The sequence below is a fragment of the Suncus etruscus genome, chromosome X (genome assembly GCF_024139225.1).
Source record: "Suncus etruscus isolate mSunEtr1 chromosome X, mSunEtr1.pri.cur, whole genome shotgun sequence".
NCBI classification, from domain to species: Eukaryota; Metazoa; Chordata; class Mammalia; order Eulipotyphla; family Soricidae; genus Suncus; species Suncus etruscus.
The window spans coordinates 101175695-101319873 of NC_064868.1; the positions used below are offsets into that span (position 1 = coordinate 101175695).

A 144179-nucleotide genomic window follows, 5' to 3' on the forward strand; every position below is an offset into this window, starting at 1 on the left:
TCAAACTATGGCCTGCGGGCCACATATTGTATTTATTCCCATTTTGTTTCTTCACTTCTAAATAAGATATATGCAGTGTGCATAGAAATTTGTTCATAATTTTTGTTTTTACTATAATCTGGCCCTCCAACAGTCTGAAGGACAGTGATCTGCCCTCCTGTTTAAAAAGTTTGAGAACCCCTGCTCCAGAGCATACACCAGTTAGTTGCTCGAGGGACCCACACCCAGTAGTGCTGGTGGATGCTCAGAACCGTATGGTGCTAATTGGACATGGCTCAGGGGTGCAAGTCTTGTGCCATGACCACTACTAGCTCTCTGCTTCCTGTTACAGCTCGTTTTCTTTTCTTTTCTTTTCTTTTCTTTTTTGTTTTAGGAGCATACCCAGTGATTCTCAACCTGAACCCTGCCAGGGTTCAGGAGAGTGACTGACCATATGCGGGGTCTTTAAATCTCACCTAGCCAGCTTATGTGCCAGGCAAGTTCCTTGCTGATGGGACTATTTCTCAGGCCCATGATTCCATTTTTTTTGAGCAATCCAGAATAATAGAGACTTATAATAGACTTATAGAGACTGAGTCAGAGTAGTTTTTGCTTAGGGATGCAGAGGTGAGATATTGCTAAAGGGGATGGGACTTTGGTTTCATGGGGGGCTTAAAAGTGCTGTCAATTTTGTGATCTTGGTTGTGCTTAATTATCTTAGCACATTCAGTCTTTTGAAACTTATTTATTTGTTTATTTATTGGTTTTTGGGTCCTACCTGGTGGTGCTCAGAGGTTACTCCTGGCTCTGTGCTCAGAAATCGCTCCTGGCAGACTCGGGAGCCATATGGATGCCGGGATTCGAACCACCATCTATCTGTCCTGGATCGGCTACTGCTATGCTCTTTCTCCGGCCTCTCTTTTTAAATTTAATTTTTGGTTTGGTTTTGAGCCACATCTGGCAGTGTTCAGGGCTTACATCTAACTCTGCACTCAGGAATCACTCCAGGCGTGTTCTGGGGCTCATATAGAACCGGGAAGTAAGCCCAGTTGGCCATGTGCAAAGCAATTGTACTATTGCACTGGCCCCTTCCTAGCACATTTTAAAAGGCTTGGTGTTAAGGTTACCGAACATCAGTAAAGCTGTTACTAACAATTGCACTCATTTTTGCATAATGGAAATTATATAAATTCCATTTTAATAATTGAGAATAATATAATTAATGAGACTACATTAAACTAAAATGTGAATAATTCAATAATATTTTAATATTTAAATAATTTACATAATAGTAGGTAGCTAATTTGAGGAGGTTGCTGATCTATTTTCATTTTATTTAATTTTTCTCCAGCTACACCTGGTGTGCTCACAGGACCCTGAAGTGCCAGGGATTGAACCTGAGGTTTCCCCACACAAAGCTTTCTCTCTAGCCTTTTGCGCTATATCCCAGTCCACTGCTCTACGCTATTTAAAATTATTTAATGTTTTATTTAAATCAATAAAATGCAGAATTAAAAAGTTGCTGACAGTCAAGTTTCCATCATACAATGTTCCAACAACCAAGCCTTCACCTGTGTTTATTTCCCAACAACAATTTCCTTAGTTACCCTACCATTTTCCCATCCCCACACCAACCCCCAACCTGCCCTGCTGGCAGACACTTTCTTCTCTTTTTTTTTCCTTTTTCCTTTTAGTCATCATGGTTTGCAATAATGTTAGTGAAGAGGTATCATGTTATCATTCTACTTCCTTTTAATTCCCAATTCTTGTCCAGAGTTATCTTTTTTTTTTTTGGTTTTTGGGCCACACCCAGAGGCACTCAGGGGTTACTCCTGGCTCTCTGCTCAGAAGTCATTCATGGAAGGCACTGGGGACCATATGGGATGCCGGGATTTGAACCACCATTGGTCCTAGGTCTACTGCTGTACTATCTCTTCGGCCCCTAGAGTTATCATTTCTAATAGTTACTGTCATAGTGGCCCCTTTTCTGACTTCATTGCACTTCCCACCCAACATTTCTGTTGTCTTTTGGTATTATTCTCATATCATGGTTTATTTTGGGGGGCAACCCGGTGATGCTCAGAAGTTATTACTGGCTATGTGCTCAAAATAGCTCCTGGCTTGGGGGAACATACGGGATGCTGGGAGATTGAACTGAGGTCCATCCTAGGTTAGTCACGTGCAAGGCAAATGCCCTACCACTTGTGCCACCTCTCCTGCCCCTTATGTTTTTTAAATATCATGCTGATGAGTGCAATAATTCTATGTCTGTCATTCTCTCTCTGACTCATTTTACTCAGAATGATACTCTCCATGTCTAAGTATAAGTCAATTTCATGATGTCATTTTGGTAACAGCTGTGTAGTATTCCATTGTATAGATGTACCATAGTTTCTTTATCTACTCATCTGTTCTTGGACACTTCGTTTTCCAGATTCTTGTTATTGTGAATAACAATAAACATAGTATTGCAGAAGGCTTTTCTGCATTATGTTTTTGGGGCCTTAAGATATATTTCCAAGGGGCCAGAGTGATAGCACAGTGGTAGGACATTTGCCTTGCACTCTTCGGACCTGGGACGGACACGGGTTTGATTCCCGGCATCTCATATGGTCCCCTGAGCCTGCCAGGAGGGATTTCTGAGCGCAGAGCCAGGAGTAACCCTTGAGCACCTCAGGGTGTGGCCCAATCCTACCCCCCCAAGATATATTTCCAGGAGTGCTATTGCTAGGTCAAATGGAAGCTCAAATTTTAGTTTTTTGAAGAAAGTCCATATTATTTTCCACAAAGGATGGACCATTTAACATCCCCACCAGTCCTCTGGTTTATTTTTAAAGAAAAGCAATCGATCAGGACAGCTTTTATACCTACTTATTTTGTGTGACCTTTATGGGGAAAGTTGATTTCTTACATAAAGATACCCACTGTCTATCTTTGTTCTTTAGGGTACCTTTATTTCCTTTTATTTTGGGGCCAACACCTGGAAGTGCTCAGGAGTTACTTCTGGCTCTGCACTCAGAAATTGCTCCTGGCTCTTGGTACCATATGGAATGTCAGGGATTGAATCCAGGTTGGCCAAGTGCAAGTTAAACACCCTACTTGTTGTGGTACCGCTCCAGCCCCACCTTTAGGGTACCTTAATTACTGATTCCTTTATATTTCTGCTGTGCCATTTACTCTCTGCAAATGGGCAAAATCTTTCTTTTTATACCAGGGTGCACAGCATCTTCCATATAGCAGATTTCACTCCCTCCACTGGTGTATCAAGTATTTGTTGAGACACTGCACTAATTATGAATGAAACAGTGGGAACTAGAGTGATAGTACATCGGGTAGGGCACTTGTCTTACATGAGGCTGACCCAGATTTGAAACCTGACATTCCATATGGTACCTAGAGCGTTGCCAAAAGTAATTTCTGGATGCAGAATCAAGAGTAGTCCCTGATCATCGCTGGGTTTGGCTCAGGGGAAGCAGTACAGAGAAGTGTTTGACAACAAGCATTTTTCAGCATACCTGAATTTGATCCCAACTTTTTGATTAGTCCACTGTGTGACCCTTAGTCAAGTAGAGTTTTTTTAAGTTTTGTTGTTTTGGGCTCACACCCATCGATGCTCATGAGTAATTCTTAGGGCATCCTATGTCATGCCAGAATCTAACTCATGTTGGATGAATCAGTACCTGCTGTACTCTCCTCAGCCCAGATCCTGAATCAAGTGATTTGATGTTTCTGTATCTCAGATTCCTTATCTATACAATGGGGCAGTTTATTTGTCTCAGAGCATCGTTAAGAGCAGTAGATATTGTATTTGATAATAAAAAAGCTATGCACATATATACAATTGCTAACTTTTTGATCCTGCTAAAATTCTGCAAAAATGTCCTGCTTTATTTCTTTTGTTGTTGTTACTGTTTCAGTTCTTGGGCCATAGCTCATGGTACTCAGGTCTCATTACCTCTGTAGGTGCTCTGGGGGTCTTATGTAGTCCTGGGATCAAATTGGGATCAGCCAAAGACAAGGAAAGCATCTTATTTCTTGTACTATCTCTCCAGTTCCCCTGCTTTATTATTTTACTCTTTGTAAGTGATGCACGCTTATCTTTAAATAGCGTTCAATTCACTGGGGATTGGTGTGAAAGTTTCTTTTATATGGAGTCTATAGTTCTTTGAATCTTTTCAGACCATGAGCTAAGCAAGTTCTCCAGTGATTTTCCCCCACCTTGTGGAGATGAGAGGCTACTTTGACATTCCTTCTGCTTCTTTTATGTGACCACAGAGCTTTACAATAAATCATGTGACTTCCATCTGCTTAATAAAATCTCTATAGCTAATACACTACCAGTGCCACGGGGTTAGTACTTTTAGAGATTTTGTATGAATAGCTAAAAATCTGTAAGAAGACATACAACAGAGCTGTCGATACTTTTTGACTGCACAGATGCCTGTCTATTGGCCAGCTTTGTGACTTACATGAGCACTTTATTCTAGTCAACCCGAAGCATCATTAGAATAGATGTTGTCTAGGGGCCAAAATTTAATCTTCTGTTGCTGGTCTTCATTGCTGGGCGATGTTCCTGGCAGCATTTATAATTTTATTTGGCGATAAAAGTGATAAATGCAAAGTTGTTTAGAAAAACAACAAATTAACATCAAGATTATCTTTTTTTGCCTTAACACTTTTAGACTTTTCTGTATGATTTCATATATACTATTTGCAGTACTGTGATAAGGATTCAGCCTTTTTCAGGAATATTTTTGGATTATAATTTTATCTTGACTATTAAGTAGAAATGTACTAATGGGCTTACCAAGAAAGCTTCTTCAGTAGCAATGAGTACCTAGGTTAATACATGTCTCCTACTTATAGTCATTATCAATTTTTTTAAGTTTTAATTTTTGAACATATTGGCTTAGATACCTTTCACAGTAGTATTTTAGGTACCATTATCATTTTTATTCAGAAGTTTCCTTAAATAAAATATGCAAGCAATTAAGGTTTTAGAAATTTATAAACAAATATTCTTTGGAACTTACTAGCCTTGTCTCTAAAATCATCTTTTGTGGACTGACTAATCCTCCAGAGATTGACCAAGATAAATAAATAGAAGCAGCAATAGCAATTTCCCTTGCATTTCCTAATCATTGACACACTTAACTTGGCTTTGACAATTTAGGAGGGCTCTGTTGTCTTTCTCTAAGAATCCATGCTATGCTTTCTTTCCTAGTGGCTTCCAGGAAAACCTAAACTTTCCTCTTGCTCTATGACTTAATGCTCAACTAAACTCTTGTACAACCTTTTAAATTATGCCTAGAGAATAGAAGGATCCTTTACCATTTGCTATTCTTTAGCAAAGCAGTTTGCACAAAGTGAACATGTGGTAGTCTAGTATACATCAGCATGGCCATATATTACTGAAATACATCTGAGAATACTTCCTTATTGCTTGGCAAACAAATACTGATCTGAGCACCCTTTCTCATTCTCACTTCCTGGACAACATGAGTATTCTGTAACTAAAATGGCAATGCCTGGCAAAGTAGCTACAGTATTGACTGGCATGTGCCCATATTGTGTGACATAATATTTTGGATTTCATTTCTGATACATAGTCATTAGTGTGATTTGCCTCCTGTCCCAGTACCCTGCCATTGAAGCTTCTGTGATCTTCACAATCTTATTTTCATGAACTGTTTTTCCTTCTTACTTCTTAAATATTAGTAGCATTCTGAAAGAGTTATGTCGTATAAAGAGATAGGATACTGGGCTCAGGGCAGGACATTGTAAAATGGTAAAGCATTGCATGTGACTGATTGAAGCTCCATCATGGACATTGTATAATTGTATATGGTGCCTTGAGCATTTGGTGTGGTCCAGAAACAAAGAAGGAACTACTGGCAGAGCTTAACTGGTAAGGCCATTTTTGGGCTGTAGATTCATAGCATATTGTGCTGTATCGGAACATGTGGTATGAGGAATTGAATTGAGATCTGTGGTCCCAGAATTTGTTTGCTAAAAATTTTATATTTATTTATCACTATCTTGCCTGACAGAGAATTCTAATAAATAAAGTGTTACGGTATTAAGACATTTGTGAGACTTTTATAGTATCTAATGAGCAGAATTATAATAAAAATATCTCTGCATAGAAATTGAGGTATTGGTCAAATACTCTGGGGGTACCGAAAGGGTATTCTAAAGAGCATTGAAAGCTCTATCCAATTTATGGATAGAAAAATACAGATATTAGGGTGAAATATTTATTGTGAATAATAATATGGTGGAAGGTGTTAGATAAAGGATGAAATTTAACTTGACCATTGAATTTTTCCCTGTGTACATTTTTATTTTGTTACAGATGTGCATGTGTATCTACAAGGGAATTAGGTTCCAAAATATTTTTGCATTAGTTACAAATAGAAATGTAGACTTAGGAACTGGAGAGGTGGCGCTAGAGGTAAGGTGTCTGCCTTGCAAGTACTAGCCAAGGAAGGACCGCAGTTCGATCCCCCGGCGTCCCATATGGTCCCCCCCAAGCCAGGAGCGATTTCTGAACACTTAGCCAGGAGTAACCCCTGAGCATCAAACGGGTGTGGCTCAAAAAACCAAAAAAATGTAGACTTAAAGAATGATAAAGATGCACAACACTAAAATATCTGCATAGCCTTCCATTGTGTATATTTGCAATATCTTCATAGTCTATTCATCTTGGATACCAGGTGGGTTCCATATTGTACTAAGGGCAAAGGCAGCAGTGAATAATGGTGTGCATACTTTCTTTTGAATGGACATTTTAAACTCTTGAGTAGGTACCCTCCCCTCCAAAGAAAACAGAATTGCTGAGTCACATGGCACCTCAAATCTAAGTTTACAGAGAGCTCTCCATTCCATTTTCCACCGTGGTTGAACCAGACAATATTCCCTCCAGCAGTGGATTAGAGTTCCTTTATCTCCACAATTTCAGCAGAAGATTTGTTTTTCAATATTTTTGATATGTGTCATTCTTATCTGTGTGAAATGATAGATCATTGTTGTCTTTAGGTCTCCCTGATGATAAATGACTCTGAGCACGTTTTCATGTGCCTATTGATGATCTGCTCTTTTCTTCCTCTGAGAAGTATCTGTTCATTTCTGCTCCCATTTTTATAGTATATTTGAAATATTTGGTTGATCTCTATTAGTACTTTATATGTCCTGGATATAAAACCTTTATCTGATATGTTGAATGCAAATATTTTCCATTCAGCTAGCTATCTTTTAGTTTTAGTTGTGTTTCTTTTGATACGCAGAAACTCTTTAATTTTATATAGTCACATTAGTTTATTTTTCATTTTATTGCCTTTGTCAGGGGTATAAGATCATTGAAGACACCTTTGAGGGCGAATCTTTGAGCATTCTGCCTATATTTATTTAATGTACTTTGTAATTTCAGTTTGGATATCAAAGTCTTTGATTCACTTTTTTCCACATAATTTCTTTATTTAAGCACCATGGTTACAAACATGTTCATATTGGGTTTCAGCCATAAAATGCATACTTTCCACAACAGTGCAATTTTCCCACCACCATTATTCCTCATTTTCTTCCTCCCCCGTCCCCTGCCTGTCTTTGACACAGGCATTGTATATTTCTATCTATTATTGTTATGGCAGTTGTTTGTGTAGTTATTGCTCTAACTGCACTGACTACTCTTTGTGATAAGCTTCGTATCATGGGCTGGTCCTTCCAGGTCTCATTTCTATTGTCTATGCTCATTATTATCATAAATCTTTTATTTTTTTAAATTGCACACATGAATGAGACTATTATGTGTTTATCTCTTCATCTGACTTATTTCAATCAATATAATAGTCTCTATATCTGTCAGATCTGATCTGCTGGAGAGGGGCCCATACTGCTGGAGTGCAAGGGGCCTTGCGGGTAAGACTTTGACAAATATCACAGTCTTATTTAGTCAAGGACCCCAGAGGCTTTTGGCAAACCCCTAGTACAGGAGAGAGATAAAGAGGTAGAGTGAGCTGGGTTTGGAACCATTCAAATGTCTCATGCAACTGCCAACTCTGGGGAGGGTTTTATAGATTCAGCATCCAATCAAAATTAGAATATTACTTAAAGGGGCAGTGTCTGGTGCTGAACTGTAGGACTAGACATTTCCATCCATGTATAGTCAAATTTCATGACTTCATTTTTTTTTAGTTTTTCCGGCCACACCTGTTTGATGCTCAGGGGTTACTCCTGGGTAAGTGCTCAGAAATTGCCCCTGGCTTGGGGGGACCATATGGGACTTCCGGGGATCAAACTGCGGTCCTTCCTTGGCTAGCGCTTGCAAGGCAGATACCTTACCTGTAGCACCACCTCGCCAGCCCCACATGACTTCATTTTAAACAGCTGCATAATATTCCATTGTATAGATGTGCCATAGTTTCTTAGTCACTCATCTGTTATTGGGCATCTGGGTTGCTTCCAGATTTAGCTATTGTAAATAGTGCTGCTAGGAACATAGGAGTGCAGAGGGCATTTATTGTGTTTTTGTGTTCCTAAGCTATATCCTTAGGAGTGGTAGAGCTGGATCATATGGGAGCTCAATTTCCAGTTTTTTGAGGAATCTCCATACTGGTTTCCATAAAGGCTGGACTAGACTGCATTCCCACCAGCAGTGAATAAGAATTCTTTTCTCCCTACATCTCTGCCAACACTAAGTGTTCTTGTTCTTTGTGATTTGTGCCAATCTCTGTGGTGTGAGCTGGTACCTCATTGTTGTTTGGATTTGCATCTCCCTTATGTGGAGTATTTTTTCATGTGCCTTTTGGCCATCTGTATTTATTCTTTGAGGAATGTCTGTTCGTTTCTTCTCCCCATTTTTGATGTGGTTATATTTTTTCTTGTTGAGTTCTGTCAGTACCTTGTATATCTTAGATATTATCCCTTTATCTGATTGATGTTGTGTGAATATTTTCTCCCATTCTATTGTGGATCACTGCTCTTGACTGATTAGTTTACCCAGGTTACAATTTCAAGTGTCAACTCCCTGAGAAGTGTCCATCACTCCTCATAAACACAGGACATCTGCAACAGTCATCTATGGAACTTTGTATAAGAAACAACAAAATGGTGGTTCTCAGTAAGACTTCAACAAATGGTTCTTTTCAGAAGGAGCTGTCCATCTCTGTACCCACTGTACTATCTCTCCAGCTCCTCTTCTATTTCTCAAAAAACCTTTCCTATTTCCAATTCTGAGTATGAAAATCTTTATTCTTGAAGACCCACTATCACTGTCATGCTTCTGGACCACAGTTCATAGGCTGCTGTGTTTTGGTGTTCTTAGGGCTTTCTGGAAACAGAGACAAGGTGCTAGGGAAAAGGAGATTCGTCTCCATAATCCACTTTGAATTGACTTGGATTGAGCTTTAGTTACTTATGATTATGGATTGAGTTTCAGTTTCTTACACTTTTTCCCAGCATCAGTTCTTGATAGGCGATCTTTAATATAGTTAATTATTTTTCAGCTTCTTTATCAAAAATTGTTCAAATGAAGTGTAATACGAGAGCACAATTAGAACCAGAGTGACAGCACAGCAGGTTGGGCCCTGGCCTAACATCACAGATAGTCTACCTTTGACTGCAAGAAGTGATTCCTGGACACAGGGTAAAGAGAAAGGTCTGAGTACTACCTGTTGTAGTTTCCAACTCCCCAAGAACCCACAAGTTGGCAATACACTTCTCTCATAATGTAACAAAAAACTTACCCATTCATGGCAGTTTAGCTTCAATGGTGACTTTGCTATTTCTTGTCCAACTTCACACATAATCCAATACAATGGAAAATGCAACACCTAATGAAGAAAGTAATCTAGTGCTGTGAACATGGTCGAGTTGTAGAATATCTCTTCACTGTGTTGAGGATATGCCTTTTTTATGACTATTGAAAACTATAGTTTTCATGTCGACATCCTTCTGGAGAAGCACAATCATCCACTTACATAGGAACATAATTGCTTTGAAACAAATGATAGAAAGTCAGCAAACACATTGTTTCATCAGTGTGAAGTCCATATTGGTGGTTTTTTCAAAGGCAGTTATTTGGTGCTTATTTATGCTGAACACTATTCTATGTAATTTATAAATGTATTCTCAATCAGGAAAACTGAAAAACCACCATTTTATGGATTATTAAACTGATAATTGAGTAACCTGCTCAAATGTTTCCAACTTAGTGCTTTAAAATCCTCTTATTTTTCCATTTTTATTGAGATACCATGATGTATAGCACTGCCAATGATAAGTTCATGTACACATCTTTCCCACATTACACTGCCACCAGAGCAGAGTGATAGCTTCCCTCCACCTATGTCTCAAAGATATTTTACACCAATGATTCCCCTCTCTTTGTAAATTCTGTAACCAACTCCTAGGTTTTGTTGCCTTTAGCCATTTGTTGTGTTTTATTTTGTTTTTAGGTCATATCTGTGGTGCTCAAATCTCAGTGTTTAAGGGGACTATATGGAGTACTGGGGATTTAACTTGAGTTGATTGTGTGCAAGGCATGCACACTATCCTCTGTACTATTGTCTTACCTTTGACCATTTATTATTTATTTACTGTGTTTCTTTATATTCCACATATGAAAGAGATATTTCTGTATCTTCCCTATCCTTCTGAATGCCTTCACACTGCATGATATCCTCTCTTTCTATGCACATAATGGCAAAGTGCATGATTTCATCTTTTCTTACAGCTTAGTAGTATTCCATTGTGTATATATTTGTTTCTGGTCACTTGGATTATTCCTATGTCTTGGCTAGTGTGAAAAGTACTGCAGTGAACATAGGAACACAACTGTCTTTTCAAAATAGCATTTTTAGATCCTTGGGGTACCGTATTTTCCGGCATATAAGACGACTTTTGAAACAAAAAAAATCAACTTAAAATAGGGGGTGGTCTTATACGCCGAGTATATCCCGAAAAATATTTCAATATGCCACTAAACAAAAATTGTCTGAATATTGCCACAAAAAGAATTTTCCAACTCGATCCGCCTCTCTGACTCAGCCAATCCAAGCAGGCTTTTTCAGCCAGAAGCCAAGCTCATGTGGGAGGTCGGGACTCGAACCCCGGTTTGTCCGGGGTAAGCTGCATGAGAGAGCAGTCGCCGTATCTGTTACACTACGCTCAGTCTCTCCAAGCAGGCTTTTTGATGCATGCAAATTAGACAATGTTCTGTACCAAATCTACACTGTAAAAAGCCTGCTCAGATTGGCCAGAGTCAGAGAGGAAGTCTATTACAGTATAACCTTTGAACCTTTGCTTGTTATGATTGGCTCACTGTGGTACATACAGTTGCAGCACAGGAACGTTCTGTCTGATACAGCGAATATAGGCCTAAACCTATGTTGTTGTTTTTTGGTTTTTGGGCCACACCCGGCGGTACTCAGGGGTTACTCCTGGCTGTCTGCTCAGAAATAGCTCCTGGCAGGCACGGGGGACCATATGGGACACCAGGATTCGAACCAACCACCTTTGGTCCTGGATTGGCTGCTTGCAAGGCAAATGCGGCTGTGCTATCTCTCCGGGCCCCCTAAACCTATGTTTTAACTGCAAAATGAGGGGGTCGTTTTATACGCCGGAAAATATGGAATTGCTGGGTGGTTTGAACCCCCATTTTAACTTTTGGCCAAAGAGCTTGAATTAATTGATTTTTCAACAGTGGATAAAGGTTCCTTTTCCTGACACCTCCATGCCAGCATTGTTGGTTTCTGTTCTTTTTCATGTGTGTCAATCTCACCGGTGTGAGATGATATCTTGTTTTGATTTTATTTACCTGATGTCAAGTGATGGCGTGCAATTTTATATATCTGTTGGCCATCTTTAAGAAAGTGCTTTGTCATCTATTCTACCCATTTTTTATTTTGTTTTGTTTCTAATATTTTGTGTTTGTTTTGTTTTGTTTTGTTATTGTTTTGTTTTTGGGTCACACCCGGCAGTGCTCAGGGGTTCCTCCTGGCTCTACGCTCAGAAATCACTCCTAGCAGGCTCGGGGGACCATATGGGATGCTGGGATTTGAACCGCCATCCTTCTGCATGCAAGGCAAACAAACACCCTACCTCCATGCTATCTCTCGGGCCCCTTGTTTCTAAGTTTTACAAGTGCTTTAAATATATACATATGTTTATATATAAAGCACACACATAAATATTAAACCTTTGTCAGATGAATGATGAGCAAATATTTTCTCCAAATCTATAGGGTAACTTTTGATACTGGTCATTTTCTTTATCAGAGCTTCTTAATTTGCTGTAGCCACCATTAAATTATTTTTGCTTCTATTTGCTTGGCTAGTGGCATTGAATTATTAAAAATGCCTCTAGATTTAAGGTCATAGAGCTTTCTGCCTGTTTTTTAATGTAATTTATGGATTCATGACTTATATTGAGGACTTTAATTCATTTTGAATTGACGTTTGTGTAAGATGTAAAATAGCAGGCTTGAGTTCATTTCTTTGACATGTGTTTGACCAGTGTTCCCAACTTTTATTTGTTGAGGCTTTCCTTTCTCCTCTTCATATTCCTTGCTCCTTTGACAAAGATTAGCTGTTTTTATACCTAAGGGTCTGCCTCTGGCCTCTCAATTCTATCGCATTTTGACAGTCTGTCTTTATTCTAGTATCTTACTTTCTTGATTACTATAGCTTTTTAGTATACTTTAAAGTTGAGGAAAGAAAACATTCTCATCTTCTTCATTCTCTAGGATTGTTTTGGGTGTTTAGAGGTTTTTATTACTTCATATAAATTTAAACAGCATTTTTATGTTTCTAAAAATTGTCATGGCTATTTTTATAGGGACTACATCAAACCTGTGTAGTACTTTAAGAAGGACAGTCATTTTGGTCAGATTAATCCTTCTGATCTATGTGGTTCTATTTCTTCTGTTTTCTATTATCTTAGTAGTGACTTAGAGCTTTCATTAAGTCTTTGTTAAGCTGATTCCTAGGTACTTGATGGTGTGTGATTGTGTGACAATTTTGTGAATGCAATTAAGTTTTTCTCTGTTCTACTTCATTGTTTGCATACAAAATATACATAGATTCTATGTGTTAACATTCTATGATTCTTGTGTTTTGGGGCCACACTCAGAAACTTGGGGAACTCTGTATGTGGTGCCAGGGATCAAACTAGTGTCAGCTTCAAACAAGGCAAGCTCCCTAACCACTGTACTATCACTTTAGCCCCTAAAGTCCTATTTATAACCACTATGCTGTGGTTGAATATTTCTCATGGGTTTACTCATAAAAAAGGAACATTATTTTTTTCTTTTCTCAGAAGTACCAGTTGTTTAAGATTTCCTATTTTTCAAGAGATTTTATTTATTGTTTCTAGCTTTTAAAAATTCTGAAAAAAGTATTGCCTAACAATCTGTAAAGATGCTGCTTTCATTCTTTTCTATTTATTTTTACAATCTTAAAGCAGTAGACCTTTATTTTGAATATATAAGACATTTTACTGTTTAATTGATGTTGCTAATATCGGATGAGTTTTACTCTAGTCTCTAAGGTTGCTGTTACATCAGCTAAGCTTTCTGTCCCTTGAGATGCTCTTTACTTTTTTCTATATTCTTTACACGCTCTCACACTAAATTTATGTAAATGTTCACTTTGGCTGAAGTCAAAACTTAAAAAACAACAAACACTGTAATCTTATTTATATTATAAATGTTTCTTTAGATTGTTAACTTTTCTACCCTTGCATTTTGCCTAATAGCAGTTCCATATCCTCAGCTTTTTTCAGTGATTCTTTTTTCTTTTTCTTTTTCTTTTTTTGTTTTGTTTTTGTTTTTGGGCCACACCCAGAGGCACTCAGGAGTTACTCCTGGCTCTGCGCTCAGGAATCACTCTTGGCAGGGACGAGGTCCATATGGGATACCAGGATTTAAACCATCTTTTGTCCTAGATCTGCTACGTGCAAGCAAAAGCCCTACTGCTGGCCCCGTTCAATGATTTTTTAATGAAAAAACAAAGACTTTTCATGATGGGTGACTGATAGTGTTGAATGGGAAGCCATTGTGACTTTGGTGGAGGGAAGCAGACAGCTTAGATGGTGGGTACTGTGTTGGAATGATACATGCATTAAATGATCTTTAATATTATTATAAATTTCAGTACCACTCAAGATTTTTAAAACAAAATAGCATATTGCTATTACAGTATACTCAGTAATTGGATATCAGTCATCTTCCCTAAACAGTTTAGACACCTCCTTTATTTGTCTGAATAGAATAATCTTTCAGGATTACTCACAACTCTTTAGTTCTCAAAACACTTCTTCTTTGGTGAGTTTCATTTGACTTTTGGAAAAATTCATAATCCAACTTGTGTTGTCTCAGTGATTACTAATATGGAAATCATCCTGGTTTTTTTTGTTCTTTTGGGGGGGGGTTTGGGGCCACATCCAGTAGTGCGTATTAAGGGTTACTCCTGGCTCTGTGCTCAGAAATCACTCCTGGCAGGCTCAGGGGACCATATGGGATGCCAGGATTCGAACCAGGGTCTGTCCAGGGCATGCAAGGTAAACACGCTACCGCTGTGCTAAAATGGCCCCTATGCTGTTTCTTGATGCTTGAAATTTTTTAGTGTAACTACTATTTAATGGTATATGCCATTAGTATTACCATTCATATTCAGACTCTGAGAATGAAACTTCCGTGTTTTGTCAGTGTGAATTGAAAACATTTCTCGAATGTTGAAAATCTGTCTAATTATTTGTAGGATTATACTTGTGTTTAAAATAGAACTAAAACATTTTGGTCCTCTGCAGTGGTAGATTATATTCTATGGCATGCAAATTTAATAGTTTTCATCATTATGTACTTTATGATAAAGAGGATTGAATGTTGACCTTTACTTTCTCATTATCCTTAGAAAGTGTACTCGCATGATTTTAAATTGATCAATACAACTCAATGAACAACCGTATAGCATTTGATCAACTTAATAAGCATTCCATTCATCTCAGTATAAATGGAGTCATTAAAATTGAGTATTTAAGGGGCTGGAGCAGTGGCGCAAGCTGTAGGGCATCTGCCTTGCATGCGCTAACCTGGGACGGATCATGGTTAGATCCCCTGGCATCCCATATGGTCCCCCAAGCCAGGAGCGATTTCTGAGAGCATAACCAGGAGTAACCCCTAAGTGTCACCCGGTGTGGCCCAAAAAAAGAAAAAGAAAGAAAGAAAGAAGAAAATAATATTGAGTATTTAAGCCATTACAACTCCATATCTTCTTGTTTTTTTGCCTAGACATTTAAACTGAGTTTATTTTTGAATGAGTCTTAATCATAGATGTCTTTATTTATCTTTCTATTTATTGTTAGTGTTTACCTTTGTGTACACATATCCTTACTTTGACTTTGTCATTTTCCTTGGGTTTTATTTTCAGTTTCTTGCTTTATTGTCAAGCTCTTAATCATATCTTGCCCTGAAATTCTCATGTGAAGAAAATAATTTTTTATTTTGCCTTCTCTTATAAGTTGTATACACCAGATTTGAATATTATGAACTTACTATTTGGTAATGGAAAGTGGGTTTTTAAGGTACTCTAATAGCTTCACAGTTTTTTCATAATTTTAAAATCTTGGTTCAAAGTTATTATTTTGATAACCTTTTTTGTAGAGAAATTTTATTATTGAGGGGAGGGGTTTACTATGCCCAAAGGCTTTTATGCTTCCTTTGCCAGCTGGATGCCAGATTTCTGGACCACATGTTCTTTTGAGTGGGTGATTTAAAACCCAATGTGTCAAGCATTCTCTAACTTATTTGCCAGATTTGCCTGAAAAGATATATTAAAAAAATTATAAGCAACCCACGATCCTCTGGCTTCCATCGACAGGCAGTAATGAGCTATCATACTGTAATTACTGAAAGCTGGAAATAAAATGGAGAAACTGGATTTTTTATTAGTGTCTATGACTTTATTGTGACATCTGAAAACTTTAAATATTGAAAAACTCAAAGCCACTATTTAGTGACAAGCCTAGAATTGAGATTTGTGGCAGATTTTGTTTTGAAATTAGACATTAACGTTACTACATAATATTATCTACTTATATGTACTAGAATGATTCAATGAGATAATGAATATAAAAAACATCTAACAGTGGTTGCCACAGAGTAAGAGTTCCATAAGTATTAGCTAGTATTAATATCTCAGAATACAAATTGTTTAATAACCAAGATAATAACAGTATAATATATCATAAAGAGTTCCCAGTAATACACTTATCCTCCTAATTGATTTTTAGTGGTGGTTTTCTGAACTCTAAACTAATTTTCAGAAGTTTTTATATAGTGAAATTTTTGTAATTATGTTGCTTAAAATTGGCATAGAGAATATTTGATGAGTATTATGTATGTTTATATTCAGAGCACAGTATGTATGAGAAATGCTCTTTCACCGGTAAAAAAAGGAAGCCCAAACCAAACATTCATGTAATAGGGTAAATATGACTGCTTATTTAAGTTCTAGTGTGTATCAGACTGTTCAGCTGATAAATAAGGAAACTACATTTAACTGTAACAGGTTTTCAAGAATCTTCCAAGATAGATCATGGAAGAAGAGAATTCAGCGTTTGTAAAACTTAGAGTAGAAAGATAGCCAGCACAAACCATGTGCTTAAAAAAGGTGGTTATTTGTAGAGGCTTTTTTTTTCCCTCCGCTTCCCCTGGTAGAGGCCTTTGGATTGGTCCTCATATTGCCTTCTAATTAGATGTTTCTCGATTGGTTCCTCTAGTTTACATGTTAAAAAAATGTTTCCCCATTGCCTCCTCAATTAGCTTTGTCTCCTCCCCTTGTGGGGTGGGCTTCATTTTTCCCAGTAAAGGCTGCTTTGGAATCCTGAATAGAAAGCTGCCATCTTGGCTCATGGTTCCATGTGGTGGAGCAACTGGCTTGTGGGTGAACAGCTTGCGGTGTGAGTTCTGGCCTGCTATTCCTTCCCAACCGTGTGTGGTTTTCTTCATCGGAATTGCTGCTGGACCTGCGTCTCTTGTCCTACCCGGACTTGGGGCGTGGGGAATTCCTCTCCCTCTCCGGGGATTGTGGAAGGCACAATCACCATTCAACAGTGATGATCTGTGAAACAGCAAGAGGGTGTCAAGACATTGCATGAAAATTAATGGAGGACACAAACCCATAAGTTTTAAGTCCAGATGATCTCAAGAGATAAGAAGCTATCTGTAGGGATTCAAACCTATAACATGTTCCTTTGGTTTTCAGCAGTATGAAATGACCCCATAGACAGGAAGTAAGTTCTAACCAGAATACTCATTGTTCATGAAAAAAACTAAATGAATCAAGATACTTGGGTTAAACTGGTAAACTGTCTGTTCGCCCATTCCGACTACTTATTGCCAAGATCTGATAAAATTTAATAGTTAGCCTTTGTACGCTAACACTTTCGGACATTTTAGTTCTGGAGTTGAATCTGAGTTTCTTCAGAGATGAAGTATATCAATAGGTTACTTTGTTTTTTAGTGGCTTTAATAACTGTTTTTGAGCTCATTTAGAGGTATTTGGAGCATTTTCATATTTGATGTGAACTTGATTTTCTGTACCCTTATTGAAATCTGGACTTAAATTGCCCATCACACAGAAGTAGGCACATACATGATTCCTCATTTCTTGAGGCAAAGTTGTGTTGAAATGGATATATTTCAAAGAATTCTTATTCTTAAATGTATATTCCTTTTCAGGGTTAAAGTGATTTTTTCCATCCTCCTGGCATAATTAAACCAATCTTCTGTCCAGCTCCCTTCTACTGAAGTTTCTATAAGTTTTCCTTTGAGACTTGTTGAGATTGACCTAATAGAGAGAAGAGAACTATTCCATCTGGCCCCTGAATAGGACATTATAATGAGTATATTATAGTTGTGTACTCTTCTTTCATGTTAGCAAGGGCATAGGATACTTTTTCAAAATTCAATTACGTTCTTTTAAAAACCTAGTCTCTTTTACAAATGTAAAATATTCTGTAAAGGTCCATAATTTCCAAACTAGGAAAATCATCCCAAGATTAAAACTGGGTTCTTAGGCTCCTGAGAAGATTGAGACATTCTAGGATGTTTTCCATGTTCCTGACTCTTCATTCTTTACTCAAAAGCAAGCACTTTTCCTAATAATTCTCAGCGATTGGTTCATAAATAACTATAGTCATAAAAATGAGATGATTCTAGAAATAGTACCTTGAGCAAAGTTAACTTTAGATACCAAGGTCAATGGGTAAAGTTATTGTGCATACTTGTCCAGAGAATTCACTTTCGCAGAAAACTCCCTTTAAGTGTACCAGAAGTTTTGGCATTGATAAATTAAACTATTTGGTACTCGAAATCTGGGTACATTTGGACCTCCCCCAATGGTCTCAGCTTCGAAGCTTCCCACCACCACCACCACGCCACTATACTTTCACTCATTTGATAAGTGATCTTTTATTATTTTTTTGTTTGTGGCCACACCCAGGACCTGTCGGTAATTACTTCTGGCTTTATACTCAGAAATTACTCCTGGCAGGCTTGGCAGAACATAAGAGACGTTGGGAATCAAACCTGAGTAAGCTGTTTGCAAGGCAAATGCCCTACCTGCTGTGCCATCACTCCATCTCTGATAAGTATTCTTAATAAAGAGGGTGACTATTTGTACTGAGATTTAGATTCCAAATTTACTGTCAATAGTTTCAGGGCTGAATTCAAGGAGACGGACATTAGATGCCTAATAGATACAACACTGACTCATTTTGCACAGTGAAACAACTTAGATGCCACCTTAGTTACCTCTGTGATTGAGGTGCATTTATGTGAATCCCAAGTTTGCCTACAAGTACTTAGGATTTTTAAAAGTGTTTCAACAGTTTTCAGTAAAATGTCAGTAAATAAATTGACCCCAAAATTCAATAGACTTCAAGTCAGTATGCATTTTGGGAGGGCCATTAACACTTTCAAACCTCTGAGGTTAAAGTTCTGTAGCAGGAACTGATAGTTTATTTTAGTAAACTTAAATTAAAATCCTGTGAATATCATTGTGCGTCCAAAAGGAGGTTGATATAACTAAATTATTTTACAAGGTCACACTCAACAGTAACAACAGTAAAAACAAACAAAAACAAAATAATCAAACAGAAGCAAAAAAGCAAAAGCAGAACTATACTAAGGGAAAGATTGACCTAAACTGACACGTGCCTGATTAATAGTAAAGTTAGGAGGGCGCTTACTTTGCAAGGGACTGACCTGAGTTTGATCCTCAAGCACCAGGAGTAATCCCTGAGCACAGCTGGATGTGACCCCAAACCCCAAGTAAACAATGAAGGCATCAAAATGGCCCACATACACACCGGAAAAAGATGACTCAGCATCACTTTTTTAAATTAGGAACATGCAAATCAAAACTGAGCACAGCAGACATGACCAACCCCCCCCATAAAGATACAAGGAAGCCACAAATAGATTACCCAAAGATATATTTTTTTAAAAGTCAACATTATTATCAGGAAAATGTAAATCAAAGCTAATGAGCTATTAGTTCATATTCATATGGACTATATAAAAAACTCAGAAACAAATGTTAGAATGTGAACCAGGAAGAAAGTTCCATATGTCATTAGTGGGAATGCAAATTGCTGAAGCCTCAATGAACTGAGAGTTTTTAAAAGGTTAAAATGAAATTTCCAGATAAGTAGTACCATTTACAGGCTTTCATATGAAGGATATATAATCATTGATTCAGGGGTCAGAGAGATAGTCCAGCTAGTAGAGCATTTTTCATGCATGCAACTGACAGGGGTTTGACCCTTGGCAACCTGAACAAAATTGCATTTACACATATATCTTACATATATAGTCAAAAGAATATATACTCCATTAATACTCCATTACTCCATCAATAGCATTAATAGCAGTACTATTAATAATAGCATCCAACCAACCTTTATACCCGTTGCCAGATGAATAAAGAATAGGACTTATTGGTGAAGGGCGGTGTTCTGTTTATGAATAAAATCCAACTACAATCATGCTTGTAATTATAGTGCTTAAATAAAAATCTTCGTCGGAATACTACTCTGCCATCAAAAAGGATGAGTTTGTTTTTCTACCAAAGCAATATGAATGGAATTTAACCAAAGTGAATTGAACTGAAAGAAAACAATTAATTGATAGTTTCATTCATATGTGTAATATAAACAACCAAATGAAAGAAACTGTCAAAATGTAAACAATGACTATTAGACTTGTTGAAAAACATGATTTTGAGCCCAGAGTGGTGGCACAAGTAGTAGGGCCTTTGCCTTGCATGCGCTAACCTAGGACGGATTGTGTTTTGATTCCCCAGTGTCCCGGGTGTGAACCAAAAACCAAAACAAAAAAACAAACAAACAAAAACCCTCAAAACACCCATGATTTTTGTAGAATAAAAGGGGTGGTAAATGGACAGAATAAATAGAAGGCTTCTTTTTGGAGTGGGGATAGCATGGGAAAATGGCTGTGCTTATATTGTGCCATGCACTTACAGAGATGTGAGGCTGTACTCACTGAAATTTGGAATATTATGAATTAATGAAATATCAATAAGCTTGTTAAAATATTTTAACAGTAAGAAAGTACATCTAGCACTCTAAAAGAAAATTTAATTTTACTGACATCGACTTGCTCACAAAATATCACTGAAAAAATTCTTGTTGACATTTCAAATGCATTTAAAATGAAATTTCCATTTTATAGATTAAAGTTGAAAAAGAAATGACTCATTGCAGAAGGAAGCAATATTAATGCCTGACATCATTAGTAGATGGATAAATTAACAAAATAGAAACTTGACTTTTAAATTTATTTTTTACCCACTTTGTGTTCATGCAGTTTGCCGGATGTGTTAGCTTTGGTTTGAATGCTGCTGTGGCTCCTTAAAGGAAACTATTTTCCACGGATAGATCAATGCTAACCGATTACGTGAAGCTCACTACATTTTTTTTCTCTGCTTAAAACCTTAGAGAGATGCTCCTGTATTCCCAACAAATCTATATGCATACTTTCAAGATTCCACATACTAGTTTCCCACATACCCACTTCTCTTTGACTACATGAAGTAGCATTCTTTTCTCAAAACTTTCATCTCATTTTTGGTTCACATTAATATTTTCCCCTTAGTTGCCACCAATGCTTTAATGAATAGTGTTACCTACTTGCAACAAGAAAGTAGAAATTTATTGCGTGTAGAGGCAGTTTTTGGAAGCTCTTCTGATTTCCCAAGACTCTGATACACTGTCTTTGTAGACAGTGTACAAGGAATGCCCATTGATTGATCTATTTTTCAAAATGAGTGATTTTTTCATATTATATCTCTAATTTTATTAATATCTTTATTTAAACACCTTGACTACAAATATGATTGTAGTTGAGTTCCCGTCATGTAAAGAACACCCCCCTTTACCAGTGCAACATTCCCATCACCAATGTTCTGAATCTTCCTCCTCCCCACCTCACCCCTGCCTGTAATCTAGACAGGCTTTCTACTTTTCTCATTCATTCACATTGTTAGGATAGTTCTTAGTGGAGTTATTTCGCTAACTGTCCTCACCACCTTTTGTGGTGAGCTTCTTGTTGTGAGCTGGACCTTCCAGGCCTCCTCTCTGTCTCTGAGAATTATTGCAAAAATATCTTTTATTTTTCTTAAAACCCAGATGAGTGAGACTATTCTGCATTTATTTCTCCCTCTGACTTATTTCACTCAGAATAATAGACTCCATGTACATCCATCTATAGGAAAATTTCATGACTTCATCTCTCGTGAAGGCTGCATAATATTCCATTGTGTATATGTACCACAGTTTCTTTAGCCATTTTTAAAGATCTAATTCGCTTATGCCCCAATCCCCTCACCATCCTCTTCCATTTCCAACCAGTTGATTAGATGGCTTTCCAGAAAGGTGTTTCGTCTTTGAGACCCCAGATTCTGAATTAGTACCTAGATCTTATCCATTACTCTATATATAATTTTTTTGCTGAATATTCAGCAAAAACATTCAGCACATATTGAATGTAATCAGCATTGGACTCATTTTTAATTTAATCCATACTATATGATTGACCATTATAGGATTTGAGTTTTTCAAATATTTTCCATTCTTGTTCATAGTTTAAACTCAAGTATTTTATGAATAGAAATCTTTAATGGTGCTGAGATGTTTGTACTGTGCATATAAGCAAGCAAATAGACAGTGTCGCTTAATAACAACTGTATTCATAATCCAGGTTTTAAGTAATTTTGTACTAAATTGAATAATTTAAAATGTTATAGGTGACATAGGGATGGCCATGGAGAGTTGTGAGAACTTGATGGAAAGCAGTAACTATATACATCAGCACCATAAACTTTTAACACATATAATCATGTTAACTAAACTATGATTAAAATGCTTTTTTGTTTTGGGGGTCACACACAGGCTTTCTACTTCCCTCATTCATTCACATTATTATGATAGTTCTCAATGTAGTTATTTCTCTAACTGCACTCATCACTCTTTGTGGTGAGCTTCATGTAGTGAGCTTCACGTAGTGACCTGGAACTTCCAGCCCTACTCTCTTTTGTCTCTAAAAATTATTTCAAGAATGTCTTATTTTTCTTAAAACCTATAGATGAGGGGCCGGCGAGGTGGCACTAGAGGTAAGGTGTCTGCCTTGCAAGCGCTAGCCAAGGAAGGACCGCGGTTCAGTCCCCCGGCATCCCATATGGTCTTCCCAAGCCAGGGGTATTTTCTGAGCGCTTAGCTCAGGAGTAACCCCTGAGCATCAAACAGGTGTCGCTCGAAAAACCAAAAAAAAAAATCAAAACCTATAGATGAGTGAGACTATTCTGCATCTATCTCTCTCCCTCTGATTTATTTCACTCAGCATAATAGATTCCATGTACATTTAAATTTTTTTGTTTGTTTTGTTTTTAGGTCACACCCGGTAGCGCTCAGGGGTCACTCCTGGCTCTATACTCAGAAATCCCGCCCCGTAGGGTCGGGGGACCATATGGGATGCTGGGATTTAAACCACCATCCATCTGCATGCAAGGCAAACACCTTACCTCCATGCTATCTCTCCGGCCCCATTAAATCTGTTTTTAAGGTAGTTTTTTTGATGACCATATGTATGACTTGAGGTGACTCTATTGTTTTATAAAATTGAACAACCTACTCTCCTTTTAAGAGATACATTCAATTTATTTTCCTGGGAATATTCTGCAGAAGAACTACAGTGAAGCTTTAAAACAACACACAATGAAAAATCTGTACATAAGCAACATGTCTTGATTTTTTAAAACCTTTTTGGTGAGTGAAATTCATTTTCCAGAAGATGCTTATGCAATTATGGTTTCCATCTGTAATGTACCACAAGCTGCTTATGTCTTAATGAACTCCTATTGGTGGTCCACTAACCAATACACGCTAGGGAAATATAACTTGAAGCAAATTCGAATGCTTGAAAGCTTTTATAAGTTGTCAACTTGCCAGTTTAAGCAGCATGTGGCAGGTATGTCATATATTTCTAGAGCCAAAATAAATTGCCACAAGAAAGTCGGAGGTAATGCAGATGTAAGGAAAGCTTAAAATTCAAAGAAAGAAAACAATGTTTTCATTGTTTACTCAGGAGGTTGATAAATGTATTTCAAGAAATTCCTCTGCAGATATTGCTCAAAGTGCCAAATAGTATCTTTCTGATCTTCTGAACCAAGCATTGGCAAAGTTTCTACACTATGTGCTGACTTGTGCAGGGAAGGCAAAAGAAAGAAGCTGAAAAGAAAAGTGGGGCAAAAGTAGTTTCTGCCAGTGGTTTGCAAAAGCACTGAAGATACTCTTCCCATAGATAAGTGGGAATTATTTCTTCTGTATCACTGCAAAGAAAAATACTCATGAAAGATGAATCGTTTCAAAGGGATGTATTTAATTTAGTGTTGATGTACTTTTATGCAAAAGGGCTCTAAAATCTATGTGTCATGTTCTTTTGGGGGTAAGGTGTGAGGGCCATATCCTATGGGACTCAGGCCTTACCCCTGGTTCTGAGTTCAAGGATTACCCTGGAGGTGCCTAGGGAATCATTGCGGTGCTGGGCAGCAATGTGGTATGTCTTGTTCTTACATTTGTTATCAACTACTAGTTAAAGCTAGGGGGGTGGAGAGATAATCAGGGATTGAGGCATTGTCATGCATGTGGACACCTCTGATTATATTTCTGGCACTGCATGCTGTCCCCTGAGAACTACTAGAAGTAAGCCCTGAGTGGGTGTGGCCTCCAAACGAAACAAGAATAAATAAAAGTCAATACTGACTTTATTTTCAGGAAAGAGTGTTTAGTGAAGAAAGAGTGCTTCATATGATTCAATGTGAAATCTCCTTTGCCCTCACTCCCTGTTCAGTTTCATCACACCAGTTGTTGGGCAAAAGCATTCCAAAGATTAATCTTCTATCCAAAAATATTGACATAAATCATTTATAAAGTCTATATTTGTACTCTAAAACCAGGATAAGATCTTTCTCCTATCACATGAGCAGCAATAGACCATTCTTTTTGTAAACTGAAGGCTCTGTATATCAAGAATTCCAGGTCTTAACATTCCAGTTTGAAAATATTCACCTTTACAAGTCCAATAAATTTGAAACTGACAGTTACCCAAGCTCGGCCAGCCTCGAAAGCTTACAAAACCTTCTTTGTGATCACGAAAACACGGAAAGGATACTTCAATTAACTTTTACTGGCTGGATTTTCTTAATTTTAATTTTGACTTTTCAAACTAGGGATCCTGGAGGAAAATATGATACGAACCCTAAAGGAATTTACAATGTACTAACAAAGGTTTTCACTGAGGAAGAATATGACTGCTACCATCAGTACAATGACATGGTTAAGAAGGAGGGTTCCGGGCTACCTGGACTTGAATCAGGATTGGGTCACTTTTTAGCTGCATAAACACATGCAACTTATATAGCAGTAGAAGTTGATATATAGTAATATAATGTAATACTTAACCTTTCTCTATCTTTGTTTCTCCATCTACAACAGGGAATGGTAGTATCCACTGCAAGAATAGCCAAAGCAGCAAGAAAGTAATTCTGAGGTCTTCTTTTTGGTGACTCATTTTTGGGCAGTAGCATTTGAGTTGTATTTTCAAGTGTTCTTAGATCACCCTGCTTGGTATATCACTGCTGGCAAGTTAAGGACTTGCATTGAAGAATACCTGCTCTCTACTTTCACCCCTACACATACTCTCCTGAAAATTTCTCTCCTCTGTGTTCGAGTTGCTCATTTTCTACTTAAATGAGAACTGAAAGCTCTACAATAGCAAGGATTGCTGTAGAAGTTGTTCAATATCTAGAATAGTATGCAACATAAACTCCATGCTGGATACATATTGGTTCAGTACAACTTAAGGATATTATGGACTGGTGAGGCAACAGGCTTGAACTTCATTTAGAACATCAACCTTAAGTTTTCTGCAAAAACGAATTGGCTTTCCTTATTTAAGATTCCCTAAGAGACAGACCCCCAAAATGTCTTGCTTGGATTCTCAGCATGATATTTGGATCGTTCTTCCACTTAGGGTTTTAAAACATTAAATAACTAGGGTCAGAGAGGTAGTATAGCTGGCATAGCACTTGCTGTGTGTGAGTCAAACGTAGGTTGGAAAGCTTGTACCTCATAGAATCTCCAGGTTCCCACCTGGAGTGAATCTGGAGCACAGAGCCAGGAATAAACCCTGTTCACTGCAGGGTTTGACCCCCCCAAACAAATACAAACATCAAAAGCAATTTAATTTCTGTGAGCTTTGCTTACTTCATTCATATTTTTGGATTATTACTCATGCTTTAGAGGAATTATATAGCTCCAGTGATCAAAGAAATAAAAGCACGTGTAAACCACAAAGATGGTCCAAGTTCTAACATACTCAGAAGTAGTAACTTTTAGAGCCAAATGGGCAGTACAGGGATTTGGATGTATGCTTTGCTTGCACACAAACCTGTTTTGATCCTTGACACTGCATGGTGTTCCTTTTGAGCCGTGGAGATCTGCCAGGAATAGCCTTGCTGGCCCTTGAGCACTGTCTGGAGCTGCATCAGAGTCACCCTGAGGTGGTTGCCACAGTACAGAGTTCGAGCAGCCTGCATCCTCTGATCCACTCATTGAACTATTGTCTGGTTGGCTGATTATCACCGGGGGTGGCCTTTGGACACTTGGGAGGCCCTTTCAGAAAAGAATTAGCAGCTTTGCATGTTCCACCTTAGAGGATTAAAAACCAGAAAGAACAAAACTGTTTTGCTGTCTTCCAACTCTAAAATAGCATCTATAAAGCTGTACCCTCTCCCCTAACAAAACTGATTTTAAAATACTAGGGCGGACTGGAGAGAAAGCTCCAGGGATTGACTCACATACTTTGCATGCCAGAGACTTGGGTTCAATCTATCATGTCTCCCAAGCTCCGTCAGAAATGACCCCTGAGCACAGAGGTGGGAATAGCCCTTGAGAACTGTCAGGTATGGCAGAAACAGTTCTAGGGACATGTTCACCCCCATGTATTTTGCACCTCAAGGAGTAGCACGGAATGAATGCTGAGAATGCTTCATTTTGTGGCAGCTCCCTTTTGAAGGTGCAGGAAGCTGCCCCTCCTTAGTGAGCCTCTAGTCTAAAGATTTGCTGGCTACGAGTGTTTTCAGGAATTGGCCAAAATCCCATCAGAGGGGTTACAGGCCAATTTTAAGAAGGAGGAACATTTCTTTTCTCTTCATGATTTTACATGAATTGGTCTGGCCAGACTCCAATTCCTGTTTGAGCTATTCACTTAAATAGTTCAACATTCAAATTTATTATTTACTACCTGTTTCGACTGGATAGAGCTCTGCCAAAATTTTTTCTAGATTTATCTTCATATAAGCCCACATAGGAATGATTTTCTTCACTGTGTTCAGGTGGCCTATGTGAATTTTTTTGTCGGATTCAGTTTAAATATATCTTTATAAACTACAAAAGGTAGTGCGCTCTCTTTGAGGGTACTCTCCATTGTCCATTAAAATCACTTATTGCTAGTATAGAAATTAATAATATAGCATAGAATATTATGGAAGATGATTTACATTTGAAATTTAACTTAGAAGCTTTTCTGTCTTAGAAGAACCCAAGAGAAAGATTAGGGTTGAAAACTCATCAATTAATGAGGGGATTATGTCTCTGTAGACTTTAAAAAATCTTAACAGCTTTATTGATAACAATGTGTGCACTGTTTAATTCAATTATTGCAGTGTATATTTAGTGAGTGGGTTTCAATATATTTTAAAAATTATAAAACTGTCATTACTGCCTAATTCCAAATTATGTTCTTTTCCCCCTCCCCAAGAAAATCTTTTACCTATGAAGTGTTGTGTATGTAAATATTTTAGGGGATTATTATGTTACTGACCCTAACCTGATCGGTGATTGTGCCCTACCCTAGGGTGTGACCTGGCATTCTGCCCCCACCCTAGGGTAGTACCTGATTCTGCTTCCACCATTGGGTGGTATCTGATCCCACCATTGGGTGGTACCTGATTCTGGGGGATAAAAACAAGGGTCTGTGGAAGGCGAGAGGCTTTTGGCAGGAACTGATGCTGAGGCTTTGGTCTTCAGTCTTGTCCACCGAATAAAGCTAATATTTCCACAAGCCTGACAGTCTGCAAGCTGTTTACCTGCCGTTTCACCTCAGAACCGCCGGCTAGAAGGGTGGCAGACGCGTGCTCCGAGCTGAAGGGGAAAGACCTCATCCTCCATCCCTCCATCAGTCAACCTCTTCAGGGGCTGACTTGCAACAATGAAGTATTCCACTTTCTGCTCTACCCATGTCTCAGATATCACAAATTTGCTTTCCAACTCTATTGATTTCTCTTTTCTAAATATTAACATAAGTAGTACTATAGACTAGGTGGCATTTTATGATTGGCTTCTTCCCCTTGGCATATTGTTTTCTTGAGGTTCATGTATGAGAAGTATGTGTTAGGACTTCATACCTCTCAATGGTGGAATGAATTCCACTTTGTGATACCTTTTGTTTATTTATTTATCTGTTGAGGAATATTTAGTTCCATTGATCTGCTCATGGGCACTTTGATGGTTTCTATCCCCTGGGCACCAAGAATAGTGCTATGAATCTGGATGTCCAAGTATCCCTTCAAGACCCTGCTTTGAGTTCCTTGGGGTATTGAGTTAGATTTGGAGGTGCTAGTAATGTTTTCAAGCAGTGTCAAACTGTTTGACCTAGCTATTGAACTAGATCATATTTCTACCACCATTGTATGATGGTGCCAATGGCTCCAGCTTTTAATTTTATTATAACCATAAATTGGTGCGAAATGGTATTTTATTGTTTTATGCACTTTCCTATTTGAATATTTTTAATATATATCTATACGCACACACACATATACACACAGGTTTCTGAAGGTGCCCAAGAATCGTGTAGTGCTGTGGATAAAACTAGGGTCAGCCGTGTGCAAGGTCAAGTGCCTTACTGCTGTAGTATTTCTCTGGCTCTAAAATTATATTTTAAATATAGTTCTAGAGGTCATTTTAATGACAAACTTAAGCCTCTAGAATAGCTAGGACTATTAACTTAGTTATTAACTAGTGATTATTAAGTTAGTATGGAATTTTATTGCTAAAGTACCCCCAAAACAGTGAGAGGACTCATAGAACATCCTCAGGAAAAGGCAGTGGTTTATTATTTTAGACATTTAGGAGCTATAACTCAAGAATTTTTGATTTCCTATTATGTTTTCCCAATAAGGGGAGCTGGAAAATACACTGTTACTGGGGAGCTATAGATATTGTGGCAGGAAAAGTGACAGGACACAACAACAATTATCTGTCACTTGAAGGAAGAAATGTATAGCTCTTCCCAGGATATTTTTGGCCTCAGGATTAACTAGAGGCCAAATTCTATGTCTTTTTAAAGAATAAAAAGCTACATATAATACATTTTAGAATGAATTTCATGAAAAATGACTCAAAAAACACTTTTGTTCTTGAATGAATGAACATCCATGAATTTAGTAGTAGCTTCATTTCCCTCGTGCATCTTCAAAATTAGATGACATTGAGCTTCTTCTTGGATATAGAATGAACAAAGAGAAAATTCAGATTTTGTCATTTTTGAAAAGCTTGTTATGAAAAGTTTATGAAACATTTTCAAGAATTTCAGTTCTGCCTTTTAAAAATGAAGCTAACAATTGGTTGCTATGTCTGAAAATGCTTACATTTTGCTTTGGGAAATCTCAGTTCTTTCAATATATGTACAGGGCATAATGGCAGTAAATTAACTTTCAACTTTCTTCTCAGCTGGTTTGTTAGAAATTGTATCTGGTCGACACTCATTTGAACTGCAAACCTTAAAGCTGTAATATATTTAATATATGAATGAACTGTACATTCTATATCACTTGTTGGCTGTATATGCTGTAACTACCTGAGTTGTTCCAATATTCCTTCATCGATGCCAATAATCGAACTTACAAAGAACAAAGTTCAGCCTCTTTTTAAAAGATTTCTTTCCTTATATGAAGCATAGTTTGTATTTCATCCTCTATTCTGTACATTTGTAGCGACTGTAGGTTTTGATGCAACCACTGTTTTATGTGATCACCAACAATGACATTTCAAAAGCACACACAGCATTGTCTTTTAGAGAAACTGCAATTTTCTGCCCCTAAACTCTTGAAAATCAAACAATACTTTAAAACTGTGTGTATTTATTTATTTTGGGTTTCTGTGCCACAACTTGTGGTATTCAGGACTTATTCCTGGCTCTGTGCTCAAGGATCACTCCTGGTGGAACTTAGGGAATCATATGAAGTGCTGTTAATAGAACCTGGGCAAACTCCTTAGCCACTGAGCTATCTCAAAGACTCCCAAAACCCAACTACAATCATGCTTGTAATCATGGTGCTTAAATAAAGAGTTTTTAAAACTTTTTGTTGTTGTTGTTTTTGGGCCACACCTGGTGACGCTCAGGGGTTATTCCTGGCTATGTGCTCAGAAATCGCTCCTGGCTTGGGGGACCATATGGGACTCTGGGGGATCGAACCGCTATCTGTCTTAGGTTAGTGTGTACAAGGCAGACGCCTTACTCCTTGCGCCACTGCTCTGGCTCCTAAATAAAGATTTTATATATTAAAATGTGTTGTTACCCAATCTCATATTGCAAGAGTAAATATTTTGGAGAGAGCTAGAGGTTGTCTCCCAAGAAGTACTTAAGAGGCCTGAGGTGTTATTCCTGATAGTTCTGGGTAAACTGGGATGGCAATAATGTGGGGCTCAAAGGCCATACCTGTCAGTGCTCAGAAGACCACATCATACCAAGAACTGAACAGAAGCAGAAACATGCGAAGGGAAACCCTTATTCTTTGTACTATCTCTTTGGTACCTCAACAGTAAATTCTGTTGGCTCTTTTTCACTCTGCATAATAAGAAAACCCCCCTTTAAAATATGAGCAATGACTGGCTGTACTCTGTTGCACTGCCAGTACTAGATGCTTCCAGTTTTAACCAGGATAGGGTTATTTCTTTTCAAAGCTTGTGTTTGAACCGGAAGCATTGTGTTATATTAGCTAATTGCATTTTATGTTTTTTTCTTGCAGGTTTCTGAACAGTGCCTTTTCTGAAAACTCTGCTGCTTGGATTCCACTCTAAAGCTGTCTCTCTATCAACCCCTCTCCCTAGCACCCCCACCTTTGCCTTCACCCCTGCTCCCCCAAATCTGATGTGCTTGTAGTTCACTCTCAGCAACTTAACCATTCCTTTTTTCTTTGATTCTCAGTTTTCAAAGTCATTTTCCCTCCTCGTGATTTTTTAGTACAAATAAAAAAAATTTTTTTTAAGTTGTAACATCCTTCCCAATCTTAACCTTTAAAGGTAAGAAATTGGGGAGAAAAAAAAACTTTTCTCCTCTTGATCTGAGACCATTCCACAAATTGAAGGCCAGCCAGCAGCATATGCTTTTTTTTCAGGAATAATTGAAAACATCAACTGGAGAGCACAGAATCCTTTTGAAAGTCTGCCAATTATTTGAAGTAATTTCAGCAGAGGAACAAAATAAAACACTCAATATCTTAACCTTTAGAGCTGCCTTCTTAGGAGTTGGTCTCTAATTTGATTTTTAGTCATTGTGATACAGTTTTTATTTTATGATTGGTTTTTTGTTTGACTAGACGGAATTTGACTTTAATGAAAACCTAAGTGCTAACAAAGAATCATTTCACCAAGGCAACCGATTATCTCTTCACATTTAGCTTGAATTCATTTTTAATCTTTTAACAACAGCAGTAATATTGTCCTAAAGAGGGGGCACTTGATTTTCATTTTGCATTCAATATGACGACTGTCAATGTTTCCCTGGTTCGTGATACCAAGTGGCTGACGGTAGAAGTCTGTAGAGAATATCAGAGAGGAACGTGCTCTCGCGCTGATGCAGACTGCAAGTTTGCCCATCCACCGAGAGATTGCCAGGTGGAAAATGGTCGTGTCGTGGCTTGTTTTGATTCTTTAAAGGTGAGTCGCATCCAATGCATTGAGAAAAGTTTCATTTAAGTCGGGGACTTCATTGTTGCTTGAAATGTGAGCTCTGAAATTCGTCAAGTTAATCATAGCATGAAAGTGTTGGGTGCAAGTTTTCATGGGTTTGACTTTTCACAACTTTGATGTTGAATTGGGAGAAGTAAAGCCACAAAGATCAAGATAGACAAACCCTACGAGAGACATTTTATGGGGTTTATTTCATTGGGGGGAAAGGTGGCAGCGTTATCATGCTTCACTTCTGTGCATATGAGTTAGTGATTATAATCGTCTACAATCCAGAGAAGTGCTTTATTGAATTCAAGTTTCTTATTTGTATGATATTAAAATGTAATTCGCAAATACAAGTTAATTGTAAGGAGGTAAATAAAGTCAGGTGCAGATGAAAATCTTACTGTCATTTTGAAGTTTCTTAAGGGTTATTGGGAAGCTTAAACTCAAACATACAGCTTCATAACGAAGTGAACTTAATTTTCTGTCCGAACAACTGATTGAACAATTGCAGGATTTTGAATGCGTTTTATAAAGAAAAGTCCTATGTGAGTGTTATCAAAACAGAATATTATATACTAGCATTGAAACAAAATATCGACAATAGGAGATGCATGCAGCACAGAACATGTATGATTCAAGAGCAAAAATATCCACTGATTTTCATGTTTTTTCATTGTTACATGTAAGTAAGATAAAGATGTACACATTGAAGCATAGCAGTAAAAATGGTAACCGACTTCTGGTTTAATTAATAAGTTAATAAAAATCTCTTGTGCTAGAAATTTTTTAATATGTCACTGTGGATTAGGCATAATTCTATTTTAATTTCTCTTTAATTTCTAGATGTCATTTAATCTTTGTCAGTATCTGTTTTTCTCACATTTTAATTTATGGGTGCATTGGTCAATAGATACACATTCCTTGGTGTGATTCTTTCATTTTCTTAATAGAGCTATCATAATGTACAGTACTCTGAATATTTGTTTTTAAAATACAGTCATTTTGTAAGAAAACACTTGATTTAAGCAGCAACACTACTTTTGTTGTAGTTATTAGACTTGTTGCAGACCATTCCAGTTCAAGAAAGAATACTTGCTTAGCATAAAATTAGAGGTAGTTTTGACCACTAAACATGTCTGAATTACTTTTCTTTGCAGCAAGTAATGGATCTTAAAGAGCTGATTCTATTTATTTTATATCACTTAATTCAGGGTAAATCTGTAATGAATTTTGTGTAGTCTTTAGCTTTAGGAAGTTGGGAAGGATATCTTTCATCCAGTCCACATTAATATCTTTTATCCATAGCACTACAGAGTTTACATATCAGGAGTATGGGCTCAGAATCACTGGATACTTAATCTAATAAATAATTTCTAGCAGATGAGTCATCATTTCTCTCTACCTCAATTCCACAATTATTGTGGTGCTATTAGTGAAAAAGTATAAAGAAAAATCATCTACTATAATAAGAGCACACTTCACACAGAACATATTTAATATTATAATGCAGTCTGACTTCCGCAAATGCCAAGAGTCCAAACAAAAATATATAAAATTAAGGAGAAAAATTGAATTTAAATACAATATTTCATTCTTTTAAAATATCTTTATTTAAATACTGTGATTACAAACATGATTATAGTTGGGTTTCAGTCATAAGAAGGACATATCAGTGCAACCTTCCCATCACCAATGCTCCATCTCTTTCCTCCCCCACCCCATCTATATTCGAGACAGGCTTTCTACATATTTCTTGTAAATATTATTTATGAATTTTCTAAAATAACAGTTCTATAGTGTTAGGGATTATTATATAAAACTACAAACTTACGTTCTAGATGAACATGCTCATTCTTGGTTGCCATGAGTTATAATAGTTTTCAAGCTACGTATTACTTATATCTGAGAGAGTGCCTTACAAACTTTGTAAATTCTATCTTTATTTGCATCTAATAGAAAAGGTGTGATCTTCTTAATCATTCATGTATTTCAGGGAATCTCCCATTTAAAAGCAAAATAGTGTCATAAAGGAAACATTTTGAGGAAAAATAATATGGAAGGTTATTAATAAAATGAGACTGCACTACTACTTTAAATCTTGCAAAGTGTTTAAAACAGAGTCTACACAGATAATGGCCAATGAATATTAATAAGGCACTCAATTATTTAAATACACTGACTACTCACTGCTTCCAGTGTTTTAAATATAATTTTTGCATTATATTAAGATCTTGAGGGCCAGTCACACGGGATAAAGATGATTTACATAATTCCTTACATTCTCAAGTTTTAATGAAAATTTAATATTTCAAATATACAAAGTCTTTCAAACAATTAATTTATCATATGGACAGCACATTTATTGCAGTCTGTAAGAAAAGCTTTGTCGTTTCCTCTGAAATTGTGTCTTACCTTGGCTGCTCATAAAAGTTGTACTAACTTGAAGATAATTGACCTAGTGCATTGTGCTACTATCGTATCTATAATTAATTGAATAAGTTACTAAAATAGTTACTGCAACATTTGTTACTCCCCTGGATTTGGTATAATTCAAACATCTTTGAAATGCATCTGTGTGCTTTTTTTTTCTTTCATGAGTGGTTCAATAACTGAAGCAATAATTTGATATTGGGGACTGCTGCTTTTGTTTGTGTTTCGTGTTTGTAAGGATTCCATTAGCAGTAGGTACTTTACCAGATGATGGCTTTTTCGCTTTCATAATAGGTACAATGGATACACCGTCTTATATTCACTTCAAATGAGGGAATGTTATGAAAATAAGGAGGGCAAGCTTGATGACTAATTGTGCTGAGGTGCCGTACCCATCACTCCATGAATTCTGAGTGTTAAGTGATAAAGGCTACAGGATCTTCAGATAGAGATGTAGATACCATAGATCATTTCCAGTTGCAGAAAACAACCTTGTGTCATCTGATTCTACAAAGAATCATTTGCAGCTCTTTTATGTCTCTATTGCCTAATCTCCTTAGCACAAATTATTTCAGTATTTTCCTCCAAAATATCGCTTATTTATTATTGATCTAGGTTGGCATGTGTAGTCAGTGTCCCTTAGAGTTAATAAATGACCCACTAAAATGTTAATATAGAATATAGGTGAGAATTTATATGGCAGAGGTTGTATTCTCTAGACTCGAAACAATGTACCAGTTACTTGTTATCTGGGACAGCTATACATTCTGTTATTATTTCATTATGATAAATCAACACTCATCACATATTCCCACTCCAGTAACCATTTTAGACAGTTTATTATAAGAATTTCTTGAGGCCGGAGAGAGAGCGCAGTGGTAGGGTGTTTGCCTTGCATGCGCTGATCCAGGACAGATCTCGGTTCGATCCCTGGTCGGTACCTTGAGCCAAGAGCGATTTCTGAGCACATAGTCAGGAGTAACTCCTGAGTGTCGCCGGGTGTGGCCCAAAAGCCAAAAAAAAAGAAAGAAAGAAAAGAAAAATGAAAGAAAGAAAGAAAGAAAGAAGGAAGGAAGGAAGGAAGGAAGGAAGGAAGGAAGGAAGGAAGGAGGAAAGAAAGAGAGAGAGAATGAAAGAAAGAGAGAGAGAAAGAGAGAGAAAGAAAGAAAGAAAGAAAGAAAGAGAAAGAAAGAAAGAAAGAAAGAAAGAAAGAAAGAAAGAAAGAGAGAGAGAAAGAAAGAGAAAGAGAAAGAAAGAAAGAGAGAAAGAGAAAGAGAAAGAAAGAAAGAAAGAAAGAAAGAAAGAAAGAAAGAAAGAAAGAAAGGAAAGAAAGAAAGAAAGAAAGAAAGAGAGAGAGAAAGAGAGAGGGAGGGAGGGAGGGAGGGAGGGAGGGAGGGAGGGAGAGAGGGAGGGAGGGAGGGAGGGAGGAAGGAAGGAAGGAAGGAAGGAAGGAAGGAAGGAAGGAAGGAAGGAAGGAAGGAAGGAAGGAAGAAAGAAAGAAAGAAAGAAAGAAAGAAAGAAAGAAAGAAAGAAAGAAAGAAAGAAAGAAAGAAAGAAAGAAAGAAAGAAAGAAAGAAAGAAAGAAAGAAAGAAAGAATTTCTTGACAAAGTCCTTTAGAGCAGGTACAGTTAGAGGAAAGGCTGAACTGATTCACATTCATTTAAATCTTTTGGTTTTTGGACCACCCTCGGTGGTGCTCAGGGCTTTCTCCTGGCTCTGCGCTCAGAAATTACTCCTGGGGACCATATGCGATGCCAGGGATCAAACCCCAGTAGGTTGCATGCAAGACAAATGCCCTACCTGCTGTGCTATTGCTCCGGACCCTCACCTTCATTTCTTAAAAGTAGACATGGGTAAAGTCCACTTATTTTCAAACACCATTATGTGATATTTTTGGCAAGTGAGCCTTTTACTATAAGTGAATAGATATGAAAATATAGTCATTAATCATAAGTTTGGGATTACCAGTCGAATTTGCAGTGATGCTACTAATCACGGAAGCTCTCACTACTTTAAAATTTGATTAGTTTTGACTGAACATTTATTTATCTCATCTCTGTTTGCGAAGGGAAGTCTTACCAGGAGTACCAGGCTCCTAGCAACCTAATCCCAGAGGTCACTGGGTTATGCAAGATGTAGAGCCATTTATGAGCTTGATCAGAGAGGTCTGCCTGCACTATAAAGAGACATAAACAGCACCTGTCACCGTGAAACAGGAAGCAAAGGACATTTACTTAGGAATCCCTTGTTGCTGTGATGCTGACCTTTAAAAGTGCCTTTCAAAGTATAAGTAAGTCAGTACTATTTTGAACATTTCTTTTGTGTGTGTGACACAAGGAAGCTTTTATTGAATGAAACTTACTTAGAAAGATGCAAGATGATAGAAAGAGGAAGTTGTTGAAGAGCAGTTCTTTTTTGAACATTTCAGAAATTTCTTTTGAAAGGTATTTAACTATAATTTCCACCTTCCCAGCAAATATATATTGACTGCTTAGACTCATAAGTTAAGTACTTTTAGAGATACAGAAAAGTTGATAAATGAAATTCTTGCATTCAACTTCCTGTAAGGCCAACAACTCTATTCAACCATCTTCGTCCAACTTCCTGTAATGCCAATAACTTAACATGCCATTCATAACACAATTACTACAAGAATATTAATTCTAATATAATACCCTCAACTAAGCTAAGCTTTTATTTTAATTTTACATCATCTCTCCCTAATTTTCCTGTTCTTTTCCTGGTTCCAAACTAGATTCCCACATGGCCTTTACTTGAGAGTTTTCTTCATTTCCTCCAGTCTCCACAATTTTTCATTTTTCTTGATCTTGGGACACTCTAGATGACTGTTAACAAAGTATTTTGTAGGATGTTTTTCAATTTGCATGAAAACCACCAGCAGGAGGTGCTTTCTATCAGAGTATGTACAAAGTTGGTGCATCTTATTGCTCTTTATACTAACTGGAATCACTTGGATATGATGAATTATCCATTTGTGAAAATTGCTACTTATATTCTTGACTTCTGTAACATGCCATTGATTTTCAGGGACATTTTAATATGCATGCCATCAAAGGAGTAGAGCCTATCCTAGAAGTTTGGTTAATGCACTTCCATGATAATGGTCTATCAAGAAGGAGTAAAGTGGGGAAATGGGCCCAGACCAGGGCAGGCAAATTAGCAGCATCAGACCTAGATATTTCCAGCATCAACACTAGAAATAAAAAACAGTGAAAATTTGAAAAACTCTCATGGGTTTGTGATGCCTGTACCCTAATCACCACTAATTTAGCTTCCTATGTGAAGAAATGGGTTATCTGCCTTTGTTTCCTGATAGATAATATTCCATCGGATTGTAAAACTTGTCACTTCTATGAAGGGAATGGAAAATGACAAAGAAAATTTGGAGCTGGAGTGATAGCTGGAGTGATAAGGTGTTTGCCTTGCATGCAGCCGACTCACGATGGACCCGATTCAATTCCCGGTATTCCATATGCGTCCCCCACCCCGAGTCTACCAGGACCAATTTCTGAGCTCAGAGCCAGGAGTAACCCCTTGAGTGCCCCCGGGTGTGGCCCAGAAACCAAAAAAAGAAAAAAAGAGAGATAAAATTTAAATATTCCCACAAAATAAAAATAACATTACAAAATGTAACTAAATTAATTAATTGAATTAAATAATATTTCCATTGCTCAGAAACCATGGATTAAACAGTGATTCATCTCTTGCCATTCTCAATCATTGTCCCCTCTTCTCACTTACTCATCCTAGAGAGAAAATTTCTCTCTCTACTCATTTCACTTATGAGCTTAATGTTCTTCTCAGGTTATTAAAAAAAAGTCTAGATAATCCTTGATCTCTTTCTTATAACTATTTTCATCTATCTGTGTACATGCCACTTACTGTGATTACCTTTCTGTTTAGAAAACAAAGCCTAGCATATCTAGGAAAATTGAATGCGTACAAAGATAACAAACCTAAACTTACAATTCTATTACTTAGTGAAATTTTTGGTTTATGTCCTTTCAAACATATTTATTTGGTTTGTTTGGGGGCTTCAACTGGTGGTACTCAAAGTTTACCCCTGGTTATGCATTCAAGAGTCACTCCTAGCTGGACTTGAGAGATCTGCAGGGTGCTGACTATCAAACTTGGTGGATTGTGTGTAAGGCGCAAATACCCAAAATTGCTGTACTAGCTCTCAAATTTTATTTTAATAACAACTGATTGTTTTGAAGAAAGTTTTCATTTGTTCCATGCAATTTTAAATGATTTTTATCTTTTTAAAAGAACAATGTCTTATACATTTTTTAATTTTATTTTATTAACATTTTTTTATTTAGAGCCAGAGAGAAGCATGTAGGTAGGCATTTGCCTTGCATGCAGAAGGATGGTGGTTCAAATCCTGGTATCCCATATGGTCCCCCGAACCTGCTAGGAGCGATTTCTGAGTGTAGAGCCAGGAATAACCCCTGAATGCTGCCGAGTGTTTTCCAAAAAAACAAAAGCAAAAAACAAAAAAAAATTTAATTTAAAGTGCCATGATTTACAAACTTATTCATAGCTGAGTTTTAGACATAAAATGTTTCCCACCACAAGTGTCTACTTATTTATACCAATATTCCCAGAGTCTATCCCAGTCTGCAACCGTAATAATCACCTTTTTTTTGGGGGGGGGTTTGGGCCACACCCTGTGCCGCTCAGGGGTTACTCCTGGCTATGCGCTCAGAAGTTGCTCCTGGCTTCTTGGGGGACCATATGGGACACCGGGGGATCGAACCGCGGTCCGTCATAGGCTAGCGCAGGCAAGGCAGGCACCTTACCTCCAGCGCCACCGCCCGGCCCAATAATCACCTTTTTAAATTTGGTTGTTACAGTTTGAATCACATTATTTCAGTGCTGTTGACTGTGTATTTGAATATTTAGTTCTGTCCTTCCTTCACACCACCAATGTATCTGAATCCTCTTGACCATATCTCCCATTATTTCACATCTGTCTTTCTCCCTCTCCACTTCATTTCTTTCCTTCTCCTAACTATACTATGCTTCTTCCAAGAGTTTTCTAGGCAACCACCATTTAAATCATATTTCCTCATGCAGAAACTCTAAATATCACATATAAGGAATTATCATCCTGAATTTATCTTTTTCTGGCTTATTTCATTTAATGGAATATCTTTCACTTCCATCCATGTTGCAGTGAATTGCATGATTTCATCATTCCTTACAGCTATTCCTTACACCATTCCTTTCATCGTATATATGTACACATCTTCACTATCCATTCATCTGTAGTTGGACATTTAGTTTAATTCCAATTCTTAACTATTGTACTGAGTGCTGCAATGAATAGTGGTTTGTATGTATCCTTTAGAATGGATGATTTTCTATCTTAGGGATTTATGCCCCAAAGTGGAATTGCTGGCATTTTATACAGGAGCTCATTTTTGGGTTTACTGAGAACCTTCCATGCTGTTTTCCAGAGGGGTTGAAACAGACAACATTCTCACCAGAAGTGGACGAAAGTTAATTTTTTTACCACATCCACACCAAAACAGATTTTTTCCAATATTTTTGATATATAGCATTCTCACTGGTATGGGATAATAGCTCATTTTCATCTTGATTTGGATTTTCCTAATGATAAGTGATGATGACCATTTTTTTCATGTGCCTGTTGGTCAATCTGTTCATCTTCCTTTGAGAGGTGTCTTCATTTTTCTCTTCCCACTTTTTGATGAGATTTTTATATTTTTAGTGTTTACATTTCATATTTTCAGTTTTTAGATGGGGTTAATCTTTGTGAGTATTTTGTGCAAGGTGTGAGATGGATCCAAATTTAATAGTTATCCAATGTACAAACATCATTTCTTGAAGAAGCTGACCTTATTTCATTTAATATTCTTGGGTTCTTTGTCAAAAATTAGTTGATCGGATACTTGGGATCTTCTCATTCGAAATTCTATTCTGATTAGAGAGTCTGTCTTTTTATTTCAGTACCACACTGTTTTAATTGCTATGACTTTGTAGTAAAGTTTCAATTTAGGTAATGAGATGCCTCCTCGTTTATTATTTTTCAGTATTGTTTGGCTATCCAAGATCTTCTTTGTTTGTTTGCTTTTGTTTTGCGACCACACCTGGTGATGCTCAGGGCTTACTCATGGCTCTGCACTCAGAAATTGTTCCTGGCTCGGGGGACCATATGGGACACCAGGTATCGAACCCAGATCCATCCTGGCTGCATGCAAGGCAAATGCCCTACCATTAAGCTATTACTCAGGCCTCAATCCAAGGTCCTTACTAAGTCCTGGAAATTCTTCAATTCTTTTTCATTTTAAAAATTACTATCTTTCAAACCATAATGCAGACATCAGAATTTATTTCATTTATTCCATAATGATATAAAAATTTCCATGTCTTTTTGACTGCTTTCTGTATTCCAGAAATTTTGTGCAAGTAACTGTTGTCCTTGAAACACATCTGTATAGGCTTTACCATTGAATGTATTTTCATCAACTGTGTGCTTTGGCTAAGTACCTAGGCTCCATATCACACAGATGCCTGGCGTTTGTATAGAAGGCTCCCACTAGCATCTTCCTCTGGAGTCACTAACTATTCAAATGAGATGGCCCTCTTATAGAACTTGGAATAGAGCCTGGCATACCGTTAGCACTCAAGAAATGTCTTTTCACCAAATAAATCCTGGATGCCCTGAAAAATAAAACAAATTCTGTGACAACGGTAGAAGAAATTCAGGTGAACGTTTTGATAATCCTAGGGTGGGGGATGCTTTATTGAGCATATTATCAAATACAGAAGCCATAAAAATGATTAATAGAAGTGACCACGTTAAAAATAATCATTTCCAAATGGAAAGTATAAAGAGTGTTGAGTTAAAAGACAGACAATAATTTTGGGAAGAAATACTGGCATATATGACAAGTGAAAGACTGTTAATTTAGCAAAGTACACTGAGTTAAATAAGTTAAAATATAAACGTTCCAAGGTTTTATAAAAACAAAGAAAGGATATAAACCAGACAAGGAATTCTGATGTGGCCAGTTTATCCATATGAACAATTTTTCACCCCTTTAATAACTTCTCTAGTGAACTATGTATTTCAGCTGCCTCTATCAATGTGTTCTTCCTACCCCTCTCCCCCTTGAATCCATTTCAGAGGACTTTCATTTTCTACTTGAGTTCTTTAGCATTTACATTTTCTTTTACAAATGTGTTAGTTTTATTAAAAATGTGTCACTTCTTATTAAAAATGAAAGCCTTTGAGACCCAACTAGTTTGTAAGATAAAATAAAATTTGATAAAAGATAAAAGTAAAATCTTCACTAAACATTTTATTTTTATATGGGCGGTTTGATGCCAGACCTGATTGTGCTGAGGGCTTATTCCTGGCTCTGTGCTCACGGATCACTTTTGGATGTCTTGCATGATCATATGGGGTGACAGAAATCAAATTCAGGTTGGCCACATGAAAGGCAAGCAGCCTACATGCTTTACTCTTGCTCTGGGTCCTATAATATACATTTTATAACTATTAATTTTTATTGCTATTCTGTGAAATTATTTTAATGATTTCTTATGAACATGAATCTAATGCTGCATACATATTATCAGTGGACTCACCTTTCTCTCCCAAGGACCCCAGCATCCCTGCCTCTCATCTTCCCAATTCAATTGTGTGGCTTAGATCTTCCATGATATCGCTATAATACAATATCATAACAAGTCTAAGTGAAAAATTTAGAGTTTTGTGACTTGAGAGATAATATGAGGTTAAGGCTCTTTCTTTCATGAAATCAACCCTAGTCATAATTTGCCTAGAATAACTTCGAGTGCAGCCTCCCCTCCAAAATGAATGGTCTTCCAGATACCTACTTTCTCTCCCCTCTTTTCAATACCATTCATTATTGGTAGATATGCTAGATGAATCGATGATTGCTCTTGATGTTGTTGTTAAGGTAACATGCATTTGAACTACTGAATAATTTCATGAGCTCAGGTTCAAGCCTCTTCAAATATAAGTTACCACACTAATCCAGCCCCCACAAGAACCACAATATCCCTTCACTACAGTCTTTTGGGCCTCTCTCTGACTCATTGATTTACTCCTTGGATAGGAACTTAATAAGCACTCTTTGTGTGCCAGGTATAGTATCTACAAGTGAAGGAGAAATCATACCAGCACCTATTAACAATCTAGGCAAAGGAGGAGCAGGCAGAAAGGAAGTAAATAATCAGATTACTGGCATATTATCAAATAGAAAGAAAAATGAAGCAGGGAAATGTCATGGGTAATAGATGGGTATTCTGTATCAAATTCCAGGAAGGCCTCTGTAGTGAGGGTATAATTGAGGAAAGGCATAAGGTGGTGAGGGAAAGAGCTATGAGAATTTCTGAGAATATTTAAGATAAAGGCACTAGTGACAGCAAAGGTCATAAAGCAGGAATGGATCTGGCTTGTTTAAGAAACATCAGGATTACTAAGAGGGCTGGAACATTCCATACATTATTTTCCATCTGTTTTTTACATGATGCTTTTTTGAATTTTATTTTTTTTGCCTTTTTATCCAGAAGTTGTTCCTTTTATTTTTCTTCATTTTTGAAAGCCTAATATATTTAAAATGTAAAATGTTAAAAAAAATTTCCACCAATTCTGAATAAACAAAATGATATAATAGACAAAGTGTAGTGTATGCATACACATAAATTACAAAAGTAGCTTATGTAATAAGCTATAAAAACGTATTTAGGATATAAAAAGTAAGGAAGTGTTAGTATATGCTACAACATAGATGAACATGCTAAGTGAAAACAGCCAACTGAGATTGTATTTTGCTTGAAATATCCGATTTCACAGATTCAATGACAAAACATTAAGTGGTTACTAGGGACACTGGTGGAAGGGAGTGAGTAAGAGGGGTGCAATAGGCAGTGCTGATTGTGGGTAACTGGGCTTCTTTCTGTTGTGAGGAAATATTCTGAAATTAGTAGTGATGGTTGAACAGTTTTATGTATACTGAAAATCACTAATGTGTACAGTTTAAAAGGGTGAATTTTATGGTATCTGAACAATACCCCAATAAAAAGATAAATATCACATGCGGTAAAGTTTTTCTTTCATCTCTTCTTGCCAGGTAACCTTCCAAACAATATATTACTTTTCTGTTTTCCATAGATAGTTTTGTATATAAAAGCAAATATGTACATACTTCTCCCCCTTCTTTTAAACAAATAGTCTCAAACTCTTCTTGCCGTTTGTTAAGATAAAATATTAAATGCCTGGGAAAAGATACAAGACTGATATTAAGAAAAAATTTGGAGGTGGTGCTATTATTTTTGGGAGGGGGTTGTGTTTCTTTTTGTTGTTGTTGTTTTTGGGTCACACCCGGAGGAGCTCAGGGGTCACTCCTGGCTCTGCACTCAGAAATCGCCCTTGGCAGGCATTGGGGACCAGATAAGATGCTGGAATTCTAACTGGGACCCGTCCTGGATCAGCTGTGTGCAAGGCAAATGCCCTACTGCTGTACTATTTCTGAGGCCCAGAGGTGCTGTTTTTAATCAGGATAACTGCACACAAGTATTTAGCTTCAGTTAGCAAATCTATTACTTAAAGGGGGAATTAAGTACTATATTAGTTGTGTTAGGGATCTTAAAACAATGTGAGTAGAAATTTCCCAGTTTTCTCACCATCACAATTAAAAAATATAAAGGGGGGGGGCAGAGAGATAGCAAAGCGGTAGAGCATTTGCCTTGCAAGCAGCCAATCCAGGATGGACAGTGGTTCGAATCCTGGCATTCTATAAGGTCCCCCATGTCTGCCAGGAGCGATTTCTGAGTGCAGAGCCAGAAGTAGCCCTGAGTGCTGCTGGGTGTGACCCAAAAACCAATGGATAGATAGATAGATAGATAGATAGATAGATAGATAGATAGATAGATAGATAGATAGATAGATGTATATATAAAGGGGGAAGACAAGCATGAATAGTGTGATATCATTTACAGTTGGAAAACTTAAGTCTAAACATGACTTTATTTTAATATGTATGTAGGTAAGTACAACCATAGATATAGGTTGTATATATGTGTTAGACAGTACACATGTTCATATCCTAAATGTGTCATCGGAGTCCTAGAAGCACTGGGAATAAGTACTTATACCACTCAGAGCTTGGTTTCTAAAATCACTATCCAGTAAAAAAAAAAAAAAAGTTATTTTGGTGCAATAGCTGATGCTGAACTGAGAGAAGGAATATATGAGTTGAGCCCGTAATATTCTGTGGTACCACATCAATAAAAATATATATATTTTGTGGTACGAGAATGTAAGGAGATGCTTGAAAAAGGTGGAACAATTCTCTGAAGGAGCTTCTAGGGGTTAATGTGTCAAGTTAAGAACGAAAAGGAAAGAGAAAGTTACAGATTGAAAACTCAAGAAACTGGGCCAAGCAACGGGAAACATGTTCCTAGAAGAGTCAGGACATATCTGGGGAGGGTGCACTTGTTTCAAATTGGTTCAAATAAGATCTCTAGTGTAGTCACTGACTCTGCACTAGAATTCTTTTCCTGGTTTTGATAAGTGTGTGAAATATGGCATGTAAGTAAGCTGTTATAGGAATATGCATAAATGGTATGTGGCGAGAAAAATTTCTACTCTGCAACTTTTCTTATTTTTTTTTTGTTTTTTGGGTTTTTTTTTTGGTTTTTTTGGGGGGTGGATTTTGGCCACACCCGTTTGATGCTCAGGAGTTACTCCTGGCTAAGTGCTCAGAAATTGCCCCTGGCTTGGGGGGACCATATGGGACACTGGGGGATCGAACCGCAGTCCTTCCTTGGCTAGTGCTTGCAAGGCAGACACCTTACCTCTAGCGCCACCTCGCCGGCCCCCTGCAACTTTTCTGTAAATCTAAAGTTACTTCAAAAATCAAATGTTCAAAGTTTTTTTCATTCTTACATGTATTTCCCTGTCTTTTGATGCTCAGAAAGACAGTGGAAGTGTTCCTATTCATGTTTTTCACCTTGAAAAATAATTTTTGGGAATGATAATGAGGTCATACTAATATCAAGGCAGTGACAGATCCTGAGAGTGACCACAACGGGCTCTAGGAATCCCTTAATTTAAATAAAAAGTTATGATAGCATCTATTATCACCTATGGGCAGCAGCAGCATTTCACACATATAGCTAGTCAAGAATTTGGGCTGTAAAAGGAGGACCACTTAGATCTAATTGTTGCCATTTTTAGATGTGCAAAATAGATTGACAGCAGGGAAGAATCTACTTGCTCAAGGTATCATAAGTATAGTTAACAGGGGTCGGAGAGATAGCATGGAGGTAAGGCGTTTACCTTGCATGCAGAAGGACTGTAGTTCGAATCCCGGCATCCCATATAGCCCCCTGTGCCTGCTAGAAGCGATTTCTGAGCATAGAGCCAGGAGTAACCTCTGAGCACTGCCGGGTGTGACCCAAAGACCAAAAAAAAAAAAGTATAGTTAACAGAAAAAGTGAGGATTCTAATATTTTTTTTGGTTTTTGGGCCACACCCAGTGACTCTCAGCGGTTACTCCTAGTTCTGCGCTCAGAAATCACTACTGGCTGGGGGACCATATGGGACACTGGGGATTCAATCCAGGTCTGTCCAGGGTCAGCCACGTGCAAGGCAAATGCCCTACCTCTGCATTATCACTCTGGCCACTAGTTTTCCTTTTTTGGGGGGAGGGGCACATCTGGTGATGCTCAGGGTTTACTTCTGGCTATGCTCTCAGAAATCACTCCTGGCTTGGGGGACCATGGGAAGCTGGGGGATCGAACCTAGGTCCGTCCTAGGCTAACGCCAAGGCAGACACCTTACTGCTTGTGCCACCCCTCCTGCCCATTGTTTTCCTTTTTAAAAAAATTTTAATAATAATTTCTATATTTAAATACCATGGTTACAAACATGTTAGTAGTGGGATTTCAGCCATAAAATGCACAACTCCCTTCACCAGTTCAACTTTCTTGCAAACCATGTCCCTCATTTACCTCCTCCCCCATTCTCTGCCCATCTTAAAGACAGACATTGTATTTGTCATAGTAGTTGTTAGTTTTCCTAAAAGTCCCAATTGGACTGTTGTTTTCTAATCATGGTCAGATATGATATCAAGGTGTACAGTTTTTCTTGTTCTTTTTGACTCTTTATACTTCAAAAATGGAGAGCACACAATGTTCCCTTTCCTGATCCTTCATTTTTAGTTTCATGATACTGCAATTATATTAGGGCTTTAAGTTTCATATTCATTTCTTTGCAATGAATTGGTGTTTTTAAAGATTTTTAAGTCATCTAACCTAATGCTACTAAGCTTTGTTTAATCACTGTGAGTCAAGGTGCTATGTTGTCTCTACTCTTTTGTTAGTCCTTCTCCCTGAACTCTGAATTGATGAGCTAGCTAGACAGAATTGGGGGGTTATATCCTGTACATCTTAATTTATGAAACTTTTGCTGTCTACTCTTTTATGTAGTCATTAGTAAGTGTGTTGCTCAGATAGGGAGGTACTTGTCATAGATCAACTGAAAATATTGCAGTAGCAGTTCATTCAGTCTCTTTCTGGGTCAAATTGTGTCTTGTAAAACAACTTGGAATTTAACCCAACTCATTAAAAATGTTTTATGGGTGCATAACTCAAGATCATTTCTCTCTCCCCATGTCTGTTAAGGTGGCAACTGACCATAAGGTGAGAATGGACTTGGAACATGGCTATGGGTATATCCCCTCAATACAGTTTGATTTACCATTAAGATTGCCTAACTTTGTGGTAGGAACCCATGTTAGTGTGACATCTCTGAAGAACTGAAGTTTGCGAACTGTCTTCTGCTTGTCAAGTATATAGAATAAAATCTTATACATTAGACAACTTTATACCTGATTCTACTTGATCATTCAATAGATCTCTTCATGTTGCATATACTAAATAACTACAAATACTTTCTTTTTCTCTTCTTCAAGTTTTTGTGAAATGAGAATGCAAGGTATTTCTCCTGCATCTGGAAATAGCAGTCAGTCCTTCTAGGAACATGACTTTATTCATCAGATATCATTTACTCACTGTGCTTTCTGCCCTTGCAGACAGACTTCTCTTTGGACTGTTCCTGTTTTTCTCCCAGTTGACTGCCTGATTGTTGACCTTCAGGGTTATGTATTTCAGAAGAATCTTAGCTATTTGTTCTTTGCTCATTATCTCTACATAATCTTTTCATTTTCTCCTGTATTTCCCCCACTGTGTAATCAATCATTGTTTCTTAAATTTATGGGGCTTTTTAAGTTGCCATTTATATTTGCAATCCTGTTTGTGTTTTCAATGCCTTTATTTCCATGCCTTCAATTCTCACTGCAGGGTCAAGTTTTACTGCTAGATATAATTAGAAGTTTATCTCATGCCTTTTCCTGTCTTTCTTTAGATTGTTTTGTAAAAGTCAGTAAATGATTCCATTTGCTCTTCAACTTTTTGTTTTATAAATACCTTCTAATATTTGCATTTAGACATGTTGTTTCTAGAGTTATTTTCCAATATCTTGTTATGAGGAGTGTGTATATATAATATAGCTTAATATTATGTCCCAGCATGTCTAATCTGTTATTTAATGAAGCAGATATGACTTAGGAACTATATATTTTACAAGTATAATTTGGTCAAAGGCATATCAGTGTATGCTTTAAATTTATTTCTGTTGTGAATACATTTCCTTACTATAGAAATTCAGTTTTTTATTCATCTACTGGAACTTGGTAAAAATAGTCTTTATTCTTACACATGATTTTGCAGGTATAAAGTGAATAATATAAGTTTTTTATTGTTCTGGAGAAGCCTGTAGTCTCACTTGTTCCTCTTTTTCTCTCCTCTCACACTTCTCTAACTAAATTACTTTGATAAAAACTATTTTCTTTCACTGAGAGAGATATCTCTTATCTTTTGTCACTGACAGAAAACTGGAGCTCTGTACCATATGGTAATACAGTTAATACTGTATTATAGATCTAGATATTGCTAAAAGACTTGATGTTAAATGACCTCATAGTTCAAAAGGTAATTCTATGAAGAGATAGAGGTGTTAATTACCCTTTTATGGAATTGTTTCTGAAGATATACATGTAGAAAATAACCATGGCATGCATTTTAATCTTCACCATGTTTTATGTCAATTATGGCTAAACAAAGCTGGTCAGAAAAGCAAAGCCTATTCAATGAGGTAGAAAATAAAATAAAAACTGAGGTATAAAATGAAACAAAGACAGAATAAAAAATTGGCAGAATAAAAACTGACAAGCTTTTCGACTTTTTAATTACTTGAGAGTGAAGATTGAACTAGTTTCTATATATAGAGTGCTTTCCTGGCTGATCAGAAAAGTTAAAATCACCAGAAAAATAAAGTTCTAGGCTCTATGTTTTTATGTGATAAACATATACAACGTAGTGACAGAAAAATATCAGAGATGGGCATTTGTGAGAGGTTTAAAAGAAGGACACAGGAGTTCTGGAAGGAAATAAACATTCTCCAATAGTTACTTCAGTGTTAACCATGCTTCACACATACTATGTAAACAGCTTTTTTGGCAATATTACAATGTGGTCTTAAACCAATGTCCCAATATTGATATATGATATATATATTGATATATGATAATGATGTCTATTTTATATACAAAGATGCATGAGATAGGAGTTCAAAGTCGTAGAGAAAACAATTTCTCTGCATTTTTGTGCCAAGAATCAAGATTAAAACTTTACTATGCTATACAGGACATGCCTGACTTCAGGATTTTGTCATATATTTAACGCAGTTATATCCCTGTAGACTCACACATTTTAAAACTTAAATTCAATGTAACATTGACTTCATTATTCATTTTATTTTTGTTGATTTTGGTGAAAGAAGTAATGTAATAAATTTTAATAGCAGCTTTTCATTTTCTTCATCCCCTAGTTTCCGGCACCTACCATTTGATATATTTTTATGCATTTAACATTTTTCAGATTTAGTATTTAAATGATATCCATTTGTCTTATATCACTTATTTGACTTAATTCACTCAAAACGATGCTTTTATGGTCTATTCGTATTGTTGAAAATGATAGAAGTTTCTTCTTTCTCATGGTTGAATTATATTCCATTCGGTTTATTTTAGAGTATTGTCTTAGTTTGGAAAGAAGTCGTATAGCCACTCTCGATGTTCTTTTCTTCGTGAAGCTACAGATAAAGCTTTGGAAATATTTGAAATGAAACATGGTGTCACAAAGCAGGATCAGCATATCTCCTTGTGTGGCCTTGAATATGTCCCAGGAATCAGATTTCTGTTTCTCTTCAGACAAGAACAGGCAGCAACACTCAATTTATAGCATTACTAGTTGTGGTTTACTAAAAGAATTTTATAAATGTCAAGGGTCACTTAATGCTATAAGTCCTGTTAAATCCATTAAGAAGTCTATATAAATTCAGTTCCCCAAAGAAATGATTCATTCAACAAACATTTATTGAAACCTAGTAGAGTTATGCATAGGGCTCAGTACTGTGCAGAATGCAAAGGTAAGAAAGATGTAACTTCTTCCTGATCCATTGGTATGAAACTGCTTGGGTTGTGTACATTAAGACAGGTACAAAGTAGTGACCAAAAGAGGTAGTCCACTAGGAGAGGTAAGGCTTGGGATTACAAGCAATTTAAGTCCTCAGAGCTACAGTCCCAAGAGTGGTGCTGTTTGAAATATTCTGTGAAAGGTATTGATTAGAGGCTGAGGAACTATCCTGAGTAAAGACAGTGGGGAAAGTTTGATGTGTGTTTGGGGAGTAGAGTTGTTAAGTCACTCTGGTTGTAGCCCCAAAATGAGTACTTGCAGAGTAGTAGCATTCAACATCCACAAGGAATTTGAACTTTCTTTTGGCTCTCTGAAGAATCTGACCATGTTTTATTGACATGTAAGGTTTTAAAACATTTTACAATTTAGGGGCCGGAAAGATGCACAGTGGTAGGGCATTTGCCTTGCACGCAGCCAATCCAGGATGGATGGTGGTTCGAATTCCAGCATCCCATATGTTACCCTGAGCCTGCGAAGAGCGACCTGAACGCTGCTGGGTGTGACCCAAAAAACAAACAAAAAACTTTTTACAATATAATTAAAAACTGTGATTTACAAAGTTATTGATAATTGAGTATTATGTATATAATATTTCAACCACCAGAATTAACTCACATTACTAGTATTTCTGAACTTCATCATTATCCATCCTATCCCCCGGCCAACCACCTTAACAGGCACATGACAAAGTTTAGTAGTTGTATCTTAGATCTCATATTTTCAGCACAGCTGAATTTGTGCTTTGAGTTTACAGCTATACCACTCACCCAATTAAAAATATAACCAAAGCCCTGACCCCTCTCCCCTCATTACTTCCCTTTCTCATCTTCCTTCTCCCCTAGATTTCTTTCCTTCTCTGACCATTTTTAAGTAGAGAAATGACATCAGTTTGGTAGAGCAAAAGATACTGGCAAGAAAGGGGACTTCTCAAACAGTGATTGCATGGTCAGAGAGTTGTACAGGGGGATTAAAAAGGAGGGGGGGGACAAGCCAGGGGCAATTTCTGAGCGCTTAGCCAGGAGTAACCCCTGAGCATCAAACGGGTGTGGCCCGAAAAACCAAAAACCAAACCAAAACAAAACAAAACAAATTTGTAGCTCAGAGAGATTGGGATGACTGACCAATGAAGGTACATCAGGCTTCTTTCTCTAGTAATGTCAAAGGGTGTTTTCAGGACAGATTCCAATGGACAAATCTATAGTTAAGAGTATATAGTGATGTTATAAGTTATCTGCTTAGAGGTGACTGATAGGAAAGTAACTCATTGGACATTAAATTTAGATAGCCTAGATAGGTTAGATAACTTTGAACTAAAACACACACACATACACACACACACACACAAAAACACACACACTATTTCTTCCAGGGTACAAAGACACAGAGGCTCAGAGAATCTAAACTATAGGCTAGGACCACACAGTAACTATTAAAGAAGGTATCTGAACCCAAGTTGTGTTGATTTCCAGGTCACTGCCATCAACCTCTCCCTTATACCAGGAAGGTACCTCCTGGTTAAAGAAAAAGAAAGATATGCTAAAAAATTTTCAGACTTGTGTGGCAGAAAAGCCTGGGTAGGTTAAGTAGACTGTCCCCTCAAACCGTGTAGCATATAATCTGAACCAACCAATATTTTCTGAATTCCTCAATGCAAAGTATGTAATACAAAATAGGCAACCCAAAACAATAAAATAAAATAAAAAGGAGGGGGGAAGCTCTTAATTATGGATGGTGAAATTATAAGAATTTGAATTTGATAGTGGTATTGAAAAGGAAAAACAGTGATGGAGTTGAGTTGCTGTTGGGGGTTTTGATAGTCTACTCCAGTGCATTCACCTTCCAAACAGACTTCATTGAATTTTAGTATTTATTATTTTGTTTGAGGATCTACACCTATAGGTGTTTAGGCTTTACTACTGGCTCTGTGCTCAGGGATTATTCCTGTCAGGGCTCAGTGGATCATATGATATAGAGGGATAGAACCAGGTCAGATGTCCTACCCTCAGATCCTCTTCTCGGGCCTGAATTTCATTACATTTTAAGGTAGTGAGAACATATCCAAGCTTTTTCTATGGTGGCCATTTGAGATATTTTGCTTACTTTACCTCTAGACTGCTGCCCCCACTCCAGATTTTACTTACCTGGGAATCAAACTAGAAACCAAAACTTACTTGTAAATTTTCCTTATTCAGCCACAGTTTAACCTAGATTGAAGAGCCAATAGTTTGCTGGATTTTGCAAAGTTAATTCTGCTCCCTTAGCATTTTAGAGATGCACTTTAGGAAAAAAGGCTATTGGATGTTCTTCAAAAGTTGCTCTTTGAGTGATATTACTTTATATATGGATTTTATTCACTTGGCTGAATGGCCACAATTAAGTTTTATTTAAAAATAATTAGTCTTGCAATATCCAAGCATTAATGTTTACTTTAAAATATTTGACATTGAATGTAACATTCAAGCTAGCAGATGGCTAGCTTAAAAAATCAAGATTTTCTTGATAGTATGATTAGTACTAATCAGGTAAATTAGAGTCAAATACGAGGTCGTAATCTGCAGAAAGGGGTTTTGCATAATAGGTAGCTGCCTATTCCAATAAAATGAATATTTCAAATTTAGATAAATTAGGCTCTTGATGCACGGTGATATTTAAAAATCTAACAAGTTTGAGGACCGAAAGACAAAACAGTCTCTCCTAGAGAGCTGATGCGTTGACGTTTTTAAAACAAATTCTACTAGAGCCCTTGATTATTAGAACTTAATTTGAGCAATAAATGTGCTTTTAAGAGAAATAGGAAAATAATAAGGAAGTAATTTTAAGATAGGCCATTTAAAAAAGTTGTCTGTTCCTGAGCTTTGACTTTGTGCACTTAGCTCCTATCTCCTCCATCTTCATCTCCATTTCTCCATAGTGATTTTTGTTTTTCAGAATAGAGTATCCAGGCCACAGGCACAATCCACAGTAATCAAGATAGAATTCATGTTTGGACAACTGACTATACTTTCAAAACCAGGAAAGGTGCCTGGAATATTTGAGAAAAATATTTCAACAGAGAAATATACTTTCAGTGGTTTTAAGAATTTAGCAGCATTCCTCTGCCATTAATACTTTGCAGGAATATCCATCTTCGTGACTGTCCTCAGCAAAGAGGTGGTTGTTCTCATTAAAACAAAACTCAAGAGTATTCTCTCACTTGTCCCAAATTACGGAGGCCTCATTTGTGGTAACTCCTAGCATTAATTTGTCCCATGTTTGGACTATTTGCTACAGAACACACTTAGGCTACTTAACGTGCATTTCCACTGAGTTTTCCTATTCTTCCACTAGAGAGAAACATGACAGAGAAAGAAAAAAAGGAAATCACTTTTGAGGCGGATTGTAAAGAAACTTGGAGCCTTGAACTGAGACTGTCTTTTCATACCGACGTGCTTCAGTTCCAATAAGTTATTCAAAACAAAACAGAGAAAGTGTAGTGAATAAAACAGCATGGTAATGGGAAGAAGGTAGGTGGTATCATCAGATGGCCCCAGAAAAGGAATGATGACAATTTTTTATCACAGTTTCCTGTTATAAACTCTGCTTTTCTTGAAGCAAAAATAGGGAACTGTGCTTAAATAGCCCATACGGAGGTTCAGACAAGCTTCCTTCTTCCCATTAAACCTGATCTTGCTACTTTTCTTTAGCACCAATGAAGAGATACTCCCAGCCCGCTTTATGTCTGCACCCCATTCTTTTTTTTAAATATCAATTGAATTTATTACAAGTTACTAAGCTCCAAGGCATACACCCCATTCTTATTCTTCTTTGTTTTATTTATGTTGTTATTTTTTATTTGTTTTGGGGGGAGCACACCCATCCAATGCTCTGGGGCTACTCCTGGCTCTGCCCTCAGGAATGATTCCTGGGTGTGTTTTTGACAGAATTGTTTCCATTGTTCCACCTTTCTAAAGCTTTTCGGGCTACAACGATTATTTTATTGAAAATGCATCTTTATTTTTTTTTCTCCAATGGGGAAATACTTTGTGCCCCACCCTGCCATGCTCATTGGCTTTGTGCTTAGGAATGACCCACGGTGGGACTTGGAGAACAATAAGTATATGAAGTGCCTAGGATCTAAATGGAATAGTAAGGGGGTGAGCTAAGAGTGGACTAATTTTATTTCTGAATTTCTTCTTTGCCTTTTATTAAACTGAGTGTTCTCATTAGACATGCATTGCCAACTGGGAGCCCAGATGAAATTCAGCTTCCAGTGATACCCAGAAGTAAACTTAAGTGAGGCTGAAGCTATTAATGCAGAAAGAGTAGCATATACTTGGAACTCTTTAGAAATTCTCTTCATTTTGTATGTAGTGGAAAGGAAAAAGTGTTATAGGAGGTCCTCATCACTGCCGGACATAACTCGAGAATTTCGTATTAAATGATTGTTTTGTGCATTGGGAATCTACTAATACTTTAGATTTTGATAATGTAGGATGAAATGCTGTGGTCAGCATTGGATGGCTTGCTCATTTTGATCTGAAAAACGTTTTTTCTTGCCTTATCCTGCGTTTTTTACATTGGGGGGTGGGATCAAGGAAATGCGTAACAATTCTAAATGAATATTGTTTCTCCACTGAGAAAAGCTACTGATTTATTAAAGAGCGGAGAAGAATTTACTACAAAATTTTTACTGGATAGATTTAAGTACATAGCACATGTCTACACAACAGTTGGCATGTTGTAGTACAAATGTAAGCATGATGCAATGCAGAGTTTTTAAATACTTAACTTTATTATTTCTGCTACTCCTTTGGAAATGAAATGAATTGTTTCCCAGGAGCAATAGATTATTGAGAGTTTTTAAGCACGACCTGGACTATCTTTCTTTTTTATGACTGCTAATGTGATTACTGAGGTCACAGATGTGGAATTAAAACCTCAACATCATTTCATTATGACGTTTTTGAAACTGAATTATCAGTAGCAGAAGAAAATGCTTAGTAAACAACTAAATCTGTGGCTGGATAGAACAACTATTTGGATAGGACAACTATTCCCATGGAACAAATATTCTCAGAGTGTTGTTAGCAAAATAGCAAAGCCAATTTTTCATGGGAACTTGTTAGAAATGTAAATTCTCAGTGCTCACTTAAGACCTGCTGGATCAGAAATTCTGGGGTGGGTCTAATCATCCAGAAACAATGGGGGGGTCTGTGTTTTAAAGAAGCCATGTTGATCCTGATAAACACTGAACATTTGAGAATCATTGGTGGAGAGAAAATCCACAGCAGTTCTGGAGAGTATCAACTCAGAATGTTTCTCAGTTTTGGAATTCCCAACACACTAGAGATTCCCTAATGCGATTTCATTGCCTTTTTCTACTTGTTTTCAAATGGCTTTATTGAGTCATTATTTCTGTTCAGTTCTGATGGAATGAACCCAACCTCTTTTCTTTCTGGAAGACTTATATGTCTTTGGGAAGCTTAGCCTCTATTTGCCCCAAAGGAGTACCACAGTGTTTATTAGATAACCTAAGGTGCTGAGACAAACCACACAAAACCTAGCTACATTTCACTTCCATTTAACCCAACAACTTTACCTAAACAGTTTCTGATTCGGTGGTGCTAATAGAAACTTTCTATGCACTCTTACCATATAGATAGATAGCTTGACAAGAAGAGCACCAGTGTCTAAATGTTGGAAACTAAAATTTAAAGTTGTATTTTAATGGTCTGTTATAAACCTCTGAAAAGATTATTATTCAATTTTAGTGGATTTCCAAAACTTTACATAGAATCTATTCTAAGCTTCTCCAAGATTGGACTATTGAGATGAAAAGATAGCGATGTGAGAAATTAATTCAAATGTTTATAAGTACGTCTAGGAGATTGAATTTGATCATTACACTGATTTGTAGAAATAATTTTCAAAATCCTTTTTGCCGTAGTTCAGTTACTAATTAGTAATTTATTACTAAAGGTATCTTTTTATGTGTTCTATTTTTTTTTATTTGAGTCATTACTAGGAATAAAGAACTTGTTCTCATACGTGTTCTAAGCTAAATACAACAGCAGTGTGGCATGGTAAAATTGACAAGTGCCAACTAGAAAGTGTGATACCCCGTGCCTTTTTAGTGAAATAACTAAATTTATTTCAACTGTTTCATGTGTAATTCGAAAGTGAAGTTTTGTTTTAAGCAGATGTTAAAGAAGCTTATGGTGATGGGAAAAATTCCTTGATTAGATAAACTGGTCTCTGGAGCAGGATTTGGTTTATTGTCCCTTGATAATGGTGTAACAACAGAGCTTTTTTTCCCATTTCTTTTTTAAGGATAAGATTAAAGTCTTATCTGGTTCTTTATCCTCTGCAGTTTTGCCTCTCCTACTGTTGAACTAGGGAAACAGCAACTGTTTAACTGATGCCCAGCTCTTAAGGCGAGAGCTTTCCTTATTTTTTTTTTAACGTTGTTTATAAATTCTAACCAAAGACACCTGATAACTTCTTTTTTTGTGTGTTGCTGCTGTGCGCAAGGGACCTTAGGGGATGCTGAGGAGCAAATGCAGGTCCCCCATGTGCATGGCATATGTCCTACCTGCTGTAATCTCCCCCAACTCCTGATGACTTCTGTTGCTCACATAAGCAAGAGTTGCTCCTAGGGCCTAGTAAAATAGTTTGATTGGCTAAGAGTACATGCTTTGCATGCAAGACTAGGATTGAACACTGCCAGGTGTGGCCCCAAAATTCAAAAGAAAAAGAAAATATAATTGATTAGGCAATACTTTTCATCAAGACTGAAAATGATCAGACAGAATACATAATCTGACATGTTTTTATAGTAATTAATGAACAGTAACAATATTGGGGAGAATGCCACACCCAGAAATGCTCAGGGGTAAATCAAGACTATACTGAGGAAATAGTCCTGGTGTTTCTCATATGGTGTATGAGGGCTCAAACCTAGGTCAAACATGTGCAAGACAGACTCCCTACCTGCTATACTATCACTCCAGCCCCGAGAATAACAATAAAGAAAGAAGAAAACCAAATGTAAAAAAAGCAAAAGAAGTTGGTGGTTTTTTTTTTTGACAATTTATACTTCAGACTTTAAAATCATTCTAAATTTCTCCCCTTTCCTTTCATAGAGTTTATGAGGTCTGTTGGGGCAGAAAGTATTTCTAGAAAAATTGGATAGTAGAATTAGAAAAATAATGTAGCCAGGATATAAAGAAAATTAGAATCTAGGCCACTGAAATCCAAGTCTTGCACTCTTTCTGATAAAATATTAGAGTTCATATTAAAATTTAAAGATATTCCTGCCTTGTTTAAGAACAGTGCATTAGAAATCAAATAATGGAGTTCCTTTAACCCAATGTTAATCACTGATTCCTTTTAACATTGAATTTATCATCATTCTTATTTTCCTAACCATAATGTATTTAAAAGTATAAATAATTTTTGGATACTGCATTTTTAAGTTATTTTTTACTGGTATTTTTTGTTTGTTTTTGTTTTGTTTTGTTTTGGGGTCACACCCAGCAGCGCTCAGGGGTTATTCCTGGCTCTATGCTCAGAAATCACTCCTGGCAGGCTCAGGGGACCATATGGGATGCCGGGATTTGAACCACCGACCTTCTGCATGAAAGGCAAACGTCTTACCTCATGCTATTTCTCCGGCCCCTTAAGCTATTTTTTCTAAGATCCAAACTCTTTTTTGAATTACAAGTTTTTCACAGTTATAGTTAAGGTCCATAGTGACAGTGAATTAAAGGCATTCTCATCTTCCTCCACCCCTATTCCCAGCATGCTTCCTACACCTCCACCTTTTGCCCCTTGGTCTGCTAGTGTAACAGGTTCCTTTTGTGTATAGCTTGTTGTACTTTGGGTCTCTTGATTCTGTTGTCATTGACTTTGGCTTGGGTATTTAGGTCTTATCATTTTTTATGTCCACATAATGTTAGTGAGACTACTTGCCCTTGTATCATCCCCTTTTCCCCCCTCAATTTATGAGGCAGAACAAGCTGATTTATGTTCTCTGGTTCTGTTGGGGGAAAAAGCAGGGATGAACCCCTGTGTAGAAGCTATGAATTTAAATTTAAAAAAAGAAAGAAAAAGAAGAAACAAAACAAAACCAAATTTAAAAAAATGGAGTGGGGGGGCTGGTGTGGCAAGTTTTTTGTTTTGTGTTAAGATCCAGACTCTTTTTTAATTTTTATTTTATTTTATTTTTTGGTTTTTGGGTCACACCCAGCAGCACTCAGGGGTTACTCTTGGCTCTGCTTTCAGAAATCGCTGCTGGCAGGCTCGGGGAACCACATGGGATACTGGGAATCAAACCACCATTCTTCTGCATGCAAGGCAAATGCCCTTTCTCCATGCTGTCTTTCTGGCCCTAGATCCAAACTCTTTACCATAGTCAGCATGGACACTTTATTTTTCAATAATTGTAGGAAAATCTAAAGAGAAATACATTGAATAAACTCAACAGGCTGCTGTTATTGACTGATTTGTTTATTTGATATGACGACTCAATTTATTTGCATTATTGAAAGTTATTTAAATAATGTTTACTTGGACTCAGGGAGATAGCTGAAAGGGGTGGAGTACATACCTTGCATGCTTCAGGACATAATTAGTTCTAGACCCAGCACCACAATCCTTCCCCACTACCATCCAGAGGCATACCCCTCACCCAGCACTGCTAGAAAGATTCCTATAAAAATAAGGAAATGTGGGCCAGAGAGATAGTGCAGTGGGCCGGCACTTTCCGTCGACGGATCCCACTGGGATTCAACCCGTAGCAATGCATGTGGTCCCCTGAGTTCAGATTTAGGAATAAACCCTGAGAACAGCTGGGTGTGGCTCAAGAACCACCACAACAAAAAGGGAATTGTTTGTTTGGCTAAAAACAAATAAGCAATGTAGAAAAGTAGAATGATAAATAGATGTTATTTATAGGCTAGGACTGAAGCATTTAAACAAGTCAAACCCTGCTTCCTAGGTCCACAAGTCTTCACTCCCCACAGCACCGTTTCAAAGTATATCTGTTCTTGGGTCACTGAAATCAAATCTCCCCTCAGATTGAGCTTTAGCTGGAGCTGCCTTTTGTGAGGTGGCGTATGTACCGTGTGTCAGTCGTCATTTCCCTGTGCTTTTAGTGGAATGAAATGCTTCAGAACAGCCTGTGCTACTTTGTGATAAGGCTGATCTTTTTGCCATTGTTTGAAGATTTTCTGTTTTGTGATAGTTTTGTTCCTACAGCACTCAAATATTGTGGTCTGAGAAAAAAAAACCTGCTTCTAAATGGGACTCCTCAGTTTTCTGTTTAAAAGATTTTCTTTGAGTTGGTAAGAATAGTCACAAGATGCACACACAAACAACTCCTTTTGCTGAGCTCCACTTCCATCCATTCTTTATGTCCAGGGGATTTTGCTGGACTTAATTACTTTTGTCAGGCCATCATCAATTTGGTGCAAGGTCTCATAGCCCAACTCAGTATACTAAGACCTGGCTTCTCCCAAACCAACTGGGAAAGTTGTACAGAGCAAACATATATTGAATGAGAAGCTGTCTTCAGGGACGACATGGTTGCAGTAATTGTTCTGCTTCAACAGGATGAAAGATTTCATAGTGCATTTAAGGTACTTTGACCAGTGCCCAGAACATGGTAAACAGACAATAAAGGTAGCTGTGATTATTTAGGTGAATGTTATGTGAGAGAGAAAAAAAAGAACATGGAGTAGTTACCATCTCTTTGCTAGTTAAGACTGCTAAAGACACACTGTGCCTCGGCCCAAATCCCAATTTATCACATTAGTACTGTCACCTTCTATATATTTCTTCACCTTTCTATGCTTTCACTCTGTAGGAAAAAACACTGACCCCTTTGGGATAGTGTGAAGATTCAATGAGATAATGCATAAAAAGTACTTTGAAAATGTACAGTACAGGGTAAATACACAACAAAATGAGCTATGCAAGGCAGATCACAGTGTCCTAAAAATCCTTCCTCTCAGCTGTGTCATTATGACTACTTTTAAGATATTAATGGAAAATATAATGTTACAGGAACTGCAACCTGTTCTCTAAGAGCCTGTCAACAGCCGTCACATGCTGAGTAACAGGAGCTAAAGCTGCTTGTGTTATGCTCCTGCTCACTCATAAATGGTCAGAATTAATTCCCATCTAAAGGGTCATCTGCTTAATCTGTTATACTAGAGTTTTGTTGATAAAGTCAGTGTAAACCATAAATCAAAATTAAAGCCAATTGAAAGATGAACTTTAGTAGGAAAATAAGTAAAGGACAAGACAGTAAGGTACTTTGATTCCCTGATATGGTCTCACTAATTTATTATTTTTTATCACTTTTTCAAGTATTTCTGGACAGAAGTTTGACTTAATATAAACAACACATAAATTGAACTCACTGGATTTTTCAGAAAGATACCTTTTCTGAAATTGACCCATTTTTGTCCCATTTTTAGTGAAGAACAATGAAGACGTGTAGATGTATTTACAAGTATCCCCACTTTGCTTTTGCAAAACGATTCCCCAATGATTTGTTTTCTGGGGCTAGAGTGATACTATAGTATAGCAGGTAGGGTGCTTACCTTGCACACCCAAGTTCTATCTACAGCACCCCCTAGACTCTAGGGCCTAGACTACAGTCTCCCTATCCCCACCAAGAGTAATTCCTGTGTGAAGAGCCAGGAACACCTTGGGTGTGGCCCCCAAATCAAAAGCTAAATAAAACCAAAACCAAACAAAAAATGACTTGTTTTCACAAACTGAAAGAAACCAGAGGATTTCTGCTTTTTTTTAAAAATAAACTTGATTGATTGATTGGTTTTTGGGCCACATCCCTAGGCACTCAGGGGTTACTCCTGGCTCTGCATTCAGAAATTGTCTGTGAGGCTGGGGGCCCATCTGGGATGCCGGAAATCCAACTGCGTCTCTCCAAGATCTGCTGCATGTAAGGCAAATGCCCTACCACTGTGCTATCTCTTCAGCCCCTGGTATTTCTGCTGTTTTAAAAATTTCCAATTCTCAAATTGTATTTATTACTTATAATGTCTTTATTTAAACACCATGATTACAAACATGATTTTAGTTTGGTTTCAGTCATACAAAGAACATCCCCCTTCACCAGTGCAACATTCCTGCTTTTAAGACAGGAGTTGAATGAAAAGCAGTATTAGGTTTGCAGTTGTGGTTTGTGGGGCAGTATGCAACTCAAGTCATTCAGGACCTCACTGAGCTCCTTCTCAAGGAATTAATTCCACACCCTGCATTGATCATAATGTCCTCCTCTCAATGTTAGGATGGTTTTTGTTTCTGTATATTGGCGGAGGATAGAGGGGGGTGATTTGGCCACATAGTGGTGGTGCTTGGATGCTATTCCCAACTCTGTGCTGGTGAACCATATGTGGATGTGGTACCAACTATTGACCCATGAAAGGCTCATGCTTTGACCTCCAGGCTTTATCTCTCCAGTCATGGTTTCTCTGTATTACTTGATATGATTTAGTAAGTTATTTGGGGAATCTAGAAATGCTCAAAAATATTTCCATGTAAATTAATGGTTATTTGTTGCTTTTCTGCTTTATTACATTTTGGTCTGGGTCACTTAAATAGTGGAAAAAAATCAGTATCTTAGTTTTCCTTTCCTCCAAACTGTATTTTACAAATTAAAAGGAACCAATTAGACTATCAATCACCGTAACCCTAATGACTGCAAAAACTTTTTGTGCTTCATATTAATAACATGTTGTCACGAAAGAATATTATATCTTTACAACTTTACTACTCTCCTAATAACTCTTGTTTCAACTGACTTGGGATTACAATTCTTGGGTTTTAAAAATTCATTTAATTAGTTTTCATTGCTTTTTATTTTGTTTTAATTTTTTCTTGTTTTTTTTTTTTTAATTTGGAGTTAGGTTTGACAGAGGTTATATTTCAACTCTTTCTCTGTAAGGAAGAAGACATTTATGTTTCCTCTTGATTTATAGTAAAACATAAAACCTCCGTTTATCGTTTCATCTCCTTTAAACTAACCTCACTTCTAGTTACATTGTTTGTGGATAGCCTTGTTTTAGTTCTTTAAATTCTAGAGACAGTTTCACCGTTATCAAATCATAGCTGTTCGCAGAAAGCAGAAGGTTAACATAACAGAGATTATGTATTTACTGTTAGATTTGGAGAGGATCATTTGAAAGCATGGATTTTTACAAAGGAATGATGGCAATTTCATCCAGAATTTCTCATGTCTTTGAAACACGCCTTGGATAAAACTGAATAAGTTTGGTCAACATTTCAGAGCAGACATAATAGATATTTTAAAACAGAAAGAATTTGGATCAAAAACTTAATTTTCCTAGGTGAAGAACAAAATGAACAGTAATTTACCCAATTTTCAGATACTGTTATTCAAATTATCACTTAGCTTTAAATAGCCACTTTATTTCCAATATGCAATAGATTTGGAATTTGAAATTTTCTTTAGAGATCTCTTCTTCAAAAATGTTTGTTTTTTAAATGGTAACTTGTGATCATTTTAACAAATTAGCACAAACAAAAGTTTCTGTTAGACTTCATCTGAGAGAAATGTAATCATTATAAAAATGTAGACTTAGTTCACTTTTCAAAGTCTCTTTTGTAAATCAAGATAATTTTTATTGGGCCCTCAGTGACAGTACAGTGGGTAGGGCACTTGTTTGCATGCAGCCAGCCTGGGTTTGATCCCTGGCATCCTGATTGATCCTCTGAAACATGTTTGGAGTGATATCTGAGCACAGAGCCAGGAATAAGTCCTGAGTACCACTGGTGTGTCCCAAAAGTCAATCCAAAAAAAAAAAAGCAAGATAGTTTTTATTGAATGAACCATCTTTAAAAGATTCAAAGGGGGAGTTAATGTTCAAAAGAGAACACTACCTTGAATGAACAACCAAACAAGCTTATAGATGAGCAAGCGACATATGTGTTCAAGAGAGGACACGGGCTTGAGATGCCAGCCTACTTGTCAGGCTTTTTTTTTTTAGTAATAATCAAATGAGCAAATAAATCTTCCTATTGGAAATTACTCATGTATTATGTATTAATTTTGTAGTTGGGCAGGAATGTAAGGTAATAGCTTATTTCAATGTGGATGTATTTTGCTTTAAATGGGATCTGAAACATGACTTATTCAGCAATATTTGGGGTTTGGAGAGATAGTGCAGCAAGTAGGGAACTTACCATGCATGCAGCTAACCCAGGTTCTATTTCTGGTACCATATAGGGACCCATGAGCACAACCAGGAAGTATCTCAGCACAGAGTTAGGAGTAAGCCCTGAACACAAGCAGTTTTGACTAAAAACAAAAGAAAAATGGAATTCAGCAATTATTTTGATGTGATTTAAAATTTCGCTATCGGGAAAAATTTTTAGATAAAAAGTAACTAATTTTTCTCTTTGTGCCTCTTATTTCAAAATATAAATCAATAACTACCTGTGCCCTTTATATAATCTCTGGGAGGAGGGATATATGACTAGCCAGAGATGCAATTATTCATTCACTTGTTAACAATAGGCTAAGCCCTGCAGGGAGATGTCATTTAAATTGTTGCCTTTCTCACCTTTTACTATTGAAAACAAATGGTCTCAATAGTCTCTTTTTATTTACTTAGAGGTAGGTCATGCAAGTGGTTTGCCAAGTGGAAACCCCCAAGTCTTACATGTAATGGACAGCTAACAATTGAGGGAATTGTCAAATACTATCCAAGTCCCCAAGTTTTTGTGCAGTTAAAACTAACTTGAGGTTCCTTCCTCAGCTAACCAAAAACCTTGGGCCTGACCAGTCTTGCCATCTCATGGAAAGGTGGCCTGGGTTCCAAACTTGGGGAGCAGCATAGCCCCTATTGTCCCTCAGAAACTGCTTGTCTCTGCTTATGGGTAAGTCAGGCCTCAGTCACTTAACTATGACAATGTCAGCAAAGTGAACCTTCTTCATCCCAGCAGCTTGGCACTCAGGGATAGCAGCCAGCTCAGAGAAGGGCACCGTGGGTCAGCCAGAACTGAGGGAAGTGCACCCACTTTCCAGGAGTCACAACTTAATGCCACTACAGATGGTCATTCTACGAAGGCCATTCTAAAGAAACCCAAGAAACAGCCCAGCCTTGTAAATGATTATATCACACATATCCTCCCCTGCAGTTTATACTCTTAACACTAGATCAGAAATTATAATATGCTGGTACTTAATAAAAACTTCATCTTGAGAGGAAAAATCTCACTTGAGAGCCTCAAATCATGGAAAACCTAAGGTCATTTCCATGGCTTCGAGGGGCAACAACAGTCACAGTGGATAGTCTGGAACAGCAAAGAAGGGTTGAAATTACTATGTCACAGGTTGCCTGGCCAAAGAATTCAAACAATGTAGAAAGATACAACTGCCCCTTTTTAGAGGATTGTTTGGGGCCCATACCTGGTGGTGCTCAGTACTTCTAGCTTGGAAGAGCTCAGGGGACCTTATGGGGGTGTTAAGACACAAGCCACTTTCAGGGCATACAAGGCCAAGTGCTGTACCCATTGTACTCTCCCCAGCAAGATAAAGCTTACAGCTTTGGAAAGACATGTTAGGAAAATCATGGGATCTTTCTTGATCAAAAATCATTGGGGGGAAAACCTTTTCATCATGTTAGCCTTGGCATGACTTGAGTATTGGCTAATAAAATGGTCAGCACCATTTCAGCAGAAGACCCAACTTATTTGGAGTTCACTATATATTAGAAAATAGAAAGGAAATGTCGAAAGGGCAGCAGATGACCTCTGAAATGCCATGGGGATTGCTTAGATTAGTGTTTTCAAAAGGATATTTAGGGAGATAAGTTCAAAAGAATTTTACTAGTGGGAGGGGGCATGATTTCTGTGAGCTAGCGATGTTGGGATTGACCATGTTAACAAAAGTCAGAGTGTTTCTTTACATAGGCCATACGGGAGATCTTTTCTTGTGCTGTCATGTATTGTCACTCTCCGAGAGGACTTTGTGTGCCATTTATTGTAAGCATTTAACCAGGAAACTGAACTGTGACTCTTGGGAATCGTGGTCTGAACTAAACATGCTGGTAATTTCTCTCAAGTAAATCATCTTTAAGAGCCTTTCCTGCTTTACTAGTGAATGTTGCTCAGACATGTTGCCTGTAAACATATCCATTGCCCTAATATAGGACAGTTTACATCATTCTAACCTAAATACCTAATCTTATCATTCCAAAGAGGGAATCTGCATTCTGGATGAATACAAAATCAATTCGGACTATTTCTAGAAACTGATTTCTAAATGTTTCCAATTGCCAGAGTGATGATACACACATCATTCTGTAAGCTTGAGTACAGATCTATTGAATATTGTTTAACCTGAATATACAGTTTTTCTCATTTGCATAAACCATGCCTCTTTATATGAGTAACCTAGGGTGGACTATAAGGGGGAGCAGGGAGGCGACTCTCAGTATTTGGAGTCTGTTTAACATTTATAACTGTATGGATTTTATGTGTGTGTCCAGAAACACAATGTTGCAGCTGTGATTTTGCTGAATTTTAAAAAGATAGCTTTTTGCCTGAATTCTAGCTGTTTTCTTCCGACAGGATGAAAGGAAAAAAAAAGTTAACCACCCTCTTCTCTACTAGCCTCCCCCACACAAATCAGAACCTAACTTACAAACCTGAAAGCTGCATCCTCATGTCAATTCCTGTTAGGAAAGGGGTGTGTGTATAGCTAGAAATCTCAGTAGTGAGGTGGGCCTGGGTCTCTCACCATAGCCCTCACCATCCTAAGCTGAAGGAGGAGCTCTGGCAGGCATGAAAGTCATGTGACTGTACTGTTGCACCACTGTGGGTGGGAAAAAAGGAGTGAGTGGCTGGCAGGGTGGTGATCCGTGTGAAGCTTTTGGTGGGAGGAGCCAAAGGATAGAAAAATGCTTCCTCCAAGCAGTCAACTTCCGCAAATTCCTTGCAGCTGATCAGGTAAGCGGGAGGGTCTGAGAGCTTTCAGCATTGCCCTGAAGCTCTGAAGGTCTTCTAGAACCTGGGCAGATTTCCATGCAAGGGGCTGATTAGGACTGAGGGGGAACCATCTCAAATGTGGTTTTGAGAATATGACTTGAGCTCAATTTTCCCTGGGATAGAAGAATGGAAAACAGGTTGCTGGGTGAAGCCTACTTATACTCAAAATGTATTCTTTCTTGATATGAAATTCAAATTTGACCCAGAGTCCCCTCTTTGCAATGGATATATCCGGCAACCCCAAAAAGTACAGTATTCATGTCAGAAATCCTAGCTGGGAAGAAAAGGCATAAGTAGTGGGCAATCTAAGTCTTGGTTCTAAGTACCGTGGTATATGACCAGATGTGGTGCAAAGGAAGGTGAGGGAACCCCTAAATAAGCAGGAAATTTGATGGGCCTAGCTATAAATACTCTTTAGTGTTTTTTGACCAAGTCCTATGCAATAACTAGCTTTTGAAAGGGGTGGGGTGGTACAATTTTTTGCGTGCATAATTTCTTGGAGCTCGGCGTAAACTGCATTGGTTTTTAATGTTCCTTTTCCCTTATATTTCAATGATACTTGGTATTGGTCATAGTCTGCTTCCATGAGTACTGAACCTCAAATACCGGAGGACCACAGTGCTTCAGCTATCTTTGGGTTTTAATTTGATTCTCATCACTTGTTTTGTAAACAGAGGAGAGACATTATTGAGGAATTTATTATTAAGAGATGCAAAGTTGATATTTTTCTAAAACAGTTGAAGGTATCCTTAATTAAAAAGAGAGATGGGATGGGTCAGAAAGCCGATTTGGGGTACCGACGAGGCATAATTTCACTGGGCTTAGTTTCTCTCCCAATACTATGGTTTTCATGTTTGCGCTTCAAAAATGTCAGAGCCAATTGCAGCTGACACTTATAAATAAATGTTTAATTTGAAAGTTCCTTAATGTGGGTCTTGTTGGTTCCCTTAATGTGGATCCCATTGAAGTTTGTCAGGGACATTTTTTCCCTAAGAGTCAAGAAGGACCTAGAGATGTCGGAGAAGGCCCCGCCTACAAAGATTATCTTAAAGGCTTGTATTCCACCTTTGTCTAAGCTGCCTCTGGGGATCTGAAACACAACTTGTTCAGGAAAATTCTGGTAGGGATAGAGCACTTAGAGCAGGCAGTTGAGTCTGAGCTCACCCTGGAAAGGCAGGGTCCCTCTTGGACTAGCCCAGGTGCTGATTAGATATCGATCTGCTCTAGGGTTTTTTTTTTTAGCTCTGTTGCTCCTAGATCTTGGTAGGGTTTAGTGACCACAACCCCCTCGAATTAGACCAGGGCTTGTGTCTGTGGTTCAGTCACTGCGGTTCAGTTAAACTGAATTACTGAGTTTTTCTACCAGGATGATAGGGTATATAATCCACGCGAATCCAGGGGGAAAAAAGAGTACAAATTAGCTTTTTTTTTTTACACCTGCAAAAAGTTAACGGTTCATTTGGAACAGCCAGCCAGGAACATTCTGTGATGTGTTGGCTATTGTTCTCTTTTGGAGAGGATGGATAAAGAACTTAGGAGAGGAAATAGCAAGACTTCTAAGACGTGTTTTCTGTTGGGCCCTGTAAAATGAGTTTCTCAACAGTCGCTTCATTTTTTCAGCCTAATTTTATGGACAGGCTACTATTCACCAGGCACAGAAACATCCTTAGCAATTCAAAGATGGGGAAGATAGAGGCCTGAGTTTAGATAAGCTCAAAGTCTAATGGGGAGAGAGGCATGTAAACCATTTATCAATGTGCGCAGTGATAAGTGCTAAGATAGTACTGAGTACAAGGTACAGTCAGAGGCACAAGGAGGGAGTGATCAACGGGGGGTGGGAGTGTGGGGGTGGGAGAGAGGTCCCGGATCATCTGTACTGCATTCTTTGGAACTGAAAATTCATATTGGGCAGTGATAGTCTGCAAAATTGACTTGTGACTTATTTAGGATAAAACTCTTCACCATGGTTCTCTTCTTTTTGGCCCAAGATGCTTATTAGATTCTGTTTTAGGCCTCCCACTCTTGAGGTCTAAGTTATCTTTGCAGGCTCTCTTCTGAACAGCAATATGATTATTGAGGTGCACCCCCCCTTTGGGGGAGAGGTTCCAATTGGCAACATTCTTGAGGCCCAGAGAAAAGATAACTCTTGTGCTCTTTTCCCACTTTTTTCCTGGGTTCCAACTTTAATCTCCTATGCACCCAAGTCCCTTTGACTGTATCTAAATGTGTCTATGTGGTGTCAAGGTGGCACAATTCAACAAAGGTGGCAATGCTGGCTGCAAGTGGTCTCTCCCCTCCCTGGGTCATGCTTTTTTGCCTTCCCTGTGTTCCAGAAAGGTTACAAACGGACCTCTCTTTAAAAAAAAAAAAGCATTTCTTGTCTGCATCCTAAATTTAAATGAAAAGTGCTTCTCGTCGTAAAGACGAGCAGGCTGCTATTAGGGATAAATCTATTAATGTTCATAGATGGATATACTCTGTGGAGGAGAACGTGATGCTGATTAGAACCATTTTTATAAAGCCTGTGTCTGCAAGGAAAAAGTAGGAGGCTTGCCATTAGTCTCTCAGTTGCTGCCTAATAGTTTATATTGATGCTGCCTCACTTAGAGCTCTTCAGAGTAGATCCAGTCTTCAGTAGGTCCTTGGCGGTTGTAGGAAACAGGTAACCTAGCACGAGTGATTTGTATCTCAAAAATCACAGCTACGCCCAGATACCTTCCTGATACCACTGCCTGTGCATGTAAGTATGTTTGCAGGGGGAAACATGTAGTTGGCCTTAGAAAATTTCATTTAACTTGCGATCCTTAAAATTTGGGAAGATGCTATTTTCCTAGAACAAGTCACGTGTCCAGAGCTTTATTTAACATGGTACTTTTATCTGTTGGTTGTCTAGCAGAATAGTGCGAAGTCTTTGAAAATGTAATCCAGTTATCATTGTATTTAAAATAAGTTTTTTTTCCTCCCCATAATTTCAAATGTATTTGAGAATCAAGTCATTCTGCAAACAGCTGTTTCTCTTAAGGTATGGTGACTGAAAAGAGTAATTTTCAGCTTCCTAGGGGCCTTTTCTTTTTCTGATGGATGATAGAACTTCTCTTATGAGCATAAAGTACATTCGCAGGTTTTTCTACCATCAAGTGCACAGAAGTCTTGGATCTGACAGTCTCTCGCTCTCAGAACTCCCAAGACTTAGGTAGGATTTGAATTTCTACAATGCTACTTTTCTCTCTCAGTCAAAGGCTTTGTACTCATTTGTGAAAAGCTGAAGGCAGGAAAAAGGAAATAGATTGAATTTTTTGGAGGTTTTATAAATGCCCTGCAACTTTTTCTTTGTCTGTCATCAACTTTTTGATGCAGATGTGTTTTAGAAATGTTGTTGGCCATTTTCTCCCCTGCTACTTTCTGGGTGCATTTTCAAAGTGAGGAAATAGGAAAAAGGAACTGGAAGATTCTGAGGTGTAGTAGCAGTCATTTCAGCAGAGAATCACTTTCCTATTGAGTCACTTGGCTGTTTTCTTAACTCAGTAGCACAGTGAAAGACCAGACAAAAATGATTTGTTTTTAAGGCCACAGGAAATGGAAAAGAGTGACACAGAGAAATGCATAAATGAGCTTGCACTCTATTCTTTTCAGTGCTTCTTTAATTTTGTGTGTGTATGCAAGGGAGGGAGGAAGAAGGGGTTGTATGTAGCTTGACTAGCCTTAGCTGCCTCTTTTAGGCTATAACCTGCTCTGCCAGTAGATGGTGACTGTCATGGGAATAACATGTAGAATTATATGTCATGGCCTATAGCTTTGCTCTGATCACAAGGTAGTTCAGTACCAGTAGGTCTAGAAGTAGGATTTGGGATAACATTGGTGTGGCTTGGGAAACCCAAGGGGTCATTTTTCTCACACCAAGATAGTTTCTGGACAGTTCAAGATATTGTATGATTGATAGGGGCTTAGCTGACTTAAAAAGAAAGCATTGAAACTTTTCCTCTGAAGCCCATTGGTGTTCCAAAGGGCCAAACAGTAGGGTGATTACATATTGGTCTGGGTAGTCCCTTCCTTCCTTCTGCCCCATCCCATCCACAGATATCTCACCAAAGCTTGAATTTTTTGCAGAACTGCAAACAAATGTTACCAGATGTCAAAACAAACAGAGTTTGTATATGAGCCCCTCCAATTATTTTGGCCAGTGATTCACTTAGACTTCTTAAGGAATGTATTCTAACAGAAGAGATGCATTAGCACTTAGTGGCTTGCTGATCACTATCCTGATTTCCAGTGTCATTTTTTTTGTTTGGGGGCCCAACCCTGTTGGAGCTCAGGGGTTACTTCTTGTTCTGCACTCAGGAGTCACTCCTGGCAAGCTTGGGGACCCATATAAGATATTGGAGATTAAATACAAGTTGACCATGCGCAAGGCAAGCAACCTTATCTGCTGTACTCTCTAAATTCTCCAAAGTCATTTTTGAAGGAGCTTGATTGGTTATCTTTTTGAAACACGGTCTTCTACTGATTACAATGATACTCTATTTGGTATTGTCTTTTATTTGGATAAAAAATTTGGATTAAAAAAACTTCTCTTAGAAGATTTCTTTACCATAGCAGCAATCTCTGGTATGGTAACATTGCTATATATTTGCATTGCTACAGAATTAAATTATATATTCTGTCATTCAAAGGACAATGCTTTATAAATCAAATAAAATCTTAGAAGATGAATTTGTTTATTTGGGGGCTACACCTGGCAATATTCAGAGCTTAATTCTGGCTCAGAATTCAGGGATCATTCCAGGTGGGCTCAGAGACCCATTTAAGGGGATTCCAGGAATTGAACTCAGGTTAACCTCGTGTAAGGCAGACACCCTATTTATCTGCTATGCTTTTCCAGTCTCCCCTAAATATGTTGTTTAAAAACACATGTTGTCTCATTTCATACTTTAGTTTTATAGCCTAACTTGATGCAACATTTAAAGTTTAATTCTCTTTTTCTACTTGTGTTACATTTTTGCTTTATAAAAATATCTTTTGTTCCTTAAGAACAAACATATCTCAAGGACAGTGATATAAAATCAAAAAGGCAGGTAGCAATTCTTTATGTGTAGATTGGCAGGAAATATGCCAAATATACCCAGTTCTCTATCTCCAATTGCTTCTTTTCACTTAATTGCTGTCAATATAAATGATGTTAAAATGTCAAATAGTAACAAATGATAAAAATCTTAATATATTCCTTTTACTGAAAAAAAACTGGATCTATTGTTTGGAATTAAAAATAATGTGAAAGACGATTCAATTACATGCTTATATTGGAAGAAGGTTACAAATTGTGTTCTACATAAATAGCTATGATTTTCTTTGCTGCTTGTTGAAAAAGCTATCAAGGTGGCTTTGCAATCCTATAGCAATTCTGTTTCTGTTGGAATATAGTCCCCCCAAACCCTGCTGCTATGCAGCTTCCCCCCCCCCATATGGGAACTGGAGCTATATGGTCCTGACTATGAGTAAAAAGAGGAACAATCGTCTAAGGAGAAAGGTCAGGAGTAAGTTGTTTAGACCCGGTTAGAGGGCAAGATTTCCAAATACAGCTGCAGCTGATGATGGTTGGTGATAAAAAGAACTAAAATTCAGAGGAGAGGTCAGAGCTATAAGAGATTTAAGATCTGATCAACTGTAGTGTTAGATGAAACATTACAAGAACTTTATTTCATCAGGAAAAAAAGAAACCAAGAGAATTTAGAATGGAATCTTTTATGTCGAGACAGATGAGGGGATGAGAACCCCCCAACTACAAAAGAACATGCTTAGCTCTAGAGGCCACTAAGCGTCACTCTTTTAGCCAGATGGCCACAGCTATGGTGGGTGAGATTCTAGGGTCAAGAATCCTTGTGACTCTCTTTGCCCTGGTGCTGATTAGGAATTAGTGTTAAAGGACACTTACAATTCTCATATGCATTGAAACTATACTATTCATAGACTAATATTTGTCTGAGTTCAGCAGGACAGGTTAAGTTAACACCATTCTTAACCTAGACTAACATATCCTTCCTTTTCTGAGATGGCAGATGACTAGAAATGTACATGAAACATACTATTTGATTTTGTAAATGTTTTTATTTGATTACATATACATTCATCAATGAGAGAAACTAAAGGACATGCCCTAACCAAAAACAAAACAAAACAAAACAAAAACAAACAAACAAAAAACAACAACCCAGTTGTGGTTCTTTAAATTTTTTTGTTTGTTTTTGGGCCACACCCGGTAATGCTCAGGGGTTACTCCTGGCTATGTGCTCAGAAGTCTCTCCTGGCTTGGGGGCCCATATGGGACGCCGGAGGATGGAACCACAGTCCGTCCTAGGCTAGCGCTGGAAAGGCAGACACGTTACCTCTAGCGCTACCGCGCTGGCCCCGGTTCCTTGAATTTTTATACTATGTTTTAATTGTACTCAGCTTCTTCTCAGGGAGTTCAAGAGCTGCCTCATCCCAGAAGCATATATTCAGAAAAGCAATCAAAATTCATTGGGTTTTACATGATATGTAATTTTACATAAGCTTTGAGTGACACACTTCAGTGACAGTATAGGAATGCTTTACTGACACGATAAGTAAATATGGAGACATGATTGTGTAAACCATTTAGGAATCACTAATAGAGAAAATTCATAGCTGATGTTGAAATGAAAACACTTGATAAACTAATTCAGTTTCCCCCCGGGAATTGGAGTACATTAGCAGTTTGCACTCTTAGATTAACAATAACAACAACAAAAAAGAGACGGCTTTTTTCTCCACCCCTTATCTCCATGTGCTTCTGTAACTGTGGAAAAAAGAATTGCTTGTGGTCATGCTTCTTTTAAAGTGATTAAAGTGTATCTAGAATTTCAAATAAGAATACTTATTTGCAGATTTTCTAGTGTCAGGATCAATGAAAGAAACACCACCACAACAGGTCACATTTGACAATGTGATAAATTCGCATTCAGTGACTTCTTTTGCTGTCACGAAATAAATACCACAACAGCAATTGTATAACATTTTAAAATTATACAGTCATGTTTGGTTCCACTAGACTGAGATATTATCTTGTCTGGATATGATTAAGCTATCAATGGCACATTAAAATAGTTAAGATGCCAGAATTACTTGGTCTGTTATCCAAGGGTTTTAAAACATTGCCTCTGGAAGCCAAAGAACAACATGTCTGCCATGTCTGGTGATTTATTCTTGATAAAAACAATGTCATAAAATGGTCGTGTGTCTCATAATAGATGTAGAGATTCTAGATAAAAGAGCTCTAAAACCAAAATTGTCCAAAACAATGGAGTCTCAAACTTATGAGACTTACCTTAGTGTTTTATGTAATCTATGTAATCCCCCCGTTTTCTTCATAGATTATATACAAATCGAATATAAATACTGAATATTGGGGCCGGAGAGATAGCATGGAGGTTAGGTGTTTGCCTTTCATGCAGAAGGACTGTGGTTCGAATACCAGCATCCCATATGGTCCCCTGTGCCTGCCAGGGGTGATTTCTGAGCATAGAGCCAGGAGTAGCCCCTGAGTGCTGCTGGGTGTGACCCAAAAAAAAATACTGAATATTTTTAACATATACAGTTAAAAATACCTCATCTTTAGAAATTTCAATTGAAATATTTTGATTTCAATATTTTGATTGAAATTTTGTGATACTATCTCAGTATTTCCAACATTTATTTATTTATTTATTTATTTATTGGTTTTTGGGTTACACCCGCAGAGCTCAGGGGTCACTCCTGGCTCTATGCTCAGAAATCGCTGCTGGTAGGCTCGGGGACCATATGGGATGCTGGGATTTGAACCACCATCCTTCTGCATGCAAGGCAACCCCCTTACCTCCATGTTATCTCTTCAGCCCCTAACATTTCTTTTTAATTATTTGATTCATGTAGTAGTAGAACACAACAAAAGTGTCTTAAGGAAAATGAGTTCAAATCCACTGAGCTTTCTAGTTTTTTCTCCTTCAGACACATGGACCTTCTCTTAAGACTGTTTCCTCCATTTGAAGCTGATTCTAAGGAAAATTCAACCTCAGAGGTTGATAGGAAGATATGATTAAATAATTCATGGAATTAACTTCCAATTACAGTTCTTGGCATATGTTGAGAGTTGATAGAAACTCTTGATTTTCATAGCCATATCAGATTTTTAGAAATCTGAGTGAACCTTTTTGTGTAATCCTTCCTTTCAGGACCGTTGTACTAGAGAGAACTGCAAGTACCTTCACCCTCCTCCACATTTAAAAACTCAGCTGGAAATTAATGGACGCAACAATCTGATTCAACAAAAGACTATCGCAGCCATGTTCGCCCAGCAAATGCAACTTATGCTCCATAATGCTCAGATGTCATCATTTGTAAGTCACAGCTATGGCTATGTCATTCAAAAATGGCGTGTCTTTTAAAAAGGTAGAATTTGATGCCTACACTGGAATAAGCTTGCAGGCCTTTCAGGAGATAAGTTACAGAAGGATTTGGGATATAAGCTAATATACTAATTATGCCACAAAGCATAAGTGATAGTGTGTTGGATTTAAAATCTGAGTTTGCCTTTAAGCATGACTCAATGATGAGGTTTCCTTATTACATGTAAACCTTTGAATTCTCAGATACTTAAACTAATTCTTGTTCTTTGATAGTTGTTTTCTGGAACTTGTTTTATTTTCTTTTTAGGGCCACACACTCAGCAGTGGTCAGGGACTATAGTCCCACTTTGTGCTCAGAGGATCACTCCTGGTAGTGTTCACGGGGTATCTATGTGGTATCAGGGATTGAACTGGAGTTAGCTGCCTGCAAAGGAAGTGACATACCCCATGTACTATCTCTCTAGTCTCTTTTCTGTTGCCTTTAAATTGTCTTCTAATTTCAAAAGAACTTGTGGTATAAATGAAAGTTATAAATGTCGGGGCTGGAATACATCAGGGAGGGTACATGTGGCCAACCTGGGTTTGATCCCTGACAACCCATATGATCCTCCAAGCACTGCCAGGAGTAATTCCTGAATGCAGAGCCAGGAGGACACCCTGAGCACCACCGAATGTAAAACAAACCCCTCCAAAAAGTTATAAATGTTTTACAGAGAGTTCACTTAGTATCCCTTACCTAGAATTACTCATTGTTAATGTCCTCTTATTTCCAAGATATATTTTGAAATATATTTGCATGCTACTATTAAGTATCTCCAGATTTTTTTCTGGCTATCATCCACTTTAGTTACTCATTTGGGCCAGTGTTCATTTCAGAATTTCGGGATGAAGTTATTTAATCATAGTACCCCTCTCTTCTCTGCTCTATGACCATTTCCCAGTCTTTACCTATTTCCTTTGACAATAATCATCTTGAAGACATCTTATCAGGCATTTGATCATTTTTTTATGTTTTTGAGCCACACATGGCAGCGCTCAGGGCGTACTCATAACTTTGTGCTCAGTGATCACTCAGGAATCACACAGGATTTAGAGGACTATATATGGTGCTGGGGATACAAACCAGGGTTGGGCCCATGCAAAATAAGCACCTTACTTCCTGTACTATCTCTTTGGTCTCTAAAAACAGTCCCTTTTGTGCTGAGTTCTTGTAAGTCTCAAATTTAGTTCAGGTTATCTTATGCTAGTTCTTGTTGAATTACTTCCTTTAATCCATTAGCAAGATAGTAATTTCAGAGTGCTGTGTTAGCTTTATTGGTTACCCATTTTCATCAAAGACTGTATCAAACACAGTCAATTGACTGTACTTACTAAGTGTTAAGATAATATGAAAACATGAACATAGTTCCATATGTTCTCAGCAAAACCTGTTTGTTCATAAAGTTGCTTCTCAGATGAAAACATCATAACGGATAATGTACCAATCAACTAGTACTTCCTTTTTGATACTGCACAAAAACAGGTGAGGAATCACTGAAGTTTTCTATAATAATACTCTATTTCCAGAGTGTCTCAGCCAAATTAAGCAAAATAAATTGATCTCACATACTCTACTATTTACCTATAATATTTATCTTGGCATTCTATAATAATTATATTGGTAGTTGAGTTCCCAGAGGGCACCTCTGAGCTCCTCAGAGCTTCTCTTTGATCCTCAGGAGTTATTTACATGGCTCAATTCTTCCAGTTCTTTGCTTTTTCACTTTTACACACTTAAGTTTCTCTCAACTTCTGAAAGGTTAGGGATGAGACAGTCTTCCAGATACTGAGAAATGCACGTGCTTGCTGAGTAGGCAAGAGGTAGGGCATTTGCTTTCCATGCAGAGGGATGGTGGTTCGAATCCCGGATCCCATATGGTTCCCCGAGCCTGCGGGGAATGATTTCTGAGCATAGAGCCAGGAGTAACCCCCGAGCACTGCTGGGTGTGACCCATAAACAAAAATAAAAAAAATAAAGAAAAAGAAAAAGTGACTAGATAATGAGGCAAAAAGCAAGGGAGCTCTATACCCACTGTTACAACTCAATCTTTCATGGGATGTACCAGTTTCAGAGAGTGCAAAGAATAGCAGCCATTTCGTTTTGTGTTGGGGTCAAACCCGGCAGCACTCAGGGGTACCTCCTGGCTCCAGGCTCAGAAATCTCCCCTGACAAACTTGGGACCATATGGGATGCCGGGATTTGAACCACCATCCTTCTACATGTAAAGCAAATGCCCTACCTCCATGCAATCTCTCTGGCCCCAGCAGCCAGTTTTTATCACATATCTGAGCTAGTCATTCCCTACAGAGGTAGAACATGTATATTTTCATTCATCAAGGCATACCATAAGAGCCCCAATCCAATAACCTTTTTCAGGGACTCAGAGAGCAAAGCCCAGGTTAAAAAAGCGATAAAGAGCTACTAGTCATCTTCTAATTGAGCCTCACCATTCCCTATATCAAGTCCTGGAATGTATTTTGATGTTGCTATAGAAGTAATATGATCATACAAACTCACACTGGAGAGAATAGCAAGTGACTTTTAGAGGTTCATTAAATTTTCTGGCCTCTTACGCTTTCTAATTTCACTCTACTTGCTTTTCTAGAATTGAATAAGTTTCCGTTTTTTCCTGTCAATGAGAGGAATTTGAGTTTTTAAACTGGAGAATATGATTGATGCGTCTCACAAGAGTACAATCTATTTTATAGGATATCATGAGATATAAGGCATTGCATAGAGGACCCTGGGGAACAATCGGAAATTGCTTTCCTACCTTATAGATTATTCAACAATAGCTGTTGTGATGGGATAAACTGATAAAAGTTTGATTTTTGCAGTTATTATGAGCATAAAAAGTAATTCTGAGATGGTTTATAGGGTCCTCTTTTGTGTTCTATGCAGCAGCTTTGTAGGCATGTTGAAATGGAGCTAGTATGAGCAATTTTAAATGACACCAGTCTTTCTGATTTAAGAAGAAATGTCCTTTAGATTCCTGATGATATTACAGAAGAAACATGATTTTACTACATTTCTCTGGTGCCTAACCTCAGGAATAACTTTCGATCCCTTTAAACACCCCACCCCCACCTTGATTATCTGTAGTTTTTACCTCTAAAATAGTCAAGTTTTTGTTTAAATTTCCTGTCATTTGTATGTTTGTATATTAAGACCCATTTGGTATTACTGGCTTGAACTTTAGGTCTTTGCATAGAGTACACTTCAGTCTGTTTCTAGGATACCAGAAGAGCACATCTGCATTTGGAAAATTAAACATAGTTTGCTTATTATAAGTCCTCATAAAAAAAGGAATGTTAGCCTAGTGGCATGGTAGCTAGAAAGATTTTGTTCATTGTGATTGAACAATGAATCAAAAAAAAATACCTAGTCATTTTGGGTAGACTGCTTGCTATAGCAGGCAAGTTTGTTCACTGTATTTAATAGGTTTCAACTGACATTTTCTAGCATAGAATTCCATCTCTAAAAGCTTTTGTTAGCTTTTATTGAGGAAGTTTAGAAAATGAGACCAAGGGTGTGACTCCTAAGTTTAAGAGAAATAGTTTATGATGTTTACAGCAAAAAGAAACTCATAATTTTCAGAACTACTCTTGATATAATCAGTCGACAAAACATAATCACTGTAGAAAAATTGTAAGCAACATGGTCACACTGAATTTATTCTCAGTCAAAGCAAATGTTTTACAAATCCAATTTGGCAGCTAGAAATTTTTATTATGGGGAAAAAAGATTCTCACTGCTGGCTATACTTTTTTTGTACAAAGAGATTATATTAGACATTTTGTGCAACAAAATTATTGATAATATATTAAATAGCATTAGTTTTTCTGTTTGAATGTGGTGATTCACATGGAAGCAGTTATTTGTGTACCTGTGAACTTGACCTGGTTCAGTGTATTTCTCTGATGATTTATTTAGAGGTTATTAGCTTGACACATCTGACTCACCCATTAGGATATGTTAATATCCTATGGTTTTCTATGTGCTTTTCATAACTTTCATTCTCCTAGCCAAAGTTATAGTGTTCCAAACCACAAGGCTCTGCATGAGGATTCTACTCCAGGTTTTTCCTTTATCTCCATTAGAATCATCTGATGGCTTGTGTAGATAATTCTCACTTTTTACATCATATTTATAATTCCTTTTACCTTAAGCATATACCTCATATAAATTACCAAATATATTCCCCTGGGTCTACTATAATGAGGAATAAAAGTGATATAACACTTTAGATCCCAAAGGGAGGAATATAGGATATTCTAGTAGAAATCATGAAAGGAGATATTCTAATTAATAAATCTTCATTTTGAGTATCAAAAAATTTAGTATGAATTTTATATGTTTTATAATATTTCACATATATTATACATTTATTTTATATATAAATAACATGTTATTTATATAAAAATATTATATATAATATATTATAAAATATATAATATTTTAGTATAAATCCTAAGATTTTTCTTTTTTAATCAAGTGAGCTATAAGGTATTTTACTACTCTATAAGACTTAGCCACTAGGATAGGTAAGAATAGGAGTAAAAATGAAGATTATTTATATATATGTCTTAATTTTTTTAAATGTTGTTAAAGTATGTGGTATTTACCCACAAAAGAAAGCTATCCTTCCTTTACGAAACATTTTATAAGCTTGTCATATTCACTCGAGAGCTATAGTTTTTCTAGTTCATAACTTTATTGACCACATTTATTTATGCTATCTCATTATTGTCTTGACTTTTACTTTATTTTATTTTATTTTGGTATTTTGGCCACACCCAGCAGCTCTCAGGCGTACTCCTGGTTCTGCGCTCAGGAATTGCTCCTGGCAGGTTCAGGAAACCATATGGGAATCGAATTCCGTCTGTCCTGGGTCACCCGTGTGCAAGGCAAATGCCTTACCACTGTGCTATCTCTCCAGCCCTGATTTTTATTTTTAAATAAAATAAAGGTGGGCAAGACAGTCGTATGTTTAACTGGAAACAGAAAACTATGACTGTACTTAGTATTCTAGATTACTAATCTGCTGGTCAGTTAGAAATTACAGGGTATTTTAATAAAGAATCTACAATACTGTTTCAGTTTAGTTGCTCCTAGAATAATGAAGGATGGCATTAGCTCTTTCATCGATATTTGATGACATTTAATATTTTAAAAAGTGAGTTTTGCAAGCCATTCAGTCAGTGGGTGACAGACAATATGAAATGGAAAGGTTAATATGCTCTTAATATAATTATGACTGTCATTATTACATGAAGTTAAGCATTGCCTGAGGTTAACCAAACAAGAGTATGTGCAGAGTGAATGCCTGGCTTGCTCATAAGCCTAAAATGCTATCTGGATTTTACTACATTTTCTAAAAAAAAATGTACAAATTTTTCTTTTTCGATGTAGTAGCTGCAACCCAAAATTACGTATTTCTTTAATACACTGTTCCCAAGAGAACATTGTACCATGAATTAAAAGTCTGTTCCCATCCAGTTTGCAGGGGACCATAGACCCTAGGATGGGGCCCTCTCAAAATGCGTACAACACTGATAACATTTGACTAGTAAAATTTGTGAAGGGGATTTTTAGTTTCATTGTCTTCAAGATTCCCCTTACCATATAATTTCAGGTCCTAGAGATTCTGGATTTGTTCCTAATGTGCCTAGTCGGTCCAAAGTTCTTTTTCCCAGTTCATTTTCTGAGGCTGTGTATAACATACACCTTCAAATTCCATTTATAGCTAAACAAATCAGAAACACCAGGATTTATCTGGCCTCAAATTTGTTACTGTGCAATGTAAAATCTTGTTCAACAAAAATGGGACATTTGAAAGCCAGTTTGCAATGTCAGCTTCCTTTTCAACATTCTCCCTTTCTCCATTTTTATCAAATCCTATGGAGTAAATTAAACATTATTTTCTCTAAGCCCATTTTGTGTGCTTTGCTCTGAGGCTGGTTAGTTTAGAGGTTACAGCCTGCTGCTAATGAGATCATGCAAGTCTGTTAACTTCCTTGTTGTTGGTCACAGATTAAGTGACAGATATTTCAGAATCACTTGCTGTTGATCATGAATTCCAGGTAGGAAGATTAGAGGATTCTGTGAACATCTTTCCCTTCCTAGGATAAACCAAGCAACAACCCCCTAAAAATATAAGTCCAGTGGGTGATTAAATTAAAGGAGTTTAGTTATTTGTCACTAAGAACCATTAGAGATCTAGTGCAAACACTAGCTTGGCTGCCAGATACCTGATATGAATCTCAAAGTGGTCCCCCAAACAAGTTATTTTTGCTTCATAGCTTTTATGGATCTACTACATTTTATTTTATACCTTCTGCCTCCATTTCATGTTTTGTTTTGTGGGGCCACATCTGCCTGTGCTCAGGGCTTGCTCAGGGTTCACACTTGGAGGTGCTCACTGGATCATATGTGGTGCTCGGGATCAAACTGTGGTCAACCACATGTTAGGCAAGTGCTTTACCCACTGAATTATTGATCCTTACCCAGTTTCTTAAATTTTTTTGGTTTTTGAGTCACACCTGGTAGTACTCAGGGGTTACTCCTGGCTCTGCTCTCAGAAATTGCCCCTGGCATGCTCAGGGGACCATATGGAATGCCGGGAATTGAACCAGGGCCCTTCTGTGCTATCTCTCCCGCCCCTTTTCTTCATTCCTTGAACCATTTTTTTAATATCAGCCATATTTGCAATTCACTATTTCCTTGAAACCACACATTTTGCAATAAAATGTAGTGACTTGAGGATTGGAGTAGTGGTGCAGTGGTAGGGCATTTGTCTTGCACCCGGGTAACCTAGGACGGACCTTGGTTTGATACCCAGTATCCCATATGGTCCCCCAAGCCAGGAGCGATTTCTGAGCGCACAGCCAGGAGTAACCCCGAGCATCACCTGGTGTGGCCCCAAAACCAAAAAGAGTAGTGACTTAAGCTGTATTAGAATAAAAATTTTTTTCAACTCATATTGCTACCTTATGGTATTGGTGATTAATCTACTTTATTTTTTTTAATTTGTATTGAAACCATTGTGAAACACCAAGTCCTTCATAGTTGAATTTCAGGCATATAGTGACAGTGAATTAGGACATTCTCAGCATGCATCCTATACCACCACCCTTAGTAGGCCCCTGGCCTGCCATTTCCACTGTATTTTTTAAATAATTTTTATTGAGATCAATTTGAATTAGAAGTCTTTCACAGTTATATTTAAGATACATAGTGACAGTGAATTAGGGCAATTCCCATCACCAGTGTTGACCTCCCTCTGCCACTTTCCAACATGCCTCCCATACCTCCACCCTTAGTCCCCTGGACTGCTAGTGTAACAGGTCCCTTTTGTGTATAGCTGTTGTAGTTTGGGTCTCTTGATTCTACTGTCATTGACTTTGGGTTGGGTATTTAGGTCTGATCATTTTTTCTACTCAATGCACATGAGACCGCTTTGCCCTGGAATCATCCACTTTTTTTTCTCAATTTCCACTGTAATTTTTATTTGTATACCTAGATCTTGTTTATGTGTCTGTGTACCTACATATATAGGTATATACATGTATGTATATATATTGTATATATGTGTATGTATATATGACTATATACCTTAAATCTTCCTTGCTAGAAAGTAAGGCTGATGAATTCAACCTCATGATGGTATTTGTTCTTTGAGTGTTTTTTTTTGTACTGTGATTTTGTTGTTATTGTTTTTTGTTTGTTTGTTAGGGGACACACCTGGTGGTACTCAGAGCTTACTCCCCACTCAGGGATCATTCCTGGTGGGTTTCAGAGGGCTATATGAGTTGCTGGGAATTTAACCTGGTCAGCTGCTTGCAAGGCCATCCTGTTGTCTCATTTCTCTAACTCCTGTACCATGATATTTGAATTGGGGATTTCTTACTAGTAAATCTAGAAATAATCCATGATTTAAGAATCCCTTTCACTCAACTCAGTAAATATTCATTTAACATCTGCTACAAGGCAGATGTTAAATAAAGTGTAAGAAGACATTTAGAAGTGTAAGAAAGGTATAAAAAGATGGGTTAGAGGGGCTGAAGCCGTGGCACAAGAGGTAGGGCATTTGCCTTGCATGTGCTAACCTAGGATAGATGGCGATTCAATAACCCGGCTTCCCATATGGTCCCCCAAGCCAGGAGAGATTTCTGAGAGCATAGCCAGGAGTAAGCCCTGAGCATTACTGGATGTGCCCCCCCCAAAAAAGATGGATTAGAAATAGTCTCTATCTTTAAAAATGTTTTATTTACCTATATGTAGTAAGATCATTAACTAACATTTTTGTGATCTTCTTAATTTCTCATTTATCCCTGATTCTCCATGTTTGACAGTTTTGAGATTTTCTTTTTTTCCTCCTGTATACTTGTCCTTCTATTATTATGTAAGGCTTTGTTTTGCTTTGTTTTTATTATCATCTTTTTGTTGATGATAATTGAATCTTTGTAATTATTACCCTCTACATCTATTTATCCTGGACTTGCACTTTGGTATTTATAGTTTCCAGTCTTCCTGTGGATTCTTTTGTTGTTTCTGCTGCTGCTATTTTGTTTGGGGCCACTCCCAGCTCTGCTCAGGGTCTACACTTAGGAATCATGCCTGGCAGGCTTGGGGAACCCTATGGGATGCCTAGGAATGCTGGGGATTGAACTGAAGTTGGCAGCATGCAAGACAAGCACCCTACTTCCTGTACTATTTCTCTAGTCCCTTTCTATGATTCCTTCTAAGCTTTTGGCATCTCCACCCCAATGTTGAGTATCCATTTGACTTTTTTCAAATACTTCTCCTTTTCTAGTGAATGCAAAGTTAATTGGCCACTCTTACTACACAGTGGCTTACCAAATATTTTTCAAGTCAGTCATAAACTTCTAAGACATATTTCATGTGTCCACCCAACAGATTCTTACTTCTTAGGTGTTATACTGATTTATGTTTAGGTACTTCCTAAAGTAGTCATTATTACATAGTTGTGACTACTCCTCATCTTCTCTGGTGTCTTCTTTAACCAGATACCAGCAGATTTAAAGCATGATCTGTGTTCTACTGTATGTTGTAGTTAACTCATCCCTTTTGATTATTTGCTTTATTATATTTTTGATGCTAAGGATAAAACTCGGGCCCTCAAGCATGTGAGACATGTGCTCAGTCATTGAGCTACATCAATCGCCCCCACTATATTTGAATCTTTTTGTACAGTAATCTCTAGTGATCTTTGCCTGCCTGCTCAGAGAAGTAACTTTCTCTTACATCTCTGTTTAATAAAGTCAGAAAAGCAAACCTAGGTCATGGCTTTAACTATTAACTCTTGATTAAGTTTTCTTCTTGGGCCATAATTACTTATTCGTTATCCAGTACAGTCCATCCATAAAAACCAGTTAGCTCACATCTGTATGTAAAGTTGACTCTCAGTTATTTAGGATCAGTTAACTAGTAGGGAGGTTACATAAATCTCCTAAAATGTGCCCTTTCGGGGTGATGGTTAGGGACACAACTGGCAGTGCTCAGGGATGAGATCCAGCACTGCTCAGGTGTGACCCCATCAGTTCTTGGAGCACCATATGTTATGTTGGGAAATAGAACTTGGGTCAATGCAATAAAGACATTTACCTTAACCCTGGTGTCATCTCTTTGGCTCTCCAGTGTGCCACTTGGTCATTTCAGTTCACAGATCACTTAAAAGTATGGAGGTCACCATGGAAAACTTGTGAAATCAAGTTTATTCAGTTGTTCTCCATATGAACAGTTAATAAAGCTAATGGAACCTACAATGGTATATTTAAAGTGTGATTTGAACAAAAATATTTAACATGGTGATGCTGTATGGTTTAATATAGTGAAGTAACATTGTAGTACATAAATGCTTGTCAATGAGTGATAAATCTGAGATATTAAGTGTACTAGTAAATATTAAAAGTAACTACCTTTCTGGTATTCAAATGAAGTCAACAAATTATTACCCATTGTCAACTATCTTATAAAATAAAATGTTTTGCCCTCCACTTCTAGATAAGAGCTGAGAGAAAGGAAGGAAACCTCCATCATTACATTGACACGAGGCTGAGAATTGATAAGCTGTCTAAAATGCTTTGCATTCTTCCAATAATAAATGACTAGATATTATTGATGGCATTACAAATAGTTAGGTTCTTAAAAAAGATACTGTGATTGATTTAGCATGAAGTTTATTTTTTATATTTTTAAACTAGCTTCAGGAATAAACCATTTTAAATAATTTCTTGCCAATATTTCTGAAATGTGTATATAATCTAGACATATTTTGAGACAGTGTACCACTAAATTGTATTATGATTCAAAGATTTTAAAAAAATTCTTTCACTAATATATGGCTAAAATCTTTCCCTTAGAAGAGTCTAGCTTCTTGCTCTTCATTTTTAGCCACTCAATCATTATTCTAAAATCAGTTCAGAACCTTCATTTTAGTAATTTAGTAATTGTAAAGCATACCAGAAAACATTTTTGTATCGTATTTTTTGTATTTCTAAAGTCAAACTCATTCTACTTGTGGTGTCTTGCTGCAACTATCATATTCAGATCTGGAGACTTTATATATAATTAGTACTTTACTCCAGAAATTTATGGAGTACTTTTTTTAATCTTCCAAAATATAGTTTAGTAAAATTTTCCATAAGTGGGTATTTAGTGAATGTTTCAGACTTTGAAGGACAGGAAGCACAAAAGCTGAGCATTCAAGATAATAGCTGGAAAAACAGTACAGGGTTTTATGTGCTTGCCTTGCACGTGCTTACCGCAGTTCAACCGCTGGCTCTGCATATAATCTTGAACACAGAGCCACGCTTCTGTCCCAAGCACCTCTGTGTATGATCTCATCCCTTTCACCCTTACACACAAAGTGAATTTAAGGTAGGTACTTTTGTGGTACAAGAAACAACAGATATCCTCAACTTTTTGAAATAGAAGTCTAATGATGATAAGCATGGCAGAACTTGTTTATGGACTCTAGCATGTGAATATCCTACATTTCTCATGTGTTATGAAATAGTTTTCATTTTTCACTTTACCCTCACCATTTTGAAAAAAATTTAAAAAGCATTCTTAACATTCTGACTGTACAAAAACAAGATGAGCCAGATTTTCACTCAGAAATTTTTCGCTCAAAAACAAGGTTGGCCAGATTTTAGTTCAGATTTTTTGTCTTCAGCTTCTGAAACAGTAAGTCGATCAGTTCATGACCCTACACACCAAGATGCATTTCATTGGCTTTTATGCCTTCTAAGATCACATGCTACATATTTGTGCCCAGAGGATTTTTTTCCATGCTAAGTGTCTATACTCTATAGCATTCATTCGAGACTCAGAGAACTTCACAATTCCAAAAAGATGAGGCAATTTTATTCATTTTTAGGCAAGTCTTTTTAGGTACTGTGTAAGTCGCTGAGAACTCATGGAGCTTTCTGTTGTAGGTATTAATTACTGCTAGAGATACTGATTCAGAGGGTAAATGTGTTCACGTGACTTTTATTTGTAAAATCAGTTATTTATAATTTTGTTTTGGTTGGCTCCACATCACTGCTGCTCAGGATTTACTCCTATCTCTTTAGTGATTTTTTCCTGGCAGGCCTGGGGAACCTTACACAATGCTGAAGTTCCAACACAAGTCAGCAGAGTGCAAGGCAAGCACCCTCCCTACCTGTTGTTCTAGCCATTTCAGTACAGTTATATTTTTTTTAATTTTTTATTTTTAGTGATGAGAACAAAGATGCAAAGAAAGAGGACAAGGTAAAGTTACAGTGGAAGAACAATCACCCATAAACAGAATTCTCAGAAATCCCCTTGCTGATATCTGAACTTTGAACTATCAGCCAAAGAACTTTAAGAAAATTAACACAGAACCCATGTACAAATACTTTGTCCCTCAAGTCCCCAGATTGTAGTACATAATATTTCTTAGCACACAAAGCAATCTAAAGACATACAACTTATGTAACTCCTTAAACATTGAAGGCAAAGTACTTTTTTACACTTCCATGCACATGCATATTAGTTTAAGTTAACCTCAAAAGTTTAAGTGGGTTGTTTTTCTTAAGGATTAGAGTCAAAGGAGCACAGTAAAAACTGTGTTAGAGTGGCAATTATTGTTTGCATAGGCCCACCAAAATATGAGGGACATGGAAAGGAAAAGCCTTGGCCTAAATACAAGGAGACCCTACCCTGAAGTTTCCTGGCAGAAGACCAACTCTAGGCTCCAGGCAAACTAGTTTGTCCAATCCAAGTCACTGTAGTGCCATTACACTTTTATTTTTCACACAGTCTCTATTGTTGGTATCATGTTTCTGTATTAAAGATGGAAACTGCATATCCTACATTGCAGACAGGATGGTGCGGAGTGTCCTCTCATTTCACCTCACAATTAAAGGGCAATGCAGAGAGCCCTTTAAGCAGGTCGTTGTTGTTGTCAAGTTTTCTTAGTGTTAAGGGAAGTCTCTTTTGAGCAGGTTGATGTCAGAGCAGTGGTAGGGTCTTCCCTGGTAGAGGATTGCTTCCAGGTGTTGGTATATAAAACCTTGGATGTTTCTTAGATAGCTTCCCTGTTCAGGGGTGAATGGAGGATGCCCATTCTTCTGAGGCCTGTGCCTGGTCATTAGATCGATGTTCAGGGTGTAAGGTCCCATTTCCAATTATCTTTTATCACTCTTTATGCTTTTTATTTACGATTCAGAGAAAGAGCAACACTTCAAGTTCTAGAAAGAAAAGCTTTCCCATGTTTTCAAGTATGATTGAAGGAGTTATTCACAATAAATAGTTGATATATATTCAAGTGTCATTTCAGGTAAATTTCAGATAAAGAGAAGTCAGCTTCAGCCTATGAAACAACATATATAAAATAAATATTATCTCCAAACCAAATTGATAATACTGCAAGTAGGTCATTTGCCTTGCATTGGCTGACCTGTGTTCAGTCCCCAGCATCTCAGGTGATCCCCCAAGTACAGCCAGGAATAATTCTTGAGTGCAGAACCAAGAGTAAACTTGAGCACTATCGAATGTGCCCTCCAAGCCCCAAAATACATAAATAAATAAAATAAAGTTTATCTTATAAATCAGTTCACATTCACTCACCTGAGATTACGCGTGGGCTGCATTTTAGGTCGAGGGAGGATTAAGTTGTTTATTAAAGCTGAATGTGGGAGCTTGCATGATTTAACAGGTGACTGTTAGCAAAAGTTATACCTGGAGTTTTCAAATTCATGAAATGGAATAGCTACCCTGGGACCAAGGCGGTGAGAAAGCAGGAAAGTCCATTTGAAAAGAGGGAACTGAGAAACGTGCAGGTCTTAATATGGCTTGGGCTTTCTGACAGGAAAATACGTGTCCTAATAGGAAGAATCTGCTTATCTCTAACCCAGCTTTTTGCTCTCTCTTGAACACCCAGACTTCCTTTCCAATGGCTCCATCGCTTGCTGCAAATCCGACCATGACTTTCAATCCTTATGTGCCTCATCACGGGATGGGTATGATGCCTGCTGAACTTCTACCAAATCCTCCACCTGTTCTGATTCCTGGCAACGCAGCTCTCCCAATGGCAGGAACCACCGGTCTAAAACCAATGCGTTCAGATAAACTGGAGGTATTTCTGTAGAATTGTAGAATGTTTAAAGTAAATTTACTTTAGGAAATTGAATGAAATTGCTTAAGATTTTAGTGACAAAATTATGATGATAACTGCAAGGCAGATATTAACTTCACACACAAAGGAACCTTCTTAGAAGCTGATGTGCTCTTAACTTTTTAGCTTATGGAGTATAACTTTGGAACAATAGATTTTTTTTTGGTTTTTGGGTCACACCCAGCGGCACTCGGGTTACTTCTGGCTCTGTGCTGAGAAATCACTCCTGGCAGGCATGGGGGACCATATTGACTGCCAGGATTCGAACCAATAAGTCCTGGATTGGCTGCATGCAAGCAAATGCCTTACCTCTGTGCTATATCTCCGGCCCCAACTTTGGAAAAATCTTAAACGTTTTGCTATTGCAATGATAGCTGTCATGAGGTGCATTGACTCTGTTGTATAGAAAGTCAAAGAATATCTTAGCATACCCAGGTTTTAACTATGCATCTTATTTGCTAAGGTACAGGGATTTTCATGAGAGTGTTTTTACACTGGATCTTAGCTTTGCAGACTTGGATTATTCTGTTAATGTGTTTTTCTACTAGCGCAAATTATCAAACTGGAAAAAAAAAGAGTAGACAAATTTGCTGCCTTATAAGAGGAGAATAGAAATGAATCACATCATGTTGTAACCTTTCTCTATTTTAAGAATGATGTTCTAAATAATAATAAGCCTTGATGCCTAAGAAAAGAAAAATCTAAAAGAAATGTCAAACATATTTTTGATTTATGGAAGTTCTCAGTCTTCCCTTAACTGTTCATAAACTGAAATAAACAAATAGTCCATTTCTTATAAAATCAGCAACTCCTTAAATGTGTGGTAATATACTGTAATGTTATTATGAAACTGAGTTATGTTTTATAAAATGGCTATGTGAAGACTACATTGCTAAAGACTCATTTTAGACTGACAAAATAAATGTGTCTTAAAAAAATAAGTGCTTTTTGAAAACAGTTAATTATTCTGTGGCTTGTATATTAACTGGAGGACTCAAAACTGATTTGCTTTGATAATCGTAAAGATTTTTATTTCAATAGAAGGCAGAAAACTTTTGTTTGGAGGGAATGGAATTTTTTCCAGGAATATAAACACTGTCTCTGTTTACATTTCAGTGAACCTGAGTTTACATTATTGTCAGCTTTGTAAATTTCTCACAGATCAATGACAAAATAATGGTGCAGTTCTCCATTCAGTTGCAAAATAAATCAAGCCAATTACTTTCCAGTTATCAATGTGATGTGTTGTTTTGTTTTTCCTTTTTTTTTTCTGTAAGGTTTGCCGAGAATTTCAGCGTGGAAATTGTACCCGTGGTGAGAACGATTGCCGCTATGCTCACCCCACAGATGTGTCCATGATTGATATCAGCGATAATACTGTGACAATCTGCATGGATTACATTAAAGGCCGATGCTCCCGGGAGAAATGCAAATATTTTCATCCTCCTGCTCACTTGCAGGCCAAACTCAAGGCAGCTCATCATCAGATGAACCAGGCTGCTGCTGCAATGGTAAGCATAGGCCTGGGACATGTGGAAATTATTTTGGGACACAAATGATTAGTCCTTCTTTGAGGCCAGAGAGATAGCATGGAGGTAAGGCGTTTGCCTTTCATGCAGAAGGTTATTGGTTCGAATCCTGGCATCCCATAGGGTCCCCCGTGCCTGCCAAGAGCGACTTCTGAGCATGGACCCAGGAGTGATCCCTAAGCGCTGTCAGGTGTGACCCAAAAACCAAAAAAAAAATGATTAGTCCTTCTTTAATTTGTCTCAGATCCTATCACTATAATAGTCTTAAGTAGTCATAAATGAATCTTAGTATCTCCATCCAAGGTTAAAAGGCAGGCAGACAAGAGACAATAGCCAGACCAACTATTTATTTGACTTTATTCACTGTCATTTTCTCAAGAGAATTTCTTGTAAAAGATTAGTGGGTTTAATAAACTTTGCTTTTCCTTTACTCTTCAGAAAAAGGGCATTGCATAATTGAAACAGCAAGTTACTTCTGAGTAGCTTTTATAGCCTAACTAACCTTAATATACTTAAAAGGCAGAAGGTTGCCTCTCTGCTCTTTGAGACAACACTATGGCATTTTTGCTAATAAGATCCTGAATGCCTTTTCGAAACAGAAGATTTGCAAAGTAGGACTGTAAACAGGCTCTCATTTGGGTAACAGTAAGTTTTTCTCTCTCTCTTTTTCCTCTGGTGGAGTGATTTAAAAGTCAGAGACAGTAACCAGCTGGGGTGGAAATGGGTGGGGGTCAGGCTATATTCTATGTGATTAGGATAAGAGGTCTGGCTGTTGAATTGACATTTCAAGTCTATTTCGGAGAAATGTTAGTTCAACTTGACACTGAACTGTAGGAGGTAAAAAGTATTAGTATACTGCTACAATATAATAGGTGAAAAAACAGGAAGTGTGATTTTTTAATTAATATATTGATTTAATACCATGATTTCAAACATGTTTCTATTTGGGTTTCAGATGTAAAAAGTACACCCCCTCTTCACCAGTGCAACCTTCTCACCACCAATGCCCCCAACTCCTCCTCCCTCACCCCCTGCCTGTATTTGAAACAGGCATTTTACTTCTCTCACTCACTTGTCGTGATAGTTGTTAGTGTAGTTATTTCTCTAACTGCACTCACCACTCTTTGTGGTAAGCTTCATATCATGGCCAGTTCTTCCAGCCTTTATCTCTGTTGTCTCTGGGTATTATTACAATAATGTCTTTTATTTTTCTAAAATCCTATAGACGAGTGAGACGATTCTGTGTCTATCACTTTCCCTCTGACTCATTTCATCAGCATAATAGTCTCCATGTTCATCCATGTATAGGAAAACATAATGACTTCATTTTCCTTGACATCTGCATAGTGTTCCATTGTGTATCTGTGCTACAGTTTCTTTAGCCACTCTTCTGTTGTTGGGCATCTTGGTATTGGAATAAAGACAGAACCTCAGATCAATGGAATAGATTTGAGTATTCAGATAATGTTCTCCATACATATAATTAATCTTTGATAAAGCGGTAAGAAATGCAAACTGTAGCAAGGAAAGCCTCTTCAACAAGTGGTGTTGGGAAAATGGGTCAGCCACATACACAAAAGCAAACTCAGGCCTACATCTAACACTATGCACAACAGTCAAATCCAAATGGATTAAAGACCTTGATATCTGACCCATAACCTTAAGATATATAGAGTAATACGTAGGTAAAACACCCCATGACATTGTGACTAAAGGCATCTTCAAGGAGGAAACATCATTGTTCAAACAAGTGAAAGCAGAGATAAACAATGGGACTACATTAAACTGAGAAGGTTCTGTACCTCAAACTAGGATAGATAGGCCACCCACGGAATGGGAGAAACTATTCAACCAATACCCATCACATAAAGGGCTAACATCTAAGATATACATGATACTAACAGAACTTGACAAAAAAATCTAACCCCATTAAAATATGGGGAGAAAAAAAGAACAGACACTTCCTCAAAGAAGAAATATAAATGACCAAAAGGCACATGAAAAAAAATTGTGCTGCACATCACTAATCATCAGGGAGATGCAAATCAAAACAATGAGGTACCATCTCATGCCACAAAGACAGGCACACCTCAAAAGGAGCAGAAAAATCAGTGCTGGAGGAGATGTGGGGAGAAAGGAACTTTCATTCACTGCTGGTGGGAATGCCATCTAGTCCAGTCTTTCTGGAAAACAATATGAAGATTCCTCAAAAAATGGGAAATTGAGCTCCCAGATGATTCAGCTATACCACTCCTAGAGATATATACCCTAGGAATACAAAAATGCCCTCTGCACACCAATGTTCATTGCAGGTCTATTTACAATAGCCAGAATCTGGAAGTCTGATTTCTTAAGTTTGTCCTGAATGTGAATTATTTTGATGGATTGCTCACTAATTCTTTTTGCTCTTGCATCTCTTCTTTTGTAATAGGGTTATAACAACACAATAAGAGGGACCGGAGCGATGGCACAAGTGATAAGGCATCTGCCTTGTGCGCGCTAGCCTAGGATGGACAGCGGTTTGTTCCCCCTATGTCCCATATGGTCCCCCAAGGCAGTAGTGATTTTTGAGCACATAGCCAAAAGTAACCCCTGAGCATTACCGGGTGCCGCCCCCCCCCCCAAAAAAAAGCAATTAGCCTCCTGAAAATTAATGTTTCTTGGGGCCAGAGCAATAGTATATCAGGTAGGGCACTTGTCTTATACACTGCTAACCCAGGTTCAACCCATGGCACCTTTTATGGCCCTCTGTGCACAGCCAAAATTGACTCGTGCATAGAATAGAGCTCCATATTTTCATGTAGATAATTAAACATTATGTCTAATAAGTCTTCATCCTTGGGTATATTAATGGCAAGTTTCTTTTTAATAGTTGATCAAAGTCTTAGTTGTAACGTCAAATTGACCCATTGAGGGCTGGCTTGATAGCAGGTAGGGCATTTGCCTTTCATGCAGCTTACCCAGATTCGATCCCTAGTATCCCATATGGTCCCCCAAGCCTGTGAGGAATGACTGCTGAGTGTAGAGCCAGGAATAACCCCTGAGTGCTAGTGGGTGTGACTCAAAAAACAAAAAAAAATTGATCGCTGGTAATTGGTTTAAAGTAAGATATGGGGCTGGAGTGGTGGCGCAGAGTGGTAGGGTGTCTGCCTTGCACATGCTAGCCTAGGATGGACTGCGGTTTGATCCCCTGGCATCCCATATGGTCATCCCAGTCAGGAGCTATTTCTGAGCACATAGCCAGCAGTAACCCCTGAGCATTACCGGGTGTGACCCCCCAAAAAAACCCAAAAAAGTAAGCTTCAACAAATAGGACTTAATGAAGAAGTTTAAGATTTTTCTTTTTTAATATTTTGGTTTATACATATACATCTATATATATAATATTTATTTAAGCGCTATGATTGTAGTTGATTTTCAATCATGAACAGAATACCCCCCTTCATCAGTGCAACATTTGAAGGGATCTATGTAAATGAGAAGTTTATCCTACTTGTATTCATGTGGGTGTGGTATGCTCAGGTTGATTTAGTTGAATGCTTGTATGTATTTAATCAATGTGTCTGGAGAATTGATCATAGGCAACCAAAGAAAACAGTGATAGATATCTTTAGGCCTCCAGTATCCACGGGAATGTCAGGATGTGTCTCTTTTGGCATTAGGAAGGGTAGTTTTTCAGCACAAATATTCCTGTCATTAGAATTTGGAGCATACTTAATTTTGGGGGGGTTTTCTTGGTTTTTGTGTCACACCCAGCAGCGGCTCTCAGGGTTTACTCCTGGCTTGACGCTCAGAAATCGCTCCTGGCAGGCTCAGGGGACCATATGGGATGCCAGGATCTGAACCACTGTCCTTCTGCATGCAAAGCAAACACCTTACCTCCATGCTATCTCTATGGCCTCAGCATACTTAATTGTTATTGCTGGTCCATGTTATATAAATAGTGTACAATTTGCCGAGGAAATAAAAATGTAAAGTAATGTTAATGAATTTGATCCTAAAGCAAGTTTGAGTATTATAAGCACAGTGGGATTTTGAAGGGATTGTACACACGAAAGGAAGCTTTTAAAATGCTGAGAATTAAACCTTAGGCAGACTTAACAATGCAAATGGTATACCCCAAAATGCAGAGCAGGCCTCTATAAATGAGAATTGCACATATTGTGCCATCTATAGTAACTGCGAAAGTGGGAAGAGGATAATTTATTGTTTTTCTTATTTTAGTTGGGAAATAGACTATTTGAATCTGCAGTTCTTTCATAAATTGTATTATGTCTTATAATACTGCTGGATGTTGTAACAGCAGCACACTGTTGATCACCTGAGTCATATCAGAATTTTAATTGGCAGACAGTTCTTTCCTGCTATATCTATTTATTCAACTAGTATAATTTTAATAGACGAATATACAAGCATTTCCAAGATGTTAATTTTATAAGATTAGTTGGTGTTAATTGCTTCCTATTGCGTTCTTCCCAAGTGATGAATGGTCATTTTTATTTGCCTAAATGACTGAGGTTAAAATGTACTCCCTACCCTTATTTGTGAATTTTCTGTTTGGGATTAAGAATTGCTTCATTACTTTACTTGGTTTTTGGCTGTGTGGCCACTGCTCATTGAATGCCTTGGGTGATGTTGACCTTGCAAAAGTTCCTCAGATAAGTATAACTTGTTTGGTTTAAATACAGTCTTTACTTTCTTTGCTACTATTTAGTAATTTGTCCTCTCATAGGCCCTTCCACCTGGTACAATTCAGCTGATGCCAAAGAGAACACCAATTGACAAGGCTAATGGTGCCACCCCGGTCTTTAATCCCAGTGTTTTCCACTGCCAACAGGCTCTGACTAACCTGCAGCTCCCACAGCCGGCATTTATCCCTGCAGGTATGAACTGGGCTATAAGCATGTGGGTTTAATGATTTTGTGAATGTGTACAGTGCACACTGCCTTTCACAGAGCTTTCATGTAAGGAACATCCACAAGTATTTTGATGAAAATCAAGACTATTTGGGAATGCTTAATATGCTAGTTTTTAGAACAAACCATTTTGCTTTTGTGAAGCATTGTTACATTTTTTGTTGTGTGTCCATTAATTTATAATATGATGACATCTCAAGGGCTTAAACGTCCCTTTTGAGATGATAACATCTCAAACTCCCTATGGAACTGTTACCACACCCACCAACGAAGTTCCAGTACCATCCCTCCACTTGTACTTGTTTGTACTCCACCTCTACTTATTTCTCTCATGTGTCCTCACTTTTCCATGTGGCAGCCACCACAGATTTTACTGAGTCAAGAAATTCATTTTACTGTTTCTTGTCGTTTGTTTTAGTTATTCATACTCCACATGAGTTAAACCATCCGGTCATTGTCTTTTACTTCCTTACATATTTAACTTATCATAACACCTCAAAGTCCCATCCATTTTGTCCCAATGGGCACAGTTTCCTCTTTTATTTCTTGTTCTGTTTTGGGAACACACCCAGTTGCACTCAGGGCTTACTCCTGACTGTGAACTCAGGGATGACTCCTGGTCAGCTCAGGGGCCATATGTGATGCCAGGGATCGAACCCAGGTCAGTCATGTGCAAGGCAAGTGCTGTCCCCACTGTGGCTCCAGTTTCCTCTTTTTTAATGGTAGTGTGATGTTCCACTGAGTATATTATACATATATGTATGTACATGTATATATACAAACATAAGGAACTTAAAGACATTGTGATCATTTTGTCTGACTCCATGTTTTGGTGATTGTGAATAGTTTTGCTATGAACATAGGAGTGCAAATATCCCTTTGAATTGCTGTTTTAATGTCTTTTGAATAAATGTCTAGAAATGCTATCACCAGATCATATAAATTTCTATTTTTAATTTTAAAGGAATCTCTATTCCATGAAACAACTGGTTTTCTGTGATTTCTGAAAAGTAATGGTTTTAAACCAAACCAGGAGAAATGGTTAACATTTCTCTTTTGTAGCATTTTATTATTTTTGCTTCCTATGATCAAAGCACTTGGTTCGATCTCAAACTAATTCCTTGACTCTTAGGTATTACTTTTCACAAATACTGATTTATGCTCTGAGACCATCTTTCTCAACTTCAGCACTGCAAAAAATGTAGTACATACACTTTTGCTATTCTAAGAGTAATTATAACATTTTCCTTAGATTTATATTATATAGTATAAGACAGTAAGTAGATAAAAATATAAAACATCATTTTTATTTTAAAATATTGAACGATGTAGTACTAATAAGTACTTCTCTTACTAAGTTATATGAAAAATAAGAGTTATATTGTATTTCCCTGAACTTTATGGCATTCATATTTTATTTCTTCCTTCATTTAAGTACTTATACTAGAATAATAGTTCTGCACTAAATTGTATAGAAGATATTATGGCATAATTTTATTCAAACAAATGTTATATATGAGAAAAATAATGCTTCTCCCATGATTCAGTAGTTTGAGAATCAGTGGCCTCCTGATTTGGAAACCTATTAAGTGAAAATAACACATACTTTAAAAATATTATTTTATAAATCCTTGTTAATGCTATAAATTAACTAAACACATAGGATTCTACACCTAGAATTCAAAAGAACCCTGTTGGTAAATAGATAAGTTGATTGGTTGATTAATTCGAAAGAAGACATAACCCCCAGAATTTTTTGGTATTAATGAACACATAACAGGATATTGTTTACAATGTCCAATTTTTCTACAAATTTTAGACTTCTTTGTTTAATTTGCTGCACGTAAAGTCTATTTTTATAAGTAAAAGTGATAAATTTATCCTTTACCCATATAAGTATTAGTACAAACATCTACGGTTGAGAGACCATCACAATTAGACAGTATAACAACTAAAGCACTGGCCTTGGCCATTCCTAGTTCCTAGTTTAGTCCATTCCTGACTCAATCCTCAGCACCACATACCAGCTTCGTGATATGTGAGCCCACCAGAAGTGATCTCTAAACAAATAGTCAGGAGTAAGCCCTGAGTACCACTGCATGTGGCGCCCTCAAATAAAGTATTTGTTTTTATACCTAAGAATCTGAGAATTACTTTGATGTCTCACATTTGTGATCTTAAAGCTAAACTGCAATGATAAACATTCTGGATGCCTGGGTTTGCATGTGCTGATTAATAGGAAAATGAATGTCTTTCTAGTGAACAATGATTCTTGTCAATAAATCTTTAATAATGAAATCTTTTTTCTTTACTTTTTCGCTTTGCTGCCTGGTGTACAGGGCCAATAATGTGCATGGCACCCACATCAAGTATGGGTAGGTTTTGAACCAAAATTCTCAACTTATTCTGATCTTGAACAAAATAATATGCTTTCTGTTGTGTCTAAGGAAATTGATGAGTGATTGAATGTTGTGATTGGTTTTTTCTTTGAGAATTTGGAGTCATGTTGCATTGTTTCTTTATGCCTTTATGAAATAATAATAGTCATCCTCTTGAATCTTAGAGTTTGCCACTATAGCCAAATACTGATGCTACCATTTCTCTATTTGCACCATCAGAATTATTGCTGAAATACTTGAAACATTTCCTTACCTAGCTAGAACACAGTGTTTTTCTTTTTAACTTTCCATCTTTTACTGTGAATTCATAGGCAAATGCAAATGTTTTATTGATAAAGTACTAAAAACTCTTTGCCTTCCCACCCAAAAAGGTTACCAGTAACAGCTGAGATAAGTATTCAATACTCAGCTCTTTATAAAGGAATTAAACCTACATTCTATAGTCATGATAGAAACAATAGAGTCCAGGATCAAGCACTGTATACAGAAGAACAAGGCACAAAAGAATGATTTCACAGTGACTCTTTGGCAGCATTTACTTATCTTTTCAGCAACTGATTACATACTTAATTTCTTTAGGCACAAGTACAAATGGGAGTCATTGTGAAGCTATTTTATACACCTCTGATACTGAAACAGACACTAGAAATGTGCTTGTTTTACCTTTAGAAATATGTAGGGAGCTCAGGGGAATAAGACCAAGTATAGACCAATAGAAATGGTCCTGCCCCTCCCTCTCATCTCATATGCAAGTAGATCCTTTCCTTCTTCTAGAGTTTGCAACTTCTTGATCCCACCCCTTGAGTCAACCAGAGTATGTGCAGAGCCCTCCCAAATGACTCAACAGGGCTGGGCAAAACAGAAGGTCCAACTGATAAGCCCCTTCTAGCAGCTCTTCATCAGCAGAGTAGGATAAGAGCCCTGGGGCAGGGGCAGGCCTCTGTTACTGAGGGATTGGCTGCCTCACCTAGGGAAAAAATGGTTTCCCTTGACACTGACTGAGGGAGCATTGCAAGTATGTGATTAGAAGAACAGATACCTGCAAGCTTGTGAAGTGTGTCTCAGTCTTCACATTCCTCAGCTGTGACTCCCTTGTCCCTTCACTTAAGTGAAGTCTGCCTAGGAATGCAGACTGCATGCTTTAGGGGTCTTCTTTGTCCACAGTGGCTGTGCTTCCACAGGGACAGCAAGTAGTTTTGGAATTGGCATGCACTACAGTGAGAGGTGGTCCTAGGTAAGGGAGAGATGTCTAGAATGGATGTATCATTAGAATAAATCCCAAAAGACCACCCAATTCCCTGTCAGTCACCACAAGGGGTGGCCCCTTGAGTGTGATCACTATTGGTTTCTTCCTCTCTGGCTGTCACCTTCCTGGTAAGCTTTCAGAAAAATCTGAATTCAACTAGTGTAAACATAAACGATCATATGCATGCTTGCCATCAGACACTGCCATTCACACTTTTAATTCCTTGGTGTGCTTTTCAAAATGAGTTTGAAAGGAGAAAGGGGTTGAAAAAGCTTTCACAATGAGATAGAAACTAGGAAAAAAAGGCAAAGCAGAGCTTGCTGATAGATATACTGCAGCTGCTCACCATTGTGGCTGTAGTAATTGCTATGAAGACAAGACTTTGTTGGATATTTACTATGCAGTACCCAATGGATGTGTTTGATAAGTAGCCAAAATTTCCAAGGTGGTTGACAGACTCAAAGCCTGTATTCATAGTCCAGTGTGTTCTTAATATCTGCTCCCCTCCCAGATACCTACCAATTGAGCTACCATTCTTTGTGCATACAGTTCAGGTAAGTAAGCACATATATAACATATATAAGTATGCACGTATATAACTGTCCCTTTGCACCTGCAAGTCCAGTGACAGTCCTCACTTCTGTCAGTTAGTAAACCCAACCACCAGTTCACAATTCCCTAAAGCCTTTTCAGATAAGCAATGCAGTAACTTCTCTGCTCAATTAACTATTCACATGGAACAGCCTTGATAAAGTCAATGTTTATGTGCACCTGTTATAATCCCGTTGGAAACATGGATCTTTTGTATTGACTACAATGCGATTCTGCACCCCCCCAAAATCTTTAGGTTTTGAACGTGATTGTGTTTTCTTTAATAGTAATTATAATTGGCTTTCCCCTTTTCTCTTTTTAAATTTTACCTCCTTCCATGCTGTGTTGCTTTGCACTGACTATGATTGCATGTTGCATCCTGGTGTCTTCATCATGATGATGTCACATGGCTTGTTGCTGTGATGCCTACCACGCCTCATTCCGTCGTTTATATCATGGTTACATAAATGTTCCACCTTCCTATGTGTTGCTTCCGTGGTTTCCTACTGAAAGTGCCCATGATGCACGGTGCTACATCTTCCACTGTGTCTGCAGCAACAGCACCTGCCACCAGCGTTCCCTTCGTTGCAACAGCTACTGGCAATCAGGTTTGGCCATTTCTTTCCCCTTTACACTACAGTGTAAGCCACAGTATATGCTTTTGGATTGGTGAGAGACACTGGTCTAAATTTTTATGTATTTCTGAAGTTCTTAGATTTAGAATTTCTATTTTTGTGTATAGTCTCAAGGAATAAGTCTGCCTTGCTACCCATAAGATGAATCGGCAGAGTTTTCCCACTTTTGTTGTTATTATTGTTTTGGGGCCACACCCAGAGGTACTTAATATTTACTCTTGGCTCTGAGCTCAAGAATCACTCCTGATGGTGTTCAGAGGAGCATATGGGATGCCCGAGTTTGAACCCGGGTCCACTTCTTGCAAGTCAAGAAAGCACCTTACTATCACTCTGGCCTAGTTTTCTCACTTTTTATCTGTAACCAGATGTCACTTTTAGTATGCTATGTATAAAATTACTACTATTGTGCCAATCCTCAAATGTGCATACTGAAAACATTTCTTAAAAAATTTCCTTATTAGATAAGAGGATGATTTTGTGTTATCTTACTATCTTTTATGGTTGTTTTGTTTGATCTTCCACTTATTATAACGATGATCTTTACCTTTAGATCCCCTGGAAAGAAAGCATAATAACACATTTCTTTCCAAGGCACAGAAAACACTATTAGTACCCAGTGATTAAGACAGATATCCCTTCTCATGATGGCAGTATATGTGCTTGAGTTGTTTTGATTTTTAGTTGCATTAGGTATTTAAAGGCAGGTTATACATTTACAAAACATATTGTGAATTTTTGAGAAATTGAAAGGAGATACATAAAATAACGGTGTAATATTGCAGCTAGCTTGCCTCAGCAAAGTAGTAACTATGCTTAAAGCATGGCATGTTCCCCAGCTATTTCAACATACAAGTATGATAGCCATTAGATTTATTGGGGAGACGAAATGCATTTTGATTTGTACTATGCAAAATTAGCTGCTAGTGGATACAATCAATAGGTCTAAATTTTTCTTTGAAATAGATGATTATTATGCCCAAACAATTAAGAAAGTACATAAAATTCTCTAAAATCAATTTTAATCTAAAATCTTTTTTACCACTATAGATACCCCAGTTATCAATAGATGAACTGAATAGCAGCATGTATGTTTCACAGATGTAGAAGTTACCAATAGAACAGTAAGTTTCTTTAAGTATTAAAATAAATGCTATCTTTAGGTTATATCCTTTTTCGAAACAACTGCTTTTGCTTAAGGTGTGGGTAAATATTATATTACTAGCTATTGCTTATAACCTATGGCATGTTAAAGCATTACAGGTTTTTCCCAAATGAAATGTGGAATGCAAATATATTTTTATGGAAATTCCAGTTTTGTATATGAAAGTGACAGCTAGCACTGTATTTTTTCCAAGGAGCTTGCACATTCTGTGTTTGCCCATTATTAAAGTGGCGCCCATCACTGTTGGATTTTAATTCTTTTTATGTATTTTAGCTTGAGTTTTTATTAAAGTCAGATTAAGTCGTTTTGTTAGTTTTCTTGACATAATTTCTCAAAGACAGAAAACAATAGGCTTCTCCTCTAACAACATAGAAAGTAGCGCTTTTGTACAGTCTGCCATTTTGTTGCTTTCCATGTAAGTCTATCAGAATTGCTTCAGTCTTTTTTATTGTTTTTGAGTTTTGAGTGACATAACAATCATTGTCATTAATCATTTTCATTCAAACCGTGGTTTTTAAATGTAAGTTTTTTTTATTTCTGCATTGCTCTAGAATCCCTTTGCCTCATCCCGAAACTAATATAATAGCACACACCTAATTCGAGTTCTTCATTCGCAACACATCACTTCGTGGGTAGGAGACGTTTTTCGACCACATTTAGTGGTGCTTAGGACTTACTCCTGGCTCTCTGTTCAGGAATTACGCCTGGGTGATGTTCAGGAGACCATAGATGGTTCCATGAATCAAATCATGCAAGCAATCTTTCCACTATACTGTCTCTCCAGGAAAGTCTTAAGACTTTAGATATCATCACTTGTTACAAAAACTTATTGTCATAAAAATAAATGCACCAACCTGGTTGCAAACATTGATCACTAAAAGTTTGAAGTCATCACAACTTTGTTTTGGCAAAGGAGAACACAATTCCATTTTCCAATATTGCATGCTAGTATTTCTTCCCTACTGAAGCCCAAGAGGCTCTGAAATCTGGAAAAAGCCTGTACTTTAAAGACAGTCATGCTACTTCAGTAGTAAGGAACGTTTAAAAAACCAACATTTTAAAACACGAAATTCAGTATTTTAGTCAATAAATGAAATAACCAGCTGTAACAGTTATTGCTGTTACTAATTATGGTTACTATAGTAGCTTTATGTTTATCATTTGGGAGTAGCAACAAATATTATAATAAAGGTTTTTAGCAAACACGTATCAATCAGATTCTCAGAATCTGTTGCACATCAAGGTAAATAAAAGTTGCCAAATGTAAATATATATTCAGCAAAACATGTTTTTGTCCACAAATAAAGTTCAAAAATAGAATTATATATCCTATATACCTAGCTCTCACATATAGTTTATTTCTGCATGACTCTGAAATAGTCAGATAGAAAATTTAATACTTGCATGTTCTAAATATTTATTGTTATATAAATATGTGTATATATATTCCGTGTTGAAGGACATAAATGTATGGATGAATGTTTTGTCAGAAAGTTTTAGAATCGTGTCAATAATGCTTAAGCCACTGAGTATATCTCTGTTAACTTAGAAACATTATCCACATTAGCGCTCATGGACAATTGATTTTCATGATTTATGACTCTTTGCCATTTCCAAATGGCACTTTAGATGCAGAGTATGAAATTTAAAATGGGGAAATGTCTTGGTGTAGCTCACACATATAACTGGAACCAGAACCAAGTATCCCAACGCTAAATTCAATAACCCTTTAATATTTTTCACTCTTGTCTATTTCAGTTCAAGTTCTGAGCAGCAGCAGACCTGTGAGAAATCGAAATCGCTCTGTGAGAACCTTCATTCAACCTCTCTACATATATTCTCGTGTGTCTTCTTCTGGCAATACAATAAGTGTGGTGCATACAATATATTAAACGATACAAGCATAACAGCCAACAAATTCAAACAAAATATCAGAGCACTACATAATCAATGGTTATGTCAAAACAAAATATAAGCTGAATTACCACAAGCTCTTATATGAAATTATTAGGTAGTTTGTGACCATGACATTTAGTGATTTGTTAACGTTCTTTGTTGTGGTTTCCGATAACTGTTACGACAAATGAATCTCTACAGTTTATTATTTACTGTGCATCTTTGGTGGATAAATATTCATCTGTTTTGGAAGTGTTAACTTGTTTTGTTTACACAGTTTATTGGGTTGGTGTAGAATGTAGCAGATACAGCCAATACCTTTTTCTCATTATTGTATTGTGATGTATTGAATTAAGGTTTTACATACCACAGTGATTTGTAACATATTTTGGTGTTTAATTTCAGTATGTTATTAATGGTAAAGAGAAACACACGTGCTTAGAAAATGACAGGTTTATGTTTATATGCTCTCTCTAGAGAGTAATTCTGTAGGAGAGGACATTTAAAAAGCCTCACTTTGAGTGGGCAGTGAACCTGTTCTTAAATAATGCATATAATTTTATCAGTAGATAAGACCCTGTATTATTACATCACAATACTAGAGTTTTTGTGTGAGGGAAGTAATTAACCACAAAAACCCACAGGAAACTTCTTTAAAGATAAATCCCTACTTTCTCTCCTTAAGCAGCTTAAAAACAAGGATTTGCCTTTAAATGAATATCTCAGCATTTATACTAAACTATGTAAAGTGCCCATTACATTGTGTGTGTGTGTGTGTGTGTGTGTGTGTGTGTGTGTGTGTGTGTGTGTGTGTGTGTGTGTAGGTAGCTCCCGGATTCGATTTCCTAGGTTGGTTGAGTATCTAAAACTGAGCCATTTGTCATCTTTAGCTGAGAATTAGTACCTGGAAATTTAAAGATATGCAAATTACAGTTTATAAATTTAACAAGGAGATGGAGACTTGGAGATAGCTTTAATATAGTGGAGAAAAGTGTACCAATCGTTGTTCTGTCACCTTTTACCAAATGCCATTTTCCAAATGCAAATGGCTCCTACCCTTTAGCCTACACTTTGAATAATAAGATGCAATCTAGCAACAGTCAGTGAGGGTAAAAGAGAACTGATTGCAACTGAAGACTTTTCTCCCCAAATGCACAGTCTTTTTTGTATCTTTCCTTCTCCCCTTAAAGTACAGTTTTAGAGAAATCAAGAGCATGGAAGGAGCAGAGAGAGATTTAAAATGATTCTTTGATTTATTTGAAAGTTCTAAAAGGACTAAATACAAATGTGTTTAACTACAGTTCCACTGACATTCCTATCTTGTTCAATAATTCAAAGAAAGAGACTGGACATTTGGGATATGTGATGTTGCCCTTCACACACACAAACACACACACACACACACACACACACACACACCCCTCTCTTATATCACTAAGCAAGTCTCCCTTTGTGCTTGGTTGTATTTTTTTCATATGTGTTTAGGAGTTTAATAGAAATGTTTTAACATCCCTTGCGGGGAGAGAGAGTAGCTCCACTCCACAAAATTGAGATCATTTCCATTGTTATTCCTTATTACTTAATTTTTATAGAGAAGTAAAACAGTAGTTAGTTCCTGTGGTAACCTGTGGTAACTTCCCTACTCATTCTACACTTGTTATGGCTCCATTCTTACACAGTGGTAGAACCACATGGTAAAGTGCATCAAGATAGAATAGACTGTTTCAGCTGAAACTTATGCTCTTGCAGGAGAAAGGTTCAAAATCAACAAATTTCACGTGTATAGAAACATCTTAATATTCTCTTTTAAAGTGATCTATTTGTTAGGGTTATTAGAAGGGAGGTCTCCTTCATGAAAATAATTTGAAAAAGAGAAAAATATGATATCTCTTAAGATAATACTTTGTGAATCATGGAAGTATGATGTTGGGCAAAAGCATTTTCCTGTGGATAAAATGCAACTCTGCCCCCTCTGTCCCTTCTCTTGGGACATGCCTAACTATATCTACTTATAGTTACATGGAGACAGTCAGACTGAGAAACACCTTAAAATGGTCGGTTGTTCCAGTGTATCCTATTGATGTTAATCATCAATCTAATTTTTGATTATTTGTGATAAATGGTCATGCTGTGGAGCTTTTTTTCTATCAGTTAACAGTATTGCCTGGAGTTAGGAAACAAAATGTGTCCTGACTTTTACCTATTGATTCCCTTAGCCACTTGTTTCCAAAAATCTTAATGTGGTCAAGGAAGAAAGTAAAAGATGAAAGTACCAACGTGTGAACCACCTTTGACCTGTGTCAGTGCCCTCCTAAAGGGCAGATTGGGTCACATGAATTCTGAAAGCATATTTTTGAGTTCACTTAGATTCGTTTCTTAAAGGAGAGAGAAACATTTTTTAGTGTAAAACAAAAGTTACGTGTTTGTAGTTCTACAATTTGAAGTAACATTCTGTCTCATTGAGCTTTGAAAACATATGATGATAAAGATGTACTTAGAGAGTAAACTCAGTACACCCAGTTTTAATTTTGATTTAGGCTCTTGGAGACATTAATGAGTAATATTAAGGATAGTTGTATTCTTGGTGCCACTGTTTTTATATTGTTGGATATTTTGAAAGTTATTTTATAAATAAACTAAGAAAACTGGAGAACTAAAATTTTGATCAGATAAAAATGTTTGACATGCATACAATTTTAAGAGAAGACTATTTAGAAGTGCAATGACTTATTTGATGATCTTTATTCAAGAAGAAAAGTGAGGTTTCAACTATAAATTTCAAGGTAAAAGACAAGTCACATACCTAATCAGTGACTCTAAATAATGATTTACTGGATGAAATGTATATATAAAAATTCTAGCCACTTTTAGTTTTTAGCATAAGCTTTGTATTTTACCTCTTCTTATTTATCTATATTGGGTGTTTTTACCCAGTTCTTTCAGATTTCTTCAAAATTAAAAAAGATTACTGATACTTGGGTAAAATATAGGTCACACATATAGAGATAAGTACTCTTAAAAAAGTTATCTTTTAAAGTTTTTTTTTTGTACGTTTTAGTTTTTTGTTTAAAAGCACTATGTGATGACAATTTTAAGTATAATCTAAAGGGGGAATTAATATTAAACTCAAATTAAATGGATTCATAAAATTGCTATTTTTAATACAGTATTTGCTTTCACAATTGGAGCATGAGTTCACCTGTTGCATTTCATTTAACTGTCAATAGACGTTCAACTTGTTAGTTTGTTGTGATGTGGAAAGTCATCTTGTCTCTTACTCCATCATTCTCCATCTACTTTTCAACATGCTAAAAGCACTTTTGATCTTGCCCTTAAGAGTTGTCCTAACCGACTAGGCAGCCTCAGTTTAACCAGCCCTCCAATTGGGGAAAAGTAAGTACTTTCTCCAGTTGGAAGTGTCCGAAATTAATCTTAGAATTTGAATCTGTGTTTTTATTGATATGGTCAGTAAGCGTAATCATGTCTGATTAAAGGAAAAGCATTGACATTTCAGTTTATCAAAAACTATGAGGGAAGGTGTATGTAATGTTTAGAATGTTAGTGATTTCTTTCTCCTGTTCCCTCTTTTGGACACTGTAGATGAGGGTGCTCTTAGGTAAAGGCAATCTGAAAGTTTCTCAAGTTTTTCAGTCTGTAGGATAAGTTCTAATAAGTAGAAACTGGAGTTTACTTTCTTTCTCTTTCTCTTTTTCTTTCTCTTCTTTATTTTTGTCTTTTCTCTCTTCTTGCTTTCTATTTCTTTTCTTTTTTCTTTCTTTTCACTTCTGCATTTGTTACAAATAGAAATAGAATAAAATTGAGGTAGATATGTTTTCCCAGTTTTGCTGAATAGATTTAGGAAAATAATGGTCTGATTTTACTAGTGCCTATCAAAGGCAGAAATTCTACAGTATGTGATGGTGTTTAATGAATTACTTGTAAATTTAGTTGTTAGTCTAATCAAAAAGGAATAGTATCTTAAATCTAAATTCTGAACACCAACTCACTAGTTGGTGTCTTGTTTTAATTATTTCCTGTTAGTTTTTAAGTTCTTTTTAATGTTTTGTATTTTTAATAAGTAGTGAATTTAATTTTGAAGGAAAATTAGGGAAGTGTAAGATTTTACTACATGTACTCAACTCACTTCGATAGGTTATAAACTAACAAACACTGAAGCATAACAAGATTAATTGTCCGTAACTATTCTTTACAGTTAACAGTTTAAGAACAAGCTTAATTTTATATACAAATAATAATCTTTATATTTAGTTGTTGCTTTAGCAACAGATCTACAACATGGCTACCTTCAGACACTTTTGTATGTGTAAAAATTGACTTGTAAACTAAGCATGGTTTTTGACAGTACAATCAATATAGATGACTTTAGCTCAAATCTCAGAAAGCAGATATGATTGATTTTTTTCTTATAATCCCAAACTCTCATGTAAAAGTTGAACTTGTGTCCCTGTGTGACTTTTTAAGCAAAAGTTTATGACACATGAATTCTAGTGTCAGACATTTTTATACCTTATAAATTTTGCTCTGTGGATAAGGTTATTCCATAGTATATTTGAGACTTCACAATGCAACTGTCTCATTTATACTCACTGTATTACCTGACACCCCAGACTATATTTAAATGCAGCTGTACCTTTAGGCATTCTTTTTTTTCTGGAACTATGTACACAAATATTTCCAAATGGAGATTCAATAATTATAAAAGTACACTTTTGAAATTGTTTTAAAACCATGCGTAAGATACTGTGGAATGACCCCTTACCAGTGTTTAAGAGACATATGCTGCAGCTGACTGATAGTCTCAGTTAGGGTGCGAATGTGTGAGACACCTTTTTTGCACTTATGTACATAGTCCATGATGTTAGCAATCCTTGGAGGTTTTTTTCTAGTGTAATAAATCTTTGGTAATAGTGGAAATGTTAGTAAGACACAGTTATCTCAAAGGCCTTGAGAAGGAGACAGTTTTTTGCAATGACCTAAGTATGTTTTTGCTTTGCTGTGGGAGGGTCTCCACATTCTGGAGCTTTCCAAAAGAGAATATTTGTGGTAATAGGTCAATTTTACTTAACCGTACTGATTGGGAGTAAAAAAACACTTCATCTTTTAGCAAGAACACTAGCAAAGATTTTTTTTTCTTAAACTATTCCTCACTCTACATATCACAAACACATGTAAACACACTCACCTGGTAGATTTCTGGTTGAGGATTTCATCAGTGGACCCAAGCAGTGAAACTCCCTAATATTACAAGAGATGATATTCCCATTCTGACCAAATTAGCTGTCACTATTGCCTCCCAAATGATCAATGAATAGAGATAAATTATGCCAACGAATAGGTATTAAAGAGATAATCTGATTGTTTGTACTTACCATCCATCCCCCTTTAAAAGCCAAAACCAAATTGGCAACCTATGAAATATTTCATTTACCTATTCAATTTGGCCAGCTGAAATCACTTGATTCCCTTTCACAAAAGAAATAAAAGACTCCTAACACGACCTTATTTACCTTGTGCCTGTTCAGTGAAAGCTGTTTGCTGACTTACCTTGACCACAGAGAATGTGCTTCACTATGCCATTTCTGCCTCCTATAGTTAACACAACAAATGAGGACCAGCCCAAATCATATGTGCATGAAGGCTGGAAAATAATGTTCTGGTCAGGCCATAGTTAGAGCATCTACCAGTTTCATGCTCCATCTCACAAATCACCATTTGACTTTTATTGTTTCTAGGCAGTGAGACCTGGGAAATTATTAAGATTTACGGATTACATTATTACATTAATACTCCAATTACATCATAACAGATACTTGGAGTTTGTAAAATATTGGCATGCATGCCATTTCCCTGGAGAAGGATTCTATCCTATAAGTGGTGGAGTTGGTTTTCATTTGCCACCCTTTTTCATATTTGTCACTTACCAACACAGGAAAATAGACCAAAGCCAGAAAGCAATTTAAGCCTTACAGATGTCCAGTAACTCAGGGCCTGTTGGTTCCAACTTTCTTTTTGTTTCCACCTTCAGTCCTTATTTTTATAGAGTCAACTCTGCAACTAATAGCCTGACCAGTATTTTCATTGAGATCAAATATTAGCATTCACTTCTTCTATACTTATAATCTCCCACTTCAGCCTTACTACTACCAACATATTTTCCCAACTTAACCTATGTTTTCGTGTTGGTGTTTTCTGCAAATTTATAAGCGGGAATCTATTTTCATAAGGTCAGTAGAATTAGAGTAGGAAGTTAAGTCAAGTCAAATCATCTCTAAAATAAAAAGGATGAACCTAGAAACATCACAGCAGATACCCAATTCACTGATGGTATCTTGAACGTATTGACAGCCACTGGGTTGCTTTCATTGAAGTTGAAATATTAGTGACTGGGTTTAAAGAAATAATATAGATAATGTACAGCATAATGTCAATAATTAGGGCCCCCAAAGAACCCCTGTTATTAAGCCCAGGAAAGGGTTTAGTTGGATGATTTCAGTTTCCACTTTAGTTCTTATGTAAAAGAGAATCATTCATTAATACACCAAAGTTAGTTTATTCCAGAGAATTATATCATTAAGTAGAATTCATCCTCAACAGAGTACACTAAAAGAAAAAATATTTCACTATGTAGTAAATCACAATTATTCAGAAATATTGAAAAACAACTCACTAATCATCTTCTGCATCTTAACACTTTAATTTAATTGAAAAATAAATACCTCTGTAACAATAAATGAAAGTCACCCTCTTTTAAGCAGTGATATCTTCTTTCAAAACTACAACCTAAAGATTTTCTGTCATAGAGCTGCATGGTTCCAAAGCTTTATGTCTGTGTACAGATACTATTTGTTGATAATAAAAAATATTTCGTTGCTGTGATTTTTTTTTTGTTTCTAGCAGTTGAGAGAATATATGCCCTTTGTATCAATATACTCTGAGGTTATCCTTTCCAAAATAAATTTCCTTTCACTGTTGTGTTTTTTTCTTTAGTTTGTAGAAAATGATCATTTATAATTATTCTCCCAAATTACAAAAATTTAACTAAGATTTGAAAGCATTTTTCTTTGTATACATTTTCATAGCAACATTTCAATATAAAGTACTCAATAGAAGCGTATGTGTTTGGGGCAAAAATTGTCCATTTAAAAATAATTACTGATGATGATTCAATGTTATTATGTACCTAAAATACTACTGTGAAAGATATGTAAGCCAATATGATCAAAATAAAAATTAAAAAAATAATTACTGATGAGAAAATTATTTGCTTTGTACATAAATTAAGGATCTGATTTGTGGCCAAACTTTTTCAAAAAAGAAACTTTTTTTTATCACTATACTTTTGCCTCCAAAATTAAATGGCTCATTCTCTCAACTGTTGTCATTAGAGCAAATATCTTGCTTAATTTTTCCTCTTATTTCCCAAATTATAGTGCTGTAGTGCTTGTTTGTGTTTAGAAGCGTGCATTATGCATTTCAGTGTACTAGATATGTTTCTATTTTGCTCTCAATAAATGTGTTAATTCGTCAGTTATGTCTTTTATGAATCCATATTACATATTAAGAGTTCACTTAAAATATTCTCATATCCTAGTTTATCGATTTTAATACTTAGAAATTCTAAAGTAAGTTTAAATTTGTAATTTGGTTTGATTATAATTCATATAGAGAATAAATGTATTTCCAAACAAACCTTCAGTATTTTAAATTACATATATATATGATATGTCCATCATGTTAGATGTATTGGTTCTGTAATTTTTAAGTGACTACTGTGAGATATACACTTGTTTAAAAACCTGTACTTTAGTTAAAGAAGAAAGACTAAACATTTTGAGAGATTGCTTACTGGTTTCTATTGGGCTTCAGACATTTTGAAGCATCTTCTGAGACAACTTTTTAGAAGTTTTTATTTCCAGCTCTTCATTTTGATCTTGCATCTTTATTGTAACATGTAATACCACAGTCCATTTTATTCTTTTCAAAATGGACCTCAGTGGTTTCATAGCAAAGAGATGCAAGAATTTTTTCTGTTAAAATGTTCTTTTCTCACTTAAAACTGGTGTTCTTCAGTAAGTGGCGTAGAAATGAAAGGGAGATCATTTTTGTTCTTGAAGAAAACAAAATAGTATTGATAATACTTTATTCTGTGGGACTTCTAAAGACTTGTCAAAAGCACCAATAGGGAGCTTCTCGCATTGGCTATCAGTGGCGTAGTCAGGCTGTCAGAAAACTGAAGTGAAGTGTATTTGGATGAGTAATCGTGACGAAGTATTATCCTTGTATCTACTGAAATGAAAGGGGTAAAAGGATGGGTTCTTGTAGCAGCAGAATCCTACAGAGCTCTAGGTTTCTTGGCCCATATATGTCCTACTTTATATTTCTAAGTGTGGAACCCATTTTGTCATATTTGATAGGTTGACTTTTAGTCCTCTGATGTACTGTGCATGTTTCTGTGAGTCTGTGAAATTCCAGCCCCCAAACCAGTTCAGTTGAATATAGAATTTTACAAGAGGTCTTTGACCTCTTTAGAATTCAGTTTCCCTTTGAAGCTGCTGAATGATAGATAAGAATTCAAGAAAGCATTCCCCACCATCTTCAAAGTTAAATTTCTACTGACTGGAAGCAAAGTTAACCCACAGGCAAAACCAGATATGAACCAAATTTATCTTAGCATGTTTCAAGCCCTTTGTCCATCATCTTTTAAGTCTCTCCTTTCTCTTACCCTTCACAGTGACCTCTAGCCATCTAGATGCCTTATACCAGCAATTTATTAAACACTCTGTTTCAGGGATCAGTGGACTTTTTCCTTCCCGAACTTTCCTGCTGGGCATCTCAGGTTATAAAGAATAACCTGAGATCTAAAAGATAAACAATGCTAGGGTGTCAAAAACTGATACTTTTAATGTACTGCCCCTCCTGAGAATAAAGGTATTTGAAAAGGTATGACCATTTAGTCACTGAACCCCCACATGCCTTTATGAGGGAGATATGTTCTATCGAAGCAAACATCTAGCCACTGAACCACAGCATTTTAGCAGCAGTCAGTTCCCTTGCATGATTCCCTTGCATGCTGCCTACCCCAGTTTCATCTCCAACACTACATATGGTTTCCTGAGTACCATTGGGAGAGACTCCTGAGCACAGCCATATAAAAGACCCTGAGCACTGTCAAGTGTGTCTCAGCCCAAATAATAATGAATCTTAAAACTAGAAAGTGAATGCAAGAATGTTACACATTCTGATGCTACTTCTAGTCATCATCCACAGAACTCTACAAGATTTTTCTTTCAGTGTCTAGACATAGATTTCACCCTTGGGCAGGAGAAAGGAGACAATCTTGGAAATAAAATGCAAGTGCTCTGATAGGAAGGAAAATCAGTGGCATCTGAGTGAGATTTGTGGAAGGAATAGGAGATTTAATTCCTATCCCTATATATGGCCAAAGACAAAGCAAAAATATTCCAGTATAGATGTAGAAACCATTACAAGGATGAAATCCCAATCAGTGTAGCTCAATCATTTGATATCATGCATGAATGCAGTGCAGAGACAGATAAGACATCTTGGACCAAGCAAGAGAGCAAAAAAAAAATCATAAGTTTTTCTAGTGGAGAGTGAAATGTCTTCACATAAATAAGTAATGGCAGTGCATGACATGTATGTCAAAGTAGAAAGATGATGGAGTAATGGTGGATGCGTAGCATCAAACAGTAGTGATTACATCTGTTTAATTAGATAACCCTTTGACTAAGAACTGGACTCAAGAGAATACAGAAGGGATCTGAGGTGTCTCTGCACCAGCATATTGCTTAGAAATCTTGACTACACAAGATGATCTGTGAACCCACTGAGGATCAGAGCAGGTCTCAAGAAATGGTGGGGAACAGGATCAAGACTGAGACTTTGCCTTTCATGATCTGAAGAGCTGAACATTTTGTTGGGGATATAGTAGTTACAGAGAAACATTTGTGTTAATTATATCTCTTTATATTGTGATTATTGATGTGCCTTTGTTTGTGCCTTTGTTTACTAATAAATATGTGTAGGTTATTCAATGTGTATTGGTTTTTTTTTCTCTCAATTTCTACTTGGCCTCCCGAATTAAAAATACGACGAACATCTGAATCCATGTAAATTCAGGAAATCATCACAATGTGAGGGATTAGCTTGGGGGTGCTAATAAATGAGACTTTTGTGCTAAGAGGTATACCTCAATTTCCTCATTGGGGCACAGGTTCACATGGTATATTGAGTGTTTGTCATTCACTGACTTCCAATCAATGACAAAGACCACTATAGTAAGAACTCTTTTCTTCTGATGAGCACCATCAGAGATATTCTAGATCCTGAAGATGCTTGAGATCCTAGAGTCAATGGGATGGATGGTGGGTCCCTACGAACACAAAATCTGTTCAGGAAAAGTAGCAAATGATGGACATGTATACAAACCCGTGATAGTTCTCATTTACTCAGACTGAAAACATTTTCCTATGCTAAAATTTATATATGGATTCTGATACTGGTATGTAGGAGGACTTTGGAAAAATAATAGCAGACTAAGAAATTCATTAAATAGTACTTTAAATTATTGTGTCCATATTTAGTATTGGAGCCTTAGCCTAAATCCATCATCCACATTGCTTCAGGAGTCAAGGGAAAATTATTTCACTTCCCTGACCAAAAAAAAAATGTAGCCATCAATGTCTATGAACTAAAATCCTCCACACTAACATAACACTTGTGCTCAGCATTATCCTTACTTTTTTCTAACTTCTGATTTATTAAGGTATATATTTTATATTCTGTGTAAAAACAAAGATCTCTAATTACAGAGGACTGACTTGAAAACCACAACCAAGCAGTACATTTCTTGACACTATAAAGACCTTGGGGTTCAACAATGAACATGTCCGGAGTCTGTAGTTGGTCTCATGACAGTATGCTTCAATGGTGGAGACATCTTAGGCCAAGGGAATTTCTTTTCTAATTTCCCCAATACTTAATGTGCCTATGCAACAAAAACAACAAACCTTGCCACACCAGCCTTTCCCTCTTTTGTCTTTTTCTTTTTTTTTCTTCCTATAAATTTAGATTTATAGGTTCTAGACAGGGGCTCCTGCCCCTTACTATTTTGTTTGTTGTTTTGTTTTTTGTTTTAACATAACCATAGAACATGAATTATCTTGTTCTGCCTCATATTTCTATGTTTTCCTACAAATCGAAAAAAATAGTGGATGGTACCAGGGGAAAAGCAGTCTCATGGGCATTGAGTGGAAATGAAAAATGATCAGACCTAAAATCCAACACAAAGTCAATGGCAGTAGAATCAAGAGACCCAAACTACAACAAACTATATACAAAAGGGACCTGTTACACTAGCAGTCCAGGGGCCTAAAGGTGGAGGTATAGAATGCATGCTGGGAACTAGGGTGGAGGAAGGTCAACACTGGTGGTGGGAATTGCCCTAATTCACTGTCATTATGTACCATAAATACAACTGAAAGACTTGTAATTCAAAAATAATAACAAAGCAAATTTAAAAAATTTAATAAAATATATATTTCATATAAACCGAACAGCATTGAGGAAATAAGAAAAGAGAAATCAACTTAGAACTGAACAATTAACTTTGCATATACAGTAGTGAAAGAAAATAAATATTTACTTGATCTGGAGGAGAAAAAGTCTTCCCTTTAGGTCCAGATATAGTTTTGGAAATTCTAGTAAGATGCCAAAGGAGGACTTAACTTACAGAACACTATGACACCATCTCTTTTAAGGTTAGTATATCTCAGAGATGGCTCCTGGGGCCCGAGCAATAAAATAGTACACCCATTAAGGCCCTTGCCTTGCATATAGCTGACCCAGGACTGATCCCATATGGTCTCTTGAGCACTTCCAGGAGTGATTCCTGAATGCAGAGCCAGGAGTAAACCCTGAAAATCGCCCAGTCTGATCCAAAATGATAAAGAGAGAATGCCCTGATTATTCAGGAAATATTCTGGAGCTGTGAGACTAGTGAGAGGTTCAGTTAACAGCTATTAAGATGTACATAAATTCTAAAAGGAAATTAATTGATATAATCCTGGGTGCAAGAAACAGGTCTAATTGACCTTGATTTCATTTATAATGTTTTGGACAATTGCTGTAAACAGAATTTTTTACTTTGACAGCCTCGAAACTAAATAAAAAGTGGAATAACATCTCAACAAATATATGTAAATGTATTTTTAAATTGGACAAAGGAAAGAAATAAATAGATGACATAAGACATAAATTTAAATATATAAAAATATTTTTGAAAAAAAATTTTTGGAGAAATCAATGAACACTTTGGAACACATGCTACAAAGAAAAAAAAACCTAAGAAAATAAAGGGATTTATGTAATAAGAAGGGACAGTTTGCACTTTTCAATTGTGAAAGACTGCCTGGGTCCTCCTCCTTTTCTCCTTTTTCTCCTACTTCTCTTCTCCTTTTCTCCATCATCATCATCATCATCTCCTCCTTCTCTTCTTCACCTCTTCCTCCTCACTTCTCTTCCTCCTCCTCCTCCTCCCCCCCTCTCTCTCCTCCTTATCCTCCCCTTTTCCACTTCCTCCTCTCTCTCTTTTTTTTACTCTCTTCACTTCACCACCCACTTTCTTGGAATGCTGACTTTCTCTGCAAACCATCGTTCTATGAATTTTAATAAATACTGGTAAAATAAACTTTCTGATGAAAGTCTGATCCTAAGAAACTACATCAGCACCTGATGCACCAGTAAGAGTTGTCAGGTGTAGCTTGCAGGGATCTAATCCAATCTCTGATTTCCTAGATATGAAAATTTGCAATATAGCAAATTATATTAAACAATTATGATAATCTGAGACAGTCTGAAAATTATTGATTTGACTTTCAAACATGGTTATCCCAAAACAATTGATTCACTCATTGGGCCCTGATGCCTGATTCTTATGCAAGAGGACCTGATGTTTACTCTGTAATGTAAAGAGGCTGGAGTTACATAGTACATATAAAAAACGAACTCAGGTACTGTAAAAATTTTTCATAAGTGGATCTCTAGTCTAATCATGATGTGCAATATCTTCCTTTAAATCTTTAATATTCCAGACTGAACTAGCTACTTGGTATAAGCAACTCAATTCCACATTGCCAATAAAGCCTATAAAAACATAATCACCATCTGTTGTGCATTTCTAGCCAGCCATCTCAAAATAAATATAAGCTTTATATCCAGTCATATTCATAATCCTTTTTCAAATGTTTTCTTTTGCAATTCAGTTTTCAAAACAAAAAAATGTAGGAAGCATCTTGGACTTCTCTCCCAATGTATTTTATCTTTGGTGTAATCAATCAATTTATTTTTTTTTCTTTGTTCCATACTGTATCTGATTAGTTTAACTTGACATATTCCCTCCAGATTGCCTTTCTTTAGTCTGTTCTTCTCACAATTGTCTAAAACAGCTTCCTAGTCTTAATTCTTGGGACAACTGTGATAAACCTAGAGCAGATAAAATCTGGAACCGCCATCTCTAGCAATATGTAGTCACAAGTCTACCTATCTGTGAATTACCATGCAAAATATTATCATGCTGTGCACACTCTATTGCAATTTTTAAAAGATTGAGATGCTCTAATCTACAATACAAATTTAACTGTGACTCCTGTTATAAACGTTTCAATGACCCCCAAAGCTGTTAGGATGAGTCTTAAGCACAACTTTGGTAGCATACAACAACTGCCATTATCCTGTCTCTACCTCTCAAGCTACTTCTCTTGCCACCACCTGCCTTTTTAACTTGCTACTTCAACAACTGGCAAATGCTCTAAACAGTTCTCAGCATACACCTTGCAGTTTCATGCCTGAAAGTCATTGCCCAAGGTTGGCTTCCTTTCTAACTGAAATGCCCACCCATGTATTTTGGACCTGTTTAGCCTCCTTTGAAACCCTATATAAAGTAACATAACTTCAACCCCCGAGGAAATGTCTATGCTTACATCCTACATTCTTTAGTGTACTTTCTTGCAAACTCTCATAATACATTGATCGTATAACTCACTGATTCTACCTCACTACACTAGAATATTGCTTACTTCCTGCTAGTATGAGTTTCTTGCAGTCTGTGTCATATTTCCAGAAGTGAACTGTGATTAAAAAGTGGGTAAAGCAGTGCAGAGGGTAAAGACGTTTCTCGCATTCAGCTGGCCCAGGTTTGATCCATAGCACATACATGTTCCCCCAATTCCCACAAGGAATTTTACCTAAGCCCAGAGCTAGAAGAAAGCCTTGAGAACTACTGGTAGGCCCAAAGCTACAAAAGCAAAACCAAATTTAATAAAAAGTGATACTCATCTCAACAAACAACAAGTATATTTATTTTTAAATTTGACAAAGGAAAGAAGTAAACAGGTATGCCTTCAAAGAAAATATACAAATGGCCAATAATAACAAGAAAAGGTCCAATGTTATTAGTCATTTGGGAAGTACAATCAGAAGTTTAAATAATGGGTAATATCTAGTGCTGCTGAGGATGTAAAGTTATCTGAAACGTTATCCATTGCTGATAGGTATGCAAAATCATATGTCCACTGTTAAAAAGTTTGAAAGTTTCTTAAAAAGTTAAACAGTCATCCATTTACCTATACACCTATATATGCATATATATAATTTAAAATGAAATTTAACTGTACATCAACATTTATGGCAGTGTTATTCACAATGGCCACAACACAGAAATAATCCATGTGTCCATGAAAATTGGATGAATAGGGGCTGGAGAGCTCTTGCTTTGTACACGATTGACCCTTGTTTGATCACCAGTACCACTTATGGTTCAGGAGTCATCTCTAAGCACAAAGACAGGAGTAAGCCTTGAACCCTTTGCATGTGGCACAAAATGAGGTCAACGAGGGGCCGGAGAGATAGCATGGAGGTAGAGTGTTTGCCTTTCAAGCAGAAGAACGGTGGTTCGAATCCTGGCATCCCATATGGTCCACCTAGCTTGCCAGGGGCGATTTTTGAGCATAGAGCCAGGAGTAACCCCTGAACACTGCCGGGTGTGACCCCCCTCAAAAAAAAGAGGTCAAAGAGTTGAATAATCCATGATGGTTTGACATAAAGAATGCTTGAAGTAAGGAATCTGCTCCTCTCCATTTTTCAGTCCTAATTTCCTCTGTGAAATCATTGGAATATCCACATTTGCATCTAACTGGATTATCTATCAATTGAGATAGAGCATTGTTCCCAAGGACTCTATCATGATTACTAGGGACACGTTCAGGGCATCTAGCTATGACTTTGTAGCTCTTGTGTTCATCTAAAACTCAAGGACAAAACAATCAGATTAAACAATTCATAATTTTGCAACTTTTTTGGAGACAGATATCTCTGATGAGACCTGGTGGTAAGAAAAACAGAAATAACAACAGCTTGCGTACTGGACAGGGTTTTCTGCATTGCTCGTTAATTGTGAGATGAAATTAGATGCCGCTCTGCATCATCCTGACTTCAATGTGGGACGTACAGATTCCAGGACCTTTAATGCAGAGGCGTGAGATCAACAACAGAGACTGTGAAAGATATAACTGTATGGGCACTGCAGACAATGACCATGATTGGACAAACTGATTTGCCTGCAGCCTAGAAATGGTCTTCTGTCCGGAAACTTCAGGGGTAGGGTCTCCTTGTACTTAGGCCAAAGTTTTTTCTTTCCATGATCCCCATACTTTGGTGGGCCCATGCAAACGATAATTGCCACACTACCATTGTTTCTACAGTGCTCCTTTGACTCCAAACCTTAAAAAAAGTTGATGGTCACTATCACTAACAGGTATAAATAGCAGAAACCTGAGAACAATAATCTATGTTAATTTATAAGAATTGTGTCCTTGTGGTGTCTTATAAATAATGCACTGTATGCAGTACTGAATAGTTGCATCATGCTGATATATTTAATTTTGTGTGTATCCTATAATTATGTTATAATGTTTTCAGAGAACTTACTGTAAAGAACAAGATATACCTTTGATGTACTATAAATAATAAAATAAAACTACAGTTTTAGGGGATCAGCACAGCCAAAAAAAAAAGAAAAGAAAAGAAAAGAAAAACAGAAATAGAAGCAGAGAGGTGGTACGGAATTAGAGGACAGAGAGAAAGCAAGAGAGAGAATATGCTTACTGAGAACAAGCTGATCTGAAAGGAAAGTTTTTACGAAAAAAATCCCTAAAATCAGAGTGCTGCAGAAAACAACACATGAACATATGACATCCACGTTATAAAACCTTCAACTAATATCATGATTCCACCACACACAAGAAAATCCAAGTTTATGCAACTCAGTGCACCCAAATATCCATAAACATGAAATTTATTTTTTAAATAAATCAGGTCTTGCATTTTATATAAAATTTTATTTTTTTATTGTGCAACACATGGCAATGCTCAGAGCTTACTCCTGGATGCTGAGGACTTAGAGGACCATATGGAGAACAAGGGGTGGAACACAGGTTAGCTCATGCAAGGCAGTCTCTTTATCCACTGTACTATTTCTCTTGAACTCCTATTTTTAAAATTTAAAATGAATTTATTTTGTTTTGGGTCACACCCAGTAGAATTTTTTTTGTTTTTTTTTTTTTGGAGGGGGCACACCCATTTGATGTTTAGGGGTTATTCCTGGCTAAGCGCTCAGAAATTGCCCCTGGCTTGGGGGGGACCATATGGGATGCCGGGGGATCGAACAGCAGTCCTTCCTTGGCTAGCGCTTGCAAGGCAGACACCTTACTTCTAGTGCCACCACGCCCAGTAGAATTTATATGACACTTGGGTTCAATGATATGTAGGACATTACTGGTGGTGCTGAAGGTTCCAGAGATGATTGGGGATCGACCACAAGGCTTTCACACACAACGTATGCACTGTAGTCCCCCTTTTAAAAATATATTTATTTAAGCACCCTGATTATAAGCATGATTGTAGTTGGGTTTCAGTCATAAATAGAATACCCCCTTCACCAGTGCAACATTCCCACCACCAAGGCCCCATCTCACCCCCTGCCTGTATTCAAGAGAGGCATTCTACTTCTCTCACACATTAACATTGTCATGATAGCTGTTAGTGTAATCATCTCTCTAACTGCATTCACCACTCTTTGTGGTGAGCTTCACATCGTGAGCTGGTTTTTCCAGCCCTCATCTCTATTGTCTCTGGGCATTATTAAATGATGTATTTTATTTTTCCTAAAACCCCTAGATGAGTGAGACTTCTGTGTCTATCTCTCCCCTCTGACTTATTTCACTCAACATAATAGTTTCCATATCTACCCATGTATAGGAAAATTTCATGACTTCATCTCTCCTGACAGCTGCATAATATTCCATTGTGTATATGTACCACCGTTTCTTTAGCCATTCATCTGTTGAAGGGCATCATGGTTGTTTCCAGATTCTGGCTATAATAAATAGTTGTGAAATTAATGTAAATGAGGAAGACATTTTTGTATCGCATTTTTGTGTTCTTAGGGTATATACCCTAGGACTGGTATAGCTGGATCATATGGGAGCTCAAATTCCAGTTTTTTTGAGGAATCTCATATTGTTTTTCTTAAAGGCTGGACTAGTGCACTGTAGCCCTTTGAGATATTTCTTTGATATATACCCTATCAGTGAGTCTGTCATTCTGAACAGAGCCTATTATCTCTCAATGATCTCACATTTAAAAGTAAACAATACTTTTGATCCCATTTCAAATGTCCAGTGTCTCATTTTTTTCTTGGAATAAAAACAACAGCAAACTACACCACCATTCCTTACATGCGTTCCACTCTTATATTTACCCCTCTTCTTCCCTCCAACCATTGTCTAATAATTGAAAACAATATAAAACAAAAAAACCATTTTGAAACACAATAAATAGATACAATGCACACAGGTTACCAGCCAATTTAACTTCTACCTACCTATCTATAATATATCTGAATCACAAGAGCTTTTTGACATAGCAGTAGAGTGAGTTCTTCATCAGTCCATCTCTATATCTTAGATTAAGTTCTCTGAGAACATTTGTTGTGTCCAATTTTCTACTTGACTGTGCTTAAAGAAACCTAGAGATATCTACCCTTTTGAGGGAGGTACTATTTCAGCATCTCACTCACTATACAAGTGAATTGCGTGATTTGGGGAATTTCCTGAGGAGCTGAATCATCTTAGTCCTTTGTCTAATGGTTCAGGCTTGTCTTTTTCTCTAAGAAATGTACTTTCTCAGAAATTTAGTGGATACATCAATCAGTAGTAACTTTTGTATTCTGTAAGAAGAAACCCCAAATGGCCTATCCAAGATGAAATTTATTTCTATCTTCCATAAACAAAGTCTGGAGGTAAATTAGAGCCGGTATGAAGCATAAACTTCCCTCTAGATCTCCCATCATCCCTAAGGGCTGACACCCATATGGTCCAATTTCACTGATATAACTCTAGGTATTATATACACACTCCCAATAGTAGGTTGGAGAAAGGTGAAGAAGGGCATGCCTCCTCTTGTCTATGGAGAACTTGAAGGCCCACCAACCACAACTTCTTACGTTTTACCGACCAGAACAAAGGGCATAACATGTATAACAATAAGAGATGCTGGTGGGGCCGGGCGGTGGCGCTGGAGGTAAGGTGCCTGTCTTGCCTGCGCTAGCCTACAACGGACCGCGGTTCGATCCCCCGGCGTCCCATATGGTCCCCCAAGAAGCCAGGAGCAACTTCTGAGCGCATAGCCAGGAGTAACCCCTGAGCGTCACAGGGTGTGGCCCAAAAACCAAAAAAAAAAAAAAAAAAGAGATGCTGGAAAAAAAATTTGTATGCCAAGTGGTAAAATCACCAGATTAAAATACAGAGTTATTACTTAAGAAAGAAAAAACAGATTCTGGGAAGAGAAACAAGAATTCTACATTTTTGGGGGGTATAACCAGAGCACTCGGGTTACTCCTGGCTCTGTGTTCAGAAATTGCTCCTGGCAAGCTCGGGGAACCATATGGGATGCTGAAAATCGAACCCAGGTCCATCATGAGTAGACTGCATACAAGGCAAATGCCCTACCACCGTGCTATCTCTCCAGCCTTAAGAATTTTACATTCTATAACTTATTTGACTAAAATTCTATTTTATGTGGTGGGAGACAAAAGAATAAATGTCAACTTTTTTCTTTGACTCTTTCTACCAGCCTCCACATTACTGTCATTAGAAATAGATAATAAGACTATTTTCAGATTCTCTAGTCCCTCCATTTAAGATCATGAAGGCCATTAAAATTCACAATGTGGTGGAAAGGTACAGTTTAATCATCTTTTTAAAAGATGAATTTTTCTTGGAAAATAGTGCTGTAGGATCTGGGCAATTTGATGGTGCAGTAAATTTGTACATCAACATAATAAACTTAAATACTATTGTAGCCATGGTACCTAAACTATAATATGAGGCATTTTAAAGATACATAAGACAAAACCCAAGATCGGGATTTACAGATGACTGGCTGCTTGATTCACGACCAGACTGTATACATCTTGGGACCAATAAATAAGCCCTAGTTTAGGGTTTGAACTATGACCTGCACAAGAATCATGATCCCCAGCCCCAAAGATCCGGCAGAGACAATTGTAACGGAATGGGGCTTTTGGGAGCACAAAGAAAGACGCTATCCTAGGTGCCACCCTAGGCTCAGTGCAAAGACCAAGATCATCAACCACAGAAGATGGGTTAAAATGACACTGAGGTAACAGAACCTCTAGAACCACAAAGACTGACTTCATCATAAGTCCCACCTCAGGATCTGTACAGATACTGAGACCTCTAAACACAGAGCAGAAGTCTTCCACACACCAAAGGAAAAAAAAAAGAAAGAAAAAAAAAAACAAAACAAAAAAACACCACCGGGAAAGTAAAGGATCCTGAGCAATGTCTAGAGTTGATCCCATGACAGTATGCTCCAAGGACGGAGAAATCCCATATCTCTTAGGCCAAGTGAATTCTTTTTCGAATGACCCCAATATTTACTGTGCCAGTGCAGGAGGGAAAAAAACAAAAATACAAAAAGCACAAAACCTTGGTTATTTTTTTGATATAAATATATATAGTACCTTCATTTATTATTGTTATTATTATTTTTGATTTACCAATCTATTTTGGTCGATTTCTCTGTTTGGGTGTGATTATTGAAAGTGTAGTCCCCAATTATACTTATTTTTTTATTTTTTTTCTCTTCCTTTCTTCTCTTTCGTTATGTGCTATGCCATGTTTCTTAATTCAAGACCATGGCGTGATTTTTGTTTGTCTGTTTTTGTTTTATTTTTTTTTCTACTTGTTTGTTTGTTTGTTTTGTCTGCTCTGTGTGGTGCTTATCGAAATAGCTGGAGCCCTCACTGGATATTTGACACTTCTTTTGGTACTAGTGGAGTGTTTCACCTACTTTTTCTCCATCTCCCAGAGTGATGATGAGAGCCTTTAGAAGGACTCCGCCCATTTTCGGGGTATTAGACTCTTACCCCAGTTTATTGCTTTTTTCTCCTTCAAACAAAACCACGCAACTTGAACTAGCTAGTCCTGACTCCAGATAGAGGGGGAAATAAGGGAGGCATCAGGACCAAACAGGTGCAAGACTACTAAGTAGTGGGTTAGATACAGAGGGGACCACATATTCTAGCCGCCCTGGGGTGAGGGAAAAGGAAAAGGGAGGTAGGATAGAAACGGAGGCGTAGGGATGACAATTTGGCGATGGGAATCCCCCCTGATTTTATGTAAATATGTACCTAAAATATTATTGTCAACAATATGTAAGCCATTATGATCAAAATAAAAATTTATATTAAAAAAAAAGATACATAAGACATACTGACCACCTTAAAAATGTGGATGGATTTTGGTTTGAGATGGGGAGAGGCACACATAATGGTACTCAGAGGCTCTTTCTGAACCTGCTCTGGAGTGGATCCTGGTGAAATTCACAGAACCCAGTGTAGTGCTGGAATCTAACTAGGGACCATGACAAACAAGACAGAAGCCTTACCTTATATACTTTTGCTATTTGGTCTTCCTTTTGATCAGAGTAGATGTTAAGTTACCTAAATGGTACAGATTTTCTCAAGCTCTATTCTAAGATTCCCCTGTATTTCACCTTATCTCTCATTTTTTAAAATAAAATTTATCCTTTTATTTGGTTAACTGTACTGTTACCATGTCCCTAGTCCTAAATTAAGTCTGGCTAATGATATATCATGCACAATCAGAACATTTTTAACAGTCTACTTGAAAATCACCTAAACAACCAACAGCAAGGCTTTTCGATTCTTTATTACTGAATGTATTAGCTTTCATTGGGAGATCTAGAAGTAATTGTTTTTTTCAATCCCCTAAAGCTCCAAATTATTGACAACTGTTTTAGATTACTGTAATAAGCAGATAACACTTACATAGAAATCTTATATCTACTTGCAGTTCTCATCGATTTAAGTTTTCTCTAGTAGAACTTTGGTAAAAGCAAATAAAATAAGCAGCATATGACAACGTCTCCCCCTATGGTTTCTCATAAAACTCCATCTATTTCTCTTTGCACATATGAACATTCTTCAATATTCAGAAAATATTTGCTTCTATAAACTTTTTGTTGGTCCCCAAAGCACTTGGCTTACATATCCTCATTTAATCAAAAGCATATGGGCTCACCAGAACTCCCAAGTCCCAAATCCAAATTCTTCAGGGAGAAAATCTTATTAGTTTAGTTTGATCAGTTGTCTAATCATAATTAAACCATATACTATAAATTTTATAGATATAACTCTCTGATGTTTTGGAGTGTAATTCCCAAGGCAGAGATACAAGGACTGGAGAAAGAATACAGAAAACAGATCAGGTGCTTGCCTTGCACACAGCTGACCAGAGTTTGATTCCAACATCACATAAGGTTTCCTGAGCCCCTTCAGGAGTCATCCCTGAACACAGAGCCTGGAGTGCAGCCAGGTGTGGCCCCAGAACAACTAAAAGTACATAGATTCAGTTGTCTGAGGAGGTAACTGAAAATTTGTCTATTATAGATGTGGTCATATCTAACTATGATGCATTAAAATGATTCGATATTGGAATAAAGATCAAAGGAACAGAATTGAGAGCCCAAAGATAAGCCTTAAGATTTATGGACAGTTTATGTCTTATAGAGAAACTGGGTGCATGAAGTGGAGCAAAGAGAGTCTCTTCAACATATTATGTTGAGTAAACTGGAGAGCTAACTGCAAAATATTGAATTGGATCTGTATCTAATATAATACACAAAAGTTAATTCAAAGTTGATTAAAGATTTTAAGACTAGACTAGAATCCATAACACACACTGAGGGAAATGTAGGTGAAAATCTCCAGGATGTGGGCTTCTGAGATGCTTTCAATGATTTGATTCTATTGGCAAAGATAACAACCAATAAATAGAATTACAGAAAATTTAAAAGGTTTCAGATAACAAAACAAATGGGCTAATATAAAAATAATGGTAGAAATATTTTTTAAGACTGTACAACATGGGTCAGAGCGATAGCGCAGTGGTAGGGTGTTTGACTTGCTCACAGCTGACCCAGGACAGACCTTGGTTCGATCCCGGAATCCTATATAGTCCCCCCAGCCAGGAGTGATTTCTCAGTGCATAGCCGGGAGTAACCCCTGAGCATCACTGGATGTGCCCTCTCCCCCCAAATGAAAACAAACAAAAAACAAACAAACAAAAATAAAATGGCATATATCAAAAAGACTGAAAGCAAATAGTGTTGGGATGTAGTAAAAAAGGAACTCTCAATCATCATTGATGGGAATGTTGTCTTGTTCAATCTCTATGGCAAAAAATACTGATATTTATCAATAAAATAAGAGTAGAACAATGAACCTGGGTGTGCAAATACTTTTTTTTGTTTTGTTTTTGGGTCATGCCCAGCTGCACTCAGGGGTTACTCCTGGCTCTCCACTCAGAAATCAATCCTGGAAGACTCGGGGGACCTTATGGGATGCCAGGGTCGAACCCAGGTTCTCTTTGGCACTGCAAATGCTTTTTAAATTCATATTTTTATGTTTTGAGGATAAATGCCAACAAGTTAACTACTGGGTTATGCAGAAGTTCTATTCAATTATGCTATCAAAACAATACAACTGACCAACAATAAATGAATACAGAAGGGAGTCTGGACCTATATGCACATGAAATATTATGCAGCTGTAAGAAAGAAGAAATTTATTCAGTTTGCTGAAACTTGAATGGAATTAGCAACATATGAAGTGAAATAAGAGCGAGGTAAGAGATAAAAACCAGATGATCTCAATACATTTGCTATCTAATCTAAACTAAGAAGTAGGTTCAAATGACAGCAAGTTCTTGGTTCTTGATTATAGAATTAAGAATACCAAGTAAATGGAGAAATAAAGAGGAGGAATGAAGAAGTGGATTGAATTAGGATAAGGGACATTGTTTAGGTTCCTGGGCACTTTGGTTGTGGTATAAACTAAATGTATACATATTAAAATAGTGTATATACATATACACTATTAAAAACAAAGAAGATTAACACTATTGTAAACATGTATCTCTAAATTATAATCACTTAAATTAAAAATAACTTTGATATGAAATGAATGCCACGAAGAAGGTAAGAGTTTTGTGTTGTTATTGATATATTTCTTCAAGTTTGTCAGCAGTTGTTTTAAAATTTTTCCTGGTCCCTAATTGGGTGCTTATATGTTTAGGAGTGAGATTTATTTCTGTTGTATGATCAAGAATATCCATCTCTTCACCTTTAACTTTTTAAGTTTGAAGTCTGTGTCATCTACTGCTACTGAGCAGAACATCTGGAACCATAATGAACGACTCTATCCTAGACTTTGTCTTAGGATCTGTGCAAAAACCAATACCACTAATTACAGAAGACTGATTACATTAGTGATGGAACAGGACTTCTAGAACCAGAAAGAAAGACTCTACCCTCGACTTCATCCTATAACCTGTGCAAATACCAAGATCTCCAGTTACAGAGGCCTGATTTTTATCATCCACAACTGAGCTGAAAGTTTCCTTTTTTCCATAAAAAGACTTTGGGGTGTAAAAATGAGCATGTATGGAGCCCATGAAAATATGCTTCAAGGGTGAAGAAACTTTTAATCTCTTAAGCCAAGGAATTTTCTTTCTAATTTCCCCAATACTTACTATGCCTATGAAAAAAACACAAAACCATGCCACACCAGCCCTTCTTCCTTTTTTCCTTTTTCTTTTTTATTCCCATTCTCACGGTTATTATTTGGTTGTTGTTTTTTTGTTGCTGTTGTGTTTTATCTGTAGTTGCTTGTTTTTGTTTTTTTATTTTTTTGTTATGTTTTCTTCTTTTTTCCTTTCTTCTTTTATTTATTTTTTCTTGAAAATATTTTATTTTTAATATAAATTTTTATTTAAGCATCATGATTACAAGCATACTTGTAGTTGAGTTTCAGTTATAAAAGAGCATCTGCCATCACCAGTACAACATCCCAACCACCAATGCCCCTCCCCCATCCCTGCCTGTATTCGCAGCAGGCATTCTATTTCTCTCATTCTTTAACATTGTCATGTTATTTGTTAGTGTAGTTAACCCTTTCTTCTTTTAAATTGATATCTATAACCTCTAGAACAGGGGTCCTCAAACTTTTTAAACAGGGGGCCAGTTCACTGTCCCTCAGACCATTGGAGGTTCTGACTATAGTAAAAAACAAAACTTATGAACGAATTCTTATGCACACTGCATATATCTTATTTTGCAATGAAGAAACAAAACAGATACAAATACAATATGTGGCCCACGGGCCATAGTTTGAGGACTACTGCTAGAAGGACTCCTCCCAGTTTTTTTTCTTTTCTTTTTTCCTCCAACAGAACCACATAAATTGAACCATCTTGTCCAGCCTCATAACTTGAGGTGGCTGGAAATGGATGGTACCAGGACCAAACAGTCACATGAACATTGAGTGGAAATAAAATATGATCAGATTTAAGCACCAAACTCCAAGTCAACGACAACAGAATCGATTCCCAATATACAACAAGCTATACACAGAGGAGACCAGTTACATTAGCAGTCCTGGGGGCAAAGGAGAGAGACATGGAATGCATGCAGGGAACAGGGGTGAAGGAAGGACAACACTGGTGATGGGAATGTCCCTGCTTCATTGTCACTATGTATCTTAAATAATACTGTGAAAGATTCATAATTCACTTTGATCACAATAAAAATCATTTAAAATTTAAATATGTGTCACCTGAAATTAGTATGGCTATTGTGGCCTTTTAAAGGTAGTTGTTTGCTTGGATGATTGTCCTCCAATCTTTGACTTTGAGTCTGTATTTGTTCTGACTATTCAGGTGTGTTTCTTGTAGGCAGTAAAACGTTGGATTTATCTTTTTGATCCATTTTGCCACTCATTATCTCATAACTGGCGCATATAGTCCATTAACATTGAGATGATTTTCTTTCTTTCTTTCTTTCTTTCTTTCTTTCTTTCTTTCTTTCTTTCTTTCTTTCTTTCTTTCTTTCTTTCTTTCTTTCTTTCTTTCTTTCTTTCTTTCTTTCTTTCTTTCTTCTTTCTTTTTCTTTCTTTCTTTCTTTCTTTCTTTCTTTCTTTCTTTCTTTCTTTCTTTCTTTCTTTCTTTCTTTCTTTCTTTCTTTCTTTCTTTCTTTCTTTCTTTCTTTCTTTCTTTCTTTCTTTCTTTCTTTCTTTCTTTCTTTCTTTCTTTCTTTCTTTCTTTCTTTCTTTCTTTCTTTCTTTCTTTCTTTCTTTCTTTCTTTCTTTCTTTCTTTCTTTCTTTCTTTCTTTCTTTCTTTCTTTCTTTCTTTCTTTCTTTCTTTCTTTCTTTCTTTCTTTCTTTCTTTCTTTCTTTCTTTCTTTCTTTCTTTCTTTCTTTCTTTCTTTTTGGATCACACCCGGCAGCGCTCAGGGGCTACTCCTGGCTCTATGCTCATAAATTGTCCCCGGCAAGTTTGAGGGACCATATGGGACACCGGGATTCGAACCACCAACCTTCAGCTTCTAAGGCAAACACCGTACTGCTGTGCTCTCTCTCCGGCCCCAAGAGAGATTATTTCATGGGATTTAGTGTCATCTTTTAGTGGGAGTTTGGAGTGTCTATCTTTCTTATCTTAAAGTAGATCTTTCAGTTCACTCTTTAAGGCTGTTTTAAGTTTGTAAAGTTTTTAAGTTGTTGTTTATATGTGAAGTTGTGTATCGTTCCTTCAAACCTGAATGTAAGACTGGCTGGTTGATGTACCCTTGGCAATGCATTAATTTTGTTGAGTTTTGTCACTTTGGACCTTGAGGGTTTCCTGTGACAAGTCTGTGGTAAATCTTAGGAATGCTCCTTTGAATGTAATTTTCCTTTTTAATCTTGCTGCTTTCAGTATACCATCTCTATCTATGGGGCTCATCACTATGACTGAGATGTAACTTTGGGTGCTTTTCTTTGGATCTATTTTGACTGGTACTCTTCGGGCACAGAGGATTTGGTTGCATGCACTCTTTAGCTCTGGGAGTTTTTCTGCAATTGTGTCCTTGATTATTATTACTTCACAGGGGGTTTCTACCTGTGTCTGTGGAACTCCAATGATTCTTATGTTGTTTCTGTTGAGTTTAACAAAGACTTCTATTTTCATCTGTTCACATTCTTTGAGGACTTTTCCCATTGTGTGATCATTTGTTTTGAGGCTCTTTTCCAGCCTCTTCTATTGTATGGAGTTGTTATGAATCTCATCTTCCAGATCACTGATTCTGTTTTCAGCTGTTGTTACTCTGTTGGAGAGGCTATCCAGGGAGGTTATTTCACTTGCTAAGTTATTGATCCCAGTTATTTTAATTTGAAGTTTTCTTATTTCTACTCACAGATTCTCTTGATTCTTATTTGTGGCAGATTCAGTTTGTTCCATGATTTCTTTGAGTTCTATGAATATACATCCTCCATATTCCTTCCCTAAAGTCCTTATCTGAGAAGCTAAATAGGTGGTTGGTACTTTTCATGTTATCAGAGCTAACATCTTCTTTCTGTAAATATGGTGACGGCCTGAGTTTCCCTATTGTCATGGTTATAGTGTGATGTTTTCTATGCCCCATGCTTGCGTTCCTTGACTAAGAGACGCGTGTGGCTGTAGAATTGTGTGGCTGTATGATCCACTGGTTCTTTGTCTTGGATTCTGTCACTCACCTGGACATTGCTACCATGGTTTCCAGTTCCCAAAGCCACAGGATCTGCTGCCATGGCCTCTTGTCTCTGGGACACGGGTTCCGCAGCTTTGGCTCCCCACTTTAGATCCTGCCCTTACCTGGGCGCTACTGATGTGTCTCAAAAAAAATAAAGATTTTGATAGATGGTAATAAGAGAGAATAGTTTTCTTTTTTAAAATATGATGCTTTTTTACTTTTAATAGTTTCTTTTTAAAATTTTTCCATTTTATTTAAGCACCATGATTACAAAGTTGTTAATGATTGAGTCTCATTATTACAACATACAACACTCTTTACCCATGAAGATTTCCTAACAACAATGTCTTTGTTTCAACTCCTCTCTTTCTAGTTCTCTCTCTCCCCACCCTCTCAGTGATTTATTATATTTTTAAGATAGTTTTAATTTTTTAGTTGTCTTGTCTGAACAGGGCAAGTTACATAGATTCATTCCATTCTCAAAAGTGATATAAACCAACCTACAAAATATGGGTATATCAATGATGCAATTGAAAGCTGGTAATCTCAAAGAGAGGGCTGGCTAAGCCACCACCCTGCTGAAGTCTCACTTGCTATATCCATCATTCACAATTGCCTGCTGCATCCATCATCTGTTATTGAGCTTTGCCTATGACCTTACTTCACCACACTATGATTCTCTGCAGAAATGTCAAATTGGGTAAAAAATCCAGGTATACTGGTATTTGGGCTAATATCACCAGGACTTTTTTGGAGTGAGGGTAGTCACCCTCCCCCTTCCTTCTCCTACTTCCATGAGACCTGACATCCAAGTATACACCCCACAAAAAGCTGTTGTATCAGTAACAGTGCTTTGAATTCCTGGACTGCATGGCTTTGTGACAACTTCAATTGTTTGATGCCATCATACCCATAAGAATACACCAATTTAGATGCCAATATTTTGCTAAGTTTATGCAATATTTGGAAACAAATGAAACAACAGAATGGTCATCTAGTAACAAGAGCTTACTAAATCTTCTGCCAATGACTTAAAGATCTCATTGGAGATACAGTACTTTTTCACAAATTTGCTTGTTGCTGTACTTTTTGTTTTCATTTTTCTTTCTTCTCTTTCATTTTTTTTAACTTTCCATTCTTTTAAAAATATTTTTGCTTGCACTTGTATGGAAACAAATGTATTACTGTCAACTATGTTAACTATGTCATGAATGTTACTTAAAAATGATTATTATGGGGCCAGAGCAATAGCACAGCCATAGGGTGTTTACCTTATATGCGGCTGACCCAGGACAGGCCTGGGTTCAATCCCCAGTATCCCATATGGTCTCTTGAGCCAGTTGCAATTTCTGACTGCATAGCCAATGGTAACCCTTGAGTGTCACCAGATGTGGCCCAAAATAATAAAAAAATTTAATTAAAGAAGTGTAATTTGCAAAGTTATTGATAGTTGAGTTTTAGACACATTATATTTCAATACCAATCCCACCACCACTGTCAACTGCCTCTAACTATGTTCCATCAGCCCCCACCCTCTACCCCTGAATGATATTTTGACAGACATTTACAAAGTTCGGTATTTGCAACTTATTTCTCCTGTTTTTATTGTTTCTGTGTCTGTGATTTGAATGTATAAATTTAGCATTCACCCATATGATCAATATAATAGAAGACCCTACCACTATTCCACCATTCTTTCCCCTTCTCATCCTGGAAGATGTCTTGGCTGGTCCGATGGCAGTGGTTTATCAAAACTTATTAATGTTAGTATCACAAAAGTTGGTTTATAACACCCCCATTGCTCAATTTGACTGGCTTAAAAAATATGTCTTACAGTGAGGATGCTTTCAAAACAGGACCATTCTTTAGACCATTGAGACAGGGTTTAAGAATCCATTTTATTGAATTCATATATGACTATATGACTTTTTAATATATAAATCTTTATTTAAGCACCATGATTACAATCATGTTTGCAGTTGGGTTTCAGTTATAAACAGAATACCCCCCATCACCAGTGCAACATTCCCACCACCAATGCTATCCCTTATCCCCCACCCCTGCCTGTATTCACGATAGGCATTCTACTTCTCTCATTCTTTAACATTGTCATGTTAGTTGTTAGTGTAGTTATTTCCCTAACAGAGTCCAACACTCTTTGTGGTGAGCTTCAAATTGTAAGCCGGTTCTTCCAGCCCTTCCAGCCCTTAACGCTATTGTCTCTGGACCTTATTACAGTAATGTCTTTAATTTTTCTTGAAAACCCATAGATGAGTGAGATTATTCTGTACATATGACTACTTCTTATCAAAGATCTCAGAAAGTCATACTTGGGGTGAATCAGCTTTTCACTTATAATCATGGTTAACATTTTATTTTAATTTTAACATCCAAAAATATCGAGATACTTTATATAACGATATGTATATAATGGTTCTGCGGAAAACATGGAATTGTAATGTTGGGCAATATGCTACATCTGAAATGCAATGGTTCCCTGATAGAAAATATATGAATTCTCCAGGTCACCAAATACCAGTTGGCCAATATTGGTTATTGGCACTACTAACTACCCTCTGTAGAATTATCTACCTATTAGCTTTATGCAGTAACATTAACATGGGTGTAGGGTGGTATTTATTGTATGACTATATCTCAATCATCAACAATTCTGTAACCCCGATACTTAAGTAAAGTGATTATTAAAATATATATGAATCATAAGAAAATTGAAGAGTAACACTAGACGAGTCTCAGAAGAGTGCAATATTAATGATAGGCTAAAAATGCATGTATTCTTAAAGTCATTCCTTGCCCACTATATTTATAATTCCTTTTCCTATGAATATATTTTTACTGGAGTCATCCAGCTATCATGTTGCTATACATAATTATATTGAACAATTACACAGAGATTCAAGGTTGAACTAAACAGTTTGGAATGATAACAAATATACTTTATCCTTAATATAAAGGATAATTAAATATAAACATTAATAAATCAGCCCATTTCATTTTCAAGATTTGTTGTTACTGCTATTGTTATTTCTTTAGTTAATTTTGCTATGAAGGATTCTCTTGTATCAGAAGAAATGCAATGGTACCAAAGTACATATGCACACTTATATGCACTCAATAATAATATGCATGCACCAATCAGATTCTAGATAGAATAAATAGATGAATTCTATCAACAAAAATCTCTATGTAAGATATACACACTGTGTTTGGACATACAACAGCCACAGAACTGCATCTTTGCAGCAGTCCACTTCTAACTGGTATCAGTAAATATTCAAATAAATTGTTTTTACTAACTTTTAGTGTTTTTATGATTTATTGGTTATAAGGAACTTGTGCATAAGATCATACTCACCACCAAGGAAGAGGAGAGTGAATTTATTAACCACCAGAACCCATTGTAATTTACACACTATGAAAAAACTGTTTCTCATATATGATCATAATTAGACATTTATCATAAATTAAAAAACAATGTGTCGCAGTATTTAATCCCCGTTTTAATGGATGCAATACATATACTTTTATTACTGAATCACAAATCATGAAATTAATTTTGTTCTGTTCCTACTCTACTCTCCAGCAGTGTTCTGGAGATGAGAGGAGCGAAGGGGTAGAGGAGAAGAGAGGAGAGGAGAGAAGGAGTAGAGGAAAAAAAGGGGAAGGAGAAGAGAGGGGAGGAGAGAAGAAGGAAGGAGAGGAGGAGAAAAAAGGGAGAAGAAAAGAAAGAGGAGGAGAGGTGAGGGGAAGAGAGGTGAAGGCAGGGGAGGAGAGGGACAGAAGAGGAGAGGAAACTACTACTTAGAAACTATGCTCAATCTGGGGTTCATAAAATAGAAAACCAGGGTGTGGGTTGATAATTCCGAATGGTGCAGTTTGTCATAAATTAAATATATGTACAATTTAGGGTTTACTTCTGGGTTTTCAAATCAATTCCATTTGTCTGAGAGTCAGCTTTTATTCCAGCAACATTGCTTTGATTGCTATAGCTTTATAGTACAGTTTAAAGTCAGGAAATGTAATCTTTCCCATCTTTTTTCTCAAAATTGCTTTGGCTATTTGGGGAAGTTTTATAGTTCTATACTAGTTTCACAAGTATTTGTTCTGTGAACCCATCTGGAACTAGAATCTTGAAGAGTATCACAAGCCTTTGATAGGGATCGTATTAAATATGAATAATGCTTTGGAAAGGATAGTTGTTTTTGAAATGTTAGTTTTTCCATCCTTGGTCTTGGAATATTTTTCATTTCCTTTCCTTTTTTCTGTTTCTCTTAATATTGATGTACAGTTTTTTAGGTATAAGTCTGCTGTCTCTTTTTAGAGTAGATTCCTAGGTACTTGATATTTTTCGGACATAAAGCTGAATTAGACTTCTAAAACTCTCTCTTCTAGTTTGCTGATTTCATATAGAAAGTCAACTGATTTCTCTGTGTTGATTTTCCTATAGCATTTGGGTTTATTCTCTTTTTAAGCAATTTTTGTTTATTTTGGTTTGGGGCCACACTTGGCAATGCCCAGGGGTTATTCTTGGCTCTGCAGTCAGGAATTACTACTGGTGGTTCCATTCCTGGCATCCTGTAAGGTCCTCTGAGCATGACCAGGATTAATTCTTGAGTCCAGAGCCAGGAGTAGCCACTGAGGAACTGCAAAGGTCAAATGAACAACAACTACAAAAAGATACTCCTCTATGATCAGGTACATGGAAAGTTTGTCCATACTCATCATCATTAGTCAACATAGTACTGCAAGTCCTAGTCACAGAAATTAGGTAAGGAAAAGAAATTAAGGGAACAGAAATCAGGAAAAAAGTTAAAACTTAACTATTTGTACATGATACACGATTATGTATAGAAAACCCTAAAGGTTCCATCATAAAACTTTATTTTAGAGAATATAAATCCATAAAGGTAAGAGCGATAGTATAGCAGGCAGGGGACATTTGCCTTGCATGCTACCTGCTTGGGTTCCACCCTTCACATCCCATATGGACCCCTAAAACCACCAGTAGTATAGGAAAATCAACACAGTAGTAGTACTTGTTCTGTTCGGATATTTTATTTCCTTCTGAGTTATTCTTGGAAGTTGTATGATTTTAAATTTTCATCCATCTTTAAAGGGCCTCCAATTTAGTGTTACAAATTTCTTCACAGTAATATTTAATGACCTATTTTTTGACCACACTCAGTGATGCTCAGGGTTTACTCCTGGCTCTGTACTCAGAAATCTCTCCTGGTTTGAGAGACCATATGGGACGCTGGGGGTATCAAACCGAAGTTTGTCCTAGGTCAACCATGAGTAAGGCAAATGCTCTACTGCTGCGCCACCAATCTGGCCCCATATTTAAGGATCATTTTGTATTTTTATGTTTACTTCTTCCCTTCTTTCCTTATCTGCAGAATTAGAAATTTCTTTATTGTTTTTCTTGTGAATTTAGACAAGAATGTTTGTCGACGCATTTTTCCTTTGAGAAAAGTGGTCTTTCGTTGATCATTGTTCTGTTAACTTCTACATGATTTTAATCTGAATTTTAATATAATCCACTTTCTACTTTGCTTTTTAGTTATTATTCCTTTTCTAGTTTTCTGAGATGTGGAGGTAGGTTATTTATTTGAGCATATTCTTATTTCCTAACATAAGTCTATATTGCTATGAGCTTCCCATAGATTATCATAACTTATGCCTTTATTCATGGACATTTTCAGCTTTTGATTTCTTTGTTTCCTCTTCACCCCAATAGTTGCTCTTTCATTTTATAGTTGAGTTTTCCCCAGGTACCTTTTTATGTTTAATTTCTACCTTCAAAACATTGTGATCTGAAAAGAAACAATATGATTTTCATTTCCATGTCTTTAAACATACTTGTTTCATGATCCAGTATGTGGTATTTCCTGGAGAATGTTTATCTTCTGGGGGGGGGGTGGTGGGAGAACATACCTTCTAAGCACAACCCTTTGAGCTCCTCATTTAAGCCTTTTGTTTCCTTATTGATTTTCTGTAAGGTTGATCTATCCAATGATGATTGTGGGATGCTGAAGTCTTCTACTCCTATTGTGTAGCTTTCAATACCTTTGCTCAAGTCCCTAAGTAGTTGCTTTAGGAATTTTGCTGCAGCTACATTTGGTGAATAATATTGATAAGGGACAAATCACCCTGATGTGTTGATCCTGAAATCATTATACAATGTCCATCTCTGGCTCTTGTTGCCATTTGGGGGGGGGCACACCAGGTGATGCTCAGGAATTACTCATGGCTATGTACTCAGAAATCGCTTCTGGCTTGGGGGACCATATGGGACGCCGGGATCAAACCCAGGTTCGTCTTGGGTCAGCTGTATGCAAGGCAAATACTCTACTGCTGTGCTATCGCTTTGGCCCCTCTTGTTGCCATTTTTAATTTGAACTTTATTTTTTCTCTTTGCTTTTTTGTTAGTTTCTGAATCACACTCATCTATACTCAGAGTTATTCATGGATCTGTAGTCAGGAATCACTCCTGGCAGGCTCAGGACACCAAATGGGATGCCAAGTATTGAATACTCTGTATGTAAGGCAATCTTCCTACCCACTGTGCCAATGCTTCGGCCCCAGTTTGAACTTTGTTTGATACAAGTATGAACATCTCTGTTCCTTTTAGATTATCATGAACCAGTATGAGTGTTTTCCATTTAAATATAAGTAGTCATACTCTACCTTTAAACTGGTAAATTCAGACCACTGACATCATTTTCAGTCATTATTGAAATATAAGTATTTCTCATAATCATTTTTTAGTTTGTTTAGGCTTTATTTTCTTCTTTTGCGGTTTATCATCTTCCTTTCGTATAGTGTTTGAATTATGTTACTAATTTCTTATGTTGTTCTTTTGTAGGTTTCGTTTTAAAGTTATCCCGAAGTGTTTGTGTAAAACTTTGAATTTGTACCTGTTAAGTGTATTGATCTTGCACACATTCATTATGTTAGCACAAAAGTGTATCTATTCCTTCTTGTTCAAAAGATTTGTATAAAAAGTTCAGATGTTTGAGATGTTAAAGTTAAAGTCGCATCTGGTGTTCACATCTCTATTTTATCCTGTGTATGATGTCAGTTGTCCATGGTATGATGTCCTGTCCCTGTCCCTGTACTACTTTTGGTTCCATGTTTGCATTTCTTTTCTAACATCTACTACTGGAATATAACCTATGCCACCTTGCTGCTCTATAATCTGTTGCTGGCTGGACTTTCCTAGGGATGAACCCCATGTGTTTTTTGTCCTGCTGGATTTTCTTAGTTTCCAACATAGTCACTTTTAGGTTGAGTGAAAATGTCAACTGTCCTGCAGTCTATCAAGACATAGACGAGGGGATGAAAAGGGCATTGCTTAATTGGGTGCTTCCTTTCATTTCCTAATATCCCTAACCATTCCATTTCTTATTCTGAGTTGATAACTTTCAGTGAATCAGATCTAAAAATGACCAATTAAATTAAATTTGTTCGGGATCGGAGCAGTGGCACAGCAGTAGGGTGTCTGCCTTGCATGCACTAACCTAGGACGAACTGTGGTTCTATCCCCTGGCATCCTATATGATCTCCCAAGCCATGAGCTTCTTCTGAGCACAAAGCCAGGAGTAACCCCTGAGCATCACTGGGTGTGGCCCCTTCCAAAAAAACAAAAAACATTAATTGTTTACCAGGCAAGTTTCGACTTTCCCTTCATTCCCATCATAACATTTATAGGACAAATATTTGTAGGACATAATATTTGTATGACTTATTTTTTTCAGATTTTTATTCTAATTTCCCACCATGTTATGTATTTGTTATTATAGGAGTGCTTTCAGTTTTGAAAATAATTCTCTTTAATATTTCTTGGAAGGCCAATTTGGTGGTGATGGATTGTTTATCCATAAAGTTCTTTATCCATCTTTCAATTTTAAATAGTGCTCTGGCAGGATAATTTTTTCTTGGTTGTCTTTTACCAAAGCATTGCCTTATTGCTTTCTGCTGAAAATTTACCAAACAATCTTGCAGGAGTATTTGTATATGTGATTTAGTTTTCCCTAGAAGGTTGTAGAATAATAATAGTTATTATCTTTATTGTGGAGGTAGTAGGTTGACACCTGGCTGTGCTCAGGGCTTTGCACTCAGGGATCACTCCTGGCAGGCTTAGGGGACCATATGCTGGGGGTTGATCCTAGGTCATCTGTGTCCAAAGTAAGCACCTTACTAGGTGTACTAGTATGTCTTCCCTTAACTTTATTTTTATCTAACTTTATTTCTTATCTAACTTTAATTTTCACTTTAATTATAATATGTCTTGATATATGTCTGTTTGGACTTGGGTTGGAAATGTTTTAGCCTCTAGCATTTTTATATTTGGTTTGGTTCCCAACTTAGAGTAACTCTCAGCTCTTGTTCCTTCAAATTGGAATTATTTCCACCATCTCCAAGATTTATAGTCAGCTAATATAAAACAAAAGACCTAAATATGTCAAGTGAAACAAAAGAACCTCTTTAACAAATGTTGTTGGGAAAATTGGATAGCCATATATATAATAAAATTAGAGCCATACCTCACAACTTTCACAAAAATAAACTCAAAGTGGATTAAAAATCTAGAAATTAGAAAAGAATCCATAAAGTATATTGAAGAAAACACCACAGAACTTTCCTGAAAATTGATTGCAAAGAAATCTTTAAGGAGAAAACTGCAGTGGGAAAGACAACAAAAAAGAAAAATAAGCAAATGGAATTACATCAAATTAAAAAGACTGTGCAGCAAAAGAAACTAAAGTCCTAATTAAAAGACACACCACTGAATGGGAGAAAATATTTTCACATAATACTTCTAAATATGGGCTGATATCCAACATCTATAAAGCACACACTCAACAACAAAAGAAATCCAATGACCTCAGCCATAAATCGGGTAAGGAGATGAACAGACACTTCCCCAAAGAAGATGTGCAGATGGCCAACAGGCATATCAAAAAGTGCTCATCTTCACTAATGAATAGAGAAATGCAAATCAAAATAACAATGAAATATTATTCTTGTGAGAATGGCACATATAACAAATTCTGAAAATAGCCAGTGTTGGCAGAGTTGTGGTAAGAAAGGAACCACAATTCACTGTTGGTGGAAATGCCATCTGATTTAATTTCTATGAAAAACATATGAAGATTTCTTGGGGCCAGAGCAGTGGCGCAAATGGTAAGACATCTGCATTGTGCATGCTAGCCTAGGACAGACTGCGGTTTGATCCCCCAGTGTCCCATATGGTCCCCCAAGCCAGGAGCAATTTCTGAGCACATAGCCAGGAGTAACCCCTGAGTGTCACCAGATGTAGCGAAAAATTCAAAAAAATATAGAAAAAAATATATATGGAGACTTCTAAAAAGAAATTGGAATAGAACTCCATTTGATCCAGCAATAGCACTTCTCAGCATCTAACCTCAAAATACAAATACCAATACAAAGATATGTGCACTTAGTACAATAGCTGAGATATGGAAAAACCCAAATACCTAACTGCACATGAATGGATCAAGAAGTTGTCTATATACACAGTGGAATACTATGCAACTCTAATAAAGAACAAATTAATGCATTTTCCACAAAATGGAATGAACTAGAGAATGTCATGCTGAATGGAGTCAGTCAAAATTAAAGGGATATCTTTCATATATTAGACTAAAAGATACACAGTGAGGTAGTAACAAAGATCTAAAGGCAATAGAAAGAGTGAACTGACCAACACAGTTTATGGTTGAGGGGCAGGTGAAAGGGAGATTTTTTGGGGAAGTAAGAGGCGTACACTATGAAGGGTGTGATGTGGGAATTATATTCATTAGAAACTATTATTATATTATAAACCAAAATCTTTTTAAAATATTTTTTTAATTGGAATTCTTTCCCTTTCTCTTAACTCCTTCTGGGAATCCTATTATTTGGGTCTTTTTTTCTTAAGATATTAACTTATAAGGTTCTTATGCTATTTTAAATTTTTTTTAATTTTTTTATTTTGAATTATGAGAACAAAAGATGCAAAGAAAGAGGACAAGGTAAAGTTACAGTGGAAGGACAATCAGCCATAACATAATTCTCAGGAGAAGTCCCCTTGCTGATATCTTAACTTTGAACTGTCAGCCAAAGAACGTTAAGATAAATAAAACAGAATCCATGTACAATTACTTTGTCCCTCAAGTCCCCAGATTGTAACACATTATAACATTTCTTAACAGCACACAAGGCAATCTAAAGCCATAAAACTTATGTAACTCCTTAAACATTAGAGGCATAGTATTTTTTACATTTCCATGTACATGCATATTAGCTTAAGTTAACCTCAAATTTTAAGTGGGTGCATTTTAAGGATTAGAGTCAAAGGAGCACAGTAAAAACGGTGTTAGAGTGGCAATTGTTGTTTGCATAGGCCTACCAAAATATGAGAGGCATGGAAAGGAATAGCCTTGGCCTAAATACAAAGAGATCCTACCCCTGAAGTTTCCTGGCATAAGACCAACTCTAGGTTTCAGGCAAGTTATCGTCCAATCAAAGGCATTGTCCGTAGTGCCAACATACTTTTCACACAGTCTCTGTTTTTGTATCATGTTTCTGTATTAAAGATTCTGGAATCTGCATATCCTAAATTGAAGTCATGATGTGGAGTGTCTTCTCGTTTCACCTCACCATGAAAGGGCAATGCAGGAAGCCCTGTCCTGTAAGCAGGTCGTTGTTAAGTCTTCTCATTGTTAAGGGAAGTCTCTTTTCAGCAGTGGTAGGGTCTTCCGTGGTAGAGGATTGCTTCCAGGTGATGTTATAGACAAACCTCACAATTAAGGGGCAATACAGCAAGCCCTGTCCAGTAAGCAGGTTTTCATTAAGTCTTCTTAGTGTTAAGGGAAGTCTTTTTTGAGTAGATCGATGTCAGAGCAGCTGTAGGGTCTTCCCTGGTAGAGGAATGCCTCCAGGTGACGTTATATACAACCTTGGATGTTTTGTAGAAGTCTTCTCTAGATCAGGGGTGAATGGAGAATGTCCATTCTTCTGAGGCCTGTACCAGGTCTTTATGTCAATGTTCAGGGTGTAAGGTCTCATTGCACAACAAGATTTGTGTGTTCCCATCTCTATTAGAGAAGAACTTATTGGTATGTATAGTATTTTCCCATTTTAGTGTGCCTAAGCAAACAAGAAATAAAGCCACGTGGTGCTATCAGATATATGGGGGCGTAAGAACATTTCCAACAATACCATGACTTGGTTCAAACATAAGCATTAAACTGAGGGATTTTTTTCACATCAAATTTCATATTGAGCAGTTCACAAAGAGAAGATAAAAAACATGGGGGGGTGGATCGTCACTGTATAAGAAAATATTCAGCAAAAGTTATAGCCGTCAAAGAAAACACCCATAAAATGTTGAAGAGACATAAGTGTCCTTTTTATGCCTTTTAAAATAGTTGGGTGGGTGTTAACTCCAGGGCACCACTTTGATCTGTGACTTAGGACTCTACAGTACTTAAGTTAGAAAGGGTAAATGAGGAGTAATGAAGATAGGAGTTAAGTTAAAGAGAAATGTGATGTTATGAAGGGGTATGCAAAAGGGCAGAGTAAAAATGGACATTCTGCATACATAAAAACATAATTCAATGATAGTGAGTACTACTAATGTTTCTTGTGATTTTGAAAATATAGACTGGGCAGAGATTACCAGTGACTTCAAGAAACTGGGAGGCCAGAAGTTCAGAGCCCCACCCAGAACCTCCCTAAGGAGCTGAATGGATAATGGGGGAAAGCCTAGGGTACCTTCAAGCTCCACCAAGGGGCCCAACTCACCGGCTTGCCCAGGCATGTGGCCCGGGGAAGCTCTGGAGATCTGGAGCAAGGTGGTAGAGGGGTGCTGGGGTTACCCAAGTCCCGTACCCCCACTAGGCCTGGTTAGGAAGGCCTCCAGCATGGCGGTGGCCTGCCAAACCCCCTCCTGCTAGACTCCCGGCTCCCAGGAAGGAGAGATCCTTCAAGGAGCTGGGAGGCCAGAAGTTCAGGGCCCCACCCAGACCCTCCCTAAGGAGCTGAATGGATAATGGGGGAAAGCCTAGGGTACCTTCAAGCTCCACCAAGGGGCCCAACTCACCGGCTTGCCCAGGCATGTGGCCCAGGGAAGCCCTGGAGATCTGGAGCAAGGTGGTAGAGGGGTGCTGGGGTTACCCAAGTCCCGTACCCCCACTAGGCCTGGTTAGGAAGGCCTCCAGCATGGCGGTGGCCTGCCAAACCCCCTCCTGCTAGACTCAGCTATTTTAAATTTTTTTCTTTTTTTTTTGATGTTTGACAGTTTTTATAGCCAATTGTTCCATTTCTTCTTTTTTTCACATACCATTGAAATTGACTACTATATTTTTAATTTTAGTTATGTTATTATATTTCTTAGCCTCATTATTTCTGTTTGAAGCCTTTGCTTATTTTCTTCTACTGTAAGGGTTCTTACTATGATTTTTCATTGTTTTTCTTATTTTGATAAGCATAAAACATGTTTTAACTTTTTGTTTATTTTTTTTCCTGTTTTTGAACTATAATCAGCAGTATTGGGGCAGTGGTGCTACCCCCACATCAGTGCTCCAAAATGCTTTTTTGAACTCTTCTCAGATAAGTTCTCTAGTTTTTCCTTGATTTAATGTTTCCGTAGACTTAGTTTTCTTCTCAATTCCTGTTTGTTTTTTTAATTTTACTTGAAAAGTTACCTCAATTTCTAAATGGTAAGCTAAATAAGCATTTTTTAGTGAAATGAAATAGATTTTATTATTTGTTTCTTCTGGGCCACACCTTGCAATGTCCAGGCTGACTTTTGGCTCTGCACTCAGGGCTCACGTGAGTCCTGATGGACTCAGGGAACCATATGGGATGCAGAGATCAAACCTGGATCAGCCATGTGCAAGGCAAACTTCCTATATGCTCTACTATCACTCCAACCCTAAAGCAAGATAGCTTTTTTTTCTTGTTTTGTTTGTTTTGGGGCCACACCCGGTGACGTTCAGGGGTTACTCCTGGCTATGAGCTCAGAAATTGCCCCTGGTCTGGAGAACCATATGGGACGCTGGAGGATCGAACTGCGGTCAGTCCTAGGTTAGCCACGAGCACGCCCCACTGCTGTGCTACTGCTCGGGCCCTTCTGGTCAGAACTTTCTTACCCGTCTCAGCTGTAATCCAGCTGTGGATTCGACAGACTGAATCTCTCTCAGGGCTGCAGTCAGGAAGAGCCCAATCTTGGAGATGCATATTTATACAGCAGCCAGGCCACAGACTGAATAGTGATAACATATGGATGTGACGAAGGAACTGTTTGGGGGGCATAGAAGATTGAGAGATTAACTCCAAAGGCCAGGGCATGTGGGCATGTTGTTAAGTTGTTTGAGAGCCTGCCATGCCCAAGTGAGGACATACATCCTATCCTGGCATTGCCCCCACATAGCTGCTGAATACACCAATATGATCCTCTGTGCAACAACCAAGGATATGACAACACAAGTTCTCCCAAATGTACCACATCAGTTAGAAGAAAGGGAATAAACTAAACTAAGGCCATTTATAAACAAAGATAGCAGGGGCTGGAGCGGGTAGGGCATTGCATGTGGCTTTCCCGGGTTTGATCCCTGGCATCCCATATGGTCCCCGAAACCTGCCAGAAATAATTTCTGAATGCTGAACTAGGAGTAACTCCTTAGGGCCGCCTGCTGTGACCAAAACAAAAAAAAATGGATGCCTTCCTGACAGACCACTATTTATTGTCTTCGGAGGTTATAACACCAATAAAGGGAGCTGCCTTCTGGAAGGGTAAATAGGGACTAGATTAAGTTGCTGGCAACTTCAAAGGCTAGACCTTTCCCTGGAAGCTTGGCTACAGAGACCAGAGCCCAGGTACTTGAGTCCCTAAGTAGAAGTAATCAGTGAATTTAGTTCAAGTGATGGTCCCTGGCAGCAAGAGAACAGATGTTTCTATAACAGAGAAACCAGATGATAAGGGAAGTGTTTCTTATGAAAAGGTCACAAGTGAAGCTTACTCTGTTCCTAATGAGCTTCACAACTGGGTCCTGCCCAAAGCTTTGGCTCAAACTCCAGCTGCCTGCACCCATAAGTCACAGACTCAAGAATGCTAGTCATGAGAACTGTCTGGTAGGCACAGATGGTCTCAACAGCAGAGGTGCTTCACCCTTAAGCCCTGTCTCATTGCTTGCTCTTCCACAGTATGGTGTCTGCCCCTCCTGTGTGTCTCTGTTCCCCCCGGAACTCAGCCACAGTTGTTTCATGTCCAACAACTTGCTGTTCTCAGAACACTTTTCTAAACTTGGGTGTGTAACCCCACACGCATGCAGTCCCCACATATCAGCGACCCTGTTTTTCTCAAAGCAAGGCTTAGTGCAGCTGTTGTTTCTCTCTCCTCTTCCTCTCCTCTCTCTCCCTCTCTCTCTCTCCCTCCTCTCTCTCTTCTTCAGTCTCCCTCTCTCTCTCCTCTCTCACGCTTTCCTCTCACTCCAAATACAGACTCATGAATTCCCTTCAATTCCCATAAATATGTGCCTCTGGGACTTTCAAATACAGTCCTATTTTCAAGGAATGCATTCCTCCACCCACCTTTGCTATATGTTACACAGTGTTCAGACCTCATTTTAAGTCTCATATTAGGAGACTCTTCCTATATATATATAATCAGGAAAACATATATATGTATATATATATATATGTATATATATATATATATAGAGAGAGAGAGAGAGAGGGAGAGAGAGAGGTTTTTGAGCCACACCTGGTGATGCTCAGG

The 144179-nt window shown here is 37.2% G+C and overlaps 1 protein-coding gene across 1 annotated transcript; it reads left to right on the top strand.

Annotated features, from left to right (window-relative positions):
• Positions 1 to 31350: 31350 nt before the first annotated feature.
• On the top strand, positions 31351 to 102003 carry MBNL3 (muscleblind like splicing regulator 3). The gene is made up of 9 exons (XM_049766683.1): positions 31351 to 31557; positions 73870 to 74034; positions 87516 to 87710; positions 89027 to 89260; positions 94011 to 94161; positions 96534 to 96569; positions 98944 to 99038; positions 100113 to 100186; positions 101986 to 102003. Exons 1-8 carry the CDS (start codon positions 31381 to 31383, stop codon positions 100167 to 100169), a joined length of 1110 nt encoding a protein of 369 aa, XP_049622640.1. The 5' UTR covers positions 31351 to 31380; the 3' UTR covers positions 100170 to 100186; positions 101986 to 102003.
• Positions 102004 to 144179: the final 42176 nt, after the last annotated feature.

What these genes read in the sequence shown, in the direction of transcription:
- MBNL3 (XM_049766683.1), top strand. Translation starts at nt 31,381, where the DNA reads ATGACGACTGTCAATGTTTCCCTGGTTCGTGATACCAAGTGGCTGACG. An exon ending in ATGCTCAGATGTCATCATTT is followed by an intron (nt 74,035 to 87,515) that starts GTAAGTCACAGC and finishes TTGAACACCCAG; the next exon opens with ACTTCCTTTCCAATGGCTCC. An exon ending in TGCGTTCAGATAAACTGGAG is followed by an intron (nt 87,711 to 89,026) that starts GTATTTCTGTAG and finishes TTTTTCTGTAAG; the next exon opens with GTTTGCCGAGAATTTCAGCG.